Below are 144,179 nucleotides of genomic sequence, written 5' to 3' on the forward strand. Positions count from 1 at the left end.
GGCTGGGGATGAAGCTCAGTGGTAGAGCACTTGTCTGGCACGCATAAGGTCTCTGGGTTCAATTCCCAGTACCACAAAAATAAGAAATAAATAATTAAGTAAAATATAACTTAGTTTTTTCTCCAAAAATCATCACTTCCTTATCTTATAACCCTCCTCTGAGTTCCTTTCCCTGGAGTCAATATTCTTGGCCTTGAGCATGCCACATGGCCATTGTTGATGTGGTCAAAGACCTCTCAATGTGTTCTGCTTCTTAATGGCTTGGATGCCGAGCCGCTATGAAAGTAATTCTGCAACCTGCCTGTATTTCAGCTGTCAATCAACTTACCCCTGAGTACCATAAACACTCAACCAACATTTTATAACTTCTCTGCTTCAAGAGGAATTTCCAGATTTGGAGCTGGGCAGACAAGAGATGGAAGATGGAAGGAGAACCTCATCGTTATACAGAATACATGTATGATGTTGTGATGAGATAAAGAAAAGAAAAGTGTGTCACATTAGATTGGATAGAGAGAAATGATGGGAGGGGAGGGGAGGAGTAGGGGGGATAGGAAGGGCAGCAGAATAGAATAGACATTATGATTGCTGTATGTATATAGGTGACTCTATGACCAGTGTGATTCTGCAACCTGTACAATTAGAAAAATGAGAAATTACACCCCAATGATTCAAATGTAAGAGTTGCCAAGATCATTGTAATGTCATGTGTAGCTAATAAAAAAATAAATTAAAAAAAGAGGAATTTCCAAAAAATTTCAAATGCTTACATATGTAAAGCAAAGAATAGATTGTGGGACCAGATGATAAAGATTTTTACATGACTTTGCTATAGATTTCGGACTTTATTCTGAATTGACTAAATAACCATTGAAGAACTTGAAGCAGAGGAGTCACATGAAATAACTTGTGGTGTATAAACATGCATTTAGTGGGAGTGGGCACAATGGACTGGAATTGAAGAAAAAAATTACAGGCAAGGAGACCTTAGGAAGTTTTTGTGATAAAGCTAGTAAGAAGTGATAATCCCCCAATAATGTGCCTAGATGATGACCAGCAATGGCTACTGAAACCACCAAATGAAAGGCTATAGAAATTTTTAAACCAAATTAGTAAAATAATACAAAAAACTATTAAAATAACTTATCATTACCAAAAGGCATACATTAGATGCTTCCCAATATGATGAAACAGAAACCATTCTTGAAAAAATTTAATCGAGCCCCTAGATCTAAATGTGAGTTTAGCAAAAATATGAATATAGAAAAACATGTTTAAAGACACCAGGAGGATGCAATCAAATTATTCCCAATTGTAAAAAAATTCTACAGGACAAATGACTTGATTACTTCAGGGGAAAAAAAAAAGGAAAAAAAAAACTAAAGGAGACTCAGTAATGTCTTAATCAAATACAGTGTGTAGATTTTGCTTAGTTACAGATTTGAATTAAACTACTATAAAAAAAACTTGCAAGAAAACCTAGGGAATGTAAACACTTAGTGGACATGTGACTCTATTATTAAGAAATTATTGTGATGATGATAAAGATTTTATACTCAGGTCTTTAAAAAAAAGTTTGTCTTTTAGAAATACGTACTGAGGATTTTACCAATGAAATGATAGGATAACATCTGGAACTTATTTTAGACTAACTCAGTGGAGGTGTGAAGTAAGGGAAGAATATAAATTAGACAAGACTAGCCAAATGTCAGTAATTGGTTAAGGTGAGGAACATGTACATTTTACTATGCATAAAATTGTCTGTAGTAAAAAATTTATTGATAGTTAAATAAAAGAAGCAATAGATGAGATGATGGAAAGAAATGCATAATTCTGAGCCATACTCAAGAGGTATTATAGACAGGACATAATGGCCAATTGTATGTGGAATGGGAAGTGAAGATGGCTCCTGAATTTTGGGGTTGATGGTTAGAAATATAGAAGTACTGCTCATCAAGACACAAGGTTCATTTGGGGCAGCAGATTCAGAAGTGAAGACAAGTGCAGTTTGGGGTATGTGAGTTTGAAACACTGGCTGGCTATCAAATGGAAACGTCCAAAAGGCACACTAAGAAGAGGAGGAGGTCAAAGATAGAAATCTGGGGAGCGGAAACCTGTAAAGGAATGTAGAGCGCATACCTACAATCCCAGCTACTTGGGAGGCTGAGGCAGGAGGATCATTGGAGTTTGAGGCCAGTCTTAGAAACTTAGCAAGACTATATCTAAAAATAAAAAGCGGGATTTAGCTCAGTGTTAAAGTGCCCCGGGGTTTAATCCTCATTATGAGGGGGGTAGGGACACGTGCAAAGCAAGAGAGGGAGAGGGAGGGAGGAAGGAAAGAAGGAAGGAAGGAAGGGGGACTGTTCCACAGAGAGGAAGTGAAGATTGAGATATTGTATCCAAATAAATAAGAGTAAACCCAACTGAGATTGAAGTTATTGAAAGAAGAGCAAACACAATTTCAAGGAAAGGAATTTGCCAAGCATCAAAGAACAAAATGAAAGTTTCAGAAAAAATAACCTTTAGCTCTAGCAACGAACAATTGATGCCATTTGGAGAGCACAGTCCTCTTGTTCCTGGGATCCCATTAGAATAAGATATGACAATTTAAAACGGCGGGGGGTGGGGGCACACAGCAGTGAAAAGAACAAAAGATAATTTATCAGTGGATAAACCTCAACACCTTTCTAGAAGGTGGAAAGTGGGTGGGAGAGCGGAGCTCAATGATGCAGAATATGAAGACAACAGTCCAGAATAAATACGGAGGGACTGCAGCCCAGAGGGAGCCATCTGCCTTTCAACAGGCAGAAGAGGCAAGGATGCTGGGTGTGTAGCAAATACGGAGGAAGACTGAAGCCGGTCCACTGACTTGCCCTTCTCACAGCAACAAGGTTTACCTTCTAGGAGAACATAATCGGATTTTGGGTATATTTTCTAAATAAATTCAACGTGTTGTCTAGCACAATCAGAAGAAGAAGCTGCTGGTGTTGGAGCACCAGGAAAATCACATCCTGGGCATAATGGGTCCCCAAGGTCATGGTGGAGCAGGGAAGAAGACCCGAGTTTGACTTTAGAAACAAAAGGCGGCCGGCAGAGTTAAAAGATTCCCATAGGAAATGGGGACCTGAAGTCAGGACCCTTGTTCCTCATGGAGGGCACCAGTGGGAAAAGGCTGAAATAAATCCACACCAACTTTTTGTGAAGCTGTTGAGTAAGGAAGCTAGGCCCAAGGAAAGACATGAATACGAACTGACAATTAATAAATGGCAATGAATCATCCCCTGGACGGTTACATCCTGGATGTATGAAAGATGTTAAATTGGTTGTCAAAAACTTTCCCACAGACACAAAAGTGAACTGTTGAAGACTTCTGCTTCCAGCCAAGATGGAGTAACAGGAACCGGATCTACCACCCCAGCCCAAACTAATAACCCGTTAATATTGTAATATAATGATGGGAACTGAAAAACTGGGCTCAGCTTTTAGGTCTTGCACATCAAGTAAATAAGACAGGACACTGATCCCTGAGAGAGGGAAAGCAAAGAGGGTGAGTTGAAGACTGTCCTAGCCCTCCCTACCTATTTTCCTACAGGAAGAAGGAATCCAAGGGAGGGAAAGCCAAACAGCCCAGCAACCACCTTAAATAAGGAGAAAAGCATGGAGTCCAGAGAGGCCATAGAAACTGTAATTCAAAAGGGGAAGGGACAGCTGCCCAGGGCAAGAGCCGAGGAGAGCCACAGAGGAAACCCTCAAGTCTTCCGCTGACTATTTAATAGAAGACACCTATGGGGAAATTGCCTAAGAAAATGGAAAGAGCCAATTGGAAGGAGTAGGACCTGAGACCTCACATAGCTCTAAGAAAAGTTCCTCGTCTTCAAGGAAAATTCGACAGCGTGTCCAGGATGAGAAAATTAGCCTTGGGTTAAAATTAGTGGTTCTGGTTTTGCAAAATTTAATCACAAACGCGAAAAGATCTGACTTTTAGAAAATAATTTAACTGCATTTCAGAATAAAGCTCAAAAATATTTATTGTAGACAGGCATGGTGGCACACATCTATAATCCCAGCAGCTTGGGAAACTGAGGCAAGAGTTCAAAACTAGCTTCAGCAACTTATCGAGGCCTAAGGTAACTTAACAAGACCTGTCTCAAAATAGCGGGGGTTGGGGGGGGAAGGGCTGGGATGTTTCTCAATGGTTAAGCATCCCTCCGTTTAATCTCTGGTACCAAAATAAAATAAAATATTTATTGGAAATTATGTCACACATTCTACAAGGGTAATTACAAAGTTTGGAATCTGCCTTAGTTAATTTGGGCTACTATAATAAAATGACTATGGAAATGAATCACCCACTGCACTGTTACATGCTAGATGTATGAAAGAAATTAATTGGTTGTCAAAAACCTTCCTATACACACACAAAAAAATGATACTGTTTAAGACTTAAACAATGAACATTTATTTCTCACAGTTCTGGAAGCTAGAGAGTCCCAGGTCAGGGTGCCAGCATGGTCGGGCCCTGGGGAGGGTCCTCTGACAGAATGCAGGTAGTCCACCTCTTCCTGGATCCTCACATGGCACAAGAAGCGTGAGAGAGCTCTCAGGGGAATCATTCCATAAAGACTCCAGCTCCATGACCTGATGACCTCCGAAAAGTCCTACCTCGTGACACCCCCATCACATTAGGGACTAGGGTTTCAATATATGAATTTTGTGGCTTCACATTTGGTCCATAACAGAATCTCAACACACACAAAAAATAGCAGACATTCAAAGAAGCAGGAAAATATGAACCACAGTTAGGAGGAAAAAAATCAAAAAGAATGAGTTCATGACAACATTAAAATAGTTATTAAAACCATGCACTCCATATGTCCAAGAATGTCCAAGAATGTAGAGGAAAGACTAATCTGGTAAAGGACTGACTTCAAGGAGTTAAAGAGACCCAAACTTTTTGAGATAAAAATTCAATACCTGAAAGGGAATAAAAAATAAAAAATAAGAAATAAAACCTGGATGGGATAAACAGTAGTTTATAATTAACCTGGGAGTCATTTAAAAAAATCTAAAATAGCATACAGAGAGAACCTGAAACCAATTGATAAAGAAAAAATATGAAAAGCAACCAGAGTATAAAGGAATTATATACAGAGGAACAAAATAAGAGTAATTTCCCCCTGGAAAATGTAATTAAGGAGACAGTGGAGCTATCTCAAAAATATTTAAGGTATAGATGCTCCTCAATTTATATCATAATAAATCCACTATAAGTTAGAAATATCATAAATCAAAAATTCTCTTAATGCATCTAACCTACTGAACATCATAGTTTAGCAACACAGTACATATAGAGAGTCAGTTCCTTCCCCTTGTGATCACATGGGTGATTGGGAGCTATAGGTCACTTCTGCTGCCCAGTATCACACAAGAGCATTCTTCTGCATGTTCTAGACATAGAGGAAAGATCAAAATTAAAAATCCAATGTACAGTTGCTACTGAAACACTTTTACACCACTGGAAAGTTGAACAGTCATCTTTCCAACCATGGTAAGTTAGGAATCATCTATACTGATTAAAAAAAAGAAAAAACTTGTCAACTTAAAAGCTCTACACCCAGTAAAAATGTCTCTCAAAAGTAAAGATATTTTTCAGACACACAAAAAAATGAAAATAAGATCATCACCCACAAACCTGTATTATAAGAACTGTTATCACGGCAGGAGAAAAATCACACTAGATAGAAGTGAATGGAAAGCATCAAAAATAATGAGCATATTGGTAACAGACTTTTATTCTTGTCTTAAAATCTCTCTAAAAGATAAATATCTATCTAAAAAAGGAAATATCAATTCACATTGAAGTTTGTAACATAGGTAATGCATATGTGCAAAGGGTACGAGAGAGAGGTGAAGACCATTGGCTCTTCAGACCTTTGGCTTCTAAATCTGTGGACGCTGCAGATCTGCAGTAATATTAGAAAAAAGGACTGCATCTGCTCTAAACATGTACAGATATTTGTCCCTTCTCATTATTCCCTAAACAAAATAACAACTAGTTACATAGCATTTACATTGTTATAGCTATTATAAGTAATCTAGAAGAGAGGGAGAAAAAGTATAACAGGGTGGGGTAGTAATCTAGAAGTCATTTAAAGTACAGGGGAGGAGGTGCATAGATTACATGTAAATAGTATGCCAATTTCAATAAGCATTTGGTATGACTGCAGGTAGTCTTGGAACCAAGCTCCCACAGATATTAAAGGACAATTGTACACTGCTTTAAAGTTCTTATAATAAAGTGATATGATATTAACTATAATACAATATAATGTTGACCTCTTGAAATAAGAGCTAATAAGCCAATAATATAATGGAATAATAGAAATATTTAATTAATCAAAAAGTAGAGAAAAGAGACGTGAACAAAGAATAGATAAGACAAAACAGAAAACAAATAGGTGATTTTAAACTATCTCAATCATCACATCAAATGTAAAGGGTATACACATCTCAACTAAAAGTCATAGCATGTTACTTTGGCAAAAACAAGTGAAACCCAACCATATGATGCCTATAATAAATATACTTTAAATACACAGACAGAAACAGGATAAAAGTAAAAGGATGGGAAAAGATACACCATGTTAGTGCTAATCAAAAGACAGTGGGATTGGTTAAATGAGTAGCAGGCAGAGGAGTTCAGAACAAAACATATTGCTAGGGATAGAGAAAGATTTCATAATGGCAAAAGGGTCGAGTTGTCACAAAGACATAACAACCCTAAACATTCATGCACCTAAAAGCAAAGCTTCAAAATATACTAAGCAAAAATGGGCAGATCTGCAAGAAACAGAAAATACGCCATATATTAGTTATCAGTATCCTTTCTGCAATAAGGGATAGAATGAACAGACGGAAAGTCAATCTAAGGGACAACCTGGACCACATTATCTACCAAAGTGATCTGACCCTTCAGTACCCTCCACTCCACAACAGCAAAACATTCTTTTGTTCATAAAATGCTTGCCAAGACAGACAATTTTCCTGCCCATAAAAAGGTCTCAAAATTTAAAAATTCAATGCATATGGAGTATACTCTCTGACTGCAATGGAACTGAGTTAGAATCAACAACAGAAGATCCCTAAACATCTAGAAAGCCACTTCTCAATAACCTCTGGGTCAAAGAACTTGTGGGTGGGGACTGCCAGAAAGTATTTTGAACTGAATGAAAATAAACAGGCAAAACATTTCAAATTGGTGGGAAGTGGCCAAGGCAGAACAAAGGAGAAAATGCCTACATTTAAAAAATTAATTAATTAATTAATTAAAAGGCTAGCGGGCACTCCTATGAGGGACTTCTTTTCACCATCTCAGGGGATCAGCACCAAGGGGCAGCAACCACATCTCCAGAGCTGGTGCAAGTTTCTGGGTCCTGTCAACACTAACTCTCCCCCAGCTGCCCCAAGCCTGGGGATGCAGCAGCCTCAGGAATTCCTCTTTAGTGTTCCCTTTTAGCTCTTGTAGTTCTTGGACATCCATTTAACCAATTCCTTACATTTAATTCACTTTGTGAAAATAGTTAAAGAGTTTATTTCTGATAAGATCCCTGACCTATTTATTCAATAAGAGTTTAAGTCCATAACTGCTCACAAGATCTGGGCCCTGGTTACTTCTCTGCCCTCCTTCTTGTCATTTTCTCAGTCACCTGTTCCCCTCAGTCACATAGGCCTCTTTGATAACTCTTGAACCCAATAAGAGTGCTGGTGTGTTCATAGCTTTAACTTGCCATTCCCTGTGCGCAGATACCTGCATCCTCATGGCTGGCTGCTTCATGTATGACCAATCACTCACTCAGTAGACACCTTTCCTGTGTCTGGGAAATAACTATTTCTCTCAACTGCTGCACCCTCTTCCTCCTGATTCCTTTGGTCCATGCATTGAATGCCATGTATGGTCCACAGCTATTTGTTCTCTATTTCCCCCATGAGAACAAGCTCCAGGAGAAGTTTGCTCATTGCTGTGTCCCCAGAGCAGTGTCTGGCACACAGAAATGCCAACTTCAGAAAGACATATTAACCAGTAGCTCCAACCACTGTGTCAGTGCACTTGAACTATAACCAATCTTCAATTTTTAAAAGATGTGGATTTATTCTTCGCCTCTGTCGGCCGACCTTCCTCTGTGGAATCACACAGTAGTAGCAAGGTCTCCCAAACTTCCTTAGTGGCGATACTGTGAATTTTGGTCTCTGGCCTCTTTTTTTTTTAGTTATCTATTTTATTCTGCACTTTTGTTCTCTTAAATGTGCCAAATTCTGTTCTCAATTCAAATGCTTCTCTACTTTAAATGGCAAGGTGAAGTCACTTCATAAACTCTGACGCACCCTTGGGGTTCAGTTGAAATGTCTTTTCCCCACAGAGGCTCTTTCCAGTCACTTAATCTTGGGATGGATGTGATTTGTTATCCTTCATCTTGGCATTTCTTTCAAAGCACTTATTATAATTTACAGCTATAAATTTATTTGTGACCTTATCATTTGTCTTCCTCACTAGATGATTAACTACCTGGAGGCTGAGTGTTTGTATCATTTTCCATAACTGTATACATACTGCTTAGCATAGGGGACTGTGGAAATGGAATTAAATAATACATATTTCTGTGAAGGCCAGAAATCCATATATTAAACTGATTCCAAAACCCCAAATAGTTTTCTTTTAAACATTTAGCAATTTAAGTTGGCCTAACTTCTTTTTTCAAAGTTGTCCTACCTTCTGATGATAGAAATATATGTCCAAATATATATACATAGACACATATATACAAAATTCACTTGCATATTTTGAGCTTTACTTATGAAATTCATTTTCAATTTAAATCAAATATCTCATCTTTCACAATAAACCTAATTTGTACTTGAGAATTACTTATTCATTCAAAGTAAGGAATATAATCCTGGATAGGACTCAGGTTAGGGGCAGAATAGCCAGAGTGGGCACTAGCCCATATAGATGCCTTGGTGCAAATTAGAAAAAGAGCCACATTGTCTGGGAAGACACAGTAACACCCCAATACACAACGACCAGTGAGTGGGAGGACCACTCTAGGTGGCAGTTCTGGAGGAGGCTGCTCAATGATGGTGCGAGCAGAAGACAGTGACCTGGCCACCCTTCTGCAGCTCCACTCCTTGCTAAAAAGGGTTGACTTGATTCATCTGGATGAGTTTGGTCAGAATGGTGTTCCTTCTATTTCTGGTGGTTGAGCTGAAGAGAGAGAACTCCCTGATCGAAGATCATTTTTCATGTCCAAGTGTGTGGATGGTTATCCTTTCTTGCTGCAGTGTCCAAGTGGGCTCTCAGGGTTAACAGTCGGAAATAACCCAGTGTTGATTCTTGATTCCTAAGAAATCATACTATTGATCTGGATATGGGTGAGATTTGTAGTGTTCTCCCTGGGGGGAAAAAATCAGAAGTTAGTCTACTTGTATCACTGCTTAGTGACTATGTGGAAATTATATCAGTGTCGTAAGAATTAGTTCAGCTACCTCCTAAGTGCCCTGATTATTGACTTTCATAATGAACAGTAGACAGGGTCAATTTTAGATCCATATGTCAAGAAAGAACCAGCATGTCTTATTTCAGTAATCTTTTAGAAATGCTGTATATCTTGAAACTTAGGGCCATGGGTTATAACAGATACATCATTTTTAAAAACCAATATTAATATACTTTAAGTGTCCTTAGTCTTGAAGTATAAACCATAAGGAGGACCTGTTTCCAAAGTACTTAGATGAATTCATCACTTAGATCAGGAGCTGGAACCACTGAAATATGATTTTATAAGAATCTTCATTTTGGAAAAAGAACACAAATCTCATATTTGGACATAAAGCCTTAAAGAGTGGAAAGTATCTTAGATCAGGTTCTTGGTTCCTGATTTTTAGAATCCCTAATTAGATGAAATCGTGCAAGTGATTTAACTTTGATGGGATTCAGCTCAAGATCTACTAAATAAAAGAGTTTAAAGTCTTAAAGTCCTTATAGCTGATTTATTTTATATTTAAAGTTCTCCAAGCAGGCAGACAGTCAAATAAAACAGTCTATGGGATCCAAAGTAGCATTTACAGTCACATGTATACAGATATATACAACAGTTCCTGGCAGAAATGTTAAGAATGTCTTAAGGGCCTTACCTTTAGCTGAGGACTGAGCCAAACATCCAGCAGGTTCTTTTCAGTTATTGTAATCAGTCAGCTCTTTTGGTAAATACTTAGCTCTAATCATAAACCCAGGCCCAGAAAGTAAAAGGGACAGAAGGCTAACCTAGCCACTGCCACCACTTGAGCAATCAGTTTCATCAGCTAACTATGTCAACCATCACCAACTTTTACATGAGCTTGGTGAAATCAGTGTCAGAGAAATGAAGCAAATCCAAATATGGTGAACGTTCCTCCATTGCCAAAATGGGAAATTGTCTTATCTCCTCATCAAAACCCATCCACCAGAAAATCAATTCCCCTGTTAAACACCTAAACGGGCAAAAAGCACATTCTGTGTGCAACCCGATAGAGACTCGTTCTGATGCCAACTTGGAGGGATCCAATGAACATCAAGTCACTGCCCTTGACAACGGAGACTTTCTTTCTTTCTTTCTTTCTTTTTAAATAAACACTTCCTTTACACAGACTTTGTCTCGTTGGGGGAAAGGTTAATTTATTTGTATACACGGGGATATGGAGGGCAGCGCTTCTGGACGCCCACACACCTGCAACTAATTCTTCCTCCAGAACTAACACATCTGTATTTACACGCGGGGGGCCGAGGGGGAGTGGTGTGTGTGTGTGTGTGTGTGTGTGTGTGTGTGTGTGTGATATTTAGAATGCACGCTGATTCCACAACGACCTTCTTTATGCCCACCTAGAGCAGCGGAACCTGAATTCCGGGTCCTGAGTCTGTGAGGCAAGGAGGTTTGCTTCCTGGACATGTGTGGGGTCCTCCAAAGGGGAGCTGGGGCCAACCTGCCCAGACCGCGGCAAACCCTGCGGGAGGTAGGCGCTGGCTCAACCTGCTCCCCGAAACCCCACACGAGCCTATGCCACGTTCACCCGTCTGTGCCACCTCAATAGATTGAGGGCTTTGGGAGAGGATGAGTGACCCTTTTCCCAAAGTCTCCAAACCAAACTCAACTTAGAAGTCCGCAGCATTTGGGACCCACACCCCCCACGCCCCGCGCGCGCTCCTTGGCGCTTCGAAATGAGCCCCCAAGGATCTCTGGGGACCTGGGGATGCCGGTGCGGGCTGGGGGAGGGAAAGGAGCCTAAAAGCTCCCCGCTGCGCGCTCCGCCGCCTTAGTTCATCCTCCCCCGCCTTAGTTCATCCTCCCCCGCGGTCGGGGGCGGGCCGGGGTCGGGGAGCCCTAGAAGGGGCCCCACTCTTACTCACTTTCTCTGGGAGCCTCAGCCCGGGAGGTGCGGAGGGGCTGCGGACCGGAGCGAGGAGCGCGGCCGCCGGGCAGCCTCTGGGTTGCGCCCTCGCCCCCGGCCGGTCGGGCTGGGTGCCTCGGCCCGGCCGCCCCCACTCGGGCGCCGCGGAGAGGCGGACGCGCTAGGTCCCGCGCCCTCGAGGCTGGCTCCGCCGGCTCCGCCGCCCTCCCCCTCCGTCCGCCGGGGCCCGCCGCCCCTCCCAGCCGCAGCCAGAGGCCGCCGGGGCCCGGGGACGCGCTCGCCCCTGGGCCGCCCCCTCCCCTCTCCCCCACCCGGGCGGGGGCGCGCGAGAAGTGGTGACGTCAAGGGGCGCGCGGTGGCAGCACCTCCCCGCGCGCTAGTTAAAAAGAAGAAGAAAAGAGGGAGCGAAACATGAGAGGCTGTGTGAGAAGCTGCAGCCGCCGGCAGAGGAGACCTCAGCATCATCTAGAGCCCAGCGCTGGCCCTGCCTCCGCCTGCCCCGCCGCCACCGCCGACGTTTCTGTTCCTGCTACTGTCTCACCTAAACAACTCCCGTTACACGGACAAGTGAACTTCTGTGGCCGTCTCCTCTTCTTCCTCCTCCTTTTCCAACTCCTTCTCCTCCCACGTCCCAGCTGCAGCGGAAAGCCCCTAACCCAACTGACACTGGCACAGCCGCAAACGGTGTCATCTGCACAACTTTATCTCGCTCCTGCGGTTCCCCCGAGGCATTGGACCCATCGCCCCGACTCTTCTTTTTTGCAAAGTTGCATCGCTTTACGTATTTTCGCCCGGGCCACTTTCCTCAGCCTCTCCAGTGTCCCGCAGCCCGGTAGCCTCCTCCTGGAGCTGCGCCCTAGTGCCCCTGCTGGGCAGTGGCGTTACCCCCCACCCTCGCGCGCCCAGCCCCTGCCGCTCACGGCAGACGATGCTGAAGATGCTCTCCTTTAAGCTGCTACTGCTGGCCGTGGCTCTGGGCTTCTTTGAAGGAGATGCTAAGTTTGGGGAAAGGAGCGACGGGAGCGCAGCCAGGAGGAGAAGGTGCCTGAATGGGAACCCCCCGAAGCGCCTGAAAAGGAGAGACAGGCGGATGATGTCCCAGCTGGAGCTGCTGAATGGGGGAGAGATGCTGTGCGGTGGCTTCTACCCTCGGCTGTCCTGCTGCTTGCGGAGTGACAGCCCGGGGCTGGGGCGCCTGGAGAACAAGGTAGGGACTCGCCCGCCTCACGGATGCGAACTTGGCATAAGGCTGGGTGGGGTTCCCTGTGGCTCTGGCGATGCTGGTCGCTGTAAGAAGTGCAAAACTTGTTCGGGGAGTTCTGCTGATAACTTGTTTAAAGCGCTAACGTGACTCCGTTGTGTGATCCTCTGGGGTGCGCAGATAGCTCTCCCGCCCCCAGAGCCCGCGGTCGGGATGCTGTGCAAACTTGTCTGTCTCAGAAAAGAGACGCTTCTGTGGTACCCTCATCCCGTGCCGGGTAAATATTTTAAAAGAATCGCGATTAACAGTGTATTTTGGATCAAATCGGGTATTGGCTGCGGTGAAACTGTAAATTAAGGTGGCTGTGGTTTCCGGTTTATTTTTCTAGGGAAAAAGATTTGTGCAGTTTTCTCCACGTGCTCGGTTAGAGGGAGGACTGAATCGTAAAGGATGTTGAAGCATGGTTTGGTTTATGATCCTCAGCCCCGTCAGAGGGGGGGTGCCTTGCATTACAATAGTTAAGCCAGCGGAAAGGAACTCCTGATACCTCCGGTAGAGAACCCGAAAAACTGGCGAGTGATTTTGCTGGGTCGTGTTTATCACATAAAACTCTGTCATTTTGTAACCTTATATATTCAGGCTTGCCGTGGTGGTGAGTCGTCTAGGAAGACCTCTAGGAACATTGTTTTAGGGGCGATGGTGTTTATGATTCCCTTATGTTGATAAATGTTAACCAAATAGGAACATAGTGTCGGTCGAGTGCAAAGCCATGCTTATTTTTGACTTTGCAATCTCTTTCCTGCCTTGGGATGCAGTAATGTGTGCAATGCACTGTACAGACTGCTGGATCACGTCATTAACAATCACTGCACGTGAAATAAACAATCAGGTGTCTTTGCTCCCCCTCCCGTTCCCCATTTTAGGTTTAATTAAGAATTCCTCTGTTACAACACTGCAGTTGTCAAGGTCTGAGAGACTCTTGGAAAACTTGTGCTTCAGTCTTGCTGGCCCAGGCATTAAAAAAAAAAAAATACCCAGGCTGAATCTAATTTTTATGCTCAGTTCACGGTAGATTTCACTCTATTCTCATGTAAACAGCTCCTACGAATCAACATATGTGTCTGGGTGGTATCTCTCACTTTGTTTTGTAACAAAAAGCCATATTGCATCATTTAATTTGCTCAAGTCATGCAAATAGGAAAAAATCAATAGGACAAAAAGGGGTCGACTTATCCTCCTCCCCACTAAACTGCTGCCCACACACAGAGTCCTGTTGCTTATGGCAAAAGAATAACAACAACACCATTGTATTTGTTAGTTGGTTCACTAATGGGTGAAACTAGAGAACATCATTCTCTTTCAGTCCCCAGCTCTGTCCAAATGTTCATGCCTTTTGAGGGAGCATTTGTCCAACTCCTTCTATTCCCAGATGAGTGAGAACTGTCTTGCTGCAGGTTTTCAGCTGCAACTCACTCTTTATTCTTACCATATGCAGCAGTAGTCTGAGATTCAGGGAACAGATATTCCAGCATTTTTTTCAAAACAATGTCATTAAGCTCCAGTGTTATAATTGAATTAAGTTGCAAAACAGCTACATTCAGATTATCTTAAAGGTTTTACCAGGAGCCCCAAGGAACCAGAAACTCAAAGAAAGGTTTAGAAACATTTGCCATTAAGTGTCCCTGTGTGCAATCTGGGCTATGAGTATACAGATGATGTAGAGACCCCTGCAATATTGACTTCTCCCAGGAACATAGTGCAATGAAAACTCTGTTCTTAACTAAATATAGTGGAGTGAAGGGGAGGGGAGGAGGGACCAGGGGAATTACAACCCTTAAGAGAAGCTGTATAAATTTTTTTTAAAAGAAATCATCCTTTAGGAAGCAATCTGCCACGTTAGCTATCCACATTCCTTTCTTCCTCTCATGCTCCCAATCTTCAACAAACCCCTACTCATTTGGAAAATGTGTCTGAATTATTAAATTGGGCACCCTGGTCTTTGCTGGTTCCATTACAAGTGGTTTATAAACCAACAGTACTCAAATTGTTCAAACCAGAGATTTGATATAGCTATGCATATGCATTCTTGACCTATGTTAGTTCTCAAATTTTAATAGTTTTCAAAACATGTTATTTTATAATAAACTTCAGTGTTTCCTTTTTCCCCCATAAACCTTCCTGGATTATAATATATGTTAGGGTCTTATTTCATAATGTGTATACAGGAGAGATGATGGCTATTCGAAAGGGCCCTTTTTTGTTTAGGAAAGAAAAAAATATATTTCCCCAGGAAAGATTTCTGCAGTTTTTCAAGTAGTAGCTTTTTTCCTAAGGGAAAAAAATTATTTGACAAATAGATAGTAAGAAACTAGGTAGGAATATTAACATGCTTAGCTCTGCAATTAATTCTAGTTTCTACACTAACAGTTTTTCTTTAATGAACTAGCATTGAGTTCATTTCCTTAGCCATGATACTGTGTTTTTGTATTTTAATTCCTGTACACTATAATAACGTCATGTATTGCAATGAGGTTGTAAACTGCCTTTCAAATAAGTACTGCCAAAATTTAGGAAGTTATATTGTCTCAGGAATTTTTGCAGTTCCTAAATACAACATGCTAAAAAGATCTAATTTCCATTAACCAAATTAAACCCCGACCAAATGAGTTGCCCCCATTTCTAAAACTTAACTTGTAGCCACAGAGGCATAGAGGCTCTCTCTACCTTGGGTGGTTTCACAGCCAAAGCTGTCAAGGAATGGGTGAAAAGTAATTGTTTTCAAGTGTGCCCTTTTACAATCATTTGTTTGCTCTGGCTCTTTCAGGGACAAAGGCTATTGTTGAACACATCCAACTAAACAAATAACTCATCCTGGGGTCCCTTTAACAGCTGCCTTAGTACAATGATCTATTTACATATTAGCCTAAAATTGAAACTGAACTCTTTAATGACATAATCCAGCAATATAGTCCAGAGACGCAAGTGTTCTAAGGAACAGCTGAACAACCTTGTAGGCATATGATTTTTAGAAATAACTTTTTGTGTAACCAAGTGATCTTAAGGCGACATTTTAATATACTGTCATTATTTTCTCCTTTTGTCCTTTTCTGGAACCCACGTGGGTGTTTTTTTTTACCCTCTTTGTTTAGTTACTTGATAAATAAGGAGAAATACAGAAGGTCTCTGTCACCGTTTTACTGTTTGTTGATAAGCTATAGTTGTAGGCCACACTCTCCTGTATCCCAGGAGTTATCTTAACTTTCTTATATGGATTTCACTTTCACGTGGCCCAAGATTAAAAGGATGACCTGCCAGATGTTACAAATTAGTCAGTCACTGCCACACTCATTACTGGGCATGCTGCAATAATGTATCAAACTTTTAACATGATTTCTTCCAAAGTATATTCAGTTTAAGCCACTATAAATTAGATGGTTTTGTATATGGCTTTAAAAAATTGAAACAGGAAATTAGCTTAAAATTCTTCTGAAGATGGATTGTATTGTCAGAAAGTTAAGGACCTGGATGAACATAGATATACAGGCAAAAATAAATAAATACAAAAGGAAAAGAAAAAAAAAATCACCCTACCAATACCCACACCAGTACTCATCTGTCTAAACCAGAGGAGTGGCTTTGGCCGAGTCAGTTTAATTGACTTCAGTAAGACTATTGCAATGTTCATTGAAACCCAAGCCAGAATGATGGCTCTATCTATCTTCAAATAGGTATTTACACTGCAGACCTCACACAGAGCAAAATGTTACCATCCTGCTGGGCCGGAACAGCATGAAACTTTAAAAAGAATAATATTATACTCGATTTCAGATAATTTATTGAATCCTATTTCTGCAACTTTTGAAGAGGGATCTTGTGGCCAGGACTCATTCCAAAAATTGGAAAGACAAAATTCTTTAGACACTTAAAATCAAGCTCTTCCTGGATAGCCTCTAGGAGAGTATTTGGGGATCATTTTGTTTCAACTATAAAAAAAAGGGAAGCATTCGTATTCTTCATAAAACCAAGAGTAATTACAATCCAGTTTTTCATCCAGTAAAAAAGGTGGCTTCAGCATCCTGTAGTTGTTTTGTTCTTTCACTGCTAGATGATAAACAAGCAAAACCAAGCTGAGCATAATTAATATGGAATAGATCTGGTGAGGTCCGCCAGAGTATGGACAATAAAAGACATTTAAAACATTCTTGGAATGCAAATTCTAAGTGTCTGGTGTATGTTTCCCTTTAGAAAACTTTAACCATTTAAGCAATTGTCATTTAAATAAATTGATAAAATTAAAAATATAAATATCATTGTGATTAAGAATGACTTTTCTGAATATTGTATATAGTTATAGCATATCGTATTTTTTTTTTTACCTGAAATAGGGTAATTTCTATTGGACTTTTAAATACTCCATGCCTAAATGTCAGCATGCTTGTATTTCTTTTGTTACCTTGTTCCTCTACATCAGGCATTTCATGATCACCTATGATGTCATAATCCTAAAATATAGAGGCCATATGATTTATTCAAATTAGAAGCTCAATTTATGAATGAACTGTTTGCTTTAAACAGTGATCTAGAGTTTGAAACATTAATTTGAGTGCATAGTTCTAAAGAAATAATAGAAAGGCAATTGAATGAATTGGGAAAACATATGAAATTTATTAGCATTTTTTTAATATGGAAAAATGCTTGATTTGGACAGCTTTGCATTTCTTGTCTCAAATGCTGTGCTGATATTGTCTTCAGTATTTATTAAAGGTGCTCCTGATACCAGCTTTTTAATGTTAGCATGAAATACCAAGTCTATTCTCTCTACTAATTACTAACCTCTATGGATCAATAAGTTTGAAATCAGTTTTATTGAAATAAAAGATGTATCATCTTAAAAATAATAATAAAAGTATGCCTTGTTTCATTAAAATTCATGTTATACAAAAGCACTTTCATTAAACTCTTGTGTTTATTCATGCATATAGCATACCTGAGGAGTTAGAAAGTTTTTCCTGGCTAAGATATAATGAATAATAAAAATTGGTCTTAAACCTGTTTGATTCAGCTTCGGGTATTTTTATAGAACATGAAAGGCAGTTTAGAAAACTTTCCCTAGGTAGTCTTTAGATTGAAAATTAGTAGAAATTTTTAAAAATGTTATCTGAGCACGTTTACTATAATATCATATTGGGAATTTCAAGAATGAAATAGATTTTCACCTAAGACACAAATGAGCCATGTTTTTAAAAATTAGGCTTTGTGTGCAGTTGCATAAAGGTATTTGGCATTTTTTAAGGGAATTATCATTCAATGGCAGAACATGAAATATCACTTTGAGGCAGAAAAAGGCGCTAAAGCATTCAACAGTCTAAATGTAATTGTCTTCTAATTCTTCACACCTGAAAGACAGAGTCATAGACTTTGATGATCCCTTTTATGATCCCTGACTTCTGTTTCCCCCAACCCACCCCAGAGAGAGCTCATATCCTTATAAAGGCATCCTGGATTATGACCCAGGAACTCTTTTCAGAAAACTTCACTGGCTGAATTAGGCTTATCTGCTTACATAATTGTAAGAAAAACGTGACCAAACCTAACTTCACATCATTTGTTTCTGATTTATGGCTTTCAGATATTTTCTGTGACCAACAACACAGAATGTGGGAAGTTACTGGAGGAAATCAAATGTGCACTTTGCTCTCCACATTCTCAGAGCCTGTTTCACTCACCTGAAAGAGAAGTCTTGGAAAGAGATCTAGTACTTCCCCTGCTCTGCAAAGACTATTGCAAAGAATTCTTTTATACTTGCCGAGGCCATATTCCAGGTAAAAAGACAAGAACAAGTTAAATGAACCATTGCAAATTTTCCTTGTTAGATGCCTGTTCTAAAAAAAACCTGTTAACAAGTTGTAAAATGCATCTTGCCTTTCAAAATACCTATTTTATTTTTAAATGAACCCTTCCAAAGTTCTAAGTTTTATTTCTACAAAAAGAAGTATTATAATTTCTACTGTTGTAATTTCTAAAGTCTACAGATAGTCTACTGGTCTTGCTGAAATGTTTCACATTTCTAATTGAACTCATAATACAGGTGGTAATCTCTATATGTGTTGGATTGGTAGTATAGATTTCTTTTTCTGTCTTATTTTTCTTTTGATATTAGGGTTGGAACCCAGGACATTGTGCATGCTAAGCACACGTTCTATGGCTGAGCTACACCCCCAGCTACATACATATTTCTTTACCTTCCATTGTTAATATCAAAGTCAGCCTCTTCTACAAAACTAATAGATGATTGGAGAATACCTACTGACTTTTAAGATATTCCTTTAAATAAAATATGACTGGGAACCCTAACAAATAACATCTTACAAAGCATTCCATAAAAGGCTAATTTGCTGCCCCGAAACTCCCTGAAGTTGGTGGGGACAGTGGAGTCCTCTCTATTAGACAGATGATGGAAACTAAGCCCTCAGGAGAAGTCCCATGCCTCATTGAAAGTCATTAGAATGGGAAAGTACAAAGTTATCACAAGACTCTAATAATCAGAGATTCCTGGGCATTGAATAAGTTAATCATCCAGAGTTTGTCAGCTTGGGTTGTTGTTGCTTTCATTGGAAGGATCAACAAAGAGGAAGAAAAGAATTTAATGAGACAGACTCTGTTTAGTTAGGCCAAATCACACACAAACAAAACTACTGAAGTTAGCTGTTTATAAAAGAAAAGATAAGCCTTAAGAACTATAGGATGCACTTGGAGAACTTTTCAAACTGCTATATATATTTTATATTTTTTTCTGGCCTAGAGAAGTGCAGATTTTTGTATTTTTAATGTATTTCTCTTAATAACCTAAAGTATTTTGACTGGTTACTTGCTTCCTTTGACTTTAGCATAACATGTACCTAAACCCATCCTATGAGAAAATATTATTGTCTTTATAAACTTAGAGTCATGTTTCTAAGACTTCCCTTAAACCCGTTGTTTCTTCCTCCTTATCACTCTCCGAAGCAAACAGGTCATGGGTGTCTAGATGGCCTGCAGAGAGCTGATAACAGATTAGAAACCATAAAGGTTAGCTGCAAACTGCCAAATCTTAAAGGTTGGCCTTCAACTAAGCTGAAAGTGTTGCGAACACTTGGCATCTTTATTTACCTTTATCGATTATAGATAAATACAGCGATGGTGGAGTTGTGGACTTGTCTGTGGGGGTCTTTATATATGTAAAGTCATTTTAGCATTTGAGAATTGCAAGCACCTCACTCCCCAGATCAACATATGTGGTGACGAATGACAAATTTATTTTTCTACAAAGTTTGTGTATATGTAAAACTGCTGAAGTGCATCAAGATGTCAAGTGCTTTTGGTGGCCACCCAGGCAGCCTTGAAAGATAGCCAGATGAAAGCTCCACTTTCGAGGTGGATGGAGCTGTAAGGGTGCTTTCCAGAGACGCTGGAAGACTTCAGCAGCAAGCAGAGGGGACCTCCCATTCCCATATCACATGCTGAACATCATTTAAAATATTTGTCCCCAAAGAGAGTTGTAATGACACACCCTTTGGGTTACTTATGCTAATTAATCTGTTAGTCAGACTGACCCTTGGCACACAGGTTACCATTTCCTAAAGAGTGATGGATAAGGTAGAAATCCTCCCCTCAGCCCCTGCGTAGTGTCTGTAGACTTCTAGAGCACTCATTTTTCAGAAATGGTTGTGAGAGCAAGTTGGTATGAGTTTCACCTTCTTGAATAATATGGGTTTGCATTTCTCTGAAGTCCATAATTGTGGAAAACAGCTACTTTGGGTTTCTTATTTATAAAAGACTGGTCAACAGGTCTCAGCTGTTCTCACCAGTGACTTCAAGTTTTGATTCTTACAAATCAAAAACTTGAAAAGGAAGGTGGATCTTGCTAAATGATAGAAAACACTGAAAGGGACCAGGAGAGAGAAAGGAACTTCAGAAGCATCTTCATTTTCCCTGTGTTGCTGAGTATACGAGGAAACCCGTGTCGATGAGCGAACCTTTTGCCTTTCTTCTTCAAGAATGTGTCAGAAGACACTCTACTGTTGTGAATATCTAGAAAGAATGAATTTTTTTTTTAAAAAAGTATGGTCATCTTAGAGTATTCGTATAACCTGAAAGACAGATCATTTCTAGAAATTTAAATCCAGAAATAGTCATGGTTTTCTTGTTTTCCCCAAAATGGGAAAAGAAATTAAAAAGCAATAGAAGTGCTCATACACTAGAGTTATAGTAATCATAATGTTCTCCAGTTATTAATTTTCTCAGAGAGGTAAATTCTTTAAATTTCTAGAAATTTCAACATTACATTCAAAAACCACAGGCGCCCTCTGTCCAACCCCTCAGGTCTTTTTACTTGCCTGCACAAGCACATGGGATGCTTTGCTGTTCACCAAACGACTGCATCTGGCACTCTGAGAGGCGTACCAAGGCACCCAGTGGGCCTTGCTTCTCTGTGCTCCTGGTATCATGGTGATTCCTGTCACTCTTGGTCTCCCCAGGAGTAGGGCACTGTGGAGTCAAAGATCTGCACACAGTCAGTTCGGCTAGTTTAATCCTGTTGCGAATCATGAGTCCATCAAGTTCCCGTGACCCACAGCCACTCCCAACTTTATCAGCTGTTTTCACACGGGTCTTATTATCCCAAGCGCAAACTGGAGGAAATGGATGGCTACCTCAAATCCTACGACTTCTACCAGAAAATGTCCCTAAGTGCAGGCCTTCTGCCAAGGGATCAGGAGCTCTTTCCTCCTTTTCCCTTTTCACAATGATTATACTTACGACAAGGAATAAGAACTTCTCTGAGAATAGAGATAGAGCCCAGACTGCCCGTAGCGGGTATTTGTTACAGATCAGTATTTTCTAGGGTGTTCTGTAGCATAGCAGGACTGGACTCCCAATCCAGGAGAATGGCTACCGGCCCAGGAGACTCAATAAGTAATTAGGATTTAAAAGGTGCAGCTGTTTGATACTCACTATACATCCATCATCAGCAGACCTAACCTTGTAAAGATGACCCAGGATGTGCTAAGGATGCACCTTCAGTGAAAGCTCATTAGTGTATTCTTCCAAACCAAAGGGTGGATTAAACCTTCCCTTGCAATAAGTGTTAACCAAAGCCCTGAGACCAAGTCCTTTTGGGCTGTTCACAACAAATGTGTCTATTTCATCATTGCCCACAGCAAAATCAGGTAATTTAAAGGAAAATATTAATTTAAAAGGCTTAGATACTAATATATCATGATTGTAAAAACAGTGCCCATATTTTTATATAAAGTCTTCTGAGCTGGCTCCCTTCTTCACATTTATTCAATGTGAATAAATTTTGTGAGAATAGATTTTGTAAGAAGCTAGGAAAAATGTGTGGTTATATTCTGTATTTTTTTTAATTTGCAAAGATAGCATAGTACTTCTGTGGTAACAGTGTTTATAAACATGCACTTATTAATCTTAAGATATTCTATTTGAAAATGATTTCTCATTTCCTCCCATTTGTCCCCAGCTAAGAAGTCCTTATAAAATGGAATGAATGGTCCATTAACTTCCCCTTGAAATGATATTGGTTTGCAGCTTGTAATGCTAGAATATACAAATTTCTTTTTTTGAAGCAAACTTAAATTTTCTTCCGAATTGAATTTAAATTTTTTTTCTGTGACCTTACAGGCAAACATCACATTAAAACAAATTTTTTTCAAATTCAGTTGTAAACAGATTCATTGCCTGACAGTCTTCCTGTGTGCATATTGGCATGAAGATCTTGCTGCCTGATAGTATATACTTCAAAGGTGTGTGTATGTCTCTCTCTTCAAAGTAAGATTCAGCCCCAAACAGTACAGAGAGTTGAATTTAGCAATTCTGTTTTCCTTCTCATTTTTGTTCCAAGAGACTTGCTTGCCACTATTAGGAAGTTTTCATCTGTATGCTTAGCCATTAAAGGATGAGATCAGGAAAAATATAAATCTTTGGCAAACAGTGAATTGCTGAAGATGAGTGAATGTATGGCTGCCTTCCTTCCTTTCCCAAGTTTTATTGTTGTTTGTTTGTACCAGGGATTGAAGATTGAACCCAGGGGCACTTAACCACTGAGCCACATTCCCAGCCCATTTTTGTTGTTGTTTTTGTTTTTGAGGCTATCTTTGAACTTGTGATCCTCCTGCCTCAACCTCCCAAGCCTCTGGGATCCCTAGTTTTTAATCCTTGATTTTTTTCAAAGAAAACCTTCCAGGCGCTTTCCCCTCCTAGGGAGCACCCATCTAACTGCCAGAACTTCAATCTCTGTGTCCTCTGCCATAGGCATACATATTCTCAAGGACATCTGCTCTAGTTGCCTGGTGCCCAAACGCAAGACCCTTCCCCATAGTCTAGGAGGAAATCAATCTGGAAGACTGTCTCTCAGATATTGAAAAGTAACACATTTCATCCAAAAGTTAGGTTAAAATGTGTTTCGGACTTTAAACAACTAGGACCCTGACATTCTAATCAAGCTCATAGGAAATAAACTTGTAGTGTCTTTCCTGCTCCATTGGTGAGCCTTACTTGGTTGACCCCAGAATCCTGTTCTTAGAAACCTTATAAACCTGAATTTGTTATAAAATTCCTAAATTTCAGCTATGTTACTTGGTGTATTTATCACCAAATAATAGAGAGCACAATAATTTAATTCAATAGATAAAAATTGAAACTTTTAAGATGATAAAGTAGGAGACCAGAAGAAGCAATATAGGACTACTGGTAACTACAGATTCTGGTCTGTGCGGACTCTGGTAACATCATATTTTGAAAGAAGAACTTATCAGAATACAAAAGTGAGTTTTATTAATATGCACAAAAAGCCAATATCTTATAAACTCAAATTGAAAAAGTAATGTAAAACTCTTTTTTTTTCTTCTTATTACAAAATCTTTTTCTTTTATATTCTAAGATAGCTGTATTTATTTGATAAAATTCTTAATATGTAAGAAAAGAAAAAAACATCTTTTACATCCTATCAAATAAGGCTGTTTTGTATTTTTCTTTTGGCTTACTGGTGTCAACTTTTCAGCTTGAGAAGATAGAAGGGATAATTTATAATTTTTATATTGCAAAACCATCAGTATCATCTGTTAAGTGAAGTGCAAGAAACAGACACCTACTGTTTGAAAAGAGCTTATGGTTATGTCATGATCAGTGAGGAAATATGAAAAGAATCAATGCACTAAAAGATTAATACTGGGTTTGTATTATATGTATGTCATGAAATTGATAATTTTAGTTAAAGAAGAAATGTGAATCCCAAACGCCCTCTGATTTTTTCCCTTTTCTGTTATTTTAGTTTTTTTCCCCCCTTAGAATATTGACATAGTGTTGAAAAAGTGTCTTTTCCAGTGTCACCTCTTTCCAACGAGGTGGTTTGGCTGTGACAGTAAATGTTTCTAATGTGTTTTTTTTGCATTGCTTTAAGGTTTTCTTCAAACAACGGCGGATGAGTTTTGCTTTTACTATGCAAGAAAAGATGGTGGGTTGTGCTTTCCAGATTTTCCAAGAAAGCAAGTCAGGGGACCAGCATCTAACTACTTGGACCAGATGGAAGAATATGACAAAGTGGAAGAGATAAGCAGGTCCATAGACAAATGTTCTTTATAATCTTAAAAAAAAAAAAAAAAGTGACAACCAGGTGTGGTGGCACACACCTATAATCCCGGTGGCTTGGGAGGCTGAGGCAGGAGGATCTCGAGTTCAAAGCCAGCCTCAGCAACTTAGTGAGGCCCTAAGCAACTCAGTGAGATCCTGTCTGTAAATAAAATACAAAATAGGGCTGGGGATGTAGCTTTGTGATTGAGTGCTCCTGAGTTCAATCCCTAGTACTGCCCCCAAACAAAAGTGACAAATATTATGAGATTTTTTTCTTTGTTTTTTTTTTTTTTTTTTTCTGTCTTTGAGGTGATAGGGTTGGAGCCCAGGGCCTTGCACACGCTCAGCAAGGGCTCTACCACTGAGCTACACCCCAGTCCTAAATCTTATGTCTTTGACAGTAACACAACTGTCTGTGATTCCTATATTCAGCAGATATGTCCTCCAGATGCTGTTTTCCCCCACTTTTGGATAGTTTACTCCTCTAAAATCATAGCTTAAATACTTAAGACTATTAATCCTGAGTTATGAGCGTGGCTTCTCTCTGACTCATGTGAATTTTATGGGTATAGTTTTAAACTTGAATTTTATGATTGTTCACTGATAGTGCTGTGTACCTGTTCAGCACAATTATGAGCAAATCGGACTTTTACATAGAGATCATAGGACTTTCTCTCTGAGTGCCTTCTTATAAGATTCCATCATTCAGATGAGATAATGAGCTTACGAAAATTTAAAATGCATATGTGTCTGGATTCTCACTTTTACTTTCTGACAGAACTCTGTTTGATCATTTTCCATGGAAAAGATCTGAAAGAATCCTATTCTGACTCTCGGGGTTAGCAGCCCTTCCTGATTCTCCAAAGCACTGACTTCTAGGGGAAATAAAGTTTGGAAAGGATGCTGAGATTACTCCTTGGGTGCTTCATCTCAAGAGAAGCTCACTGGGTTTCTTTCATTTGTTTAGAAAGCACAAACACAACTGCTTCTGCGTTCAGGAGGTTGTGAGTGGGCTGCGGCAGCCTGTGGGTGCCCTGCACAGTGGGGATGGCTCCCACCGCCTCTTCATTCTGGAAAAAGAAGGTTACGTGAAGATTCTCACCCCCGAAGGAGAAATATTCAAGGAGCCTTATTTGGACATTCACAAACTTGTTCAAAGTGGAATAAAGGTTGGCTTTTTCAATTTATTTATCTTTGCTCTGGCTATGTTGATTTTATTTTAGTGTTATCTTCGTCATTGAAGGTGATTCTTTGTAATAAAAGAAAGAAATTTGAAGGAGAAAACAACTAGGCAACATAAGGGAACAATAATGATGACAGCTGAAGGGATAATGGCGTGACATTTTTATGTTACTTGCTGACTGTGAAGAATGCAATCAGTTTGGTATTTTGACATTCTTTGTAATTTTCCCTTTTAAAATTACTTTTGGCTTTATAAAGTGATTGTTTAAATATTGTTTAATGGATATATCAGTACGATTATATATCAGCACTTGCTAGTTGAAACGGAGATCTTTTGGTTATTTTGGCTATTACAAATAATTTTTTTATCGTATGTATTTTTGAGTCTGTCATCAAAATGCTTTTTATACTGTCACTTCCTTGTGCAATGGTTTTACAGGTAAGTCAAATATTTTTATCTATAATTAGACACCTATATGATATATCAGTGTCACTGCTTCTTCTTTCTCACTTCTGTACTTTGAATTCTCATGTTAAATAATCTGAATATATGAGTAAAACTTGGTCAGGTTTGTTTCCCATGAGTAACACAGTACAATATTAGCAGTAGGAAGCTATAAAGCAAGTTATGGCATTCCAAAATGAAGACACACTAACAGCTCATGATGAGTTTAGAATGAAACATAATAACAGTATGTTTTCAGGAGAACTGATTATCCTTTCCATTTCTTTCATTCTTTTTTTTTTTTCTGGTACGGAGATTGAGCTCAGGGACACTCAACCACTGAGCCACATCCCCAGCCCTATTTTGTATATTATTCAGAGACAGGATCTCACTGAGATCCTTAGTGCCTCGAAGTTGCTGAGGCTGGCTTTGAACCCACACAGTCCTCCTGCCTCAGCCTCCTGAGGCGCTGTGATTACAGGTGTGTGTGCCACCGTGCACTTCTTAACTGAAAACAAACAAACAAACAAAAACACCAAAGGAGGATGGCTTTTTTTTCTATTTATATAAAATGAATTCCTTCTTGCTCTGTTATTCTCTACTCAAATATACCACCATCAAAACCAGAAGAGACAGTTAGAAAAAAAGTATGATATATCCCTGATATGTATTCAGTACCTACCACATTAAAAAAAAAAAGTCAACTAGAATACAGGTAATAATGCCATATAATTGGGACCCCCACATCTCAAGCTCATGGTGTGAGGGTACCACCAAGCATGCTGCATAGAAAATATGCCTTTTATGGAAAAGACTTGGGTATCAACACACGTGGATCATTTGGAAAATCTTTTTAATTCAATGGTTTCAACTTTCACCCAATGAAATTTTCATTGCAATTCACAGCAGATAATCAAAGTGAAGCATTAGTATTTTGCACATTGAGGTTTGTAAAATCCCTTTTGAAATGTGTCTTGATAACTCACTGCCGATGGTTCTAATGGGTGGAAATTCAGATGCCCCATCAGGAGCCTTACTCACTAGCTGTACATTGTTTCTCCCTATGGAAATGAATGTGCTCTCTGTAAAAGAAAAATGGGGAAAATATTTTTAAAAACATTTTCCATAATCATGTCGATTAAAGAAAACCACTATTAACATTTGATAGACTTTGTTCTGATATTAAATTAAAGGAATTCTTTTCTTTCTACAAAGATAATTGAGGTCCATGTTAGTAAGTGTAAAAACAGACAAGGAATGTACTTTTAGAGATGTTTTGTTTTATTGAGTTTTTTATTTGTTTTTGGTTTTGTTTTACCTTTTTTTCCTAGGCAACTTTCAAATAAAAATAAAATGAAATCCCATGTATGAACATATACACCTTTGTGTATACATGTGCATATGTGTATATCCCTTTTTTTAATGGAAAGTGTTTATTTTTTACTTATATATGATAGCAGAATGCATTATAATTCTTATTACATATGTAGAGCACAATTTTTCATATCTCTAGTTGTATACATAGTATATTCACACCAATTTGTGTCTTCATACATGAACTTTGGATAATAATGATCACATTCACCATCATTAATTAAGAGCCTATATCTTGGGAGCAAATCTTTACCCCTCACACATCAGATAGAGCACTAATCACTAAGAGTATATTAAGAAGTCAAAAAGCTAAATGCCAAAAAAAACCCCCACAAATAACCCAATCAATAAACGGGCCAAGGACCTGGAGAGATACTTCTCAGAAGATGATGTACAATCTGTCAACAAATACATGAAAAAATGTTCATCATCATTAGCAATTAGAGAAATGCAAATCAAAACCACTCAAAGATTTCATCTCAGTCCAGTCAGAATGGCAGCTATTATGCATACAAACAACACAAAGTCTTGGCTAGGAAGCAGGAAAAAGATACACTCATACACTGTATATATCCTTTTAACCACTCTTTTTTATTTAACAATATGTCTTGAGATCTTTCCCAGGTTGAAAACTTTTCTTAAAAACTTATTTTTTAAAACCTTTTAGAGACATTTAGAATGACTCCAGTATTTTTTTTACCTTTGTAAATACCATTATCACTCTCATACCTATTATTTAACCTGATTGATGAATGACTCTCTTAATGTGTGTTTATAGAAAGATGATTACTGAGTTGAAAGATATATACCATAATACGCCTTGCCAATTTGCTTTAAAATATATTTAAAATATATTTGGGAGACTAATGTATAGTTTTCAAATACTAATTGATTAAAAATATTGGTCTTAGATATCTATGATAAAATGGAGATGTAAAAAGGGCTCAGAATCCTGGAAAATGTTGTTTAAGGAGTAATAAAACTAATATTCTTATTTATACTTCAGTTTAACTACCTGAGCTGCCTTTTAAATTAGGGTTACTTTGGAGTTCCCTCTATTTCAATTTACACCCTTTCATTAGGATACTGAATGAAAGATTCACTGGGATATTCTGTTCTGATGTGGAAACATTTCATCATGCAATAAAACTGTAGAAGCCAGATCATAACAGTGCCACGGCTCTGCAGTATGTTTGCGTTGGGGGCCCCTGGGAATTCTGCAGAACTTGGCCAAACCTTGGCAAGAAATATTATAGACTTTGGCATCCCCTTTGCCAGAAGAGCTCCAGGCTTCTGGGGCTTGACATAAACTTTAAAATCCATTATTCTATAGAACGGATATGTCATATTTTTAAAGCACAATATTTTAAATTCTCGCTGTTTGGCACAAATGTGATCAATAAGAATTTGTTGTGCAGACGTTTGAGTGTGTATAGTGAGTCACAGGCCACGTGCTGATAAAGCAGGTCATGCTGAATGTGTCCTTTATCTTGCTCTCTGAGGAATTCTAGATTGGAAGGGTTAAGTGTGCAGTGTGAAGGGGCAGATGCCAATACACTCATGAGTTGATCAGAGGTTGATGCCACTACTGATTTTGGTCTTATACCCCATGGAGGCTTGTGAGTGAAAACAATTTTTTTGACTATTTCACAATGGTATTCCAGGCTTCTTTGAGATATGAATAGTTAACATGTTCATGGAAGTATTTTGTGTTTTTTCAACAATTATTTTGCATAGATAATGCAAAGAAGTTCCATACTTCTTCTCTAATCTTTTAGTTTTAAAATCCAAAGAGAGTACATTAAGCTATTTCATAGGCCAAATTATTGATTGCAATATTCAGATCACAGAATCAATGATACGTCCTAAGCCTGTTCTGCACATTTTGAAATGAAAATATACAAACCACAGTGAATATCCCCCCCAAGAGTGATATTAATTAATGATCAGTAGGAGTAAATTAAATCAGACTTAAAGAGGAATCTTTAATTGTAAGAGTTTCTGAACACTGGTACTGGCTATGATGCTCTATGGAATGCTTTGTCAACTAATTGTTGATTAAGAATGGACAGCTCGGAGCTGGGGTTGTGGCTCAGTGGTGGAGCGCTTGCCTGGCATGTGTAAGGCACTGGGTTTGATCCTCAACACCATATATAAATAAATAAAATAAAGGGATTATGTCCATCTATAACTAAAAATATTTTTAAAAAACAAAGAAGAAGAATGGACAGCACCAGGTGTAGTGGTACAGGCCTTTATTCCAACACCTTGGGAAGCTGAGGCAGGAGGATTGAAGACCAGCTGGCCAACCTGTCAAGACCCTGTCTCAAAAAATTGTTTTAAATAGGGGTGTGGCTGGGGATGTAACTCAGTGGTAGAGTGCCCCAAGTTGAATCCCCAATACCACACACAACACACACACTCACACACACACAAAACACACACACACACAATGTACATAAAATGCCTCAACAGCAATTTCTGTCATATGGAATAGGTAGACCATTTTTGTAGCAAGGAGCTAAACTTGGTAGATCTTAAACTTCTCCAGCCCCAGTTCTTAAAACTGCTTGAGAGGGTTGCCATCTGCAAAGAGCTGATCACTAAGGAGCTTGGACAACTCTTCCTGCATGGGTCCTGACAGAAGTTAAAAATATATAATGCTTTATTCAATAGCAAGACTGTGCCGCCTAAAATAGAGGTGACTGTAGTTTCCTGGGGCCTTACCTACCTGTAGCTCACATGGCAAAAGTTAGCCGCACACCTGCAAAGTTCAAACTAAATATCTGACTCCTTTTTTTCTATTGGTTCTTTTTAGTTCAACATGAGACAGTAGAATTCATTTTGATATAATTATACAAGCATGGAATATATCTTATTCTAATTAGGACCCCATTCTTGTGGATGTTCACGATGGTGGGATTCACTGTGGTGTATTCATATATGTACACACAAAAATTAATTCAGATTCATTTCACTGTGTCTGACTCAAGAGTAAGTCAGAATGTGTTTTAGAAACATGTAGTGATTTGATAGATTTTTGATGGCAGTGCACTGTTCAAACTAATTGCTAATACTGACACCTAAGAATGGCCCAAGTATCAGACTAGTAAGTGAACACTACAGTCTTCATTTGTGTGTGTGTGTGTGTGTGTGTGTGTGTGTGTGTGTGATGCTTTAATCCCAAAGGGGAAAATTCAAAAGTTGTTCTATTTCTTGGAGAAAAATCTATGATACGTGGTCATTTAAAATCTTTCAATTTAGTTTGTATCTGAATTTTGAATCTGAGCTTCTGCAAGTACTAGAATCAGCTTCCTCTTCCTGAAGTCTTGGGATGATACACCAGTGGTTCTCAAAAATAGCTGCTTATTATAATAAACTGGGAGCTTCCACAAATTCCAGTGCCCAAATTCAATCAGAATATCTGGGGCTGGGACCCAGACATACACCTTTCCCATGTACTCTCATTATGTCGCCAATTTGAAAATCACTGATTTACACTGAGCCAAGACTTTGGGTCAGCTACACAACAATGTGACACATTTCCTCTGCCTCATCTATACTCAGTTCCTATTTCTGACATGACCATTGGGAACAAATGGCTGGACACCATTTGTCATTTGCCCTGTGCCTTTTGTTATTTATTTGGCCTCTACATACTACTTGTCCAGTCAGTGTGAGTGAAAAAATGAGTTAACCACAGCAGCAAGAAGGTGACTGATAAGAAGTTTTTTTAAAAAAGAAATTTACAAATCTCAACAGTTAACTCTAACGGAGAAATTGCTTTATCCAGTAATTTCTTTCTGGTTTTTGCTTTATTTATTTTTTTCCATTTTGGAACCTGGTGCTCATCTAGTTTCCAAAATTATTATTGTTCCTACACCTAAAACACATAGTTTGTTCTTCTATCTGTAAACCCTCGTTAAGAAGCACCAGGACCTGAGAGGTTACTCTAGTGTAATCTCACCCAAGAGCCTCCCATCAGCAAGCATCTGAAAGTCAGCCTTGGCTGTGCACGTGTGCAGAAAGGACAAGCCTGCTGTATCTGTCACCCACAGGGTGGCCCCTGAAGGAGACTAGCAAGCATACCTCTCTGCCACTTAGTTCTGTGGAGTAGTCAGAGGACAGAGAGGGCCACACCCTCAGCAGCCCCCAGCTTACAGCTCAGCAGACAAAGCTGAAAGACTTGTCTGTCATTGGAGCAAGTGTCACCGGACCCCTGTCCTTCTCTATCTAGTCGGTCCTTTTACCAGGGGAGTAGAGGACATAAGGCTGAAAGCTGCTGATTGTCCGGGTGACTGAGCCCATTGAGGTGAGGCTCTTGAGAGACAGCGGTCCTGGTGCCCGGCCATTTCAGGGGCATTTGGAGGAGGATGCAGGGTCCGCCAGGGCCAGCCCTGCCTGGGCAGCCTCTGGTTTCACATGCTCGTAAATCACATGTACAATTATGAGCATTGCAAGTTTAGTGAGATCCAAGTGTTCATCAAGACATTGAGGTGAATATTCTATTTTTTTTAACTTTGTCAGAGACCTAACCTTTCACATTTTTCTCTGTCTCTGCTTTGCAATCTTATGGCAGCCCATGAAATATTGCTGTATTTTCGCTGGAGTGAAATGAGGCAAAGCAGAAGTGAGAAGCAATTTACTTTTGAAAAGTAGTATTGGAAACATAGCATGCATATATGTATACATATGGCAGTGATTGGACCATGTATGAAATGCTTCCTCTAAAAAATTGTTAGAACTCTGCATTTAAACGTGCTTTAGGTTGAAAGAAAGCATATGTTCAGTTGAAAGAAAGCAGCAAATTATATTTGTAAAACATTACAATGCAAGAATTCTAGAAAGTTTTTGTACGCTGCATGCCATTTAAAACATTTTGCCATATCAAATTACTGCTTAGACGTTATTAAAACTCATTGGAAAGAAAGTGGTGGAAATAAACATTAAATAAAGAGGTAGAAATTATCTTCCCCCAAACAAAAAATTTAAGTACCTTTTCTTTTTATAGTTTCTGATTCCAAACCATGCAGTTAAAATGTAAACAAAATGTGGACCTGCAAGTAAAATTTGTGACTGTAATGATTTAATTAGTGCATTTTGATTATAGAGAATAATGGGTTTCATGGGAGGATATTTGTACATGCAAATAGCATACATGGATCCACTCTTCCATTAACCCCCATTGTTCCCCTGGTCCCCTTCCTCTTCTCTAGTATTTCCCTTCCACTCTCATATTGTCTCCCCACTCCCATCCCTAGATTCTACATATGCAGGAAAATATACAATACTTGTCTGGTTTATTTTGCTTAAACTTATGATTGTCACTTCCATCCATTTCCCTGCAAATGGCATGATTTTGTTCTTCTTTATGGCTGCTTAATACTCCCAAGTGTATATATACCCACAATACTGACCCATTCATCTGTTGACAGGCATCTAGGCTGATTCTATAACTCAGCTGTTGTCAATTGTACTGGAATCAACATGGGTATGCAGGTGTCTCTATAAGATGGTGACTTTAATTCCCTCAAGGATATACCCAGGAGTGGTATTGCTGGATCATGACAGTTCTATTTTTAGCTTTTTGAGGAACCTCATCCTGATTTCCATAGTGGCTATACTCATTTGCACCCCCATCGGTAGTGTACAAGGGTTCTTTTTGCCCTGCATCCTCTCCAGCAGTTATTCTTCCTTGTATTCTTGATGGTGGCCATTCTGGGTGCAGTGAGATGAAATCTCAATGTGTTTAAATTTACATTCCTCTGTTGAACACTATTTTTATGTAGTTATTGGCCATTTGTACTTATTTTGTGAAATGTCTGTTCAGTTCATTTGCCATTTGTTGATTGTGTGTTTGGTTTGGTGGTGTTAAGTTTTTTGAGGTTTTTATATTAATTCTCTGGATAGTAATTCTCGGTTGGAAGAGTGGCTGACAAAGATTTTTCTTCCATTCTGTAGGTTCTCTCCTCATGCTCTTGTTTCCTTAGCTGTGCAGAAGCTTTTTAATATGATGCAGTCTATTTGTCAGTACTTGCTATGATTTTCTGAACTATTGGAGTCTTAGGATTTTGAATGTACAGGTAGCAATGACATGGCTTTGAGCCCAACTATGTTTTGTTGTGCAGTACTGATACTTTCCATTGACATGCTCTGTACTTGGAACAGTGTTTTCAATTTAAAAATAAATTTAATCTAATTTTAAATCTACTATGAATGCCCTCAGGAAAAAAAGTTATTGTTTATAAAATGAAATCCATCATCCAAAAATCTGAAATCCAAAATGCTTAAAAAATCTAAATTCTTTAAACCCCGATATGATGCCACAAGTGGAGAATTCTCCAGTGAAACTTGGTTTCATGCACAGAATTGTTAAAAACATTGCATAAACTTAGTTTCAAGCCAGGTGTATGAGGTGCATATAAACAAATGAATTCTGTGTTTATTCTTGGGTCCCATCCCCAATATATCTAATCATGTATGTGCAAATATTCCAAAATCCAAAAAAGAACTGAACATCCCAAATGCTTCCTGTTGAAACATTTCAGATAAGGAATTCTCAACCTGTAATGTGTGATAATCTTGGTGTAATTTTGTTTGGTTATGTTTTTACTTGCTATTCTTTCATTATTTGGGTATTTGCTTTTCTTTAATAAGTAGAATATATATATATATATATATATATATATATATATTTATATATATACTCATATATAAATATCATATATATAAATATGGTTTGTGCCAGTTTAAGCCAGTTTCATCTACAGATTATTTTCCACTGTGCATCCTGTTTTAAACTGGAGTGGTACTGCAGTTTCTGCTGCAGCTGAGCAGAGACAGGCCGGCATTCTCATGTGTGTTAGATCTCATAAGTCACAGAGGAGGTGAGGAAAGCTCTTATGTTAATGTCTTTGTATTTACTCAAGAGTTGAAGGGCAAAGGAAACAGAGGCTATCAATCTAAGAAATCTTATGGTAATCATATGAAATGGAAACCCAAGGATTCTGGACCCTAGAGCGAGTCTCTGCTGTCTTTCAAAGGCGTCTCTCTGCCTGCCACGTTGACTATCTCCTACAGACTTTCCCTGTTGTTGATGTCAGTTGTCCTGGCTTTCCAGAGACCGCATTACCTCACGAAAAGGAAACAGTAACTGTCTCTAAATGGCCCAGGGTATCCCAGAATTCCAGAATTCCCCTTTAAAGACATCCAGGAGCTTTCCTTTCTGCCCAAGAGGAAAGACTGCAGGGCATATTCTAGAAATGGCCTGGTGGACATCTGCTGTGAGCATGCTCAGGCTCTTTAGGCTTACTTTCTTCATCATCTGAGTGCAGATCAGAAAGCTGCAACTAACACTTTGTATGCACAGTGTCCCATAAATGTGAAGTGCTTCGTCAGCCTCAGGTGCTGTCAGCACCTATCATTCTCATGCATCGAGGAGGTGGAGGAAAGGAAAGACGCCCAGCCCTCCTCCCTAGTATTTAAAGCAGTCCCCTCTTAAGATGGGTTTGAATAATTGCTTATGGACAATTTCCCATGGTGTTAGCGTTTATGCCAAAATTATATGGCAGTCCCATGGAAACCAAGTTATATTGATCCACATGGGGGAGTTTTCTTTACCTCCAAAAGATAAAACTAGATGCATCATTCTTCATTGAAATGTGTCACTAGGGAAAAACAACACCTTCATTTTTAAGTCACCTTTTGACATTAGATGCCAAAGCCCCCCATTCTGGAGTTTCTCGGAGACAGACATGCCTCATGATGATTAAGCACAATGCATCTGACCCATGAGTACCATGGCAATCTTTCATGAGAATTTGCTTGCTTTCATAGTAGTTCTTCGCAACCTGGATATTATAGTAATGTAGATCTTTTTTTGTGTTTATTTTGGAACATGGTTTATGTCAATCTGCCAAAGAGTTAATAAATTGTAGGATTTGCAAAGGAAATATACTGCGACTGGAAACTAAGAAGGCACATATTTTTTTTGCCCATGAGCAACTATTGCTCAAAGCACAGATTTAGAATGTCAGAAGTTGGAAGAGGGAGCAGTTGGGTCGAGTTATTATAAAATTAATACGTAATGTCATGTTACAGAGAACACATTACTTAAATTAATTTTTTAAAGCAGATCAGTAAAACATACCATGAAGTCAAGAAAGAAAGAACTTTAAAAGTTCTAAAGTTAAGCTGCCAGAGCAAATGTCAGTAAACTTATCAGTGAAATGGGCTGAAGATCAGGTGTGAGAATGTATAAATGGAATACTTCAGCTACCACTTTTTCAGATTTCAGGCTGCAAAAAACCCTCTTTCTATCACCCTGACTCAGTATTTCTTGGAAGCCTCCCAAATCTCTAAGCATATTTGGTCTTTGGTTTGTGTCTACCTTTCTAGGATCAACTCTGGGAGTTTGCATTTGCAGCCTGTGGCTTTTAATGTTCCTTCATCCTTTTATTTACATAACAAATATATAGATGTATTCATAGAGGTTGAGGATATGGCTCAGTTGTAAAGCACTGACTTAGCCTGTGTGAGGCCCTGATTCACTCCCCAGCACCACAAAGAAAATGTGTTTATAAGGTATGTAATATTTATATATAATAAATGGGTAAAAAACAGGTTATCGATCACTATAATACATGTTAAGGTATTATTCATCAATTGACATTTAGTTATTAATTAAGAACACAGAAAGAACAACAATAAATTTGATCTCAATTAATTCCATCATTGCTAGCAGTTGAGGTTATTTAATGTGATCATAGAACTGAATCCAGTTAGCTGAAGCTAACCCAAAAATAAAACTTTATGAAAAAGGATCTAAGAGTTTTACATATGGCCACAAAATTCTTGAGAAAAGCACATTTCTTTCAAACATTCAATTATTGAATAATCTGGCTTTAAGAAGAACTAAATTATTCACTTTTTCTTTTTAATTCTAATAAGCTGTTTCTAAACCAGCTTCTTAGCCTAAAGCACCTTTGATCCAAATGGATCACAAACTTAAATAAGATGACATCTGTCCTCAGGCTATTTCTGGATTGGGAAGCACATCTGCTCCAGAGCAGTTTCAAACTGTTCAGAAGAACTTCTTAAGACAAAAAAAAAAAAAAAGACTGTACACAGTGCGAATGAAAGATGCTTGAGGTTGAGGGAAAAAAAAATGGGAAAGTGCTATTCTTAAAACGATGAAAAGATAGCCACATTTAATTCCCATTAAATTCTTAGACTTCCTATGAAAGATTGCACCATGCCGCTCCCACGGTGCCTACGTCTTAGTGGATGGATGTGAGCACACCTGTTCAGGAAAAGTGAGACAAAACTTGAGCCAGCTTCCCCCCACACACAGGTCACCAAACATCTGTCATAAGTTATCAACGACTACTCTCGACCGGGACTCACGCCCGTGACCCGAGGTTGAAAAAGCCATGTAGCACATTCTCTTCCCGTCTGTGGTTTTTCCCTGTGTCACCATTAAAGCTTCTGTTTACATCTCTAGGGATTTGGAAGATCAGATGACCCCATGACATTAATAGTGTATTTACACCCGAGGCTTCTACGTAGGTCACCCCTCGGAGCTGATCTTAGGCTTCAGTGACTTGCTGGGATGTGGCTCCTTCTACCAAAAGGTTTTATTTACCCAGCAGTTGGCCTAATTCCTTCGCTGCAACCTACAGATACTGTCTCTTTGTCCAAGGAGTTTGGTTTGTGGTGTTGTTTTAAGATTTTGGCTTTGAGTAAATGTCAAACAATCCAGATAAATTTTTTGGATTAAAAAAATATCAAAACCAATCTTCTGGACACGGCTGAGGAGCTTCTCCCCTTGGTAAGAATTAATTATTACTGAGTAGTAGTAATTATTAAGTAAAAATTTCAGGAGCTAGCATTGGTCATCAGTGTCTGAGCCCTAGGGGGCCAAATTCCTATAATATCCCACCTCTGCTGGGGGTGTGAGAACTCATCAGTGTGTGGTAGACACCCAGTGACGCTGCTCCACCACAAAGCAGTTGTGTGATTTGTAGCAATCTACATAACTGTCTGGCATCTCTGCATCTTTATCTTTGAAGTCAGAGGACTAGGCTCAGTGATAACTTAGAATCTTCCTGGCTCTAAATGTCTGTAAAACAGCAAGTTGCACAAGTTTCCATATGTAATGATCTGGAAACCCAGCCAGCATTGCTCAATTCAGAGCCTCCCGGGCACCTTGTGACATTGACACATAAAGGCACTCACATTTCTGTGTGGTCATCATTTCTCCAGTGACACTTTTCAAAGCTGCAGTAACTCAGCATGTACTGAGACTTCAGCTTGCAGTTCACGGCAGGGTAACATCCTCAGTGTGCAGGGATGTCGGTGCCGTGATTTCTGCAACCTGGATCTGCAGGTGAAGATGTACAGTGTGACTCCTGGAGAGCAATGCTTGGTGTGCAGGGATGGGGACAGTCTGGAGCTGAGCGGAGGAAGAGAAGAGAAGCAGGAGATGAAATTGCAGAGCTGAGCAGCCAAGTGGGGTGGGGAGTCTGTGCACTACACTGTGCAGCCCCTTACAGATCCTGCTGGGTCTTTAGCTTTTACTCTGAATGGAATGAGGACTCATTGGAGGCATTTGAACAGAAAAGTGATATGATTGGACTTAAGCTTTTTAAACCAGATCAATAACAGCCATACCAAGAATAGAGTCCCAAGGGCAAGAAGGGAAGCCAGCCTGTGGGGTGGAACACGGACTCACACTTCCTGACCTGCTGGCAGGTGCCCTGTGCTGGAGAGTGAGCCGCTTCACCAGCCTCTGTGTTTCCCCATAAAACGAGGTCAGCGATACCTGAAGTTCTTATCGGTTTCAACTTTTGGTGGATCAATACTTGGAGGACTTTTTAGAAATTCCCTCTATGAAGCAGAAGCATTTTCACACGGGGGGGGGGGGGCGGATCCTGAATTTGTACCGCCTTTCTCGTGTTTTTTAAAAGGCAAATTTTGAAACTTGGTACATTAGCAACATAGGATATTTAATGGGTTCCGGTGAAAGGCTGTAAATTACAGGAAAATATCAATTGTGGTAACAAAGAGGGCTCGCTTCAGCCAGTTGTAAATGCTAATTCATGAAAACGGTAACCGCAACCAAAGACGCCGTGAATGATATGCACACATGTGTACTCCCAGGGAAACGTACATTAAGAGGGAAAGGGGTCACATGAGTACTTTTTAAAAGGATAATTATACTTAGATTTAACATATAAAAAAGGTCAAAATCCAGGCATCCCAAAGTTGGAGAAGATTACAATGATAATGAAATATAAAAAGATAGACCTCAAATACAGAGGATATGAAAATGTTATTGTGAAGGAGTTCTAACCTTTTTAATGAAAAATAATGATCCAATGAAGTGCTCATAATTCACTCTCAAAAGTAGCATATTCCCAAATATTCTCAGTGGATTTCTTCTCTGTTGTTGGTATTTGAGCAAATAACCTCATCTAACAAATCAGCCTTTCAGGCTGTTTGTTACTCTGGTAAAGAGTGCTCCCTTTTTCTACCTGCATCTGAATCTGCAGAAGTTAATTTGGTTGTGGAGAGAGTAAATTAGACGTGAAAAATTGAACCGGGGAAAAAGGGTAATTCTTGATCATTTTCCTTGCACATGTAAGGATTTCTGTGCTCTGTTTCCTTGAGACAAATCCCATGGTGCCAATTAACCTAACTTATTCCAAAACAATTCTCTGTTTGGAAAGAATAATTTTCATTGTGGGTGTTCCTTGAAATTGTATGCCTCATCCCCTGTTATTACTGAGATGTGTGCTGTGCAATTGAAAGTACCAGCCTTGTTTCCACGCACTGTATAGATTAGGGTTGTATCCCACACACAGTGTCAAATAATCTGTTTTAATTTTATCCAATGCACACATATTTTAACTTTTCACAGTTTTTTTTAAATGTGTGAAAGCCATCTCTACCTAATTATTAAACCAGATATTTCATGTTAATATCCCCGCCCCCCCGCAAGAAAAAGCCTAAAAGCAGATTTGTTTTAATCAGGAAATAGCTTTTCTTGCAGATTTTTTTTCAAAAATTCAACTTTCTTGGTGTGGTTCAGCCTCTTCATTTTCCTTTGAAACAACGTGAATGCATTTCTCCCCAGTGTGAGAACAAATGGGTACGGAAAAGATGGAAAACGGTATAACTGACTTAGTAAATGTACTCTTTCTCTCCTTTTATTTATTTATTTATTTATTTATTTTTTATTAGGCAGTTGTTGTCTTTTGGGGTCTCTGGAGTTGTTTTGTTTTTAACCTAATAAATCAATTAACCAACATTCATTTTAAAAGATTTAATTTGGTGAACAGAATATAAGTGCTTTTCATCAGAGCACACATCTTTTTAAGACTGAAACCACCACCCACAAAGAATTTAATTCTGACAGACATTTGTTCTCAGCATAAATACTTTAGGGCCAATAGTTGTTCCCACTTAATCATGCTTCTTAAAAGTGAATTCCAGAAAACTCGAGGCCCCAAATGACCCCTGGTAAGGTGAGTTGTCAGTAAATTACTTTTATGATGTCCCCTAGGGAAGCAGGTCTGCTAGAAGCTTGGTAGGGAGCTGGCCCCTCTTGCCTGAAGGGGATGACCTTTAACTTTGTGTAACCTTTGCATTGCTAATTCTAAATTTCTGCGAGGCAGTTTGTGGCATTTTGGGCTATCATATTAAAAGGGATTTCTGCTCTACCCAGAGGACTGCCCTAACCATACATTTGTTGTCTTACTTGCAGTTGAAGCATGCCAATAAGCATTTTATTTCTACAGTTAAATTTTCAATCCCAAACATTTAATGAATTGAAACAGAAATGGGTTCAAAACAGATCACAGTTAAATTATGACTGCCTTGGGTGACATTTGGAAAACACCATAGAAAGTTGTTAATTCCTCTAATTTTGCTAGTTTGAATTTATTGTGGCACTTGAAAAATTATTAAAACCATTAGAGATGAATGAAGATATCGCGTCAGAATTCTTTTTTTTTCCCCACAAAAATATCTAGTTATTGGAGACAAATTTTGTCAGTTCTTTTGTTGTCCCCATTGTGGGAAAGATTTTATGGTGCTTTGGGGGATAGCAAACATAGGAATTTAGATTCTGGTTTTTGGAATTGGCAAAACAGAAATTTAAATGAAAAATATATTTATTAAGTGAAAATACTGGAATATAATGTTTTGCAGGATATAAAATATAAAGGATCATTAATTTCTCATTAATGGTGAGGGTATGACTTGCATAGATTCAAATGTGTGGGTTCCAGCCTATGAATGTCTAACTTTTCTTCTTTTCCCATTCGTTTTGGCTGACATTGAGCTAGTATTTCAAATTCCTTCATTAAGGAAAGTATTTCACAGCTCAATTTTATTGTCTACAGTATATCACATGATTATAAAATATGTATGTATTAATATAAAATATTGTATTACTAAAGATCGGTTTTCCCCCAAAATTGCACACTTAATTATTTTTGTTGTTGTTTGGGGGTTTTTGTTGTTGTTGTTGTTGTTTTGGTACTGGGGATTAGTCCCAGTGGTGCTTGACCACTGAGCCATATTCCCAGCCCTTTTTATTTTTTATTTTGAGTCAGGGTCTTGATAAGTTGCTTAGGGCTTCGCAAGTTACCTGAAGCTGTTCTCAAACTTGCAATCCTCCTGCCTTGCACACCTAATTTTTAATCAGACAATGTCTGCATATTGGCTACATAGACTAAATGTAGACTGCTTCTATAATCCTTTTTGGTTTATGTTTCAGGTGGTAGGTAGCATGAGCAAAGCCAAGCAGTTTAAACTTTGCATTTTATATCAACCTTTTGGAGAAGATCAACAATAAACAGTTACAGAAAAAAATCAATGTAACTTAAGTAATTTTTCAATGGAAAATAAAAGAGACCAGCAGATTCTTTCCTGTAAACCAAAGGTTCTGGCTAAGAATATGAACAAGATGGAAGAATAAATATAATTTAAATGCCACCAGGAAAACCCCAGTGGTGAAAGAGTAATCAGCAGACTGGGAGCAATCTATAACTGATAGGAAAAAACATTAAACTGGTGATATTAATGTTGTGAGGACACAGTGTACACTGTCATGTGCTTCCAAATTATTAAGCACAACCACCTTACCCAATTGTTGTGATTTGGGAGAGAGAATAGTAGAGTAGAATGTAGATACAGCATTTCCATACACTTGGAAGATTTTACTTGAGAAAATGGGAACCAAAATCACAATCTTGAAGCAAGTTTGGAAATCATGATTAGAATAAGAGAGGTGCTGCATCCAGGCACTTACATTCAGTCTTTCTTAGACTGTTTATTTCAATTCTGCCCAAAGCATTTGTGCATCCACACGTACATTCCTACTGAGATACAGCTAGGTGTTTGTGTTTTTGTTTTGTCCAGTTTCAAATAGAAGGATCTTAATGGTTTTAACCATCATGCCAAGTTCCATGTCTACATTATCATCCCCTGGCAACGCACTATTCAATTACCAGGGCCATGAGACACAGTCCTTACAATTTGGGCTTCTCTGGCACTCAACCATCTCTGGAACTCAACCCAAAACACGGGACCTGGAGTGTAGACAGTAGTTCTCCACAGGAACATCAGAGTGCAATGAGCAGGAAAAGCAACCAGGATACAAGAAACTCAAATCTAAAGAGAGAGAGGAAGTAGAGGAAAAACTGTCAACACCTGGTACATGCTCTTATCGGGGTACAATCTGAGAGATGACAGAGGAAAGAACAGGACACTGTCCACCTGAGGGAGGCTGGGCCTGGGAAATGATTCGGAAAGGGTGCGGGCAGAGAAAAGAAGTCTCTGATGCAGGGAACATCATGAAGGGATCAGGGTCAGGCAGGACATGTCAACCGAAGCAGAGAGCATACCTGTAACACCTCCCATACTCCACTAGGGATTCCCAAGTTCTCTCTGTATAGATAGCGAGGACAGTATGGCCACCCCCGAGCCATGTGTCAGGCCACTGTGTTAAGTTGTTTTCTTAAAGCAAATGTCACCTTAGCTCCTGTGTTGGCCCTGTTGCCTCTTGTATGGCATTTTGAACTACAAATTGGATTGAACATGGTTCCACAGGAAGAATATTCTGGGGAAAATAGAAATTCAGTTCAAATAGGGTTAATCAGGAAACAAATTTTGCTTTCCCCTATGTTGGCTCCCTTTTTACTCCTTGTCTGTCACATCTTGGGGCTTACACCCTACCAGTCACGCTGCTTTTCCCTGAGTGTCCCCACAAGCCTCATGACAAACGCCCTGACTTGGGCACAGCCACCCTGGGCCATGCAGGGGTCCCAGAACATACACGGCCGTGATTGGCTGGCCCTGGGTCACATGTCCTTCTATGGAGCCAAGGTCAGAGTCCAAAGCACTGAGCCACCAGTGGGGAAGGGTAACTTCCTGTTGTTATCAGGAAGAGGGGGTGGACTCTGGGGTAGTCTAAACAGTGGACCCTCACTACTCACTGGGTAGGTGGTTCCACAGGGGGTCAGAGTCCAAGGCTCTTCCTAGGCAATCCTGTCGGCCTTTCTCATGCATCTTGTTCCTGAGATTTCCTCTAATACATATCATAGAGACTTTCAAGGGTTGTAACCTAACTAGAGTTTTCAATAGGCACAGCCTACCTAATCAGGTGAAGTCTTCTTAATGTTCACACAACACTTGTTTCTTATTATCTGTCCTCTTTTTTTTTTAATATTTTATTTTTACTTTAGTTGGACACAATACCTTTATTTTATTTATTTGTTTTTATGTGGGGCTGAGGATTGAACCCAGGGCCCTGCACATACCAGGTGAGCATTTTACCGCTGAGCCACAACCCCAGCCCCCTGTCCTCTTTTTAAAAGACATCTAGTACTCTCATTTGGTGCACCAGTAAAATACATATCAGAGAGCACTGCAGAATCTTCAGAAACAACGAGATCAAAAAAGACTGACTTAACTTTTTAGTTGCAGAAAATGCTTCATCTCCAAAACAGGGGAGTTGAAACCCTGTCTAGAGCACACCTACAAAAGTCATAGTCTTCTCCTTATTTTGAAAGTAAAATTTCTATGTCACTTCCATCCATTAATCAGGTGTATTAGTGAGTCGCTGTAGAGTTTGCAGCCAAACCTGCAAGAGAATAACAGAAATATGTAGAGAACTGCCTCCAATATGCCTCAATAGAGAATGTGAAACATCTGGGGCTGGGGATGTGGCTCAAGCGGTAGCGCGCTCGCCTGGCATGCGTGCGGCCCGGGTTCGATCCTCAGCACCACATACCAACAAAGATGTTGTGTCCGCCGAGAACTAAAAATAAATAAATAAATAAATATAATTCATTTAAAAAAAAAGAGAGAGAATGTGAAACATCTGATAATAAAGTTTTGTACTATCGTAAGATATAATCTTGGACTATTTTGTGCCCTGCAACTTTAAAGCTCACATTTTCTATCTAATGATGTTGAGTTTCATTATGTGCAATTTAGTTAACTTTGGTAAACAACTATGACATGTTTTAATTTGTCTTTAGTTATAATATTATGATTAATGTGCTGTAGACTACTTAAAGTGAAATATGGTCATGATTTCCTTTCATTTTGAAATTTGTAAGATGTTTCTGAATATTCCCATGAGTCTTGGTGTGCCTTTGGTAGATATTTAATGTGCGTGTTACAGTCTGTTCTTCTTTATTCACATAGCGAAAAAAGGAGAAAGTTGGAAAAGTATGAATCCTGACTCTACCCAAGAATGTGTGTTTTTGTTTTATCTTGAACAATTAGAGAGAGGAAAAAAAAAAAAAAAACTTTAAGTTAGTTCATGTGTTTTCTCATTGACAGGCTTTGTCATATTTAAACATGTTTTTTAAATTAATGCCAGCTACATAAAGCAAGCATTCAAAAATCAAAAGCTCATTTCTTAATGAAAAATGAAAGTTTATGTCTTATGTGTTTAAAATAAGAGTATTATTATTTATGTAATGGCAGACTTTCCCTCTAGACCTATACCTATGTACTTACAATACCTTACTAAAAATATCTACTCATATATTATACCATTGTCTATCGAATCCATTCCCCTTAAAAGCAAAGTTTAATTTGCTTCTAGAGAAAGTTGTGTTAACTTGACCTTTCTGCTTTACTTCACCACCTCGACCCCTTGCCATACTTTGATTCTGCCCCTTGATCATATCAAACCATGGGAAAATGTTTTTCTTTAAAACTAGGTTTTCACCTTATGGAAGCTCAAGGTGGAACCCAGCCACACAATTGTTACCAGAAGGTGGTTATAAATCTAGTTTCTGTTTAATCAAAAAGTTGATGAAGTTATAAAATTCAGCTCAGAAGAATGATCCATTTTTCATAGTTCTCTGTTGAGAAACTTACTGAACTTTAGTCCTCCTGTGCTTTATAGATCTGCAAAGATGATACATCTGAGCCCCACGTATTACTACTGTTGAGTTGCCATGAATTGCTCTATTGATGTACTCAAAGATGGATTCATTCATTGAGCCAATTATTCCTGGACATCTCCTCATTGAGCCAGAGGAACTTGGAAAAGTCCAGAAATTCTGTCTTTACATGTTGATGGATTATGATAAACCAACTGTAGATATTGAGGTAGAGATTTATAGTATTGAAAGAAATGAGGTCTTCTGGACTTGTATTTCAGAATTATTTTCTAAGCAGGTTCAAATGTCTCCTCAGCTACTTGTTACTTATAGTGCAGGAGGCTCACTGTTTCCAATATTGACCTACAAAATACTAATATGCATAAAATTCCCATTTATCTCTAGGAATGAGAACTTTTCATTAACTAAATATTTTGATTAACTGATAATTGGTTGAAGATTACCAATTTCATGCAGAATCATGAAAATAGTAATCACTATTTGTAGATGCAAAATATGCAATATTATAGTTTTCAGGTCATCACTATAATGTGTACACACACACACACATATATACACACACATATGCACACTTATATATACTTTTATACTTTTGGAAGTAGAAGTGATTTTGGACTCTTTTAACCTAGCTCTTGTATTCTACAATGAAAGAAACTAGAACCTAGAGAGACGAAATAATTTCCGTAGGGTTGGCTAGCCACATCCCGCCATGGTGACATTGAATTTTTTTGTGAAGTTAATCTTTGTTATTTAACAAACGTGAGGTTTTGCTGATGGTTTTCCCAGAATGTCCGTGGTCCTTAGTGAGGGTGAACAGTGGGTTAGAAGTATGGGGGATATACAGAAGGCACTCAAGAGATGTCATTTACTGGTAACTGATAGAAGAGTAGGAAGCCGCAGGATGGAGGGCTTCCTCACACGTTCTGAGATCTAGACTGCAGACCAGCAGATTCATTCCAGGATGGCAATACCTGTTGGTTGTTCAGGTATTCTCAGCCAAAGGAAATGCAACATTTTTCCCTGGGGGAAAAAAAATGGTGAAGGTCTATGTGCCATCACATTTTGCCAACCCATTCATTCTGAACTAGATCTTTCTTTTAAAATATCCCCAAATATCAAAGTGAAAAAAAAAAAAAGAATTTACAGGGGGCCAGAATACACTGGAAATGCTATCTCCCATTCAAGTTTTCATTGACTCTAACTAAAACTGTTCTAAAAAATAGTCCATTAAAGGCAGGTAGGGCAAAGAGGCAACTGCATTCCCTTCTCAATAATATTTTAATTAAGTGGAATTTTCTTAACAGAAAATTTGGGGAAGAGAGGCATGCTATTGATGATCAGTTATTCTGAAGCAAACACGATCTCTGTGTGAAACAAAATACAGATGAGATGATGTTTTAAAGGAATCACATTAAGACATTAAGAAAAAGTTTAAATTTCTTTTGCAAAGGGAAGTGTGTATTAGCCAAATTTTAACATCATTGGCCAAATTTTTATTAGCTTCATCTTTAAAATGCAGAAGTTTCTCAAAGCTGACTCTTATCCTACATGGTTTTTGGTTTAGCGAGAATAAATTTCAATTCTCTTCTCAAATACAGATTTTGATGGGGAGGGAGCTGTGGAATCTTTGGGTTTAGATAGTTGAAAAAAAAAAGGAGAGAGAGAGAAAGGTAAAACCTGGGAGGCTTTGGGCACTGAAAACATTTCTGGTTTTATAATTTGACTCACATTGAGGTGGTAATTTCTAGAATCAAGTTCCATTGTCAGATCATAGGATTTTATATTCTTGTTCAGTAATTTTTAAACTTTATTAAGATGCAGTCTAATATTTCTCTTCTTCTTTTCAAAATAAAGGAACTTGAATCAAATTGAATAGACATAAAAATATTTTCTTAACTTCTGTCCTCACTTGGGATAAATGACCAGAGCTAAGAGATTTACTTCAGTCTTCATTTTTATATACGAAACAAAGAATAATTTGAGCCCTGGTTTGAAAAATTAGAGCTAAATACAGGCATTTTCCTTTTGTTTTGGAACCATTAATGAATTAACAAAAGATCATTGTGGTTACAATGGTTGGTTCTTGGAAATTAAAGATTCTTGTCAAATTATTGAACTTAAGACTTGTAATAAATTATACCAACTACTTCCACTTAAGAGGATATTATATATCTCACAGGCCAAAGTAAAGAATAATTAACATACTATGTGGCAGTGACTTAGATTAGGGATTGACAAACTATGGATTGAATCTGGCACATTGCTTGTTTCTGTAAATAAAGTTTTATTGTAACACAGACACACCATTTGTTTATGTATTGTCTATGGCAACTCTTCTGCTTCAACAGCAAAATCAAGTAGTTTCCATAGAGATTACATGGCACACAAAACCGTAAATATATACTCTCTGGCCCTTTAAGAAAAAGTTTTGCCTTCCCTGGATTTGGATGATTAAAAAAAATGATTCTAAGTACACTCCTTTCTAAAAAGTCATTCTGCCTTAAATCTTTGAAGACACTAGAATATCATCTCCATGAGGATATTTCAACAAAATTAGGGATATCCTGAAAAAAGTTAGTATATTTCTTTAAATACACATTTTAGTCCTATCTGAAGGAATTCTAATTTTTTTTTGTTTTGGTTTATATTTCCTAGGACTTTGACATTTTTAAGACATTATTACAACAGATTGGTTTTTTTTAAGAGTTCCATGTATGAGACTAATGAAAAGAAATTGAAACAGTGCTCAACTCTAGATGACTTGAGTAGGATTTCCACCAGTCATGAACACTCCTGGGTGTTATCTACATACCTCGAACCCCAGCCCCATTATTTTGGCCCCCTGGGTATACTGCTATTTTCTGATGTTAAGAATGCAACACTATCTGTATAGAACTGCAGCCTTCTGTGGGATCCAAGATGGCTGACAAGCTGTTCTTTATGTGGTACATCATTTACTACAGCACTAACCACCCCACCCCAACATTTTCTCTCCAAGAGAGCCATGAGCTCCTGGAGGAGAGGGACCACACTAATATCATTTTCCTGCATGCCAGCCTTTGGCACCATTTGATATACAAAATGGAAATTGTTATCTAAAAGTATGTTTTTGGAATCTTCCTTCTCTGCCCAAGCTCAATAGTCACAGTTTAATATATATAGACTATTTGTTAATAGCACTTTTGAAAGCATTACATATTTATAGATTGTCTAATATGTATTAAAGTAAGTGTTCTGTTTAATCTGTCATCAAAGATGACATTTTTGAGAGTGTTGGGAGTCTCTGAGTAGTTTAACTACAAGATAGACCAGAATCATGTCCGGGAAAATTAGGACAGATGGTCACATAATTTTTATAGATTTAAAAATTGCAGTATTTCCCTAACTATACCACATTTGATCACTAAAGAACTCCTTGTCATAAGATAGACCTTGAAGGTGACCTTGAAGGTGATAATGAAGTGACCAAAACCCAAAATGGTTTAAAAGTGGAAGAATTTCACATCATCTTGTGCCTGGTGGGAACAACACAATGACCAAGCCTTTTCATTCACTTTCCTACTTCTACAGTACCTTCTGCTCCTCTCCATCATCAAGAAAAGCAGATGGCTGTCACTATAGACAATTGTCAATTTAAAAGGGGCGGGGGGCGGAGATGGCAGAAAGAACTGATTTAGGGCTGTGTCAGGATTAGGAAGTGATATCTCGCACAGACCATCTTGTTCATTTTTCTCCCGTTTTAATCACCGTTTTAAAAGCATCATGGGGCATGCATGGATCTTGCAATGAGCTTTACTTATACAGTAAAACTTGAGCACATTTTAAATTATGCAGTTCACTCTATTAAGCCAGGACTTTCCAGTCCACCCAAAGTTTCCAGTAAAGTTCTGTTTGACCTTTGTATAAAGACCACCTTTACTAGGTGACTTATTTTTGCTGCCCTCTTGGGTGGTCGAATGAGGCAGATTTCCCTGTTGAACGACATACAACCTTCTTTTTTGCCAACTGAACATTACACTGGGATGTGGCTTGGAGGAGCAGTTTCTCAATACTATAAACAACTGCTTTCTTGGAACGGCTTGTTGCTGAAGCATAGAGGTTACTCTTGGATTCGCCTTGAGTAGCATATGAATTGGTTAAGGAAGTAAGTGTGGCCGATCCACCAAATTACAGCGGCCGTAATATAACTAAGTTCAGTATCCTCCCTGGAGGCTTTAAGAAGTATTATTATGACACCAAACTTAAAGAAGAGGAATTTTTAACAGCCAGAAAATTCGCGAGAAGCCGTATTTGAGGAAATATTTCAAAAGTTAAAGAAGAAATCAGCAGAAAGATATAAAGGTTGTTCAAGTATAAAACCTGGTTCAAATACAGTAGCTTGTTATATGTGATCTTGAGTACTATTGAGTCATTCTCTCTCATAAAAGTAGGGCATCTTGGGGTTAAAGATGCTATTGGAAATAAGATGAGGGAGAAAGGAGGGTTAAAGATACACTGGAAATATTGACAATAAAGTATAAGTTAAAATTGTCTTTATTAAAAATTATTGGGCAGACATTCATCCTCCACTTATTCAATTAAATTGTACTTTTAAAAAATTTCTGGTAACAACTTAGACTATTAAGTCATAATTCAATAAAGACGATTAAAGGTTTACTAAAGACATAGCCAACTCTGTGTGGAACTAGGGGAAACCCAGCTCAGCGTAAGACCACAGCATTCTTAGCAGACAGCAGTGCAATTGCCAGAGCTTTCTGATAGGACCTCAACCTTGGCTTAACAGGCACAGGAACAAAAACGTCTTGAGAACATATATGAAAGCAAAAGGATCTAAAAGAAAGATATTTAACCCATATTTTGTTCTAATCATTGCCACTCAAGGTATTGTACTTTTTTTTTCAATTAGTTATATATGACAGAAAAAAGCATTTTGATTCACTGACAAGATACTGTACTTTTTATCATGGGCAAAGATAAATCTATGACAGATTGGCCTAAAATAACTTACCAAGTCTCCAGTTCAAGGGTGATTTATTTTTTGTTAGTATGCCACAGGTTTGTCACTGGGATTGCTATGGTCAGCGAGTCTGCTGCTCCTTGGTTATAATTTCATAATGTAGCAGGTAATCCTGCTGATGTTTATCTGCTAGGCATCAGCCGTTCATGCAGTAACTCCCAGGATATCCTAACAACATTCTCTTTGTGTGCACTGTCCAGAAACTGCATTGCAATCAACACTGCTTTTATATAAAGAAAGTACACTGGGGTAGAGGAGAAGGACATCCATTCGATGTCAAGTAAGAACCCACAGATGGATCTGGCCCAACACATCAAGAGCTGAATGTAGCACTTGGCAAGTTCGTCTTTTATACAGCCATTCCTGCACATCCCTTGGGTTTAAAATACACATTAATATATGAAGCTTCGTGCCTCCTTGCTCAAGTTGCAGGACCCTCATGGGGGTGACATCAATCTCTTACAAATAGGAAGCAAGAAAGCTTATTAGATGTGCTTATAGTTCGTGGAGGCTGATGTGGGAAAGGGAACCCAACAGCTTACAATTCTTTGGTTCTGTAAGGAGCTTCCCTGGATGAAGTGGGGGCTTCTGTGTCTTCACTCCTCGTACAATCAATTGCATCACACACTCCCACACCCCTGCCCCCTTCACCAAAGTTATTTGGTCTAGTGTAGAAGTTAAAAGTGTCTGTGACTTTTGGACAACTTTTTGCTATTGGCTAAATTTGATAGCTTACACTCTTTGACTTGATAGGGATGATGAATCACCTTTGTGAAGCCCTACAACATTTCAGGGTCTTCAGGAGGTATGCTTCATTTAATCTTTGTAATGATCCTGTAATCTAAATATGATTAACCCTGTTTTATAAATAAGGAAATTTTTGTTTGGTAAAGTTAAGTAATCTTCCCAGTGATATATATTAACCAGCAGAACCAGGATTAAAATTGGGCCATGAAGCTCCCCTGGTGCAAGCATCTTGATGGATGGATGTGAGCATTCATTTCTGTCTGACTACAAAACTCAGGCATGACTTATTCGCAAACTATCCAAAATCCAGTCTATGAACACATTTGAAGAAATTTTGCTCCAGAATCAGCTCTGATGTCCAGTTCTTCTGTGAACATTACATAATAAACTACTGCAAAGTTAGACATAGACCATGGTCCTGCTTCGGGCAGCCTCTGTTCCCAAGCGTGGATCAACTTTGGAACAAGCTATTGCTGAAGCTGAAAAAGAAGCTATGCACCGTGTGGCCTTGAGCTGCAATGTGAATTGCAAAGGAAGTTAGTATGGCTTGCTAGAAGGGCCCCAGCTTGGTGCTGGGTGACAGGGTGACCTTCTGTAGAATTAATTGGATATTCATTTTTTTTTTGAAGTTCCAGGCAGCCAACAGGTGAAATGCATAATTGATGCAAGTCTTGGGGAAAACCTTCACCTGTGCTGAGATAAGGTTTTTCCCATCCTGGATGAATGGGATTTTTTCTGTTTCTGCCAAAGTAAACTAAGGATCTGTGTACTAGAACTTATGCCAAAAGGCTGCATTTTCTAATGCAAATCTGAAGAAACCTGAAGCTCTTTTCTTCCTTTTTCTTGTTGATTTCATACTCCAAATGACATGTGTCATGAGGAGCTTGTTAAATGTCACAGAAACTGTGTAAATTGGTAGACATTAGTGAATTCTACTAGATGAAACAGTCACAGGATAGGGAAAATGAGGAAATGTTTCATCTAATGCAAGAATGGGAGGGTCGAGGATTCATTGTCATACACACAGAACTCATAAGTTCTTCTGTGTCTCAGATTCTGCCTAAATTACAATTGCTTGTAAATTGGATCTCCATGAAGATCATAGGCATTTTATGTGTATCAAGTGAGAGTACCAGCAACCATAACTATAAGTCTCATTGGAATGCTCATTTCTTCAACAAGTTTGGTGCATTATAAATGTCATCTAGGGCCCATAGAATGTCTGTAGGTAGATATCATTTGGAACTTGCTTTAAACACTGTACCCATTTCAGTAACAGATAAATACCTTCCCAAGAATGTGGGCTGCAATAAAATTTCTTTTAAAAATCTTTTCATAAATTGCTGGATTAGACCATACAATTGTCTCCATCCATTGGGGATTAAAATACACCTGCACAAAGGTGATTTACAAAGATAATTTTACTTCAGAGAGCTTTTATTAACATATTTTATTTTGCACAGAAGGTGTTCTTTATAACAAACAGGAAACTTCACTAAGATAATCCAAAGTTTGAGCAGTGGAAAGGCACATAGATGATGTCGTACATTATAAATATTTTTTGTACTGGCTAGTTTATTTCTAAGGAAATTATGGGAATGACATCATAATGATGACTGACTTTTATTAGTGTTTTTGCTCTGAAGCTCTAGACAAGTAGTTATAAAGAAAACAAATTGTCTAGTTTATCCCTTAATACTTTACTTGATGTTTTCTAGTGACACTAATCATGGGAAGTAATTCCAGGATTACTATTCTACATTAGGACTCTTTTGCACATTTATTAATAATAATAATAATAATAATAATGATGGGTGGCAAGTGCAAATTTTCTTAAAACTCAGAATAGAAATAATTACCTTTAATTTTTGTTCAAATTACTGCTTGGATTCATCTATAACTTGAAAAAAAAATTCTAGACTAATATTTTGTAGATCACTGCTGGATACTATTAGAGCAAAGCATTTCATAACTTACATATTTTAGCGATGTGCTTGTTCTACTAATACCAAGGGAAAGCCATTAACATTCTATTTTTACTGCAGCCCTCCTCTAATACTTTTTCTAGATAAATGCTTTTAATAATTTATTTGATAAAATGATGCTTTAAAAGAGAAGAGCATAAAGATGTACATAATGCATAAAATAGATCAATCTTATAGCCTTTCAATCATACATGCAATTAATATTTGAATGTTGAGAGGTGTAAGTCTGTGTTCAAAGAATAAGGCAATTTGGTTTCCACTGGAGATTCCTTCTTTAGGGAAGACTGGCAGGTATAGTCAACTCAAAAAGTATAGTAGTGCTTCATGGAAAGTGCTAGAAGGAAAAGTGAAAGGCATGCTGATCTCTGGAGGCAGGGAGGACTTGGAGGACAACTGGAATGGGATCTTTAAAGATCCATAAGTTCTTCCAAAGAAATTAAGGGGGAACAGTCCTTCAAGCAGAGGGGATAACCAAACACAAAGGAGTCCCAGTGTGAAAGCTGAGGAGCATCAAAGGTGACTGTAGCTGGAAAGGCAAGGGCTTGAGCGGGAGGGGCAGAAGTCAAGGCTGAAGAGAGAGACTAACAGCACAAGGAGAAGACTTAGGTTTACCGAAAAGTTATTGGGGCTTATTTTATAGGTGAAGAGGGTCAAAGTTTTGTTCTTTTTTTTTTTTTAAGGAGGTAAATGAAAATGATTGCTTTTCTTTTCTCCCCCCCCTCCTTTTTTTTTTAAACAAATCTATGTAAAGGATGGAACAATGTCTTATGAGGCATGGTTCAATAGAAACAAGAATTAAAAGAACAAAGAAGAAAAACCTCTCACCCTTTACCCCATCTGTGATTTTTTTTTAAAAAAAAATCTCCATTCAGATTTATATCAAGAAATCACTTGATTCAAAGAAAACCTGGCTTTATCTGTGTTTTAACCAGTTCTACAGCAACAGAAGTCAAAGTCGCTCTGGTGTTAATGGGGCAGTTCTCACTCAGGTGACTTTTCTGCTTCTACACTTTTCATCAGTGATGGGTAGTAGTATTCAAAATAATGTTTCCCTGTATATTTGCAGGTCCCCCAGATATTCTTGCAAGTGTCTGTAATAGTCTACCTTTTATCAGAACAAAGGAGAGATTGTCCATTTTCCGATAGAAAAGAATGACTTCCTTTATTATTTTTACAGTGATAAATCGTGGGTTTCCAGCTGGCTTTGTAACATTCACATCAACATAGTCTTGCACTTTAAAGTGTAAGAAAAATCCTTAAATTGTTTTCTATCAATCATATTAATTTTGATAGGTGATTTCTCATTTCTTGAGTCCCTGATTCTTGCTATCCAGGCTTATGGAAGCAACAGAAAAGTCTCTATACTTTGTATCTGCAAGTATTTAAGAATTATTGGAACAAGGCAGCTTGTTTATATTGTGTCTATAATTAGGCTGATGAACTGTTGCTTTTGGAATTTTGTTTGTTTAACCATTTGATGATTCTTGAACTACCTATTTAGTTTTTGCTTAATGTATTTGTCTATTTTTTTTTACAAAGTATATAAATACAGCTATATTTAGGTTCACTTATATCATTAAGCAAGTCTATGCAAACTTAGATTTCATGTATAAAAAAGAGAGATGCCTTTTTAAATTAGTTCAAATCATTCCAGCCATCCAGTAAAATAAGCACTTTACTGCAAATGCCATATATGAGAAGACTAAGTTCTCTTAGCAATGTCCCTTCTAACACCCTCATCCTAAATCACTTGATCATCCAGGTCATCAAATAAGGGGAAATGCATTTTATCCAGTTATAGTTTTCCATTAGAAGCCATTAAAATGGGGGGGGGGGCGGGAACAGTTTTCCTGGGAGGAATAATGGAATTATCATTATTATGATCATTATCCATGAGGAGGAGAAGAGCTGATTGGTAAGCAGTAACTAGGGAACAACACAGTGCTGGTGACTTTAAATTTTACTTTCTGTATTTCTCACACTTAAAGAGCTCCTTGTGAAGTAGAAGTTATAAGCCTCTACAACAGAAAACAAACAAACAAACAACCCCTGAAGGTCAGGAGTGTTCAATTATTTCCCCAAAGTCAAACAGCCTATAAGTCATAAAGCAAAGATTCAAACCCAATAGTCACGTGACAGAACCCATATTCTCTCCACTGTATTTACATGTGTCCTCTGATACCTAAAGTTTTCCACAATCAGAGAGCAAGGTGGGAAAGTGTAGATATTTTTGTGTCTTCCCTTACATTCCTCTTTTTCCAAAGAATCACACCCAGTATTCGGGAATCGCATCCTTCGGAGACACTGATCTTTCTCTCCCTAAGACTCTGTCTTCCCTTCCTAGCTCCTTCTCATCCTTGAAGTCTCAACTTGAATGTACATCTTCAGGGAAGCCTTCCCTAACCCTCCTGAATTAAATTATGTACCCCCAATTGTCTTTCCAATAACACCTATTCTTTTCTTGTATAGTCCTGTCCAAAGTTAAATTATGCATTTTTTGTAGCTGTACTTCTTTAAAGTTTTTTTTTTTCCTCAAGTAGAACATATAGCCCAGGCCCTGGCATCTGGTAATGATAGCTGACTCATATTGAGCACCAACAGCGTATCAGGGCCGATCCACTGTCTTCCCATGACCTGCCTCACAACAACTTATGAAGTAGGAAAGTGATAAAAATGAGGCACTGAGGCATTAAGCAATGTCCCAAAGTTAGAAGCTAGCAAGTAGGGAAGCCAGGTGGCAAAATTGAGTGGGCTCAACCCCCAAGTCCATGCTCTTCAATACTGTGCTATGAACAAGTAGGAATTTGATGCACAACGACACAGAAGCAACTATATTTGCCCCCCCCAGGGATTGAGTGAAGGGCTGGGACCTGAGAGCAAGCACCATACAGTGAGCAAGGATGAATGTTAATACCATCGTAGATGTTGAGGAGAGTGGGTGCTGGCAGTTAGGAAGTGGAATGGCTGTAAATACTTCACTTGCCCTGTGATTTCGAATAGGAACTTGTCTCTGCATGGTGACTCTGAGAATGAGAATGGGAAGCATTAATTTTGCCCAAATCACTACAAGTCATTATGAATATGCTAGAAAACACTGTCCTGTTTTTCACTGTTTGACTCTTCCCTCAGCTAACGAAGAACATGGTCTTATGCAAATTGAATATCAGAAGTTCCTCAAAGTTCGGCCTTTTAGGCTAAAATCTTATCGTCCCTAAATAGTTAAAGTAAAATCTCTATCATATCAAGAGTTACAGGGAACAGAGCCTCTTTCCATTAAAAACTGTCCGACTGGCAAAATATCCATGGAAAAGGTGAACAGCTGGACGCTGTCCTTAAAATACAACCTTGTGTGCCTAGGGAAGATAATGTGTATTCCTCAAAGGTTTTCTTTTTGAAACATTAAAAAATCCAAGTTCTCCTTTTAGTCCTCTGTGAGTCCTGGTCTGATTTTATAATCATTTTACTATATCTAACCTGGACTTTATCCAGATCTTTCCGCTACCTGTAATATGTTGGTCCCACACTTATTCCATTTTAATGGAACAGCATCGTACTTTTCTTGATGATAGAAAACAGGAAAGTGCAAAACTGTATATTTTAAATAATTATATAATGTATTATGAAAGATACATTTATTCAAAAATATATAATCTCTTTTATTCAGAATTAGTCTAAATATATAAACTATCAAAAATCAACCAGAGTTGCTTAATTCATATAACGGAGGTATATGATTATGTTAGTTTTCTAAATATTGATTTTGTAATTAATGATTTTTGGAATAAGAATGATTTATTAATGTAAAAATGAATGATGATTTCTTAGTCTTTTAGTGTTGCTGGGTTGCTAGAATTCTGTGTTTGATCATTTTGTAAAATATTGCTTAATGAAAATATCAAAGATTTGAAGAATTTGATTTTGCTACTTTGGTAAATTGCAAGTTTAATTGACATATAAATCATGTTAATACAAACTTGACTCAGAAATAATTTTAAAAGTACCATAATTTTTAAGTGACCTTGAAGTTCCAGCAATCTATTGCATAACTTTTCAAAAGAAGTCACATGAAGGAAACCTCATATTTCCTTAAATTTATTAGTGCTCCTTGGTGGTCTAAACTGCTGCTTTTTTTTTCAAGGTTCCTTTTCAAAGCAATAATCTTACTTAATTGCTTAATGTTTGCTCTCATATAAGTCAATTTGAGTTCTTATTTAGAGTAACAATAGGAAATATATAATAGCCAAGAGTAGTGAAGCATGACTAGGAAACTCAAGTATACAGTGTTATATTTCTGTATAATGATGTGAAGATAATGCTTTTAGCTGCATGACCACCATATTAGCCACACATCATAAAAAAAAAAAACTTTACAAAAGCATGAGGTCAAATTCATTAAAAACAATTTTGTACCCTTTGCTATATTTAAGTATTCATCATTAATATTGTAATTTTTTCCTTTATTGAAAGGGCCCTGAATTGCCCATTTTCAAATCACCCCATTTCAAAAGTGGTTTTCCAAACTACAAAGATGCAAATCGCACACACACAAAAAAAAAAATTACAAAGGAAGCATACTTTATATTCCCGAGTTTAATATTTAAAACAAAATAGTCAGATCTTAGGCTTCAGAAATTTTAATTTCAGGGTGGTCAATGAGCTGGAGTGTGGTCCAGTGGTAGAGCTCTTGTCTAGCATGTGCAAAGCTCTGGGTTCAATCCCCAACACACACACACACACACACACCACACACACAAATTAAAAAGTTAAGATGGTAAATGAAATCAGTAAAGCCCATTCTATTTCATTAGTTTTCAATAGGAAAATCTAATATTCCAAATAATCCCATAAAATTAACTGTGTAGTCTTTGTGTATAAAAGCATTATTAATAAAGTATGAACAATTCTTTTTGTCTTTATTATAAACCAAGTCGTTCTAAGAAAGACATTTCCAAGTTGCAAGATAATAGAAAGACATGTAGTTCTTACCCATGAAATAAAATAAATCATAATGGGGTCTGAAGAAATAAACGTATTTTCTAAATTGCATTTCTTGTCTCAAAGTAATTATTCACTTTCCTAAAATGGTTTACCCCCCATATTTTTCAAAAACATATTTTTTAACTACTTATACTTGATGAATTGTCCTAAGAAGAATCCTTAAGAGACGGAAGAAAAATTGAATTGCTCTCATCACATCAAATAATGTTTCCTTAATTCTCTAACATCATCTAATCTTTGGGGGTATGTACTATTTTTAATAGATGTGCATACTTTCCTAGACTCCATGAAGAGTTTTTTACTCATCTTTGGTGTATAATTAAATATCTGAATTTGAATCTAAATTCAGTATCATCTTTTATTTTCATAAATGCATTAAATTAGTTAACATTACTTTAAAGTGATTTTATTTTCCATTATCAAAAATGCAATTTTTTCTATCATAAATATTGGAAGAGCATTTTATGTAGAATTTGGTTGAGGGAAATAATATGGTTTACCATAAGTATTATTAATGTGGAGTGAATTTATTTCTCCCATCATTTGTTTACTAAATAAATTGCTTTATGCTTAACTTTAGAGTATAATGACAGTGTTTGTTTTTTAACTGATGCTCTAAAAAAAAAAAGCTACATTGCTACAATGATCAAGTATGTGTGTTTCAACATTAGAATAAGTTATGTTACTTTAAGCCTTGCAAATCATTAATAAACTACTGGTAATACACACCACCTAAATCTGCTGAGAGGACACACAGAGATCTTTATCAAAAGTATGTGGTGAGTGTCCTGCTAAATATAAGTAGAAATATGCCTTTCCATGCCTGCAATTTTCTGAAGTCCAAAAGTTCTTTGGATGGCAGGGAGCAAAAAAAAATACTTCCTCTACATAGTGTGAAAGCATTTCTTGTCAGATTTAAATGCAGAGCTTCACATTCTTTACTTCCAAACCACATTCCCTTCTCAGCATCTTACTATTTTATGAGGCAGTTGAATGTGAAGATGGTCCTTTCCTCTCTGAGCACCACTGTAGCTCAATCTTCCATTGAAGTAGCACTTTAGAGCTCATAAAGTGATTTTACGTTCATTATCTTCCTTGACTATTTGAGCAATGCTAGGGAATGGAGCCAAGATACTTCCCAAAGAGTTTTCCTTTGCATCTGCCCCCTGTTAAATAACCAAGCATGTTCCATGAGAGGATCTTTGTGTGTTTGGCCTGATTTGGCCTGAGTTAGTGGGGTGAAGGTGAAAAGAGAGTGCACTATTTATCTGCATGTTATATCTAAAAATCCAATAAGAAATACCTTTTCTTTTATGTTTGGAATGACTTGTTTCATTATTTTAAACCCTTGCCAAAAAAAAAAAATTGTGAAACCTGGGAAGAATTAAGTTTTGATACAGGAGCATCAAGGATACAGCACAGTGATAAGAGAGAGAGAGATGGGGTCTGAAAGAGTCGCAGTCTTCTACCAAGGGTTCATGGGCTTGGAGACCCCACTGTGCACGGCTCTCTAGAGCTCTGCCATCAATGCCATCGACTTGCCAGATTCAGATGGGCATTTGAGAGTACTTACACAAATCAGGACTTATTTTTCTCTCAGTCCACTGACCAGTTAAGTTAAAATAACTGAGTCATTTTCGTTGCAATAACATAACAACTATCAGTTAAAGTGTTAAGATAAAAGCTTCACTTTTTTTTTCCCCCTATAGAACTTCAGAAACTTGAGCCTGTTTGAAAATTTCCTCAGTTCATTACCATGAGTGTTGGCCAGGGAATACTGCCCATCCTTCATGTGTTTATTTCTTCACTTAGGAAATATATCAGGGAGCGGTGTAACATAATGGTTTAGGGTGTTCGTCCTCCAATCACAGTCAGTCCCCTTCTTGTGCATTTTGTAAAGTTCCTTAGTCCCTTTGTGCCTCCATTCATTCCCTTATCCAGAAAATAAGGTTAATAATAAAATAGTATTCAACTCTAGAGTTGTTATAAAGTTTAAACTAACATTTTCAAAATTCTGAGTATAGTCTCTGACACATAGTGAGGGTTCAATGCACGCCACTATTTTGACAAGTCTCCCACAGTAAGTAAGGTACTATATTTAGACAGTTTTTAGAACTTTACTATCTAGTAGAGAATTTCTCTAATTCCTAATTAACTTATCTGACATTTTGTTGTATCAACTGTTAACAATATAATTACCCAATATTTCACTCTTTTACAGTTTGGCTTAGAAATGAAAAATAAGAAAAATAATAATTATTATAATAAATATAATTATAAGTAATGTAATTTATAATTATAACAACATAATTATAAATAGCAAATTATATTATAAATATAATAATTATTATTTTTCTTATTATTCATTTCTAAGCCAAACTGTAAAAGAGTGGAATATTGGGTAACTACATTATCAATATTATTGTTATTAGCAGTACTAGTATTTTGGTGCTGGCATTGGAAACCAGGGCCTTGTACATGCTAAGCACAGGCTCTACCGCTGAGCTACACATATCCAGGCCAGAAATGCATGCCTTTTAAAACTTAAGGTGGACCAAGTATTAAATAGGTTGTGTGAGAAGAGTTTGGGGAAGTTACACAACTTTGAAATTATCATTTTTGTCGATTTTCTACTCTCATGCATATTCTTGTAGTTTTTGATTAATTTATTTTTATTTAGCTTAAAGGGCACAAAATAAAAATCTTTGCTTTCCCTAAACATCACCAACATTCTGCAAATTTTTCTTCTTCAAACAAAAATGCTTAATGCCAAGACTTTGTTTTTAAGAAGAGTTCATGCTTTTTGTAGGCTTATAATTTTATTACTCTATTATTTTCAAACAGATATTTCACACAGTTTGATTTTACTGACGCATTTCATCCTTTAGAGAAGATGTTTTGGTAAACTGGACTTCAGAATACCACATAATACCACAGACATTATTAACATGTGACATGGTTGAACCAAATCGTCCCTGGTGTTCAAAACATCCCTCTGACATTGTGTTGGATTCTTGGGCACAAATATTAAAGGTTCTACTGCAGCTGACTGTTACCTGGGCAATTAAAAATTCCAAATCTAACATACCATAATGTATTAAATTTCCTAATAGGTGAAAGGCTTAGGGGGTAATGTAAACATAATAACTTTAATTTTGTTTGACAAGTACAAATTTTGTATGACATAAATCATATGTATAAGTACAGATGATACTGTGTCAATAATCATTTTAAGTATATAAGTGGGTATTATATATATATATATATATATATATATATATATATATTCTCCCATAGGCTAGAGATTTGAAAAGAACTTTAGTATATTCAATAAGAAAGAGCTGAGAAGCTGGAATTTTCTCTTTTTCTTATTTATATATAACAGTAGAATGCATTACAACTCTTATTACATATATAGAGCTCAATTTTTAATATCTCTGGTTGTATACATAGTATATTCACACGAATTTGTGTCTTCATACCTGTACTTTGGATAATAATGATTATCACATTCAACCATCATTAATTACCCCATGTCTACTCCCTTCCCCTCCTACCCCTCTGCCCTATCTAGAATTAATCTGTTCCTCCCATCCTCCCCCTCGCTATCCCACTATAAATCAGCCTCCTTATATCAAAGAAAACATTTGGCGTTTGATTTTTTGGGGTTGGCTAACTTCACTTAGCATTATCTTCTCTAACTCCATCCATATACCTACAAATGCCATGATTTTATTCTCTTTTATTGCTGAGTAATATTCCATTGTGTAGATATGCTACATTTTTTTATCCATTCTTCTATTGAAAGGTATCTAGGTTGCTTCCACAGTTTAGCTATTGTGAATTGTGCTGCTATAAACATTGATGTGGCTGTGTCCCTGTAGTATGCTGTTTTTAAGTCCTTTGGATATAGACCGAGGAGAGGGATTGCTGGGTCAAATGGTGGTTTCATTCCCAATTTTCTAAGAAATCTCCATACTGCTTTCCATATTGGCTGCACCAATTTGCAGTCCCACCGAAGCTGGAATTTTCTAGAAAATAATCCCTTCTAATATGTTCACTCTGAATAGGCCATAACTTAAGGATCATGTGACTGATTATTTTCTATTTGTCTGAAAAGATCCGGGAAGAGAATTGTTGAGGAAAGGTATTGCCTTTCAGTAGCTGGTCTCCATGTGGAATAGCTTTTAGTCTCCATTTGTACTTTCTTGTCTATCTTTGTGTTTGGTACCTCCAGAAGAAATGATATATACAATCCTGGACACAGAGGAGACATGGACCATTGCTGTTTTATACTAGAAATCATGTACCCCATGTGACACTTGTGAAAGTTCAGAATCACTGGTGTCTTCTAGCAGCTCTATGACTTCATTTGAAGCGAGACACATTATCTTTGTCAGGCAAGTGGGTTGGGGGTGATCTTGTGTCCCACTAGCATTTGATAACTCTACATACTTTCTTGGAGACCTGGAAGAATGGATAAATATGATTAAGTGGAAGAAGCAAGTGGAGTCTCACCAGTGGTTCAGTTGCGGTAAGTTAAAGTCTTGCCCAAAAGAAAAAGTAAATCTGGAAAAGTGGATGGAGTTTTAAAGGAAAAATAGCTAGAAGTGATAAGTCTCCAATATGTTGTGACTGGTTTCATCCTCAGAGAATAGTGAAGGTAATAAGAAAATCCAAGAAAGTAAATAACAAAAATGACACAAGATATGTAGTGTTTCCCAAAATCAAATTTAGAAAAGTAATTTTTTGCTAGAGTATGATTTGTATGAGTGGAAGACGACTTAACAAATTATTCCAAGTGTCCTTTGACTTTATCTTCTTTGGTACCAGTAGACTTCATTGTGTTCTTCTCCCTGGAAAGGAGGATGGGTCAGGAAACCTTGCAGGTTCTTTCTGGGGTGTTTTCTAACAGCAAATGAAAATTGGCTTTTTGTTCGGTTCCTTGTTTTGTTTTGTTCTCTGCCACACCACTGGGTGTTCAGCGGTCCAGTTCCCATCTCACACTGTCTGGACCTAGCCCAGACCACCCAGATTAAGGGTTCAGTCCCTCAAGACGATCCCTATTTTGAAGGCCAGCCACAAATGGCATGCTCAGGTTACCCATAATCCTGCCCAAATGACTATAAATTTGGTGTTCCTTGACCCCCACTTGGGGCTCCATAATTCACTAGAATGACTCATGGAGCACAGGAGAGCACTTTATTTACCCTCATTGGTTTATTACAGCTCAGAACAGCCAAATGGAAGAAATGCATAGAGCAGGATGCCAAGGTGAGGGGGGTTTGCATGGATTTCCTGTGCCTTCTCTGGGTCCACCAATTTCTCTCAACCCCTTTGTTTAGGAGTGTTTTGGAGGGCTCATTAGGTAGATGTGATTGATTAGATGACTGGCCATTGGTGTTTGAACCCAACCTCCATCTCCTCCCCCAAGGTGAGAGAGTTTCAATTTTCCAATCACATGGAGCATTCCTCTGGCTACCAGCCCCCACCATGAATCTGTCTAGAAGCCCACCCAATAGTTACCTCATTAGCATAAATTCAGGTGTCTTAAAAGGGGCTCCTTAAGAATAAAAGAAGATAGTCCTATCACTCAGTATTCCTGTCTAGGGGTGCTAGGTTTGTTGCCTCCATTCAGCAAAGAATTGAAGACCAGGACACAGAGAGCAAGCAAGAAGCAGGAAAGGGCCCCAGAGCTGAGAAGCTGGCCGGAGAGTTTGGGCTTGTTCTTTTTACCATCTCTGGAAGTTCTTCTTTCTATCTCCTCCACTGTCCACATGATCCTCACTATTATGGGTTGGTGCCCCCTTTCTGTCCATGCATCTGTTTTAGTTTTTCTATTGGATCCTCCACTTAGGAGCACGAGTATAGAAGTGTCTCTCCAATTGGGTCTCCCCGACTTGTGTCCCCGAGCAGGAAGTTGACCTCATCAGAAGACCCTCTCTGTGCTCCTTTGAGCTGGCCCTTCCCCTGAGCTCCCCACTCACCATCTTGCCTCAGCTGCCTAGGCCCTTCTGTATCTCCCTCATCAGGAAATCCTAAGAGTTTGAGGGGCTTTGTGCCAGGGCTGAGACCAAACATATTTTATATCATTCTGTAGAACCAAATTATGTATTCTTTCTCATACGTTAAAGCAGGGTCCTTGAGAGATTGACTCTTCGAAGGTCAAGTTTGGCTTTTTGAACTATAGAAAATCAATCCTTTGCAACCTTTTCCAGGAATTAGAAGAAAACAGTGCCCTACAGTGTGTTCAGAAAATGAGCAAAAGAGAAGTCGTAGTATGAGCTTAGAATGGAGAGATTGTCGATCACTAGGTACAAGTGGTTTTCTCACATGTGATTACCTTCCCTGTGTCTTGCATGCTCTTGCAGTGAACAGGTGAGTTTGCCCTTGAGTATAAGCGTCACGTGCCCACTTCTTACCAAGTGACCTCTTCCTCCTCCTGAAGTCTAGAGGGTGCTCTCAGTGCATTCTGAAGAGCAGTGGATACTCTCTCCATCCCTGCAAGATAAAGAGCCTGTGGTGGCAGAGCTCTTAGGTTTCTCTAGCTCCCGATAGACTTGCAGATGATGTTCATCAGGTAAAAGAACAAGCCAAAACTCTCCCACCAGGTGCTTACAGGCAGCCGTGGCCCAAAAGACTTAGGTTATAAATGCTTAGGGTCCTTTATCAACAACAGATTAAAATCTCCATGTGGTATGCAGAATAATGTCCCTCCCGAAAGATGTCCTTGTTCTAATCCCTAAAACCAGCAAGTATATTCCCTTAGATGGTAAAGGGGAATTAAGTTTGCAGTGGAATTAAGAATGGTAAACAGCACATGGGTAAATTATCTGGGTGGGCTCAATGTAGTCATATTTCTAAAATTTTTTAATTGATTTTTTTAGTTAGACATGACAGTAAACTATATTTTGACATATCATACACACATGGAGTATAACTTCCCATTCCTGTGGTTGTCCATGATGGGAAGTTTCATTGCTCATGTATTCATTTATGAACAAAGTCCCATTTATCCTACCATCTTTCCCATTCCCATTTCCCATTTCTTCTGTGAAGTGTCTGTTCACCTCTTTTGCCCATTTATCAATTGGGTTGTTTGTTTTCTTGGTGTTAAGTTTTTTGAGTTCTTCATATATCCTGGAGATTAATGCTGTATCTGAGATGCAGGTGGCAAAGGTTTTCTCCCATTTTGTAGGCTCTCTCTTCCTGTTCTCAGTTGTCTCCTTTGCTGTCACTGTAATCACAATTCTTGAAAGAGAGGCAGAGCAGGTCAGGGTGATCTGATACGAGAAAGACTTAACGTACCATTGCTGGCTTTGAAGATGGAGGGAAGAGACTGACCATGGAAAGAGGTAGCTTCTATAAACTGGAAACAGAAAGAAAGTGGGTCATCCCCTGAATCCTCTAGAAAGGAACTCAGCTTCTACTAGCATTTATGTTAGCCGGTTAGACCCGTTGTGAACTTATCTAACCTATGGACCAACATAACTGTGTTGTTTCAAGCCACAAACTTTGTGGTACTCTTTTGCAACCAGAGAAATGAAAAGTTGTGCTGCAATCACGTATGATGAATCAAAATGCATTGTGCTGCTATATATACCTAATTAAAATAAATTAATACTTAATAAAAAAGAAAAAGAAAAAAAAAGTTCCAAGTTCAGAGAAAGCAAAAGGCTTGCACCAGGAGGCACCCATGTTGGTGTCCAAGTTGGCTTTTCCCTTTCTGATGTGGACCAGTGAAACCTAGGCAAGTGAATGACATGACGGTTAAGAATGTTAAAACCCGCCTCACGGAAAAGGTTTATACTTTAGAGATACTTTGTTCTTATGCTAATTCCTAGAAATTTCTTCACTATTAAGGGAACAACATTTTTACTAAAGATCACTCTGCCTATGCATGTGCTTAGGCCCTGCATAGAAAGTAAATGAGAAGATGGTCTTACTATTTGTAGAAACCCTGCGGAATCTTCACATAATTTAACTTCCATGTAACCAACCATTTCCTTTTTTTTTTTTTAACTAAGTTTTAGGGTAGAGAAAATGAAGTACTAATACAAATTAATTTTGGTAAAAAACTCCCCAGAGTATATATTTCCTTTAATATTTGTTTTTTGTTCAGGCACATTGTTAATAGTATAGCACAGTTTAATCTCTAAAAAAAAAAAATCAGCATCATACAGCATCATAAAGATTTATGGTGGAAACAAAACACCTGAATACTATGTTTTGTTATCTACTTCCATGTATAAGCTTGAGGGCAGAGATTTATTCTAATTGGTTGTCTTATCCCTAGTGCCACGCACGCCTGACCCTTAGTAGGTGTGCCATAAATATATGTTGAATAAATGTTAAACAACAAAAGTTTTGACAAGGTGGTAATAAGTAACTTGTTGATCATAGCACGCATTATTTCCTTTTTATTGCTTTCTCAGTACTGTTGGGCCATTTAGCAGACTATGAGGGGCCTTGGCCAAGGAGGCTTAAGTTATACATGCTTAGGATCCTCTTTTAAAGACAGGTTGAAATAACCACATGGTAGGCAGAGTAATGTCCCTACCCAGATGAGATTCTTGTCCTAACTCCTAAAACCTGCAAATATCTTACCCTAGAAGGCAAAGGGAATGAAGGCTGCAGTGAAATTAAGGCAGAACTTGAAACCAGTCAGTCATTTGCCAAGGTCACTAAGGGAAACTATGTGAAAATGAGTAAGGCTGCTTGCAGCTTCAGTGAGGTGCCACCCAGTCCTGAATGCCACCAAGTCAGCTTTCCCTGAAAAAGAATAAGGCATCTGTAAGAAAAACCAGAAATCAGAAGGAATGAACTTTAACTGTATTGAAAGTATGAAGGGAATGTTTTATTTTTAAAAAATAATAATATCATTAATGCAAGACTAATGCCCCACAGTTTTTCTCAAAAAAAGAATAAAAATAATGTTCTCTGTTATAATCCTTTTATGGTTGCCTCTCTTTTTCAAATAGATATTTCATATTATTCAAAGAGAAGTAACATTCTTAGTTGATTAGTTAGAACTTTGATCTGCTCACCGGATCCAAACTGCAGGCACAGATCTGGTGTATTTACACTGAAGTCATCAATGATTCAGACCTCAAGTACTCTTTGTTTGGGGTAGTTATCGCTTTGCTGTGGACCCCATAAAGTTGCTCCCAGGAGTCAGTTGTCAACTAGAACAATAGACTGTGAGCTACTTACTAAGAGTGCCTCAGAAGGGTTTATGATTTACTCTGAAACATGCGTCAATCTCAAGGTTCCAAAGTGCATCAGGACAGGATTTCCAAATCATTTCACAATCCAATTTTGAGCAGTTATTTGGGTTTGGTGTGGGCTGTCCAGAGTTGATGGAGTATTTGGAGAACTGAGCAACGGGGAGGGTCACAGTGCTGTGTGATACTTGGGTCAGGCTCCAGTCATGAGTTTAAAGTACCATTTACAAATTATTTGTTGTCTGATTGACTTCCAGTGAAGTTCTAGCAGTGTTGTCTTTACATTCCTATAAATAACACATGCACTCAAAATGTTTTGTGTTGAGAAGGAAGTCCAATGTGAATTTTTGGAAAAATCACTACTTTTCACATGGGTAAAGATCACCATTTTGGACATTCGTTAACAGTACTGAGAAATATAATGTTAGAAATCAATGGTTGGTTTTTTGTTTGTTTGTTTGTTTGTTTTGAAAGGTCTGGCTCCCAGACCATATATCTTCCATTTACCATTCTTTTAATAATGAGTTTTTCTCCTTTTTTAGCCAGATTGACTCAAATAATCATTAGAGGCTCACTGTCCCCAGTTACTCCCCAGAATCTGTTCATTAATTTGACACTTCTGGATGGATTGCATGATTTTGATTCCATAAATTCTGAGCCCTAAAGCCACCCCTCGTGAGGGGAAAGGATGGGAAGGAGTCAGGAGTTTGAATCGTTCTTACTGATTAGCCTCTAAAGCTGTTTTTAGATTTTGAAACAGCAAAGAGAAGGGAGCCTTTGCGCTTGGGGCTCAGACCAACAAAACAAAGCAGTGAACACAATTAGCTGTGAGAGAGGGAACTAAGATAATAGGAAGGAGGAACAGGAGCCCGGAGATCCTGTCTACTGGCCAGTCCTGGCTCTAGGGGCCAGGTTCAGGCTCTCAGGCTGGGACGATATCCTGTGAGATGCCTGAGTTGGAGTAACCTTGGAGCGCCTGGGGCCTGAAATGTCTGGAGTGTCACTAATGATATGGGCTCTAATTGACCTTGGTCAAAAGAAACCCTCAATGTCTAATCAACATGTTTCTCCATATAGACCTTGAAAAATGATCCAGAACGCAAAGATAGGTTTGCATTTAAGAGTTAAGCCATGATTTGTCAATAATATGCTTTTTTTCTTTTTTAAAAAATTTTATTGATTAATTCTAATTTGTTATGTATGACAGCAGAATGTATTTCAATTCATAGTACACATATAGAGCACAATTTCTCATGTCTCTGGTGGTACACAATAGAGTCACACCATTTGTGTTTTCATACATGGACTTAGGGTAATGTATCCATCTCACTCCACGGTCTTTCCTACCCCCATGTCCCCTCCCTTTTCCTCCCTCCCCTTTGCCCTATCTAAAGATCCTCTATTGTTTCCATGCTCCCCCTGCATCCTCATGATGGATCAGCATCCTCATATCAGAGAAAACATTTGGCATTAGGTTTTTTGGGATTGGCTGACTTCACTTAGCATGATACTTTCCAAATCCATCCATTTACCTGCAAATACCATGATTTTATGTTTATTTTTTTTAATGCTGAGTAATATTCCACATTTTTATCTATTCATCTGTTGAAGGGCACCTAGGTTGATTCCATAGTTTAGCTATTGTGAATTGTGCTGCTATAAACATTGATGTGGCTGTGTCACTATAGTATGCTGTTTTTAAGAAATAGACAACGCAACTCTGAAGGCTAATTCAAGTGAAAGGTGAGCCTATCAATACTTTAATCTCCTGGCACAGCAGAAAAATACCCAACCTTCCTAATCTCTAAACATTTTGGAGCCCTGTTATACAATTTTAAAAGGTGGCTTTTGAGATACTTTCCGGGATATGTGCATAATATGTTACTTTTCATCCATATGGTCATGAAAGTGAGTTTTTCTTTGAAATGACTTAAGTGTAGTCAAGTTTCTGAACCAATCAGATTACTCATTTACACTTGGAAGGAGACTAAACCTATGAGATCATATATGATAATCAATCCAATATTAATCCTATCAGCTGAAAATTTCAGAATTATTGATAGTTTTCAACTTGTGTCTTTGATTTATTTTTCTGTCATTCACTTGTCTCGTTCTGTTTCCCTGCTTGACACTTTTATAATGTCGGTGGTGGCCCCAAATTCATTCAAGTGATCGGCGTCTTTCTAAAGTGAACAATTGTCTACCGTCCCTTGTAGGTGCGTTTAAAATCTCATTTCCGTCTGTTCTCCTTCAGTGCGTTGGTTATACATTCCTAATTCCTGAAAAGCAACAAGCACCATTTTAAACCATGTCACTATCCAGTTTAAATTGTCTGTCTGATGATTTGATTAAAGCTACAAAGAACTCCTTGAAACTAAAGCTTCTTAGAATGAACACAAATGTTAGTGAGGCAAGCTTGCCGCACTTACCCTGCACTCAGGGATTTCAAGAGAAATATATTCAGGAGAGGAATCAATCACAAACTAAATCCCACCCCTGGGCCTCCTTATACAATCCGTCAAGAAGCTTTAGGTATGGATGGGCTTCTGTATGATTGAGTCATAGCTATGCATCCCAGCTTCCAAAGTCTCCTAAGAAAGTCAGGAGATATGTATTAACAAAGATATAAAAAGAAAAACCAGCCACATCAACATTAAAACCACCATCACAAGATAATCCAAAACACAGGGGCTCATTCATAAATCATCAGTGTCATCCTAGAAACTAAAATTACACATGATACTGAGATGTCAAAACATTTAACTTTGATGACCCTTGAATAATAATTTGGTAGTTCTTGGGTATTTCCAACCACTTTACTATTTATACCCCCTCCAAGTCTGGATGCTCAGCTTGAGATGGTACCTCAGTTTTCTGCCATAGGGAAGGTTGTAATGTTTAATGGAATAAATAAGGTGATGTGTTATGGGCATCGGAGCGCTCAGTTTCTGTGATGTGTTTTTCACCGTTGTGGGTAACTCATCAGACTGCAGAGAAAAACATTCACCGGTTTACCAGAAAACAACAGTTAAGTCTCTGATCTAGATAATTTTAGATGCTTTGATTTCACTGTAGAAATTCCTAGACTCCTTGTGGAATAAAGCAAATGCTTTTGACCGTATTGAATTTCATCAAGCTAAATTAGCAGAAAATAAAGATAAAATGCCTTTCTATTTAAGAACATGATAATGTTTTAATTGTCATCGCATTTGGCCTGCCTAATGTATACAGTCCTTGACATTCATATAATAACAAAAGAAAGTTGTTTGGAATTTTTCTTTTATTTCCTAGTGTCCGCTTTCCTTTCTACTATTTCTCCCATCCCTGCCCCAGCCCTGGCCTTTAGCTCTCCTCCCACTTCCTCATCCTTCTTTAAAGAAAGCCTTGTGCGGCCTGTAAAAGGACCTCATTTCTATATAGATAGGCCAAGGCTGCGGCTGCCTGTTACCTAGCTATGATGCATAGACCACCATCCTTGTGACAACTGATATAGATGCCTCGGGGTGAAACAGGGGTTTACATATTACACAAGCAATTTAACTGTTTTCTAAACATATTGCCAAGACAGTGGGAGTTGGCAGCCCACACTGTGTTTTAGGTTTGGGAGACTTGGATTAGAAGTGACTGTTGATTAGGAACCTTTTATTTGTCTTCTACGAATGAACAAGCAACCTAGTAACCCAGGAAAGAATTCTTCACAGCGCTTAAACTTGTCGTCCTAGCTCCCTGAGATTACATACACAAATCATGGGACAAAAGTGGTATAAGACTCTTGTGCGTAGATAACCACCCAAGACAATGGTCTTGTGCTAACCCTTGGAGAGTTCCACGCAGTGAAATGTTTTATAATCCTTTTTTGTGCAGTAAGGCAAGGAAGAAAAGAAAAGCGGTTGGGCAAAGATTATCCAGGAGAAAGAAAGAGACTCTTTTGGGAGTTCCAGTTGAAACATTATAAAGGACATAATTAACTTCACAATTCTTTGTGTTTTTCATTTGACTGCAGGGAGGAGATGAAAGAGGACTGCTAAGCCTTGCATTCCATCCTAATTACAAGAAAAATGGAAAGCTGTATGTGTCTTATACCACCAACCAAGAACGGTGGGCTATCGGGCCTCATGACCACATTCTTAGAGTCGTGGAATACACAGTGTCCAGGTATGGCTGAAATCCATCGGAGCACACTGATTCTGTAATCTTGTTTTCTCTTCATCCTTTCATAAGCTTTTTGTTTAGAAATTGCCAATAATTAGCCAAAAGGTGGCAGTAATCAAAGCAAAAATCTCCATCTTGCTTAAAATCCCATGTGTGTCTATATTTAAGAGAAATTGAGAAAAATGATAGCTCTGTCATTTTTCTTGGTTATCTTTCAGCTTCACCCCAGCTTCTAAAACTTAGAAATCAATGACATTCTCAGTGATTTTTTTTTTATTAGCTCCATTCAAGCGTATGTTTCCTTATGTGTGAGATGTTGGTATTTCTGTCTGTGTACGCTTGACATTTTAGTAGAAGATTCGCCTTTCATCTTAAACAATCTCCTCATTTCCTCTCCTCACAATGTAGGAAGAATCCCCATCAGGTTGATTTGAGAACAGCCAGAGTGTTTCTGGAAGTCGCAGAGCTGCACCGAAAGCACCTGGGAGGACAATTGCTCTTTGGTCCTGACGGCTTTCTGTATATCATCCTCGGAGACGGGATGATCACGCTGGACGACATGGAAGAAATGGATGGGCTAAGGTAAAAGTCACAGGGAACAGGTGCTCATTGGTGTTAAGATGTTCGAACTGGCCGAAGGAAGGGTCTGAGTGAGTTAGGAATCCTTAAATAAAATATAAAAAAGGGCTGGAGGGGCTGGGGTGGTGGCTCAGCAGTAGAGCGCTCACCTAGCACGTGCTAGGCCCTGGGTTCCATCCTCAGCACCACCTATGAATAACTAAATAAAGGTATTGTGTCCAACTACAACTAAAAATTTAAAAATTAAATAAAATTTTTTTAAAAAGGGCTCAGTGGTTAAGCACCCCTGGGTTCAATTCCCAGTACCATTAAAAAAAGAAAGAAAGAAAGAAAGAAAGAAAGAAAGAAAGAAAGAAAGAAAGAAAGAAAGAAAAGAAAGAACCATCTTTGAATCACATCACTTGCCTAGGTAAATGACTTGAGTTGTCAGTGTCAGCATTTGTAAACTGAAGAGGAATTCAATATCATGCTGATATAATATTGACATAATGTTACGTACTTCTGAGCTGTGGGACTGCGCCTATAATACCCAGCACTGAGAAGTGAGCGGTTCCTCTCTCTGGTGTCAGCAGCCCTGCATGCCCACATAGTCCTTGGTCACCTTCTAGCTATGTCTTAGAGGGGTGCCTTATCTGAACCCACTTAGCAGTGCCTTCTCTGCCCCTCCTTTCATTTTCCACCATATGGAACTTGGAACCTTAATAATGTTGTCTTGAATAAGCAGATGGTTCTTTTATTCATAGAGCAATGTCACCACGTTTAGTTTAGGCAAACGGAAAGCACTTATGCCCTCCTCCAATTTCTCAGTGATTTCACAGGCTCGGTACTACGGCTGGACGTGGACACAGATGTGTGCAGTGTGCCTTATTCCATACCAAGGAGCAACCCGCACTTCAACAGCACCAACCAGCCCCCAGAAGTGTTTGCCCACGGGCTCCACGATCCAGGCAGGTGAGAATGCAAACCTGTCTTCGCTGCTGCTTTAAAGCAGGGCTGGAATTTGGCAACTGGGAAAAGACAGAGGGTGTCAGATCACAGACTGCCCAGGGTGGTGCCCCATGTTGTGACAGAAATCTTACTAGGTCTCATTATCGGAGCAAGTCTTCAGCCCTCTTTGTTCTATTAATGTGTGAAGCAGATTGAGAAAGCAGATTAGACAAGGGAAAGGGCAAATTCATAGAGAAAATCTGTCTCATATTTGGGGGGGATTTTTATTTGCTAAACATTATTGAACTAGTAGATTTCAATCTGGATAATTTTAAGCGATCATTAACCTTTGGATTTGCTTCCTTAAATCCACTTAAATTTTCTTTTCTTTTTTTTTTTTTTATTGGTTGTTCAAAACATTACAAAGCTCAAATTTTTATTTTCTTTATTGTCTTCATCTGTTTGGTGCTGCTATAACAGAATACCACCGATTGGGTGATTTATAAAGAGTAGAGGTTATTTTGCTCATTATTCTGGAGGCTGGGAAGTCCAAGGGTGTGGTCCTGGCATCTGCTCAGCATCTGCTGTGTCATCCCATGGTGGAGGAGAGAGGGCCAGAGAGGGAGCAAGAAGGGAGGTAGAGGACAGAGACAGAGGTGGCCAACTCATCCTTTTATCAGAGCTCACTCCTGGTATAACTAACTCACTCCCACAATAACATCATTCATCCACTCACCTCGTACAGACCTTCCTGGGAGAGGTGGTGCAGGCCAGTAATATCAGCAGCTCGGGAAGCTAAGACGGGGATCACGAGTTCAAAGCCAGCCTCAGCAAAAACAAGGTGCTAAGCAACTCAGTGAGATCCTGTCTCTAAATAAAATACAAAATAGGGCTGGGGATGTGACTCAGTGGTTGAGTGCCCCTTGAGTTCAATCCCCGGTTCACCCACCTTCAAAAAAGGCCTCACCGCTCAACACGGTTGGTTGCACTGAAGATTAAGAGTCCAGCACATGAACATGGTAGGACACAGTCAAACCACAGCTCTAACCTCTTAATTTGGGGGTGATAACAACTACATTGTAAGGATGCTGTTGTGATTCAATAAAAATCTATAGGTAAAGCACAAAGTACCACTCTTGATAGTTCTTCCCTTAACATAGGATGAGCAGAGTTAATTTGCAAGGAGTTGAACTAAATGTTAACTTTTTTCTTATGTGAAAAAAAAAATACAAATACTAAAGGAACTCATTGGCTGCTTGCTGTACTAACACACCAAAAAGAAACAAAAACTAAGAAGTGCATAGAGTGAGAAATTTTAGGTACCCTGAAAAATATTCCTCACTATAACACAGAATCCCACGATGAAAGCCCCACCCACCCAGTCTGCAGTCTATTATTCTTACTAAGGGGTATCTGGCCACATTCGTTCATTTATTAGCTGAGTTATTATTTCTGTTTAATGTTTATTGAGTGTTCACTATGTGCAAGGTGAATATTTCTCAAAATTTTTTTATTTTCATAATCCCTCTTGCCCTTCATCTCCCCTCCATCAAAGCCCAGGCCCACACTTCATTTCCTTTTTGGCATCTCAGCAGATCTTAAAATCTGTTCGACAGGGAATACTTAAGGTGGGTTCAGGATGTGGGGGAAACTGTCACATTCCATTCCGATGGCTCAGAACTCACAGATACCACCACCAAGCAGCACTTTGAAGTCCAGCAGCCTGAGTCACCACAAGCCCACTGGAGCCTTCTTGCCATCTTCCTGGGGGTCCCGAATCTCGGTGTGAAAACACAGATGAGGTGCCTCCCAGAACATAAGTGTGGCAAGATGCCTGCGCTGTGGAGTCCCACCTCCTCTGGCGGCAGAGGGCCGCAGAAGGAAATGTCAGTGTTTATATTCCACCTCCCTCCAAGAGAATGTTAAGCTGAAAAAGGTTTCATAAAGCTGAAAAGAAACTCAAATTATGGGCTAAAAGCAAACCTCGCTGTTATTAAGCAGCTGACTGCAGGGTGCTAACCTAGGTATCCCATAGACAGTATGTCCTTTATGTCTCTCAGCAGTAATCAGAGGCAGCCAGCATCTGCACCCCCAAAACCCTCTATTTTAATAGACTTATCCTTTAGAGCACTTGTGAGTTCACAGCAAAATTGAGCAAAAGGTAGTGATATTTCCTGTGCACCCCATCTGCTCTTAAATATAGCCTCTGCCATTATCACACCCCGCTGGAGTGAGACATGGGTTCCAGTGAAGGGCTGATATTGGCACAACAAAATCACCCAGCACCCATGGAGTGCATTAGGGAGCACTGTTGGTGGTGTACTATTTGGGTTTGGACAAATGGATAATGACACGTAGCCACCACCGTAGTAGCATCCTATGGAGCAGTTGCACTGTCTGGCCCCTTTTATGTAAGAAACTGAATGTAAAGGGTCCCCCAGTTCTCAGTGGACCTCGAGGCAGCCGGAGCCAGAGCTCACAGCCCCCAGCCATTCCACCTCTGGGAGAACTGGCCTTCTCTTCCAGAGTTGCTGTTTCTTGTTGGAAACAAGTCAGACCTCTTTTTGCATCGTTTCTCCATCTTCAAAAGAACCGTAATACAGGAAAATTTTCTCATGCCATGTGGGTTTAGTTCCACCTTAAGTCACAGCATGTCTGTGCCATGATCCCTGCCAGGCATTGTCTTGGGTGAATCACTGAATTAAAAGGGGACAATAAAAGGACTGTTGCCTCAGAATAACCAACCCATCTTTGGCAGGTCAGGCGAACAGTTTCCTTATCATGAATGGGATCATTTGGAGCCAAAAAAGTTGTTGTTTTGTTTTGTTTAAAAATAATTGCTACATAACTCTCATGTCTCTAAGGCCCAGACTCTATGCTCATTTTTTTTTTTTTTTTTTTAGTTTTTAAAATTCATTTAATAGCCCCAGTGGTTTGGTTTTGTTTGTAAGTAATTAATGTATTTTGTTGGCTCAACACAGTGATTCTCAATGGAATGATTTTGCCTCCAGGGGACCTTGGCAATGTCTGGAAACATTTTTTTTTTTTTTTGGTTTTAACAACTGGGTAGGAAAGGGATGGGGGTAAACTGACATTACTGGCATTTAGTGGGTCAAGCCAGGGATCCTGCCAAACATCTTCTGACTGGCAAGACAGCCCCACCCCCCACCTCTAAAATAAAGATTACCTGGCCCAAATTTTTGAGCAACCTAAAAAGCAATACAAGCCTGTTTTTCACATTTTGGAGAACTGATTATTCAAACTTCATTCTTCCTCCAGACTCTTTATGCTTACTCCTTCACTGACTTAAACATTCAACAAATACTGAGCCCCTCTTCCATCCTCAGCTTTGAACTAGGTCACAGGAACATAGGGATAAGGAAGCTGCAAGTGATGTCTGCCCCTGCTAGAGCCGAAGTCCATGGCTGGAGTCACAGAGGTTTCTGGACCCCAGATGAGGTGCAGAGACCATGAAGACAGAGTAGACATAAAAGTCCTTCGTGCTTGTGGGACCAACTTTATTTCACTCTGGCATTGGAATCTAGTTTTCCTCTGTTGGAGCAGAGCCATGCTGAGCTTTAGAATGTAGCATCAGAACTAACACTACCCCAAACTAACCCTCTAACGAAGATGGTATCACGTGGTGCAGATGTGGTTGATAGCACTGACTTTTATTCATAGTTCTTTGCCAATGTCTTGTACATAAGATGGCCCGTAAGAACAGACCAACAAGTGTTTGAAGACAGGGGACACAATCCTAAAGAAGGGAGATACCGAGAGAAATTAAGAAATAGACTCCAGAGGTAATTAAGCTTCAGCAGAGTAAACAAAACACACCAGGATGTTTCCGTTTTGGTTTCTAGAAAATCCAAACTAAATTGCTCATAGGATCCTGTCCAGCCCACAGAGGGTTCCTTCCTATGTCGGGAGTCTCCAGTCTGAGCTTGGAAGATGCCCTGGTAGGAATTAATGGGTATCCACCTCTTCCGTTATGCAGATGCGCTGTGGATCGACATCCCATGGATATAAACATCAATTTAACAATACTTTGTTCAGACTCCAATGGAAAAAACAGATCGTCAGCCAGAATCCTACAGATAATAAAGGGGAAAGATTATGGTAAGTTGAACATAATTTGATGATTTTTGTCTTCCTTCCAGTTTGGTTTTAGTATATTAATTGAAGAGAAAAGGATTTCTGCAAAATGAGATTTTGAGCAGGCCTGAAAACACTGATCTAAACAGTGGTGAGGAGGTCAATCACTCATGTTTTAAAGGTCTGGGGACTCTCACAAGCCCTAAGGGTTCTATTTAGCTGATGGCCATTCCCACGGATTGAATAGTTCCCCTGTAGGTCCAAATAATGTAATGGTTTCAAAACTTAGTGGCTTCTACTTTGCTCATCTGCAAATCAACATGAATAACTTCAACTTATTTAATATAATAAGGGAGAACTTGTCCTAACATCTTATACACAAGGGAAAAAAAGTCTTAAAGGTAAGAAATTTCTCAATATTCAACGTGCTAGTTTCAGCAATTAGGAAAATTATAAGTGCTTCAAATAAGAATGTAATTTTTTAAAAGGTGTTTATTTTAGAGAAAACAAAGTAATCGACTTGTAAAAACAAGTCATGGGAATGGGGTGTTTAAACATTATTTTTAATAACATGACTACTGGGATATTTAGAGAGAACATATAAAAATATAAAATTGGGTAATTGTGAAGTCCAAAATACTTAGTATTTTTCAATATTTTAGTATAGATTCCTTTTGAAGGTGGCTGTATATTATCAGTATAGTTCAGAAAACATAGTAGATTAAGATTATTTAAATGGTTTCTTCTTCTATTTACTCATTCAATACTGATATTTATTTAGCACCTGGAATGAAACACCTGTGTTAGTCCATGTGGTATTCAGTTCTTGTACTTTATTTTTTTGGGGGGGGGGGCATGTTTGTGTATATGTGAGCATCTTATAAAAGCCAAACCAAAGAATAATGTGGCTTGGGGGGGAAAAATCTAGTGAGCACTTGATCAATGGAATTTGGCCTATATCATAGATTAAATTCTACAATTACATTAATTGAGGTTGAGCTAAAACTAATTACAGCATCAACAGCTTTACATTTTTGTATTTTAAAACATGTCCACAGGGCTGACTGCATGCCAGATCTGTAGTCACACTTTATAAACCTTATTCATCTCACTGGTAGAACAATTCTGTGTGACCGGCACGGTCATTGGCCACATCTCTCTCGGATGAGTAAACTGAGGCATAGGTTAATTATCCTTCCACCCAGAATGGGAAAGGGTGGGTTTGAACCCAAGCAATCTGACTGTAGAATTCACAGTCAATTACACTGCCTCTCAGGATGATAAGTATTTAAAACTAGCCTTTTCTAATTGTCATAACATCATATTCATTATAATGGTATGAGCCAAGCAGAGGGCTTTGAAATTACTTTCCACAAAAGCTTTGGCATAACAGACTGCCTTTTCATGGTGGCTTATTTGATATTAAAGACGTAAAAAGCAATTTTCAGGTTAATTTGCAACTGGCTTTGGAACTTTTCTGTTGCAATTACCAGACATATACTCAAGTAAGTAATAGTAAGCACGGCAAAACTGAGATACATGACTATACAAACGTAATTCCAAAGAAATTATTGGAGTGGATTTTGTTAACCACACGACTCTATAAACGAAATTCTTAAAATATTTTAAGTGAAGATGTTGACTAAGTGACAGTGCTTTTAAATATATAATAAATGTGGTTTCAAATATCTTTTATGTACTATGCTTTTATTTTCAATTAAGTGTGAACTTTTAAAGATTTTATATAATTTGACAGAGGTCTGGTTTGATTTACTAAATATAAGTGGAAGTATTCTTCCAAAACATTGACTATCTTAAAAATTAAGTTTTTTAAAAAAGTACATTGATTTTAAAGTAAATAACCACAATTTCCAAAATACCCAAATACTAATTATATTGAAAACTTGATATATCCTGGTGTTTATGACAATAACCAGAATTTGTATTCTTATTTCATTAAAATTTACCCAGAGATCTTTTAAATCTTGATGTTATTTAAAATAAGACTAATTATCTTCACTAAATATCTAAAGCAAGGATTCATCTCTTGCAGCATGTAACTTATTTCAGAGTCAGTCAAGTTCCTGAAATAATCATTGCTTGGCCTGCATATTTTCTTTCTCTTGATGGAAATATGTTTCTTTTGATCTAATGCTGTATTTCTTTCCAGAAAGTGAACCATCGCTTTTAGAATTCAAGCCGTTCAGTAATGGTCCTTTGGTTGGTGGATTCGTTTACCGAGGCTGCCAGTCTGAAAGACTGTATGGAAGCTATGTTTTTGGAGATCGTAATGGGTATGTTTCCTGGTACCACAATTTGATATACCAAATGACATATTCATCGTCATTTGGTACATCAAATTGAATACTTTGTATTCAAATAATTGTCTGCTTTAGGGAGTCAGACCTGGGACACACATGAATATTACAGAAATGCTTTTCAACAGCCTTGATTAAATTCATAAAATGTTTAAGGGCCCATGAAGTCTTCAGATGGACTTTTCTTAGTATTTAGGCTTTTCCCTTCATCCTCAACATAAATTTACCAAGTATATAATTTGAAAACTGTTGTTTTGCATGAGTTGTGGATTTTTTTTGTGTGTGTGATGCTGGGGATTAGAACCCAGGGCCTTGTGCATGCAAGGCAAGCACTCTACCAATTGAGCTATATCCCCAGCCTGAAAATACTTTTTAAATTATCTTAGAAGGCTAAATTTTTCTTTCTAAATTTTTAAGACTTTGAGCAATAGAACATAATTCGTCTCTGTGGGTAGGAATATTATAAAATCAAATTTTAGCATCAATTTTTTGAAGTCATATTTGGATAATGGTAAGAAACTGATGAAATCCACGTGAAGAATCTTGTTCCCCAAGTCTCTAACATGCCGGCACATGGCAGAGCTGAAGTGCTTGGGTGCTATAAGGAACCCGAAAAGTACACTGACCCCGCACTCTTCCTCCTGTCCCTCTCTCTGATCAATAGCACAACATGGAGTCTAGTCCTGGAGAGGAAGTATCATTCTCTGGATGAAGGGGAGGGCTTTTCTCATATTCAGGTACTTTTAGCGTCCCCTCCAAAGTATTATCTTTAAGTACTTTCTCAGCGGATGGGAGTTTCACAGTACTCACACAGATAATGGGCTGTATATTCTTCCCTTGAGAAGCCAGGTCTATGACACAACAGTTACTTCACTGCAAATTTTAATCGAAACATTTTATTGTCATCTTTCATCAAAAGCATGTTTTCATGGTAGGTGTCTGGTATGTTTTTGCTTTAGAAATTTCTTAACTCTCCAGCAAAGTCCAGTGACCAAGCAATGGCAAGAGAAACCACTCTGTCTTGGCACCAGTGGGTCCTGTGGAGGCTACTTTTCCGGTCACATCTTGGGATTTGGAGAAGATGAATTAGGTACTGTATGAATTCCTTCAACTAAGTTCCATTCTCACTTCCTTGCTCCAGATACTTTGTTCTGTCCTAAAGAATAACAGACTTGTCCTACAGTGCTGGACATGTCACCCACAGCAGAGGATAAAATCTACTGGGGAGATGAAAGATGGGCCCATTATGTCTTCTTTTCTAGTAACTTTTCCCTGAGGAAAAATACCTTATCTTCATTCTCAAAATATAAAACTAATAAAACAGGAAAAGAGGAGGCATGACAAGAAAGGCTTTTGAGGTCCAAAGCAAGAATTTTTAAATGTCTTCTGATATTTTTTCTGTTTATATTCTCTATCTGAAAACCTTCCATCTACTTGTGTGACTTGGAATAAATATATATAAATACTTGTTGGAATCTGAAATTCCCTACACCCTTTATTTTTTAATTTTAACTTAAAAAAAAATTTTCCCCATTTGGGCATGGTATCTGATTTGTACATTTTCTTTCCAATAGAATAGAAATTACCTATTGATGATCCATAGGATGACTTTTTTTTTTTTTTTTTGGCAAGCTTAGCAGACTGTACCAGGAAGCAAAAAGAAGTTGAAATTGGAATGTGATCAAACAGACAGTGAAAATTTTACTCTCTTTCTATTTTAAATTACAGGGATAAAGGTAGCTTTTATTATTTCCTTTCAAGAACAATATCCAAATAAACCATGGCTCTTATGTTTCATCAGCCTCAGAAATGAATTTCTAGTCACTGAAAGAGTACCTGTTTCCTATTTCAATCAGAACACTTTCTCTAAAAGTCCATTTGATTTTCTTTTTACATTAAGTGAAAAGATTCATCAGAAATAGTTCCATGCCACTCACTTAGATTAATAAGGAACTCAGACAAGACTCCTGCAACACAAAGTATTTCAGAGTCATGGGAACCTAATGATTCAAAGGAAAGAAGTCCATCTGTTCTTGTCCCAGCAGTGAAAGCATTTTACAACCAATTTTTCCCTGACATCCTCCTACCCCACTCAGAGAAACCCGACAGATACTTTTTCTTGCTTACATCTTCTGTAATGTAATTTAAATTTTATGGGCAAACTTTGATTTTAAGAATAATTAAATTGTGGCCGAGTTAGAAATTAATGTGTAGATGTTGTGATTGAGTCGTTTTGATTTTCATGGACAAGAACTCAACATCAATCACGTTAGCATCATTGCTATTGGCTCAGATATCCCAAATATCTGTGAATACTTAAGAGTATGTTGCGTTGGGAGCAAAACTAAAAAAATAAAGCGAATGCACTCCTAACTCTACAACCCTGTATATACTTCATAATTAAGATAAATAAGCCAAGTGTGGTGCACACCTGAAATCCCAATGACTTTGGAGGCTGAGGCAGGAGGATTGCAAGTTCAAGGATAGCCTCATCAGTTTAGTGAGACCCTGTCTCAAAATAAAAAATAAAAAGGACTGGCTCAGTGGTAAAGAGTTCTTGGGTACAATCCCCAATAAATAAACAAATATACTTTTGATGAAATACATCTTAACTGGAACTCTCTAGCTTTAATTCAAGAGCCATGTAAGAAAATGAGCAAGGTTTTGCACCTTTTGAAGCAAAAAGTTTTGAGAGTCTGGTGTTTGGGGTGTGTTACTTTCTTCAACTATAAAGTCAGGATGGCTTTGTTGTAAGGATTAAATGAGGTAAACTTATAAAGTATTTGACTTTTGCTTATGTCCTTTTTCCATTTCATGTTTATTTTCTCTGAGGAGTCTATATTTTTATCGTAAACCTTGTGACATCTTTTCAGAAACAGAAAAGTAGTTATATGCCCAGTAAAAACATGGAATCTTCTTCCAGAATACATCAAATACTATTTTATGAGTGTGGACAGAATGAAAAATTTAAAACCTGATAGACATATAATCACTAATACAGCTCCTAATTTCTATTCATGTGACTCATTCTATACATTGACATATGATATCAATGTCCCCCTCACTCCTTCTCCCTTCCTCTCCCTCTCTCTCCTCAATGTTTATTTCAATGTCTTTTTAAAAGCTAAAGATTAAAAATGAGCACCTCCATTCCATCCGGCTCAAATTAACAGTAACAACCTGGTAACCGAAACCTTTCAATCTTGGGCAAAAGATAAGTCTAGGTAAAACGTATCCATTCGACACTCATTCCATAAATATTTATTGAGCTCCTACTCTGTTCTAAAGGGATACAGTAATAAATAAAAGACAGAAAAAAATTCTGCTAACATAAAACTTGTAAATGAGGAGGACAATTACAATCTTTTAAAATATACTGTAAGTCAATGGTAATAAGCACTTTGAAGAAAAATCTAGACGCAAAGAGGGGTACTTGGGAGTTGAAGAAGTACAGTTTGCAGTACTGCAGTCAGAAATGGTGATACTTAAGCACAGAATCCAAGGAAGGGAGATGGTGACCCTAGTGGAGGCTTGGGACAAGCCTGCCTCACATGTTCAAAGCCAAGAGGCCAGAGAGGCTAGAGAAGGATGGACCAGGGCCAGCAACGGGGGCCTCTAAACAGGCCACTGTCAGGACTCACTTTTGCTCTGAGAGGGATGAGCAAGGGCTTGCCCTGGAGCCTTAATGGGATTTGGAAAGAAGTGACTGGAGTCCAGGGTGTTCTGGAGGCGCCCTGAAGTTAGACTGATGGCGCACGGTCATCATCTTTAAGCCAAGGAGCTTCCTGAAGAGGAATGCAGATAGAGACAGAGACAAATGCATGCAGTGCTATAAATTAACTTCCTGTTATTTCTTTCCCCAACAGGTGAAGTTTACATTTTATCAAGCAGTAAAAGTATGACCCAGACTCACAACGGGAAACTCTACAAGATTGTAGATCCAAAAAGGTGAGGTTTCTTTTTATTCTTTGCAATCAATCAGGTAAGAGTCTTCCTCCAGTTATTTGACTTCATTCAAAAGAGGCACAGAAGTGTCGTATTGAAGCAGTCAGCTGCGATGAACACTTCACCCATTCCATGTGCTCAGGGCCTCCCCAGAGGACCCTCTACCCCATCTTCCAGGGCTGCACTTAACCTCTCGGAACTCTAAGGGCTCATTCATGCTCCTGTCACCCCAGCATTGTATTTGTGAAATCTGAGTTCTCGGTTAAAAGCCAGGGGAGGAACTCGACGTGTGAGGCAGTGGCTTCGGCTCTGGTGTTGGAAGGAATAAACCCCTTATTTTTGAGAAAACGAGAAACATGCTGGCAGACGTTGCAGCTGCTAGTATGATTTTTCTTAGGTCATCAGGATGAGTTGTTTTGGCAGTTCCACATCTGAGCCTCATTTCGAAACTATCTGAGAGCCCAAGGCTCTCATGAAGACGGCTATGACCAAGCAAATGGAAACCGAAGAAGCACTTTGTTATTGGCCTCAGCCAAGGGTAGAGTTGACTGTTTTAAGCCTTTAAAGAATATGTTCATCCTGCTCCTGCTCCTTCCCGTTCTCCCATCTCAACATACGACTTGCCCATCAGCTTAAATCATCATTAATCAGTTGTTAATTTCATGCATGAGACCCCAAGCACCAAAAGCTGCTAAAATTATAGCTGTTAAATAGTCATTAGTTAGAAGTTTAGAAAAAACTCACTATATAGCAAGACCTAAGAGTTTTTACTCTTTAACCAAATGATGCTGCAAATTCCAGATTGCTCCTACATGAATTTTAAGTAGAATTTTAAGTCTCTTTCAAGAGAATAAGTTCTAATAATCTGAAAAGTCTGTGAACAGGATTTAAGTATGTGAACAGGATTATTTTGGAAATATGAGCTAATTACTAGCATAGTAGTGTTCAGCAAAAATGTTTTTTCAAAACCTTTGAGGCAGAATTTAGAGAACATCAACTTTAAAAAGAGAACAATATAAAGGCATTCCTTGAAAAGTTGACCAAAGGCATTGATGTAGTTCCGTTTTTAAATTACTCTCTGTAAATTGTCAGTTGTGTGTGTTTTCCTGAAAGAGCCACTGACTAACAAAACGCATGTCCTGTTCCCTTTTTTATACAATAAAGCCCTTTCTTTCCTGGGGGGAAATACAGGTTGACACTGGCTACTGCAGAGCAAAAAGAAGAATAACGCATTTTAGCTAGGTACAGTGGTGCATGCCTGTAATCCCAGCAGTTCTAGAGGCTGAGACAGGAGGATCACAAGTTCAAGGACAGCTTCAGGAACCTAGTAAGACCCTAACTCAAAATAAAAAAAAAAAAAGGGCTGAGGGTATAGCCTCATGGTATAGTGCCCCTGGGTTAAATCTCCAGTACCAAAAAAAGAAGAAGAAAAAAGAAAGAAAGAAAGAAAGAATAAGCCCCATTTTGAATGGTCTCTGGCCAGTATCACATGTCACATGCTGATAGCATTGCTTTCCCTATTTGAAAGTACACGTTATCTTTCACAGTGGGAAAATTGTCCATCCATACACGGTAGGGATTTTATCTTTTTCTTTTTGAGTGTGAAACCAGTGTCCTCTTTAAGAAAAGCGAAGAAATGAATGAAAAAACTGTCAGACACATAGGTACTTGTTGAAATTGGCAACATCAAGAACAAAATTCAAACTCATGTTAATCCATGAAACAGCAGCTTTCTAATGATTTTTAATGAGGGGTAGGGATTTCACTCGGATCTAACGCAGTTAGTTTCAAAATAGTCGTTGTTGCTCCATTATGTTGTCAAACTCCATGTGCTTTTTGCAAGCTTCCTGGTAGTATTGTAATGAAGTCTCCCTTCTCACAGAAAAAAAAAAAAAAAAAAAGTCTGTCTTCATCTGGTTTGTTTAGTCTGTTGGTGAGTGGAGGTAGATTTTACACCTTCAGTCCATTATTAGTGTCTAATTACCAGGGTTGCCGTAAGGGACCTTGGCTTGTGATCTTAGGGCCCCCTCTAGTAGGGTGGTCTCAGAGTGACATCCTGAAAGCCTGACTTCTCATTATGGTGCCTGTTTCTGGTGAGTCATGTCATGTGTGGGGCCAGGGTTAGGATCTGTGTTTGCTTTTCAGGAGGTGGGGGAAGTGACAGAGTCCCTAAGACACCGTCCTTGGACACGGGCACAGGCGAACACTTTAAAATCAAACCGACTCTAAGAAAACTAATGTTTTCATAAACATGGGTTGGGAGCCTCATGCTGTTTCGATTTGGTCGCCAACGTTTATTATTATAGTATTTCTCCCTAGATGAGTTGAAGTTCTTTATAAGCAGACACTTAAGTATGTGAACAGGATTATTTTGGAAATATGAGCTAATTACTAGCACAGTAGTGTTCAGGATGTCGGCATCACAGCATAAGTGTTTTTTCAAAACCTTTGAGGCAGAATTTAGAGAACATCAACTTTAAAAAGAGAACAATATAAAGGCATTCCTTGTTATGTAAAAATCGAACTCAAATTAAACTCTTAATTGTATTCTTGTGGAGAAGCCCCGAGACTTGTAAGAATAATGTTTCCATAATAACTTTCAAACATCAATGGCTTTTGTGGCCCTGGAAAAGAAAAATACCAAATCATAATTTTTTTTTATTTCAAGAAGTTACATTTTTACTGTAGGATTTATGCTTTTTTTAATGGTTTTTTTGCTAGACACACACAATGAGATAATTTAGAAATCATATGCAATATCTCTTGAGTCATTGAGGCAAAAGCAGAGAAGGTTCCAAAATTACCACTTCAATCGGTTAAGGACAATTTGGTCCAAGCCTATGAATTACCTAACCATTTACATAAGCTTCAGGTCATTTACAGTAGGTCCACCTTCCCAGACAAAGATGGTGAGATAACCTGCAGGGAATATCAAATGTCATTACTTACTGTGAAACAAAAAAGAAAATTCAAAAATAAAAGAATACAACCATATTTCCCTCAGGCTTACCTAGCCTTCAGAAAGAACGTAAGGAAAAAAAAAAACCATCTGTAGGAAAACAGCACAGGAATGAATTCGCCTTCATGTCAGAACATTGAACACACTTAGGGGATATCCTTGGGGATGGAGCAGTCACATCTGGTGACAGAATGGAGGTGGGATCAAGTCAATTCCAGTCACCTGGCTGGCTCACCCAGCTCCCAGGGTTCCAAAACGTCTGTAGTACTGAGTTCAGCATGCCCTGACCTGGCAGACAAATAGGTTTCCATATACCGAGCACAGAATCTGGGCACTACTTCTAGTTCCACTTAGTAGTGCCCTGCTGGACTGATCAGGAGCAAGGCTGTCCTAGTAGGACAGAGTCAATTGTCTGCTCTCTGAATCTTCCTCAGACGGGATCCGCCCGTGTCATTTCACCTACTGTGCCCTGTTGACATCAAAAAAGTACAGGTGATCATTCTTTCCCTGCCACATTTCTACAGAAGGCCCCAAAGAGATGAATAATGTATTTAAAACCTATTAAATAAATCTTTAGTATTAATGGTGCTCTTTCCATTCATTTTTGTAATTATTTTCAGGTAATTTCTCAACATTTGAGGTTCTCTTAGTACCAAAATTGGGATCCAGAGGTCCTTGGAGGTTTAATGAGCATTTAATACCTAACTTTCAAATGTTCAAGTCTCATCATGGATTCTTGGTCTTTACTAAATCTTTTCAGAATTAATCAAATGGTCCTGGAGGATGGAATTAAAGAATTCTGACAAGAGTTATGTAACTTCCAAGCTTTATTTCTACTGAACACATTTTTTTCTGTCAATTATGAACAGATGGTCCTTCAACATTTTTTTTCAGATGAACCTAAACCAAATGACGTTTGCTTGCTTGCTTTCTCTTTCTTTCTTTCTTTCTTTCTTTCTTTCTTTCTTTCTTTCTTTCTTTCTTTCTTTCTTTTAATTTTGAAATGTTTCTAGGGTTTATTTCTCCAGGAATCTGTAAGGCAAAGTGATTCTGAACCATGCTGATTCACTTACTTTGTACCCACTATTATTATATTTCAGCATGTTGCTTATCTGTTGCCCAATCACGTCCCACAGACCATTTCCTTAAGAGTCAATAAACTAACAATGCAAATTCCAGGCGTGAGAGGTCATTTGATAGAAATGTGGTATTTCCAAACTCCTCCATGACTAATATCAAAACTGCCCCTCACGTCTCCTTCCCCACTCCTGCCCTCCCCCTCCGAGGTGCCACATGCACCCTTTGTTTATTCTTTCTTAATATCGTCATCCTATTCCTTCTGACGTTGGATGCTGCAGGACTGAATTTTTTTTTTCCTCCGAAACAATCACTTCATAAGGGGAAATGGGTTCTGTTTATCCTTTGCATGTGTCTCAGGGAGCTGGCAGGCAGCTCTCTCATCGTAAAGAAAGTCATACATAATAGAGCAGCTTTAGCCCAATAAGCCAGTCTAGTCCCAATTCATCAGCCCAAGTTTTATGCAAGTGGCCCCCTAAGTTGATAAATTCCCACAGTGCCTGTTGACCCAGCTGCCAAGTCCTCTTGCAGCAGGTGGTGTTTTCATGGCCACCCTGGCAGTAATACAAACTGTTTAGCAGCTCCATTGACCTTTCAGCTATTAACAGGGATACAGGCTCCACCAGGGACCAGTTTTCAAACATGACCGAATTTCTTAACACTAGAGGTCATGAACAAGTACATGCCCTATAAAAATCCATTCAGCATGGTGGATTTGGAGTCTGAAAGACAAGGAAGCATTTTCCACATTTTTTGCTATTATTATTAATTCTGCTTCTCCAGTAACCAAAAATGGATACACAGTTATCTGACTGCTTGTATTTTATTCCTTATATACTATATTTCATGTGTGGTAAAATACCTTTCTAACTGACAAATCTTTCCTAAGTGGCCACATAGCATCAGAAATTTCAAAGATATTTTATCAAAGAATTGGGAAAGATCAAAGTCAAAACTTCCAATGAATGGATAACGTACATATATAATATGTACATATGTATATATGGTAATGGACTTAGTGTAACTAGAATTTTATTCATACTGTAGCAAGATTTGCATACGCATGTGTATGTATGTGTCTATCTGTGTGTGTGTGTGTGTGTGTGTGTGTGTGTGTGTGTGTGTACTTACAGGGATCACTTAAATATACTCAGACAATACCTGCCATGTTACATAGGGACATTTCCTATTTTAAAATGAATAGAAAAATGTTTTTATTCTTGTTATTTATTAGCATATTATAGTTATACTTAATACTGGGATTCATTTTAACATACTCATAAATGCATAGAATATAATTTTCTTCATTTCAATCCCCAGAACTTTCTTTTTCCCTCCCCTTCTCTCTTCCACTGAACCACCTTCTGTATTGTTTTGGTCTTCTTTAATAAACAGAAGATATTATAAAATAACTTGTGAAAAAAATATAACCATCCTGCTTTGCTGGGGATTGAACCCAGGGGCTCTCTACCCCTGCCCTCAGCCTTTTTAATTTTAATTTTGAGACAGTGTCTTGCTAAGTTGCTGAGGGTCTCACTAAGTTACCCAGGCTGCCCTGGAACTTTCGATCCTCTGCCTCAGCCTCCCAAGTAGCTGGGATTACAGGTTTGTGCCACTGTGCCTGGCTACCATCCATGTTACTTTTTTTTTTTTTTTTTTTTTTTTGTAGTTGTAGATGGACAGAATGCCTTTATTTTATTTGTTTATTTTTATGTGGTGCTGAAGATGGAACCCAGTGCCTCACGCATGCTAGGCAAGTGCTCTGCCACTGAGCTACAGCCCCAGCCCCCGTGTTACTTTTAAACACTTTATATGTCTTGTTTGTTTTTTTTTTAATAGTCATAGGCCTATTCTCAAAATGCTAATAGATTTATATTTGTGAAATGCACAACTAATTCTGTTTCTTCCTTGCTGATTTCCCACAGCCATTAAGATAAATCTAAATTTTATTTTTCCCCAGATTTGTTGCATGTATAATGACTTATAAAAACAGTATATGATCTAGTGTACAGTGTCTCCCCTTATTCTTGGAGAATATGTTCTAAGACCTCTAGTGGATGTCTTAAACTACAGAGAGTACCAAACTCTATATGTGTGCTTTCTTTTTCCCCAATACATACCTATGATAGCCTATTTTATAAATCAGGTACAGTGACAGATTAACAGCAACAATAACAAAGTGAAACAATTATAACAATATGCTGTAATAAAAATCTATTTAAAATGTATTAATTGTCTATTTCTGCAATTTTCCAGTTAATATTTTTGGATCATGATTGATCGCAAGTAACTGAAACCTCAGAAAGCTAGAGGGGTAAACAACTATACTGCACAATGTTTTGATAAATGTGAAATGATTACACGATTACATGAAGCTAATTAACATAGCCACATCTCACATACTATCGCTTTTTTTTAATGGTGAGACTATATATGTCTTCTGATGCATATTTCCCTGTTTCTTGGAGATGTGACATGATCCCAGCATTCAAAGGAATTTTGCTTTATACTAATTATATTCTTTCTTATTAATTCTGAAGTATTGGAATATTAGCACTTTTAGTAACTAAAGATTGCTATGAAAACAATCGATAGGTACTTAGAAATGGCATTTGTTGAAATGTATATAAAGCAGAGAATGTGAATAACGAAGAATACCTTCTTTAAAATGAGACTCATTTATTGTCAAATGCCCACAAGCATTTGTTTCAATTCCCATGCCTACCCCTCCCCCACCATGTTTCCTTTGGGGTTAGTGCTGCAAGTCTGATGTCATTAGTCCTTCTGAAAGACCTGTACTGCAGTACCTGAGAGAAAGGCAGGCAGATTTTGTAAAAAGACATTTTCTATAGGAAGGCATAACGTACAAAGAAAATACCTGCATCTTAGCGTCCTTTTGTTACTAATTCATTTGGGTTGAGTTAAAACATTTCTTGCTTAAATGACTTCTTTTTCTAAACACTGGTAAATGAATCAATAAGTATAACATCAAAATTTTGGCATTTACTGGGCTTGGTGGCTCACACCTGTAAGCGCAGCTGCTCAGGAGGCTGAGACAGGAGGATCGCAAGTTCAAAGCCAGCCTCAGCAATGGTGAGGCGCTAAGCAACTCAGTGAGACCCTGTCTCTAAATAAAACACAAAATAGGGCTGGGGAGGTGGCTCAGTGGTCAAGTGCCCCTGAGTTCAATCCTTGGTAATTTGCCACTGAAATTGTCTTGAGAGAAAATGTAAACTGACATTTGGGGGCTCTTTTGTAGGACAGAATCTTGTTTCAAATTTTAATTTTCCTTTAAAGCATTTAATGATATTTTAAAATTGTACCTTCATATAATAAGTAAATAAACACTGGTAGATCTGTTGCTCTTGGGTGGAGGAAAAGACATAAGACTTTATTTTTCAGGGGATTTCTAAAAGAAAAATACCGCATTCTTTAAGTTTTTGAATTATGTTGTAATCAAAGTGCTATTTATTCTACTTACTAATATTAGTGTCACTATCCTGAATTAATTTTGTCTCCAAAAAATGGATAAATTTAGAACAAAACCCACTGGTATTATGTTTCATGCACATTATTTTTCCAATTACAGATTTTTTTAAAATTTAGAACTATAACATTTTTATAAATCCTGTTTTATGAATTAAACATTTAAGTTAAAAGGATAATTAGGAAGCGATGGCATTGACTTTTTGATTATACCCTAATTTTTCAGTTTTTTTCCTCATATAAAAGCAAATACAAATATAATGCAAGGTTTCTGATTTAATGAGTCCGCATTTATTTTTTATGTACTTCCTGTGTTCAAGATAGTGTTATGTGCTATGGAGGGAGAACATAAATGAGAACATGGTCCATCCCCCCAGGAGCTCATTTTACTGCTGGGAGATTGCACGTATTATCAAAAACATAAAAAATATTTTTTGAGATAATAACACTTTAGAACAAAAAACAAAAATCCATGCCAGAACTTTATACATTATATATTGTCGAATGAATGGCCTGAGGTAGAAGGTACTGAGGTAGGTGAAATTCACTATGATTTGGCCTCTGAGCCAATGCTGTTCTGCTACAGTGATATTTTCTTTAACACTGTTAAGCTCAAATATGAAAGAGAGTGATGTCTGTCCGGTATGAATATATATATATATATATATATATATATATATATATATGTATATATATATGAATATATGAATCACATGTAGCTTTTCATGTCTCTGCACAACATGAAAACTCTGTAGCTTACAGGGAAGTGTAGCCAGAAGGTTAAGGAAAAGAGAACATCCTGAGCCCAGCTATTGCCCAGGCATAACCTTCATAGCCGGGTGATCATATAAAAAGTGCTATATATTGGGTTGAGGTGGTGGCTCAGTGGTAGAGTGCTCATCTAGCATGGGCGAGGCCCTGGGTTCAATCCTCAGCACCAAATAAAAATAAATAAATAAAATAAAGATATTGTGTCCAACTATAACTAAAAAAAATTTTTTTTAAAGTGGTCTATTTATCTTTGCACCCCAAAGAGGTATCCCCAGCCCAACATGGCTCTCTGTGGGTTGTACTTCTTGCTGAGTTCGAAGCTCCTCTTCCATCACCATCTTGGTTTTGCCTAATTTTTTTTCTTCTTTCTTCCTTCCTTTCTTTTTCCCCTCCCCCTCCCTTCCTCTTCCTTTCCTTTCCTTTCCTTCCTTCCTTCCTTCCTTCCTTCCTTCCTTCCTTCCTTCCTTCCAAGAGTACTGGACCCAGGGCCTCAGATATGCTAAGTAAGCACCCTGCTCCTGAGCTAATACCCCAGCCTCTTTATAAAATTTTTTAAATTCTGAGGCAGGATCTTACCAAGTTGTTGAGGCTGGCCTCAAATTTGTGATCCTCCTGCCTTAGTCTGCTGAGTGGCTGAGACTGCAGGCTTGTGCCACCATGCTGGGCTTTGTTTTCAATCTCCCCAGGCAGCCTCCACCTACTGCTGAGCTGCTGAGTTGCCCAAATTATCTCCCAAGGTAGTAACTTCTGTTTTTGTTAATGCTTTACTTATAGCATGGCACAGATCTGGATTTTCCCATAAACCCTTGTCTTACAGCCAGCTTAGGCTGCTATAACTAAATACCTGTCTGGCTTGAATGACAGACATTGATTTCTCATCAGGTGCCAGCTTGGTCAGATTTCTGGGAAGGTTCTCGTCCTGGCTTGTAGGCAGCAGCCTTCTCACTGAATCACACCATGGAGAGTGAGTGGGAAGTTCTCTTTTTGAGACAGAGACACTAATCCCATTTGGGAGGCTCCAACCTCAGGAAGTCACCTAAACCTGGTTACCTCCCAAAGGCCCACCTCCTACCACATTGGGAATTAAGTCCTTGACATGAATTTAGGAAGGCACAAATCCTATCCAGAACAGGAAATATATCAGGAAATCTGTGAGACCTTATTATGTGAAAGATTTTTCAGGAACCTGTGCTTTGGATTAAAGTAGAAGCATCTATTATTTTACATTTAATACTAATAATTGTAGTCGACCAATCTCTGAAGTCAGGATATTGCAAACATAATGTAACAAATAGCTAAGGGAAGTTGATAAACTAGACCTTGTCTTTTTATTTAGCAGTAGATAATATTATTTTGTTTATCATTTCTCCCAGGTTTTTCCTTTAAGAAATCTTATTAACATTTTATATCCTTATTTTCCCATGGAACTATAGACAATGAGTTAAGCTAATAAATTTAGTGTTGGATATATTCCTTTTCAGATATGTGCGTATTGAGGTGATGATGATTGCATAGTGAGATTAATAGGGCCTAAAATGTGGGTTCCTTGTTATCTTTTTCTGAAGTAAGAAGGCCAGGTGAGTGGGAAGAATATTAGGGCAGGAAAGAGTTCCAGTACTGTCTGTGACTAGTTGCAGTGTGAAAGCTGTTTGATTCCCTCATATATTTCCTGATCTTTTAAATTTGGGAAGGGCAAAGCCAGACCTCTGTCATGGAGATAGAATTAACATGGAAGTTATTAAAAAATGTAAGTGGTTCCAGCAGTTGCTTTTTGTATGGTTGCATCTTTAACCATAGAACAAAATGAAACAGGTATTTGTGAAATTTCTGGTAATTTTTTTAGCACTATGCAGCTATAACTGTGTGGACTTCTGTCTCCTTTGAACTTAGCAACAACTCAGTCTGAGGTGTCCGGGTGTTACAGCCAGACAAGAGGCTCAGTGATCAGATGAAGTGAGTCTGACATGTGAGGGAAGAGACCTAAACCTCAGAAAACCACAAAATGAAGATAGAGTTGGTCAGCTGAAGAAAGCTGAGGCCCAGCCCCCGTTTTTTTTCAGCATGTTTCAAAACAAAGAAATTTTTAGACCTATCCAGAAGTAAGATAGAACATTGACTTTCTCCATCTTAATTTAGAATTTCAGAAATATATAGTACAAGTGAAAAAAAATTTAATATGATATGTACTGTACATAAATTCAGAGCTATTCTTGAGTTTCAGTATTCTTTGCCTTTATTCTAATGTCAGGCTTACTTGGAAATATATAGAACAGTATTTCTGCAACGAACATATGATATAATGTCAAAGAAATGGCATTTGATTTCTTGGTATGTTTCAAAGAGAAAAATACTGTTAGGAAAATTGTATTTCCATCTATCCAGACATGACATCCCAGTGGGATCAAAATTGCATGATTATAATAAATAGATTCCCTTTCCTCTCCTCTTCTACCTATAATATGGTTGTTTTGTAAGTGCATGAGATTCCTAACACTCCAAATGAATTTGAATGTCAAATTCCCTTCAAAATCTATGACCAAATGGCCAAATATAGTCACAAAATATACTGTTAATCCATCCAAATCCTGAATTCTCTTCCTCGTGAGTAAACTAACACAGAAAAAGAAAAATGTTGATGTGTCCAGGAAAAAGATTCAGTGAGCAAACTAAAGACAGTTATGAGGGGAGAGAATCACTCTGTGTATTGACCTTGGAGAAAGCCACTAAGATGAGCGTTTAAAAGATGACACAGCAGTTATCATCCAGGGCTTGTGGCACTGCCTCAAGGAACAGGAACAGGAAAATGTCCCATCACAAGGCATTTTCCACTTCTTTATTCTTTTTGAGGTAAAAGTGCTGAGTCTTAGCTTTTAAAATAATGGGTTGTTCAGATGATCATTGTGTACCAAACTGCTTACAGTGGGGAACTTCATTACACCAGAGAATCTGCTGGGACAGAGAAAGACTGCCTCCCTGTCCAGAGGAGAGACTCCACCCAACTATAAGTTCTCAGAGCATTCTGTACTTGGAAGCTCCTGAACGCGCTAATTAATAGCCACATTCGTGGCTCCTGGCTGAAAATGATCCTGATTTAGAATAGTGCCTCTCAAACTTGAACATGCATATGAATCACCTGACAGACTTGAATTCTGTCTGGACTGAACTGAACTCAGTATCTCTGGGGTAGGGTCTGAGATCCTGCATTTCTAAGAAACTCCTGGTCATGTTCATGCTGCTGACCTGGGACTACAGTAGACTTACAGATTTTTTCCTAACTCATGAGAAAGGGAAAAATACACGGAAGGAAAATCGTTTTATATATGTTACAGGCATAGGAAACACTTTTCCATGTGTCCCAGTGTGACTATGGAAGATGAGTGCAGTGATGCATGCTTGTCCACAGTGACTCAGGAGGCTGAGGCAGGAGGACTACAGGTTCAAAGCCAGCCTCAGCAACTTACAGAGGCCCTAAGCAGCTTAATGAGGTTCTGCCTCAAAATTTTTTTTAAAGAGTGGGGGGTGCTGGGGATATAGCAGTACCCCAGCACCAAAAAAAAAAAAAAGAAGTCAGTTCTTACATCAAGTTTTCCCTCAACTCCCACCTCTAGAGATTGCTAAGAGAGGCTGTAGAATTATTACATCTCCTAAAACCTCCAACAAGTCAGCATTTATGAATGCATATTATGCATAATCTATAGATCTTGTTTTACAACAAAATGAATTTAAAATCTGGACACCTAACAAAAATTTCAGAATGAACCCCTTTTCCTTTTTGTGAAAGACAAAATAGATTTTTGCATGCTCACTCTGAGGGGATGAATCCCAGCACTTCCACACACATTCACAAAGGACTTTGCATCCCTTGATTTACTTGTCCATTTATTAAATGCCATTCAATTAAAACCACCCATAATCCCACTACCCAGGGACATTCACCGTTGGCCTTTCCTGTTCACAAAAGTCATCACATACCATGTGTGTTTTAAATTACTTAAGCATCCCAACTTCTCTGTTTCAAGAAAGTATCCAAACCTTTGCACCACTAAACAGAGCCAGCCAAAGTAGGTTTCTAAAAAACTGTCTTCAATTTCTAAAAACAATGCTTTATATATTAAGGAATGTTGGGCTGTTTTCTGCACCAGGCCCTCAGTGTTTCATTATTCATCATGTGAGATTAGGAAATATGTTTTTCTGATTTAAATTAAGTTCCAGGGCTGTGGAGATAGCTGTCAACAAATGGGCTCAATATTTTCTTTACTGCAAACCTAAACATCCTCTTGGCTAAGCTTCTATTTTGAAACCTATTTCTGATTCTATTCAGGAGAGCTAAGAGTCCAAAGGCTTAAAAAATAATTGCTTAAAAGAACAACTATTTAAATGATTCTTATTAAATATAAACTAAACACCCAATATTCCAATCTAATAAAAATAAGTATGAAAATGAGTTAATCTGTCACAGATTCATACTGGAGATTTTTGATTCGATCCCATTAGGTCTGAACATGTAGTATTTATGTATATTTAAGATGGTCTGATTCTAGGAACAAAATCCCCCTGAACTACTGCATTCTCTTACCTCCTCATTTTACGTAAAGGGGGCATGCTCTTTCTTAGTGGAAGAGAAACTGTCACCATAACATTGTATAGAGAGAAGTGGTGGGGTCACCAGTCTTTGTCAGACTTTGCCAAATATGAAAAATGAATGTAAATGCATTGACTTTAATTCTCGTTTAGAAAACAATCCTATCTCTTAAGGCCAAGCATACCCTGATTTTTTTTGACCTTTTGTTTACTAACTAGGATCATAACTAGGATAAAAATGCATTGTTTAAAATTTAGCTATGTCTTAGAAGAATTTTATAAGAATTGAGTTAATTTAGGCACTAGAAAGACAGCAAATGTTTTTAGTATTAAGTTTATGATACAAAAGTCTAACAATTAGTTTTTAATGATGTCCTTCTAAATTGTTTATATATTCCTAATACCTAATAGCATAAAAAAGAAACAAATACCCTTTTAAAATTTCATATTCTTATTAATTTTATTCATTCCTTCAATAGATTTTTAGTAAGCATTTTCCATGGCCTACATATTCTTCTTGGTCCTGGGGAAATGAGGAGAAGAAAGGAAATATTTATTCTCACAGAGTTTATTTGAGAAAGTTGCTACTATAAACATTCAATTTAATAAACATTTATTGACCATCTATGCAGTATTTTCCTAACTCTAGTGTCATCTCTCTATATACAACCACCAAAGTGGTGTATCTTCTTCCACTACTTACAATTTGAAACTATAGATAGATGGCATTTTTCTCCCCATCCTAAAACAATTCCACCCTCATCTGTATTCCTATGAGACTTTGTGTGCACCTGTCAATAAAACGAAGATCACACTACAGCAAGCTTCTGTGGTTACCCATCCATCTTCCCCTCCATGTCTCCATGAGGATATATACAGGCCCTGTGATGTTTTATCCCCATGAAGAGCACGGGAGCTGAAGACAATGGAGTATATAACTCTGCCCACAGAATAGGTTCCCTTCAAGGGAGAAGGGGAAAGTGAGATAGAATAATTCATTCCTTAGGAGACAAAGAGTTCTTTAAGAGGTGGGCAATTTTTCATGTAAATTTTATGCTAAGGGAGCCCCAGTATAATAACAGTCTTAAAAAGAGGGAGAAGAGTTATTTAACATGCTAAATGAGGAATGTCAGTTACCAACTTTATAAAAGAAAAAGAAGATAACTTTCTCAGGTATTTACATTAAAACTAAGTGAAGTTAGCCAATCACCACCCCCCCCCCCGCCAAAACAAATGCCGAATGTCTTCTCTGATATAAGGTGGGTGACTCAAAATGGGGTAGGGAGGAAGAGCAAGGGAGGAAGACTACCTCTAGGTAGGGAAGAGGGGTGGGAGGGAAAGGGAGGGAGAAGGGGAATAGCATGGATGGTGGAAGGAGACCCTCATCATTATACAAAATACATGTATGAAGATGTGAATTTGGTGTCAACATACCTTATATACAATCAGAGATTTGATAAATTGTGGTATAAAGGTGTAATAAGAATTGTAATGCAAAAAATAAATAAAAATAAAAAACCTTGAGGGAATTCAAATGTTTATACATGACAGCCCTCCAGTCTTACACAACTGGAAATAAAGAAGCCCAAGTATGAAATAGCTGTATGTGCAGATAGGCATTTAATAAATCTTGAGAAAAAATAATTCAGAATTCCCTCCATAATCTGAGTTTCCACATAGGTGAATGTTTGGTCAGTAGGCCAATAAGAGTGATATACTCTACCCTACCCTGCTCTACCCTAAAGAACTATCCTATCATGTTCTCATTCTTCTCCCCTTTGCACAGTAATCAGTGTCCCTTGGACACTTCACCTCTAGTTATTGCTATTATACTGAATCTGCCTACATTCCTTATCTAAAGTATGTCTTCTCTTCAGAGTTATCTGCTGGGGTCTAAACTATCTTGTGCACTTGTGTGTAAGCTGTGTGCCTGAAAATCTTGCGTCACCCACAACTTGTAATATCTTTGTTAGTAACTCTACTTCCATCTTATCTTTTCTTAAATGAGTCATAAGGAAAGTGAACAAGTGATAATGAATAGAAATTAGATACACAGAGTTGTATACTATCAGTTACTGGTAAGATGAGAACAGTCCCCATTTACTGAATGCCACGTCATAAATGATCCGAGCCTGGGATTCAAAGATCTGAAAAATTGCCTTTCGGGTGGCCAGAAATGCCACCATCATGTCACAAGCGAAATAAGAATTTTATGGGACAGAAATAGAGCCAATATGGGGTCCTTAACAACAACAAGAAGGCAGGGAAGATAATGTCCTTACTTTTCTTGGTATAACTGTTTAACATTTTCTCTTTCCTATCCCAGTCCCTCCTTTCTCCCAAAAAGACTCCTTGGGGAAACACGGAAAACACTGAATGCTTTCTGAATGGAAATATGTTCCATTTATGGAACTCCTTAAGGTCCTTTCATGTACAATCGACCATTTCCAGATTTAAATAAGATGCTGACTAGATTCATGAGAGTTTTCAGAATTGCTATGTTGATTGCAAACCCAGGACTTCAACAGAGTAGAACTTTAATGGGAAGAGGAACTAGAGACCTTGCTGTACATGTTTTGTATTTTGGCTTTTAATATATATGGTTTTGAGTCACTGTAGAAAAAGCCTGAGGTCAAGTCCCAAATTATTATCACTGTTTCCATTGCTATAGGGACATAACAAGGTAACCAGTTTCAAGAAAACACTCTCCAGGGCTTAATTATTTGCTTATCTCAAGAAGCTCTGTAATTTACCTCCTGTGGTCATCTGATCTATAATGATCACCTTCTTTGTTTGGTTCCTAAGGACCCCAGCTGGATTGGGGGTATTGCTCAGTGGCAAAACACTTGCCTACTATGCAGGAGGCCTTGGGTTGATCCTTAGCACCACTGAAAGAAAATAAGTCCTTTAAAGAACCTGCTTTGGCCACCCTAAGGCAGTGACTTGATGGTGATGACAATCTTTTACAGCCTGAATGGAAAGAGCCTGCAGACCACACTCTGGCCCCCAGAACCATTGAAAGTGCCACGTTTTCCCCCAAGGTTAGGTAATGAGCAATTGTGACCCAGAGGCCAGCCTGACTCAGACTGAGTAAGAACGTTACAAAAACAGAGGAACCATGAAAATCTTTTGGAAGCTCTTGGTTTCCTCTATAAATAATGGCAGTTGACATATTGCCTTTCCCATGTCTGATGTATTCTGCTGTCTGTCCTATTCTCTACTATCCCCCCTCCCCAATATGATGTATTAAGAACTATGTAATGTTTAAGGGTAACTGATGTGATACAGCAATCTGTATACGGGGTAAAATTGGGAGTTCATAACCCACCTGAATCAAACTGTGAAATATGATGTATTAAGAACTATGTAATGTTTTGAACGACCAATAATAAAAAAAAAAATAAAATAATGGCAGTTAGTTGTAGAACAATGAAAACAAAAACCATGACTTTTTACATGTCAAATAAGATGTTTTAATTTTCTCCATAACAGGATAAAATCTGATTATTTCACACATATTAAAATAAAATAATTTGATTTCAGTGCATAGGTACATAAAAAAAAATCTCCATTTTATATGCAGGCCTTTCTTGTTGCAGAGTTTGAATTTTGACCCAATGATACAAATACACACATACATAAATATTATGGCAACCTTTCAAAAAAAATAATCTCAGAAGAAATGTAAAGTGAAACCAAATATAGATTCCTACGCTATTTAGGCTGCAAGTGTTCATTTTGATGAATGCCTGCAGCCCTGTAATATTGCTGAGCAGACCAAAGGCAAGAGAAATTGTACTCTCCCTAAATATAATATCTCAGGTACTATCCCTAAACTTTTTTTTTTTAGATCTGGGTGGAAAAGTTTAAAAATAGAAAGACATTTTATTTTTCAAATTGCAATCACTAGAAATTCTAGCTCCCAAATATAAAATGCCGTTATAATTAAATTTACCTTTTCCCCCATGAATTGACTGTGATAAAGTTTCTAGAATGTTCAATATGTTCACTTGGGTTCGGGACTGATTATTTTGTTTCCTCACTGGTATGTATTTTTTCCATTCTTCCAAAGTTGCAGGTTGACTGAGTCACTTAAAAAAGAAAGGTCTTACGTGCTATGTAGACTAAACTACAAAACCATTACATTTCACTCCGATACTGATTTTCAACCAAAATACAATGTCCACTCTTGTCTTTTGTACAGACCTGTAATGCCCGCGGAATGCAGAGCCTCCGTACAACCTGCGCAGACCCTGAACTCAGAGTGCTCCCGGCTCTGTCGCAACGGCTACTGCACCCCCACGGGGACCTGCTGCTGCAGTCCAGGCTGGGAGGGGGACTTTTGCAGAATCGGTTAGTATTTTTGTTGTCATAAGAAAGACTGGGGCATGGGATTAACCTAAGGATAATAGGTTCTCAAGAACTCAGCATTAGGTATTCCTTCCAGAACCATCTAGGGTTCAGAAGACAATACTGTGAATGTCTACTGGCTTCTGAACTTATACATGAAATCTTTTCCGTTTCCTTAATGTAGACTATTCACGTGGGTAAGCTCTTTACAAACATGAGAAAACTTTAAATGACTTGAGTCCCTTCAAAAAGTAAAAAAAAAAAAAATGAAAACAGCCCAACCAGGTCATCTCTACTGGTGCTCAGCCCTGGGTCCTGAGCCGCACTCGAGCCCTACCCATGTGCTAGCATTTTCCAGACACCCCATAAATGCCCTCCCTCGCTTTACTGCTCACTTTCTTGCCACACCACACTCGAAACAGGGTTTTTCAGTGAGTGTTACTAAATAAAAAGGGAAAATGCAATTATCTGGGGGCATATTATAAGATTTTTAATTCTGTTTGCCACTCCCTTGGGAACCATTGACTAGGTGTGCAGCTGCTCAGAAAAAGCAAGGGAGATTTATTCAGGGTTATTCTATCCCTTAACATAAGATTTCCTCAATTTTGTGCAAAGTTTAAGTTCTACTTGGCATGAAGTAGGAAAATTGGATAAATTAAAAAACGTAGAGTTTAAGATATAGATGTTAAAAATGTATATTCGACAACCAGCATATACATATTACTTAGAAAATATTTTGACCACTGCTATAAAAGTACCTCTTGCTGATGAGAAGCAAAGCCCCAAAATAATATTTAATAGTATTCTTATACGTATGTGCTCTTTATTGTGCTTTCTAAAGATATATTTGTTTCAAAAGTATAACCATAACTTGTCTATTTAATATATTATCTAACAAAAATAGCCAATATTTAAAGCTACACATAAATATAAATTTTAAGCTTAAATTGCCAAAGTAATTTGCAATATAAATAACATTATGTGATTGATTAGTACTAGGATTGCATACCTAGGAAAGAACTCTCCTAATTAAAACTCAATAGAAATTGCATAATTCCATTATCTAAGAAGAGTGCTTTCATTTTATTGACCCTCTCTGTCTCCCTTTTTGTAGAATCAGTGTCCAAGTATAATAATATTCATATATCTGATAATCTATCATCCTTCAGCTTCCTTTGATTGATCCCTGACAGTACTAACTCCATTTCTTTTACATAGAATTCATTGTGTTATAATTTTTACTTTACATTTTGTCTAATTTCTTATGTCACCTCAAGTATTCAGTTAATAGACATTTATTGAGTATCTTCTAGTGACAAATTTTAACTAAGGGTGAACAAATTATTTTGAATGCTGGTGGCATTATGCATGGCTTAATAAATATTAATAATAATATGTGATATAAGTGAATATAGGTATTATTTAAGTCAATATGAAGTTTTATTTCAGTGAAGAATTTTAATCTTGCCACTATTTAGTTTTAAAATGTAAGATAAGTCAAAATTATTTTATAAAAGTAATCATTCATAAGGAAGACAAAGGACTTGGGATATAGTTCAGTTGGTAGTGTGCTTGTCTTGCATGCACAAGGCCCTCGGTTCAATCCCCAGCAACAACAAAAAAAAAAGAAAGAAAGAAAAAAAGAAGGAAGATAAAACTCCCCAGTCAACCTCCGGCCCCAAGTAGGTACCAAGTGGCCCTGAAGACTCATTTCTGAACATTCACCCCTAAGCAATAGCAGAGAGAAATAACTCAAAGGCTGTGGATACCACACCTTTGAGGGGCTTCAGCATAGATTGCCCCATGTCCTTTCTGGAATAAACAGGGTTGAAAAGAACAGAGAAGCAATCACAGAGGGTGTCACCATAACCTCCACTGTCTACAACACAATTGCTCGATCTACAAAAAGATCCCATTCTTGTGAGACTTACAGAGAAATAAGGATCCTCAGGCTTACACACAGCACATATCGTGTCAAAGTGGACTAGTTACCACCAAAGTATTATCAAAGAATCTGTACTATGAAACCCATATAGAAATATATCCAACACTTCACAACAATCCATTATACCAAGACCCACCATCGAGAGAAGACTATGGGGGTTAGGGTTGTGGTTCAGCAGTACAGCGCTTACCTACCATGTGCAAGGCCCTGAGTTCAATCCTTAGCACCACATTAAAATAAAGGTATTGTGTTAGTCAACTAAGTCAACTAAAAAAAAATTAAAAAAAAAAAAAAAGAGAGAAGACTGTGAAAAAAGACTTCACAGAAAAGTGGAAGAGAAATCCAACCCACCAGGTAAACAAATCTTAACATAGAGATACAAATATCAAAGAATATGTCAACATGATACCTCCTAAAGTTCATAACTTAGTACCAACTGACTCCAAAGATATTGAAGAGGATAAAATGCCAGATAAATAATAGAAAGAATGGTTTAAAACAAGATCAGTGAATTCCAAAATAACACAGAAAATAATTGGTTGAGTTAATGTAGACACTATAAGATACAGTTGAAAAATTCAATGAAGAGATAGAAATTTTGAAAAGAACCAAACGTAAATCCTAGAAATGAAATCTTAATAAGCCAAATTAAAAAAAAAATCAGTGGAGAGCCCAACCAATACACTAGAGCAAGCAGAAGACAGAATTTCAGGGCTTGAAGAAAAGGCGAATGAATTAGAAGATTCAGACAGTTGTAAAGAAAAAAATAAGTAACTATAAACAAAAAATGCGGATCTCTGGGACAACTCACTTAACACTCTCAGGTCTTCAGAAAAGAGTAGAGATACCAGATACCAGCTAATGGCATAGAAAACCTATTCCATGAAATAATAGCAGAAAAATTCCCAAATTCTAAGGATGAGATGGATGCATGAGTATTTAGATGGATACTTGAGTATTGGCAGTACTTAGAACCCTAAATAGATATGATCAAAAAAGAACCTCTCCATAACATATTGCAGTGAAAATGCCAAAAATTCAGAACAAAGAAAGAATGTTAAAAGGAAATTGTAGGAGAGAAGCAACAAGTCACTTTTAAAACCAAACCCACCAGAATAACAGCAGGTTTCTCAACAGAAACTCTAAAGGCCAGGAGGGCATGGAGTTTTGTTTTTTAAGTCTTGAAAGAAAATTATTGCCAGTCCAGGTTACTATATCCAGCAAACCTACCCTTCAGAATGGAGGAAGAAATAAAAAACTTCCAAGATAAGCATAAACTAAAGGCATTTATGATCACTAACCCAGAATTGCAGAGGATATTTAAAGGAATCTCGAAAACAGAAGAGGAAGATAAACACAACCACAAGAGCATGGGAAAGAATAAATCTCACTAGAAGAGGAGATATGCATATGAGATACAGGAAAGACACAAACATTAGAAAAATAATAAAATGACAAGAATTAATAGAAGTTTTAATAATAACTCTGAATGTAAGTGGCCTCAATTCTTCTATTAAAAGACAAAGAGTGGTGAATACAAGACAACTGTTTTGTTTTTTTCTGCCTGCCAAAAACATACCTCACCACTAACAATATACACAGATGGAAAATGAAAGAATGGGGATAAAAATATTCCATGCAAATGGGATCTGAAAGCAAGCAGGAGTAGCTATGCTCATACCCAGCAAAGCAGACTTCAAACCAAAATTAGTCAGAAGAGACAAAGAAGACCAGTACATTGTGCTGAAGGGAGCAATCCACCAAGAATATGTAATTACTGTAAATATATATGCAGCAAACATCAGTGCACCCTATTTTATAAAATGAACACTACCCAGCATAAAAAAAAGAGAGGACCCAATACAGTAATAGTGGGTGACTGCAATATCCCATTTTCACAAGTAGGTCATTTAGACAAAAAAAAAAAAAATCAACCAACAGAAGAAGACACATTCTTACATTCTTTTAGCAGCTTATGGAACTCTCTCCAAAACAGGTTATATCTCATACCATAAGGCAAGTCTTAACAAATACAAAAAAATTGAAATAACTTCTTGCATCTTATTAAGTCATAATGTAATAAAACTAGAAATCAACAGCAAAAGAAACCACAGAAACTATACAAACATATGGAGATTGAACAATACACTTTTTTATGATCAGTGGGTTATTGAAGATATCAGGGAAGAAATGTAAAAATTCCTAGACTCAAATAGAGATGGAAACACAATATACCCTGAATCTGTGGAATATTGAAAAGGCAGTTCTATGAGAGAAGCTTATAACTATGACTGCCTACATTAAAAAATCAAAACAAGATCTCAAATAACCTAATGATGTATCTCAAGGTTTTAGAAGATCAAGAACAAACCAAATCCAAAATCAATAGAAGGAAAGTAATAATAAAAATCAGAAGTTATACACCATGTGTGTATATTACATCAAAATGCATTCTACTGTCATTATAACTAAAAAGAACAAACAATTTAAAAAAAAAAAATCAGAGCTCCACTAAGTGAAATTAGACCAGAAGAACTATACAAAGAATAAATGAAACAAAGAATTGGTTCTTTGAAAAGATAAATAAGATCAGTAAACCCTTAGCCAAACCAACCAAAAAGAAAGAGAAGATCCTAATTAACAAAATTAAAGATGAAAATGGGGATGTTTACAACAGATACCACTGAAATCCAGAGGATCTTTGAGGACTATTTTGAAAACTTATATTCCAATAAATTAGAAAATCTAGAAGAAATGGATAAACTTCTAGATAGCTGTTATCTACCAAAATTGATACCAAGAGGTTATGAAAAACCTAAATAGATCAATCACAAGCAATGAGACTGAAGCAGTAAGAAAAGTCTCCCAACAAAGAGAAGCCAGAACTGTGGGAATTCACTGCTTAATTTTACAAGGCCTTTAAAGAAGAACTAACCCCAATGCACTTCAAACTATTCCATGAAATAGAAAGGAAAAGAATGTTTCCAAACTCCTACTATTAAGGCAGTAGCCTTCTAATACCAAAACCAGATAAGGAAACAACAGAAACGGAAGGAAGGAAAGCAGGAAGGCAGGAAGGAAGGAAGGAAGGAAGGAAGGAGGGAAGGGAGCGAGGGAGGGAGGGAAGAAAATTAGCAACTAATATCCCTGATAAACATAGATGCAAAAATTCTGAATAAAATACTTTCAAACTGAATTCAGCAGCACATCAAAAAGGTCATACACCATGGTTTCATCCCAGAGATGGAAGGATAGTTCAATATAAACAAATCAATAAACATAATAATGCCACATAAACAGAATCACAGGTAAGAATCACGTGATCATGCCAATAGATGCAGGAAAAGCCTTTTACAAAATTCAACATGGTTTCATGATAAAATCCCTGAAGAAAAAAGATATAGAAGGATCTTACCTCAACACAATAAAGGCTATATATGGCAAACTTAAAGCCAACATTATATTTAATGGGGAAAAACATGAAATCATTTCCTCTAAAGTCATGACTGAGACAAAGAAGTTAACTCACTCAACACCCCTATTCAGTATAGTCCTTAAAAGTTTAGCTGGAGCAATTAGGCAAGAGAAAGCAGTAAAAAGATATACAAATAGGAAAAGGAGTCATCGGATTATTCCTATGACAGAAGAGATGATCCTAGGCTTAGAAGACCCTAACTTTCCACCAGAAGACTCCTAGAGCCCATAAAATTAGCAAATTAGCAGGGTATAAAATCAATATAAGAAAATCAACAACTTTCCTATACACTAATTCATAACAAACCTGCTGAAAAAGAAATCATTCCATTCATCATAGCTTTAAAAATACTAAAATGTCTATGAATAAATCTAACCAAAGGGTAAAAGACCTATTCAATGAAAATTACGGAACACTGAAGAAAGAAATTAAAGAAGACACTAGAAAATGGAAACACCTCCCGTGTCCGTGGATCAGCAGAATTAATATTGTTCAAATGGCAATATTGCTGAAAGTCATGTACACATTCAATGCAATCTCCATCATAATACCAATGACATGCGGGCAGGATGGTTCACCCCTGTAATCCCAGCAACTCAGAAGGCTGATAAAGAAAACGGGTTTTAGAGGAAATAATTTCATGTTTTCCCCCATTATTCAGCTGTAAGGAAGGATGAAATCATATCACTTGTAGGAAAATGGATGAAAATGGAAATCATATGGTTAAGTGAAATCAGACAGACTCTGAAAGACAAATCTTAGATATTTTCCCTCGGATATGGAATCTGACATGAAAGTTGTCACAGGGAGACTATTAGAGAAAAGCTGAGGGGGATGATGAATATGATCAAAGTATGATATATATATATATATATATATATATATATATATATATACACACATATATATATTTCATTGTAGTATATATATACTACAATGAAATCCATTATTTTGTATGATCAAATGCACTAATAAAAAATTTAAGATTAGGCTGGGCACAGTGGCACACAACTATAATCCCAGTGGCTTGGGAAGCTGAGGTAGGAGGATTATGAGTTCAAAGCCAACCTCAGCAAAATTGAGGCGCTAAGCAACTCAGTGAGACCCTATCTCTAAATAAAAAATACCAAAAAATAGGGTTGGGGAAGTGGCTGAGTGGTTGAGTTCCCCTCAGTTCAATCCCTGGTACATCTACACACACACACACACACACACACACACACACAAAAATTAAGATCTAAAAAGAACATATTTTTTTTTTTTAAAAAAAAGAAAAACAAAAAACTTCTTTTAAGTTATCTATTCAGGATATTTTTGTCCCAAGCAGGAATTTGATTTGTATATGCACATGGTTTACTCCTCTCTCAAACATTTAAAGAGAAATTGTCTTTATTTTCTCCTTTTCCATGTGTCAACTGCAGACCCCTGGATTTTGAATAAGGTGTTCAGAAAGGTGAAAATGACCTGGCCCTTCAAAGTGTAGAGAAATGTATTCAAGGAATTTGAATCTGTCTATAATAGCTGCACTCCCCAGATTTATCTTATCAGTAAACGACAATTAATTTATATGCCAAATGTATGTCTGCATCTTATTTTAGGAGTAAGTCACCTATATTGCAGGAGTAACCATTCTTTAATGAGGAAATGCTGTGCTGTAGAGTAACCCTGAAAAGATTGCTTAGCACGTCCTTCCTTGGCCAACTGCTCTTACCCCAGAAGTGGGCTTGAAGGTGTGATCAGGGAGCAAAGCACGTGCCCTAAGCCCTCTGCAAGCAGAGGGAAGGAGTTTGAGGGAGCCGAAATCCCAAACTGACCTCACCTGGGTGTTGCTTTGGAGATGCTGCAGCCAGTGGTCTCCCAGCAGGCCTCTGGGGAGCAGAGATCTGAAAAAGATGAAATCTTTGTGTTAAATGAAGTCAGTTCCGTGGAGGACTGACATTGTTTCTCAGGATCTCTGCTTCTCTAGAAATGTCTCCCATTATCCTGAGTTCTGGTCTCCAAATCACCCTGGATCTGAGAAACCTTCCTTCTTACTTACACGTCTGTCCTTCAAATCATTCCTTCTTCTTTCCCTGCCTTCCCTTATTCATCAGATATTTATTGGCCTCCTGCTCGGCCCTGTTTCTGACTCACAGAATAAGAGCCGTGTTATTACTGTTTTTTTTTTTCCCCCTTTCCAGCAAAATGTGAGCCAGCGTGTCGTCATGGAGGTGTCTGTGTGAGACCCAACAAGTGTCTCTGTAAGAAAGGATATCTTGGTCCTCAGTGTGAACAAGTGGACAGAAACATCCGCCGAGTGGCCAGGGCAGGTATTCTTGATCAGATCATTGACATGACATCTTACTTACTGGATCTAACAAGTTACATTGTATAGTTTCTGGGACTGTTTGAATATTCTTTTCCAGTGGGCATTTATTTTTTATCCTGTCATTAAAAAGAAAGACTGTTATCCTGCTATACACTCCTGTGATTTCATTTCCTTTTATTAATTTAAAAATAATTTGCAGAAATGTGCAGATCCTCTGTGTGTATGTTGCACGTTTGTTCACACATGCAGGCACACACCCACACTCACAACCCCTGTCCACGTGGTTGCATAACAGATGGGTTTTTAAAATATGTACTTCCTTGTGTGGAGTGATTGACATAGAAATTCCATTGTAAATTGATAATGGAATTTTTATGTCACCGTAAGAGAGTATTTGACTTCCCAGGAATTTTCTGTCTGTAATTACTGAAGTCAACTTTCATGAGGTTTTGAAACATCACTGTGCAATCTGATGGATCTAATAAAAATGGCAATATTTTTATATTAAAAGACTATAATATGAGAGAATGTTTCAAAACTCCCTGATGAATTTCTAAATGAACAATTTGATATAAAATTGTAATCTTCGTTTTTATCAATGTATCCCCTTGCAGAATGATACCTACCCACTTACCTTTTTATTTGGCAAAGCAATCTGGTTACTTTGGCTTAATCTCAAGATGGTTTTCAAATGTTTTATAGTGAAATCATAACAGCCTATTTTTAAATCAAAACTTCCTAAAAGGTCTGCTTTTATTGTATATTTTATTTAACAATAGGCACTGGGTTTGTGTTACATATTTATATTTTTTATTTTATTTTTATAATATAGACATCACCTAGATGAAACACCTTTACCCTGTCCTGTAAAATACTAAAGTTACATTTTTCACCAACTTAATTGGAGAGAAGGGGAATGAGAAAGCAGTCTTTAATGTGCTGTGGATCTAATCTAACAATGTATCCTTTGCCAACATGTAATCATTAACGACGGACGAAAAAGCAAGAAAACAGCCAATCCTTATAAAATTGCAGCATTAAACATTTGTAAAGTGCCTCTCACCGTAGCAGGACTGTCAGAGTATATGTGATTAGAATGTTACAGATTCCACACTGAATCGAACCTCACTGGAAGAGAGCTCACTCATTTATATCAAATCTGGGCTGTGTAAGCTGTCACTTGTACAAATTTTTCATATAATAATTCTTGCCAAATATGGATTTTCATGTATATTCTCCTTTAGAACTCAATGAAAATACTCTCTGGCTAATATATCAATAAATTTTCTGTAAATGTTCTGTTCAGGTTTTTAAAAGAAATGACCTGTTCCAACAAGACTGCAGAAAGCCTGGTACACCGTTTTCTTAATGGTTTCCCAGGCCATCTCTTCCCATTTGGATTCTAAAAAAATTATAAGGCCTCTATGCACTACTGAAAAAACACGTCCACCCGTGGTAAGCACATACCCCACTGTAGCTGTCCTACTGTAAACATCCACTCCTCTGGAATCTAAATTGTGGAAGTGTATAGATTATGCAGCTTTGGCTGACTTTCCAAACCTGCTTCTTACCTTTAGGAATATGAGCCTCAATTAAATTTTTTAAGAACATTTCATAGCTAGGATTTCTCTGTTGTTTCTAAGTGAGATGCTTACAATTAAAGCACAGTGAACATTTATATAGAAACCACAATGTAGAAAGATTGGTTAAGTACACTGCTCTTGTCTTCCATATATGATTACTTAAGTTTCAAGTGACCTCATGCCAAATGGAAATGGGTTGAGAAATCTTGGTTCAGTGCTTCGGGGACAATAGCCTGCATTAAAAAGTGCATGCATAATTTTGCACAATTTAGATTCAATTGGCAGTCTATTCAAAGAAGTCTCAGGATTAAATGAGCATGGAGACCAAATTGCCCTCTTACCCCAGAAAAGGGGTGGTCCCTTCTAGTCTCACTAACACTTCATTGGCCCAACAGTGTGACAAATCTTGCAATGAACCATGCAGTAGCCTGCATCTGTAGGTTAATAGCAATCTTTTGTCTCCATTGCTTTCTCTTCATAGCCCTTTTACTGAATTCCATCACAGAAAGTTTTACAATTAAAAAAAAATGTCCTGACAACCATTTTTGTAAATGGACCTTACCATCTAATCATCCCTTATTCAACGTGGGTGACATTAACAAAATGTGAACTTCTTGTGAGGGAGCCAGCTGTCTAAATCTGTCAAATCGTGCAGTTTTATTACACATTCTCCCATTCATAGTTTGAGTGAAAACAATAAGGATACTGCTATGTAGTCAGTGAAATCTTAAAAATCAAACGTATCTTCTTACATCATTAATCTCTCCATCTCTTCCCCCAAAGAAAAAGGTGTTCTATTGCCATTACTTCTCCTATTTAAAATAATCTATATTAAATTAACCAGACCCAGAGTTTTTTATAGGTCTGTTTCCCAAGTGAAAGAGTTTCAAGTGACTTGGAAAAACACATGTACCCCAGGTGTCACTGCCTTTTCTATTGTGAGGGAATAAAAGACCAAATTCTTCTAAAAAGGAGATAGCGAGATCCATGGATATTAAACCCAAGCAAAGAAAGCCCAGCCTTTGGAGTCATTTCTTTCCGCTCTTAGGAGAAAAGTAGCCACCAAAGGTAATTGATGGCTACACATTTTAAATTAAGTGGCCAATTCGAGAAACTTCTTTGACCCTCTTTTTGAAGTAGATTTTTTTTTAAACGCATGACCTCAGTGATTTATGATGAGAGGCAGGTAGGAAGTGGTTAAAAAGGAGGAGTTAGGGAAAAGTAATTGTTTCATCACACAAAAGGCAAAATCTGCTCAGTTCATAAAGTATACAATCTAAAATAGAAGGAAAAGCTCCTTGATATGAATCCTAATGTGTAAGATAAAGGTGAAACAACGAAAGAGACGAATGTGTATTAGGACGCCCTGTCCATTTCAGAGCTTAAGCGTCGGGTGTCAGTTGAACGTGGAACGATGCTTACGGTAGTTTTAAATATTTTGAAATAACCTTTCTACCACTGTCTCTGCCAAACTCTTGTCCTGATTCATAGAACCTTCTTTTCTTGACACTCACTTAAGATAATGAGATGAAAACAGAATTGGCAGATCACCAAAGTGAAAAGGAGGGAAAACTTAAGAAACTTAGGTGATGGCAGAAGTCCTTCCATTGATACTTTTTCTTCTTAGAATTTTATTGCAGTAGAGCGATTCTAAAGTATCTTATATTATTACAAAGAATACTCAGAAGTTTTCTCAGATTAGTGGATCTGTCTCATAAAGAGAGCAAAGAAACCCAGACAATATAACATACACACAGCCTGGCTAAAAACTATTCTCTGCATATCATTTATACTATACAGAATATACAGGATAGTCATTGATACAGAATGATCACTTCTGCACTTATGTGAAAATAATTACCGAATAATTTACTAAAATTTTTAAATCCATTTGTTTTCTACTTTGTTTTGATCTCTGAATTATAACCCTACAAAAAGTCGACTAGGTATAAGATTATTGGTCAGATGCTACATTCATTAATTTAAACCTTTATTTGTCTTAACTTCCTGTTAAGTCTCTTAGCTTTAACACATAAAAGAGGAGCCATGTCTAAATTTTTAAGAGGAAAAATAAAGCATGCCATGGGAAGTTGCAGTGGAGAGATTAACAAATGAGTTTCTGAGCCTTTGTCTAGAACGTTACTGAAGATATCGGTCTTCTCCTGCCCTCTCCCTTCCCTCTGCCTCCACCTTTCCTTCTCTCTCTCTCTCTCTCTCTCTCTCTCTCTCTCTCTCTCTCTCTCTCTCTCTCTCTCTCTTAATCTCTTCCCTCTTCCGTCTCCTCTATTTTCTTTCCGTTTGGGCTAAATAAACCTGTCCTTACTATACCCATTAATTACATATCCTGGGCCAGTAGCTGTGAATTTGGCTCATTATGATCTTTTCTTTATTTTCCTGAAAAATACCCTCTTCTGGTATCACATTTGTTCAAATTCTGTACCATGAGGAAGAGTAGACAAATAACATACTAGATGGATCTATTACAGTCACCTAGAGAAATCGTGATGAGCCACGTGGCTGCTGGTCCAGGAGCTCCCATGCAGCTAGTAGCCACAGGAAAGACACTGAAACAGCCTCAGTCAATAGCTGAAGCTAACAGTCAGGAATAGGAGTAGCTGTTTCATATCCAGCAATAGCCATCTCTAAAGAGTCTACTTTAAAGAAGATTATTCCAAATCTGTGGGGGAAAAAAAATAAGAAGAAATAGTTCCTCTATGCAGACTTCAGAATCTTCTTTCTCCACCCCTGGAATTAAATTTGAACTTTGTAGAGAACTCAGATCAAAGTACCACGTCCAGAAAATTGATGGGCCTGTTCCTAGGAACGCAGCTAGAATACCTTCTGCAGAAAGTTCCTCTGAGACTATCAGAAATAAATGTTTGCTATCTTACCCTCTTTCTCTTTATTGCTCCTCCAGTAATTAATATGATATCAGGAAGGTGGGAAACCTAGAAAAAGAAACATTTAGATATAAAAAACATGGCCATGAGATTTGACAAGTGCAAATGCCAGCCAACTTCAGACCTTCTTCCTCTTGACTATTGCCTTTGAATAGTTTTTGTAAATTGCCTTCAAGGAACTTTTTAGGAAAGTGAGAGGCGTTTGTGGGAGTGTGAGGAAGTGTGTACAGTCATGCCCTTCTTAGAACAGCAGTGTCCCCAGCTGCTAGGGAGAGATTTGCTCACTTACAATTTTCTTAAATTCTTTATTAAATATGAGCCCATTTACCTTGCTTTCCCATACCATTTGTAGAGGTCAGATACCAGTCAGCTGGAAAAAAAAAAAGAAAAAATAATGAATCTCTTGCATAAACATAAAACCTTACACCTAAAATCTGTTGTTCTTTTTTTTTTAGCCAGGCAACAGTGCATTTAAAAAAAAATGCTACTAATTTCAACATTAACTCAAAGATTACCTCCCATGTACATCATAAAGTCAAACATTATTTCTCATGTGGGGTTTTCTTTTTTATTTTGGACTATGCAGATTATTCATACTTAATCCAAAAATATATGTGTATGTATACAGGCAAGTTAACATACATGTATGGTGAGTTATCTCAATTGACTAGAACCTTTTAAGTAAGCACACACACATATTTTGGCACATAGTACATACAGAATAGGAAAGACTATTCATATTGGCTAAATATAGCAAGCTTTTTTTTTTCACAGTTAGAAACTAATTCTTGCACTAAAAAAGAACAAATCAGGCTGGACTGGGGATGTAGCTCAGTAGTAGAGCACTTGCCTAGCATGTGCAAAACTCTGGGTTCAATCCCCAACACTGCAAAACCAAAACCAAAAAGTAGTCAGTAGCTTCCATTCACATGAATGAGGTATGATCAGGTTTGGAATGGTCTTTGCCAAAATGTATGTTGCATGCTTCTTCACTTAATACCCTAAATCTGAGACACAACCTTCCGGGAATAAGTTAAGATTCCATGTGCAATAGGATTCTTTTCATAATACCATTACCAAGAAGACAAACTGACAAACATATACGATACCAGATATTTCCCACATCTCATTAAAGTTATGAGTTGTGTTTGGACATGAGTTTCACCAGGAATCAGAAAGTAACAAGATAAATGATGCTGATGTCCAAGGAATTTATGGAACTTGATTCCCTATGCAGGCCACAGTAGACTATTTATTTCAAAGACATCCATCTAGTTAGAATTTTTAAAATTGAATAATTATAATTTAAAAGCCTGAAAGAATATGAAAGGCAAACCCTGTGCCCTCTCTGACTTAATTAATTAATCTGTGATTAGTTTTGTCTGGTTTTAAAGATTGATTATTTGTTTCATTCTTCTAACTCATTTTGGTTTTCCTGGTTGTTCATTTTCTTTTAAACGGTTGAAAATTAGGGCAGTTTGTCCACAGCCTTACTCATGGAAGATTCCAGAACCCATTCATGTTTGGCACAAGACTGTAGGAACAATTAGTAAAATGAGGTCCAGGTTAAAAGGAGCAGAGTTAATACATGACCCGGTTGGGATTTCTACAAATGTTCTTTAGAAAAGTAACATGCAAAGTTATTGGTTCCCATAATCCCTCTGAGTTTGAACTGAGCTGATTTATTTAATCAAGTTACATAATATGCAGTTCTCCTTGATTAATCTTCCACTATTCAGCCATTCATACATTTATTAACTCAAAAAAAATATTTATTGAAGTGCCTAGCATGATTAAGTGCTATAGAACAGGCAAGGACGTTTACAAGGATGGGGTTGTGAGCCCAATGGGTATCATGAACGTGTTGGAAGCAAAAGACAATTTCACGTCCAACCAGCTTCAATTCAGCTCAACATTAGAATACAGCATAACAGTACAGATGATCTAAAGAACATCTGTGTGTATCTGTATGTGTGCACACACCCATGTATATATATTTATCTCTGTACAAACACTACATATGTATACACACTATCTATGTAATATATAATATATGTATAATGCATATAAATTCTAACAAGTGTTATTTGTGTTATCTTTAAAAATAGATCAATTGTATCTTGAAGTGGTAAATGCAGAGAATTGGTTTTATTGTTGATCTGTGGATTTAATGATTTTTAGGTGAAAAGGATGTTTAAGTGTATAATTTCCTTTCTTAATTTAATATATTTATGTAAATGCATGCCTGAAATTGGATTAGATTGGCTGTGTTTTGTGTCTTAACGTGATCAAATGTATTAAACTTTATCTTATGACTCAATGGATATGTGCTATTTTAAAATTCTTTTTTACTTTAGAATTTAAAAAATAATCCTGCATATTCAGACTGATTTTATAAACACCAAATTTTAAATGTTTTATGCCCAACCTACTTCCAAATTTTCTGCTTTTGTCAAAACCCCCTGTCTTCCTGGATAAATGTTTCTCATTGATTCATTAAAAGAAAAGGCTGTTTCTCTGTAAGAGGTTACTACTCCTGACAGATTAAAAATGTGTAACAAGGTGCTTTTTTTACAAAGTGTCCCCTAGAAGTTTGAAATTAGGCAAGGTGACACCACGGAAGGTGTCCTTCTGCTGATTCCCACAGAAAGCTCCAGAGTTCTCCTTCAGACCCTGCCCTTCTGGCTATTAGAATTTGTCTCCCTGGGGCTGGGGTTGTGGCTCAGTGGTAGAGCACTCACCTAGCATTTGTGAGGCACTGAGCTCGATCCTCAGCACCACATAGAAATAAAATAAAGGTATTGTGTCCACTTACAGCTAAAAATATATATTAAAAAAAGAATTTGGCCCCCTAACTTAGCCCAGGAGCACCTCTTTGATTCCTGTGTGTGTGTGTGTTCCTTTTTGAATCCCTGGCCGACTAGAACAGCTCCTGCATAATGAGAGAAAGTGACAATACGCAGGTGCCAGCCAGCCGTGGAAGTGAGTTCTTGCTGTGGCTAATTTCTCTGAGTTCCTTCCCTGACCCATGTTTGGCTTCTTAACTCTGCTATCGGCCAGTGTAACCAGTTCCCTGCTTTAAATTCCCTGTGTCATACACATTGCAGTTTTTCCACATCCCTTTTTTATATCCTGATTCATACAGATCCATACGTATATTAATAAGAGTGACAGACACGGAGGAGGAACGGTGTGGAAGAACTAAAAGGGTACAAGATGGGGCTGGAGTGCGACGCAGGGGTAGACCACTTGCCTAGCATGGGCAAGGCCCTGGATTCCATTCCCAGCATCACAAGTAAACAGATTAATCAGTCAATTAATCAATTTAAAAGGGGCTCAATGGAGTCTGCTTTAGGAGAGCACATCACTAAGACCGCGGTGAACCCAGTACCCCAATGTGCGCGGTGAAATGAGGCTGGAGGGTTCCGACTTCCAAACCTGATGCAGATCCCTTGGTTTCCAAGGCAGCTACTAGTGGGAAAGGTCATTATTTCCACAGTTGTCTCTGAGAATTTTCATAGCTCACATTTGTACTGTTGCAACTATCAGCTGCCAGTTTCCGAGGGGAGTCTGACAGCTAATGGGATAGGTGTTTTTATGAACAGGCTCCTTTACACTTACTTGCTTTTTAAAAGAAACTTTGAAGCTAATGTGCTATTTCCAATGGAAAGACAATTTAAAATACCAACCACAGGTAGTACCTCATCAGAACAACAACAACAACAACAAAATAGTTTTGTTTTGTTTTGTTTCTTCTCTTTGGAATTCCAAAGAGGCCTCTCTGGAGACTAAATCCTACCATCCTTCAAAGAACTGAGGGGATAAAAGGAAGGAAAACAATTTGCATGAAAGGTTTCTTCTGAGTTTTCACCATTTGATTTATATTTGATTTCTATGCAATATTTTCTATGATTAATAAAAAGAATTTAAAAGGAGAAGGGAGGGGGCTGGGAGAGAGAGAAGGCTGGGTAGGACCTGACTATAAAACTCATTCTACTTGGGATTATGCCAGCATCAGAAACTACTTGAGCTCACTCTTGTAATTTAATAAGATGTTGTCAGATCCCTTTGACATATTTATGGCCTTATAATTAAACCTCCTTGATGCAAAATCCATGTGCTTCATGTAAAGCTTATCATAGACACTCTGTCCTATGATCTACAGCTACCAAAGCCACATTAGCCAGGTGTATTGGCAGGGTCCCTGGGCTAAGGTTGCAAGATGTGGACGCTGGGCCTGGGTCACCAACTAACGATGCAGTTGGTCTTGGGTATATCTCTCACTGCACTGACAGTCAGCTTCCTTATGTAAAATATGAGAGATTCCTTTTAGATCTAACAGGTATCCTGAAATACTGCTAATTCCAGTATCCATGTGGATTGCAAATTTGAAATTACAAATTTTACTAGAGATATAAATGAGCCACTTCACTTCATTGATTTTTGGTGGTTAAATAATTATAAAAGACATTCAGGAGGCTGAGGCAGGAGGATCAAAAATTCGAGGTCAGCTTCAGCAATTTAGCAAAATCCTGTCTCATAATGAAATAAAGGACTGGGGATGTAGCTCAGAGGCAGAACTACATCTCTAAGTGTGGGAGGGAGAAGGACACTTACTAATTTTCCCCGGTCTGCTTTCCTCTGATGTATTCTTGAATGTTCATCTTCTGTTCCTTCCATTCTGGCCTGGCTCATTCTTAAGTCCGTTCATGTCATCTAAACCTCTCACTCTGTATTCACTCTAAACACTGTCCCATCTGTACCTATCATTTCCTTCATGCTGAGAAGTGCACGGTTACGGAAAGCTGCCACTCTCTCCAGAGACCTTCATGTCTGGTTTTGCAACTGTTGGAAAGATCACTGTTTCTTTCATAAGCTATTCCCAGAGGACTGCTGTAGGCACCCACCCAACAGCTAATAGCATATTCTGGGCACATACAAGGGCATAAATGCCTGGTTGATGTCACCTAAAAGGTGTTCAAGATACAGAAGAGTAACTATGAAGACCATTCCGCGCACGCTGCCCTGACAAAGTACCTCTCACTGGGGTGGCTTAACCAACAGAAGTTTACAGTCTTGCTGTTCTAGAAGCTGAATGTCCAACATCGAGGTTTCAACAGGATTGGTTCCTTCTGAGGGAAGTAAGGGAAGCTCTGTCCCAGGTCATCTTTTCCCTGTTTCTCTTTGTATCACCTTTTCTTTCTGTTTTTGTTGTTGTTGTTGTTTGGGTTTTTTTTGTTTGTTTGTTTGTTTGTTTGTTTTTAGTTAATTTTCCTCCTTTGCTAAGGACACAAGTCACACTGGATTAAGGCCCAACCTCATGACCTCATTTTAACTTGAGTCCCTCTGTTGAGACCCTATCTCCCAATTAGGTCACATTCTCAGATACTGGGGTTTTGAACTTGAACATATGAATTTGAAACGTGGGTTGGAAGTCACACAATCCCACTCCTCCATAACACCATGGCTATAGTATAAGAATATTTCATTGTACAACAATAGTACAATAATATTCCATTGTCTGAATGTACCTGAATGATTACAGACTTAGGAGAAGTCTCATATTCATTGTCTAAAGCAGTGCTTCTCAAATTCGAATGTGCCTTCAGTTACTTGGGGACATTGTTAAAATGCAGGTTCTGATTCAATAGGTCTCGGGCAGAACCTCAGATTCTTTCTAACAAACTCCAAGGTTGTGCTCATGTTGCTGGTATGTGGGCAATGCTTAGAGGAGCAAACGTCTAATTCTGTTTAACTTCAGAATAGTAATACTAGAAATGACCTAAAGGCAACAAGACGTTATGCCTCCACAAAGGAAACAATGATATGACCTGTGGGTTTGTCACCTTTCTGTTACTGCAACAAAATACCTGAGATAATCAACTTATAAATAGGAAATGTTTCTTTGGGTTTATAATTTCAGAGTTTTCAGTCCGTGATTGTTTGGTCTCATTGCTTTTGGACCTGTGGTGAAACAGCACATCAGGGTAGGAGCTCATGGTGAAAGGAACTGCTGACCTCATGTCTGGAAGCAAAAAAATAGAGTAAGAGAACCTTGTTCCAAAATCTCCTTCAAGTGCACTCCCCCAGGGACATAAAACCTCCCACCAGGCCCCACTTTTTAAAGGTTTCATTCCTCTCAGTAGTGCCAAGCTGAGGACCAAGCTTTTAACGTGGACCTTTGGGAGACATTTCACATAAACACTTAAGTTTTCTCTGTGCCTTTTGTGACTTGAGAATTCATTTCTTTTTAGTGCTGTATAATATTCCATTGTCTGAATTATTTATTCATTCACCTACTGAGGGATATCTTGATTGCTTCCAAGTTTTGGAATTTATGAATAAAGCTACTATGAACACCTGAGAACAGGTTCTTGTGTGGAAATGATTTCAATTCTGAACAAATACCAAGGAGTTCAATTACTGGATCATATGTTAACATTACATGTAGTTTTGTAAAATATTGCCAAACCTTCTTCCCCAGTATTGCATTTCCATCAAAAATGAATGACAGTCCCTGTTGCTCCACATCCTCACCAGTATTTGGTTTTTTTTTTTTTCAGTGTGCACTGAATTTTCAGAAATAAAGTTGTATAAATTTATTCCAATACCAAGATAGAGTCGTATCTGGAACAATGTCAAAAAACTCCATAGGAGCACATTTGATTCTGTTCACTAAAGAATGATATTGACTATCAAATATTTATGGACTTTTTAAAGCAGGTCTGACAAATAGAATCCTCTGGGATGGTGAAATTTTCTATATCTATACTGTCCAATGGGATAGCCACTAGCCGCATGTAGTTGGTGTAAGGAACTGAATATTAACTCTAACTAAATTTAAATTTGAGTCACCTTAGTCCATTTCATGTTGCTAAAACAGAATAGCACAGACTGAGTGATTTTTAATGAATAGAAATTTATTTCTCACAGTTCTGGAAGCGAGTGTGTACACATCAGGGTGTTGGCATCTGGTGAGGATGATTTCTTGCTGCCTCATCAAAGCATCACATGGCCAGAAAGCAAATGCATGCAAACTTAGATCTCTCTTTCTCTTCTTATAAAGCCACTAGTGCCATCATGGGGACCCATCCTTAGGACCTCTAATGTATTCCTAATTACTTCCTCACCTCCAAATACTATCAACTTGAATTTGGAGACTAAGTGTTCAACAGATGAATTTTTGAGAGACACATTCAAACTGTAGCACCCATATTAAAATGGTATGTTATTGTAATAAGAGCTAGCACTCGTATAGTACTGCATTCCAGGTACCTATGGTAAGAACTGTCAAGAATGTGATGACAGGTCCAAGATTTCATTTAGAAACTCACAGGTTTGCACTGCCAAAACTTCATGGATGCTGGTAGAAGACATGAGATTCTGGGTCAAAGACAAAGAGCAGTTTATTATTACTCATGGCATTAGCCATGACAGTGATTAGATCCCTGTGCTACTATGTTAAATAACATATTGGCTACTTCAAAAAAACAGAGCTAAAAGCAATTCATAAAGTTCAGTTATAACCTTTTGGTAATGTGCTTATTTGATAATCTCTTACTTATATTTCACACATAAATGTTTAATATTCCCTATAACTTTTTTTCTGCAGTTAAATGCAAATTGTTTATGGTACAAACTCTTTATTCTAAATTTTTTTATATCAAGCTTTGACCAAAACCAGTAAAATTCTTAACTCTATGTACAGTTTTATAGTGTAGTTAAAAATCCATTGTGCACTTGCAGAAAATGCACTATGATCATGTGTATGCACATCTCTGAGTGTATACAATTGAAGAAATAGTACTACACACATGGAATTGTTAATGAACCAAAGTAATGGTGACAGATACTTGTCACATGCCAAACTCTCTTCAACTAAAGAAAATACAGACAGAGGAACCAGGGACATGAGACTACAAAATTTTCTACAAAATTCTTCTGGAAGAGAAAAATTATGAAACAGTAAGGCACTATTTAGGGACAAAGAAAATCAAATTCATTACACTGATCTGTAAGGTCTGTTCTAACAATTTCTCCAAATGTAATCTGAAATAACCCATAGGAGTTAGGCAATAAAAACAAGGGGAATGTCTGAGGTCCAAAGAAAGATTAAAGGAAATATGTTTCCCTAAATGGGGTCAGACACTGTAGACATATGACAGTAGATTATGGTAAGAGATAAGATACAGCTAAACTGAACAGAAATAAGTAGGAATAGGAATAGTAGCCAACACTTGGATGGTACTTGGCCAGGCACCTGTTCTAAGAACGGTCAATAATGTGGCAGGTCTGAGATTTCACTCTGTTTAGAATCTAACAAGTTTGCACGGCCACCATTTCATGGATGCTGGTGGAAGACACGAGACTCCTAGGTCAGAGACAAAGAACAGTTTATTACTCATGGAAATAACTAGAACCAATAATTAGACACCTGAGTCCCTATGCCCACAGGGTGACACAGAAGGGGCCATATGATATCTACCCAGGCAGAGGGCTGACTTTTAGAAGAGAAACTTTGAATTTAGGGTACTCAGATATTTAATAATGCACAATAGATAAATCTGCCTGGCCTTTGCCATATAGGAGGAAGTTAGCTCTGTCTTCCAAGTTCATTTGCTAAACAAGCATTCATGAAAAGTAGTTCCAAATAAAGGTTTTCAGTGCTTTTGCTTACAAGATAAAAAGAAACACAAAGGCCCCAGGAGAACTATTTTTAATGATTAATTTTTGCATATGTTAGCTCATTTAACCTTCTCAACACCCATATGAGAGGTAGGTACTCATGCTATTTTAATGATAAGGAAGTGGAGGGACAAAGAGTTCTCATAGCTACTAAATAATAGAGTATGGATTCGAACCCGGGCTCTGGAGAAGCATGATTCAATAAAAATATTATGTGAGATACATATATCATTTTAAACCTTCTAGTAATCACATTTAAAAAGTAAAAGAAACAGAGAAAATAAGTTTTAACAATGTGTTTTAAATAATTCAATTCATATATATAACTTCAGCATGCAATCAGTATAAAAACAGTTAATAGAATTTTTACATTTTTAAACTTTCTTTGAAAGCCAGTGAGTATTCTACATTTATAACACATCTCAATTTAGAGACAAATTTTTCATAAAAATACTTGATCTATATCTAGTTTGCATAAAATTCACAGTTGTAAAAGTGGATCACATACTCAAGTTTTTCCAGATAGGTTTAAAAGCTTTCCAGTGGCTGAATCAATTATCCCTTTTAAAAATTAAGTTAATTAAAATGAAACCATTTTAATTATTCTGGTTTTTTTCTGTCATAGTAGCCACATTCCCAGTCTCAAGAGCCCCAGGTGACTAGTGACTCCTCAATAAGACAGCCTAGCTCTGGAGACCATGCACCTAACCACCATGTTCTCCTGCCTTCCAAAGAAAGTACCTTAAAAAGGTACAGGATTTTAACCTGTTGGTTCTTTTCTTTTGATTGGCTAATGGAGTTACAGCTGTTTACATCAACATGCCTGCCCCTGGAGGATTGTTGAGAGAAGTCAAGAGAAGGTAATACAGATGGGAGGGTCAGAACCCAGGACACAGTCACACAAACCTGGTCTGATCCATGCTCTGGACTCCACTCTGCTGTGTGACCATATCATATTTCCTGACCTCACTGAGCTCTAAGTTCTACACCTTGACAGTTGGGCAATTACAGGACCTCTAAGTATAAAATAAGGTGATTCATGTAAGGAACCCCGCTCAGTATTTGGCACTTAGTTCATGCTCAGTAAATGTCGGTTATTATTTGGAGACTAGAATAAATTTAACATGAAAAAAAAAACCAAACAAAAATGTAATAGTAGATCATTTTAAGATGCCCATTTGTTTTCTGGGGAGAGGACTGGCTCTCTTCGCTATGCAGCCCAATGTTACCCTCTAGTGCCAAAAACCTTGAACAGCAGGCATCCCCAACCAAACCTCCAGAACACCACGTCTCTGAAGGAGGTGTGGCTTCCTCAGCCTCAGATGCTATGTGTGACCCACGTTTCCAGTTCCCAGTTCCATTATTTAGCACTCACTGTGGGCCAGTGCTTCTCAGACTTACCAAACAATTGAACAAAACACTTAAGACAAGCTCACCACAGATTCCTCTTTGAGTAGCAATGTTTTAGGCAATTCTATCTATCAAATTCTTTCTAAAGGAACCACCAAACCCATTAGAATAAGGAATTACAGAATGAAGTGAAGCGCAGTCTTCTTTCTCCTGTAGACAGGGGTAAGAACAAAAGCCCTAAGTGGATAAATACACCCGAATTTTTTAAGGATGGATTCAAAGAGAACAACGCATTCTAAGCAAAGAGCCTCAGCAAGAGACAACTAGAGTGACAGGCCAGTGTGCAATTCTTACATGCCTTTGACTTTGGAATGTAGCTCAAGGTCATGTGCTAAACCATGACTTAATGCTGACTTTTTAAGTTACTCTCTGATCACGGTTTAAGGCTCATCATAATATGGACCATAATAATGGGGTGGCATGAAGGTCCTGGATCAGCAATGGAAACTGAGTCAGACTCTCAGCAGTCCCAGGACAGTGGTCTTTCCAATGTCTCCGATTCAGAGATATGAGAAGACCTACATTTGGAAGAAATCATCATCTCTGCTTCATTCTACATTGTTTAAAATGGATATAAGGGGAGCTGGGGCTGTGGCTAGTGGTAGAGCGCTTGCCTAGCACGTGTGAGGCACTGGGTTCAATCCTCAGCACCACATAAAAAATGAAAAAAATACAGATAAAAAATGGATATAAGAACAACAGATACATTTTGCAAACAACAAATGAAGTAATAGAATAAAAGTCCTTTGAAGATAGTGTCTGATTGTTTCCAGTAAGGAGAAAAGGGGTAAGGGAAACTTGAAGTTTATTTAAATTTGTCCATTCATTAAAAAAAATTTTTTTTAAAGCCAATTTAGGTCACAATGACTTAATTACTCCAAATTTCTAGGTATTTATGTCACCCTCCCACAAGACTGCCAAGTTAATGAAAATATTTTCATCTTGTTTTCAAACATTTATTTCTGATGATGAGCTTAATACACAATCATGTAGTCACACTTGGTTGGTAAGGTTTGCTCTTATCTTGCTGCACTGGCAATATTACCAACTTTGGCAAAAACAATGTCCACAGGTTTTGTCAAAGGCATGCCAATTTATCAAACACCGTAAACATGGGGAGATTCTGCTGTGTTATCCCACGAAGCATTGTGTTGGCATTCTGGACATGAACTCGTTTTTTTAATCTATTTTCAACATCTCCCTCCCTGGGTGAAGTGAAGACTGACTTCCATACATCTTTGTTTCATGGTAAGAAATTATTTGATTTATCTTTGTTGGCTTCTCAGAAGGTTGTCTTAAAGTCTTTCTCTTCCACTTGTTTTGACGTACTACATCATAGTAACGTGCTCCTCCTAGTTGATTATTCTCTCTCCCATCTTAGATTTCCAAAAAGGAAAGCCTTTGTATCACTGTGTTATAGTTGCTACAAATATAAAAGGAGAAAGTGAAGTTTGATCATCAGAATTTAGGGGAAAACAAAAGCAACTTGAACGCAGTCCTGTAAGTCTACATTGAGAGAAAAATCAAAGCAGAAAATGAGAGGGGGAGGAGAGAGAGAAGAAGGAAGGAGGGTGGGAGGAGGGAAGGAGAAGGGAGGGGGAAAGGAGAAACTTGGAGATTTCCTTTCTATATACTGTCTCTTTTTTCATTTACACAATAAAGCCTAACTTGGGGACCAAAAAACACTGGTCTCATCCTGTTAAGAACACTAACAGCAATCCACCCATCGAGTGATAAATGACTCCTAGATGGAGGTACACAATGCTTGGACTCTGAGAGGAGAAGCAATATCCAGATATGAGAAGACAATACTCTTAGGGCCTAAAAGTACTTAGCAAGCAAAGCAAATTTTTGGCTTGAATCCAATCCACTTTGGTTATTTATGTAAGGCCTACGTTTGGGGCCTGGGTGTCAAGAGAGAAGGGTGAGATCCTACTCTTATCAGAATTCAGATTCCAGGTAAGATTTTCAGTGAGTCCATTAAACCAGCCCAGAATCATTTGTCACTCTGGACGTTAGTCCTCCCTGCTACGGCTGTACCCACATCCAGACCTGCGGAACTTCTGGGCTAGTCAAGCCACTTCTCCCACCATGCCCATGAGAATCACAGATTCCCAACTTCAGCCTCTTTGTGGAACTCCAGTTCTTTATTGCCGCTCTTCTCCAGCCTCTCTCGATAAAACCTGGGTTCGAAGAGTTCTTCCTTTTTTTCTTGCCTGCCTCGCTTCCTTTGGGGGAGCTGGGTTAGAGGAGCCATCACAGAACCCAAAGAAAAAAGGTATTTCTCTGTCTCTCTGTGATCATTTGGTGCCAGCCCAGTTCACCTGGAGTGACCCTGACAGGTTTAGTTGTGTGTCTCGACAGGACCGTGTGGCTGGAAACCAAACTACAATGGATCTTCTAGAAGCAGCACAACAAATTATGTCACAGATTCAGAACAGTTTATCTGCAGGAGGCAGCCGGGGCCAATAACAGTATGGCACCAGCACACTGCTCCAGACATAATGTAGCTTTCTATGAAGTGGCATTCCCTAATGAACACATACATGTGAATGTTACCAAAGAAGCAAACCTTAAATGCGTAAGTTTCCCAAGATCAATATTTTATACTCCCAGATTACTTCATGACCCAACTTGCTTCTATACTCATGGAAAGAAACAGCAGAGCTTATATTTATAAGGAATCCTCATCTGAAGACCACCATGTAGAGATGCATGATGACAGCTGGGTGTGGTGGCCCTCGCCCACAATCCCAGCAGGCTGAGGCAGGAGGATCTCGAGTTCAAAGCCAGCCTCAGCAAAAAAAAGATATGTCATTACTACTCCTTAGGGAGATGATCAAAGCGTATTGTGCACAACATCCCTAAGAGCAGTTCATGAGATTCGTTGGAAAATTTTGTCCAGATTGATTCACCCTCAGTTCCATTTGTCCCCCAATTCCTTACACAGCAACTGAACAGAACACTCGTGTCGAATGCAGCAGACAGCTGAGCTAATTGAGGAAAACAACTAAAAGAGCTGCAAAAAGTTCATAGAATAGTTTCTTACTTGGATCTAAAAAAATCACATCATCAGTGACCAGTTTTCTCATTACCTGACCAGATGATCAATAATCATCGTATGAGGTTTCTATAGTAGAGAATTCCTTTGACATACTCATTGCCCTGTTTTAGAGAACTTGGAGTGCTGCAGAAACTACTAGATTGGGCAGAAAAGTGCAGGAAAGGAGGTTGCATCTCTAAGAAGTGGGTCAGGGTCGTGAGCTTCTGGGGCGAGCCGGCCAAGGAACAGAGGAAGAAACTCAGAATGCCTGTGTCTTTCACATGAAAACCAAATAGCACTGGAAAAAAAAAATTCCAACCTACAAGGAAGAAGGGGCAGGAGAGACTTCTTAATGCCGCAGCCTAGTGACTGCCACATTCTTTAGAAAATGGATGGATCAAGGGAGAAAGTCAATTTCAAAAAATGATGTGTTTCCGTTTTATGAAAGAGTTGAGTTGAAACATTGATTGATCCTGGTATGTGGGCATTCCTTCCGTATTCCACGACACAATGATTGCCCACCCACTTTGGGCTAGTAATAGAGGAATTCGTAATAGAAGAATAACCAAGACAGACAGGGCTCCAGCCCTTGCATTCTAAAGAGGGAGACGTCCTACAGGAATTAAGAGTATACCATAATTAAAAATCTGTAATAAGTGGCATTGCGGTGGATTGCACAGGCCAAAACTGGCTGCCATGAAATCTGCTATCCCACCAGCTTTCTCCTAGAGGCACCCCCCACCAAGGCATGACATCTTGTTCCCTCACCTGTGAATCTGAGCCCATAAAAAGTAGAAATGATGGTGAGTGACCTTCAAGGCTAGGTCATAAAAGGTGATGCAACGTCTCCCTTGCCACAGGAACATTTGGTCTTGAAGACTCCAACCACCATGTAAGCAGCCGGACTGCCCTGTGGCCCTGAAGCTAAAACTAGCCCGCCCAGAGAGTCCATGAGATCACGAGAGAGAGAGAGAGAGAGAGAGAGAGAGAGAGAGAGAGAGAGAGAGAGAGAGATATGTCCCACCTGCCCCAGGGGCTGCAGCCTCAGGCTCTTCCAGCTCCAGTCCCTCCCTGACAGCAACTGCACAAGGAAACCTGGAGACAAGCCGCTCAGCCAAGCCTTGCCTCAATTCCTGTCCCAAAGGAACCATGAGATAGAATCAATTGAGGGCTTTTGTTTTAAACCACTAGGTTTGGGAGTGATTTTTTTTTTTCATAATAACTGATAAACAGGACAGTCAAGAAGGAAACAGAGAAGGTGACGACAGGGTGACTGGCAGAGAGCGACTTGAAACAGGAAGCCACAGAAGTCCCTCCACAGGATAAGGATATGAGGAGTTTGAAGAAATGCCATCCAGGACTTGGAGGGAGAAAAAGACTGGTCATGTTATGTCCCCACCCTACCTTGCACTGCCTGGGTGACCTCGCTGACTTTCTACCCTGCCTTAATTGTATTCATCTTTGAGGACGGGATGCCTATAGGCCAGAAGCTTCTCTTGAGGTGGGCTAGCTGAAACTGTTTGAGTGACCAGCACACAACCTCTGACTTCATTATAATCTCATCTGCATGCTAAAGACAACCCCACCACCAGTAGCAGCACTCTGACAGTTGACAATTCCCACGACACGGACCTGAAAGAATAAATGGAGCAAAATGAAGTGGCCCTAAAATTCCCATAAAAGCCCTACCCTTATCCAGAAAAGTCATGAACATTCTTCTCTGTTCTTAGCCTGTCCCCCTCTTTTATTTTTTTTTTAATTTAACCTGTATCTCTAATCTCCTGACCCCCAGCAGGTTAAGAAGTTGATTAGCAAATCCATTTCCCACTTCTCCTATTTTTTTAAAAAATTTTGATTTGTTATACCCAACAGCAGATTGCATTGCAATTCATATCACACATATAGAGCACAATTTTTCACATCTCTGGTTCTACACAAAGCAGAGTCCACCATTCATATTTTCATACATGTACTTCACTTCTCCTATTTTTGGTCAAGAATAAACTTCTCCTTCACTGTTCCATCAGAGCTCCATCTTCTTATGGATTCCACAATTTGGGGAGGGAAAAGGAGCCAGATTGGGGCTGAAAATTGGCAATGGTGACAGGTACCAGAATGGCTGAAGTACTGGAAGGAAAAGCAAGAATGAAATTGGAGATTCAGGCCTGAGAAAATTACACAAGCTCTTCTGGGACTGATAAAAAGTCTGGGGTCCATTTTAAGTGCATTGGAAAGTCCTTGGGTGGTTTACAACCAGTGACACACACCAGGCCACACCCACAACGCCAGCTGCCTGGTTCTAGGGCTCTCTCTCCTCCCATCCACATCTGCCTTGGTGTACAGTCATCCAAATAAGACACATCCAGATCCACTGGAACCTAAATAGAGTAACACCCAGAGAAAGGACAGCCACAACCCTGGTTCCCACTCTCCACCCACTCTGCTTATACCTCTGAGACTGGACCTCTGTTCTGTATAGGGTTTCCTTGGTGACCCGGGCTGCTCATCCTGAAATCTCTCAAATTTGCACTCTAGTTTTATTAGTTTGTTAGCTTTTTTCTTTTTTCTTTTTTTTTTTTTTAATGTTCACACCTCTTTCCCCTTTGGGGAGTTGCGTGTTCATATTTCCCTATAGATTCTAGCAATGAGCATATACTTGGTGAATGAATGACTTGCTAGACCAACACAAAACCACCGTGGAAGACACACAAATGCTTGACTTGGTAGAAAAATCTGCTCAGTGAACTGCAATCTTCTAACCTTGTTCTTAACTGTACGTCTTGATGGATCCTTCTAGGGGCAGTCTCTAATTCTCAGGGCCTTCAGTAAATCTGCCCTGGTGTCTGGGGCAAGTGGGGCCTATTTTTTGAAAACAGCATTTATAACTCCAAAGACACTCCTAGGACTTTCAGCTCCGTGAGCAAAGAAGGGAGGTGGAAAGGTGGGGGTGGGGTGAGCTGGGAGAGGGGGGACTGGGTGGTCGACTGGTTCTTATCATAACTGTTTAAGTTTCATTTACATTTTTCTCTGGGTTGCTCAGGTCCGAGGCAGTGTTATTTGATGTTGAACACCTGCCTCTATACACCGAGAGCCGCAGCCAGCCCTGCCAAGAGCAGTATTGACATTTCAGCTGGGTAGAATTTATAGAATTGCACAGTGGGGACACCCATGGGCTCCATCTGGATCATAGGATTCTGGTTCAAAAAAAGTCACATCACTTTAAGATTTTAGAAATACTAGAGTCTCTTTTGGTGTTTTCAGTTCCTGGGGTCAAGCAAGCTTGTCAGTATTCTTAAGCCATTTGCTTGTGTTCACTGGCCATTTTTATAGGTTTTAATTCACTCTTTGATGAGACATGACTGAGAGGTGAGTAAAACACAGACTCTGTGGTGCTAGGCTGATTCTCAGGGGGTCCTTGACACATTCAGTCAGAGCTATATTTAAACTAATGGGTCTATGGCTCAACGAGCCCTCCATCCTGAGAATCCAGAAAACCCCCAGGCTGTTGGATAATGACAGATATGCAGGAGCCTTTACAGTGGTGCTTCTCAAATTTTAATGTGCATGCTAATCATCTGGTATCTTGTGAATGCAGGTTCAAATACAGTACTTCTGGAGTGAGGCTTGAGACTGTGCTCCTAACAGCTTCCAGCTGACTGCAATGCTTTGGCCCAAGACCATACTTTGCATAGCGAAAGTCTAGTCTAAACTATAGAGTCTGCAACCCATGTCCCTAGCACTACTGGTTCTCAAACCAGGACCAGTCACATCAGCTTTCCCAGCCCTACTCCAGACCTACTGGATCAGAAATTCTGGTGTTTTAATGGGCCCTTCAAGAGATTCTGACTAATGAAGAGTGCCATTTGATGATCAAGACATAATCAGGGTTTCCTCTCCTGAGTGAACTAAAGAATTTCAGCCACTGCCTCCAGTTTTTTATCTAATAATCAACAGCTTTAGAATCAGGAAGTGTGATGTACCTAACTCAAAACTAGAGTTTAGAGTTTAAATCCATTTCAAAATATTTTATCCCCATCATTAAGTCACAACTTTCATATGAAAATCCTCAGCACTTGTTTTGCATTTAAAAAGATAATTTTCAGGGCTGGGATTGTGGCTCAGCTGTAGAGTGCTCGCCTAGTACGTGGGAGGCCCTGGGTTCGATCCTCAGCACCACATAAAAATAAGTAAATACAATAAAGATATTGTGTCCAGTTAAAACCAAAAAAAAATAAATAAATACTAAAAAAAAGATAATCTTCTCCAAACATCTTGTTCAATAATAGCATCTTTGCTGGAGTTCTGAAGTTTAGGCACATTTTTGAGCATTTGCAGTGGCCTTGGGGTTATCCCTGAATAGAAGCACATTGGAAGCTCAGGGTGGTCTCAGACTGAAAAATCGTAGACTCGGGAATCAATTACTTCTCCTGGAGTAGAGTAAGTCAAATGGATAACCTGCTAAAATGATTGACATTTGAGGGTCAATAAAGCTAGTAAGAATTAGACTCCCTTCCCAGGGAAGGCTGAACAAACATCTCTGACCTCAGACTTTGAAACCAAATTTCTAGGGCTGCCAGGACCAAGTTAACTACCTATCACCTCCCAGAGTGCAAAAGGGCAGGTTACCCCACAGGTCACAGGAGAAGGTGGGACCTGGAGCCTGTCCAGGCCACATCACACCACCCGGGACGCCTGCAAACAGGCGTAGAGCCTTCGTACCTACTCTGGTTTCAACTTTCACAACTGGGACCACTTTGCAATTTCAGCTTAGAGTAATCTTGGGGAGAAATACATAAACCCCTGACTAATACCTTCTCGATTATAACTCTGCTAGTAGGAGACTGTGCAGCAGTTTGAATAACGCTGACTAATAACATGTTAGACCACTATAACCCTTTTCATCTGAGGACCTCAAAGCACTCTGCCTGTATGACCTCACTAATCCTTGAAACAACTTCTGTGAAATATATGGGAAATAGCATTATCTCCATTTCTCAGGAGGAAAAAAGAAAGCCTGTATGTATGCCCAGGTGTCGCTCCGATCTCATGGTTAAGTTCAAGGCTAAGAGCAGGCAGAGAGAAGGGACACAGAAGAACAACAAAACAGAAAGGAAACAACACAGATTCGAACATAAGCAACCTTCATCTTGGAACCAATAGTGTTACTAAGAAACAGAAAAATACTTGACTTTTAAATGCCGTACCCTGGGTCAAGTGATGGAATTTTGGTTGTTACGGTTTTGTCTCAGGATACCTTTTTTTTTTTTTTTTTAATATCCCCAGCTTTTAGTCTGTTTTTTCCAGCCAATGTGGCTTTGGAGGTCTAGGGTGAAGGGAGGCCACTGATTTCTCTCTCCTCTTTGCTCAAGTTCATCTCGTGAAGTTCTACCCAGAGGTCAGCAACCAAGCACCTTCCTAACATTCTCATCCTGCATTTCCTGATGTTTCTTTTGACTCCAAATTCTTTTCCCCTTACTGCTTTTGTAAGGCACATTGTATCTAATGCAACAATGCAAAAATTTTCCTGGTGGGGGGCGGGGAGAGTGTCACTGAGGCTATTATCAAAGGTACCTCAGAGTTCCTGAACTGATAATTTAATGTTTGAAATGTTTCGGATACTGCAATTGCCTTTTCTTCTTCTTCTTCTTCTTTCCCATTTTAAAATGTCAAAGGCTTCCTGACATGCTTTGGCCATGGAAATGGAACATATTTTCTCATTAGGTTAATTAATGGCTCTGCTTGGGTGGCATAATTTGGTGTAAGTTTCCTTTTAGAATTCTGTCATAACTAAAAAGGATCTTATTTTTGTTATGTTTTGTGGTGTCTTTAAATTTTTATGACTTCTACTTTGTTTAGTCTGTGTGTAATCCTTCTTTTGAAACCTAATGTCCTAGAAAATTTACAGTTTTCTCTCAAAACTGGCACTTTTTACATTTTACAGTGATTCCTGTTTCTTCGGTTCTCACTGGAACTTCATTTAGGTCCTTAAGGTGTAATTCGCAGCTCAGGGAATTTATGATTACATCGTCAAAGTAAACTCCCCAAGTGCAATATATTAAACCTGACAAGATGCTGTTCATTAATCTTTGAAATATAGCCAGGTGTTATGTAGTGAATGAGGCTTCCAACTAAGAACAGCTGAGGAGGTCCAAGCTGCCCCACTGGAGAGGATCCCTTCCCTGTCCCTGCCAAAGCTGCCTGGGTGGGGATGCAGAAGGCCAAAGGCCTTTTCTTTGCCAACCATGGTGTTCCCTGTCTCGCTGGTCTTCCTGCAGCTCAGCAGCTTCTCATCTCTTCACACATTTGTTCATTCAACAAAGATTTCATGAGAACTTACTATGCGGTGTGCACCAGGTGCACCAGAAAAGAAAACAATGGCCCAAGCACACAGAGTCCCTCACCTTATGCAGCTTAGAGTTAGTCTTGCTAGGAACAAAGGCCTCAAGACTCCTTAACCCTATGCCATCCCGCCCATGTGATGCCGACATGAATGGATCAGTGGCATTTCTTCTCTCCCCAGGCTGTAGCTTTTTAGGCTGACCCCCTGCTCTCTGTGAGACTGCTGCACCATTTGCTGAGCTTGTGGCTCGAGTTGGCCAAAGGCACTACCAAGGCAAATCTGCCTTTGGTGCAATCAGGGCTCCATCATAAAAATCAAAGTCTAGCTAGTCGTTGTGACACTCCCTCTAGAACACCAGAAAAGTCCAGATAACAGGTGAAACTCTTTAGAGGCATTTGTGTAGGGGTCTTCCTCCAGAACCTTCTGTTCATCAACATGAAATAATGGGGCTAATGCAATATGGGATCCTGAGTGGTTAGTCAGCTTTTTTTTTTGTTGCTGTAACCAAAATATCTCATGAGAACAACTTAGAGGAGGAGAAGTTTATCTTGCCTCATGGTTTTAGAGGTTCAGTCGTTGGTCAGCTGACTTCATTGCTCTGGACCCAAGGCAAAGTAGACCCTCATGGCGGAAGAACATGGTGAAGAGGCACTGCTCTGTTCATGAAGGCAAGAATGCAGAGAAGAGAAGGGGGGCATGGGAAAGATAAACCCTTCTAGAGCATGTCCCCAGTGACCCACCTCCTCCAACCACGCCCTACCTGCCTACAGTTACTACCTTGTTGGTCCATTCAAGCTAGGATGGACTGATTAGATTAGAGCTGTCATAATCTGATCATTTTACCTCCAAATATCCTGCATTAACACAGGAGCTTTGGGGGCACGTCTCATATCCAAATCATAAACTGGAATATGGAACAGATAAATGACATGAATGGGAAAGAAGGTAAATAGAACACAGTAGCATCAATATCAGTGTTTTATAGATTTGGTATATATGCCATGGTAATATAGACATGAACCCTGGTACAAACAAGGTACGATTTAGTTCACTGCTATCTTTCAACTTTTCAGTACTTCTCAAACTACTCCAAAATAAGAGGTTTGTTTTTATTTTAATTTACTGAGGAAACAGGATATATATATAATGAATAATAAAAGCTATTAAAACAGAACAAATGCATGTAGCGTGCAAGACACAGTTCCTGATGACAACACAACTCTTTCCTGAAACTAAGGAAAAGTAGATCAAGGAACCTACAGCCCAGAAACTGATATCCTACTAACAACAATATTCTCATTGGATTCTTTCCCCCTCTCTCTCCTGTGCTACTTCAAGTTTGCTTCCTTGGTTTTAAACTCTCCTTTTAAGGTATGTGCAAAAGAAAGTGTACACACAAGTCGTAGTCTCTAATTAAAGAGGCAAAATACCTACATTTTCCTCTTCTTTTTTTAACTCTCCAAATACACTTGTTCTTTATGAAGGTTCATTGCCACCTTCCCTAATGCACATGTGCTAGTGTGTGCAAGTGTGTGCGCGCACGCGCGCGTGCGCACACACACACACACACACAGGATCATGGCTGAGACACAGTGCCCTGCATCTTCCTGGACTTTGCAATGGCCTTTGCGGTCATCATTACTACACACATTGGGCTATAAGAGTTACACATGCAAATTCTGCAACATCCACACTGAATAGAAAGGCTATTTTTTTACATGTTGATAATTCCTCTGCTCCATCCTTTCTGGCCTCATGCTTTGTCCTTCCCTTTTCATTTTCCTGGACATGCAGACACTTCTTTTTAAGTAAAATAGCAAATATTTATGTGTGCAGATTGAAGATATTCCTGGCTTAGAATTACATTCAAGACTTGGCTTACAGCATCTGATAAGTGATTCTTGTTTTTGTTAGACTTGTTACACTGTGGAGTGGTTACACAATACATGACTCCACACACCCGTCTAAATCTTTTCAGGGAGAATTTTCCAATTCAAAATAGAAATGGTGGTGGTGAAAGCAATATATATATATTTTATTTTTGTTTATTTTTATATTTATTTATTTATTTTCAGCTAGCTGCATGCTTGAAAAGATAATGGTTTTATAAGCCACACGCAATCCTCTGAACCAACTTCTGGCTGCAACGAGAGACTTCCTTAAAGAGCAGAATTCACATTTTCACAATCACACGGTGCCTTGTTTAAGATGGAAATTCATCCCCACTTAAGAAAATAGATCCTAGAAGTTGGATATTCAAGCTGGAAGGGTTCTTAGAGACCATCTGATATAATTTCAAATTCTTACAGATGTGAAAAACTGAGGCCTGGAGCTCGTGCCTTATTTGAGACTTTAATGACTAAGCCAAACTGAAAACCAAGTGCTAGATGCCAGACCCATAGTCTCCTCCTTTACTAAAACTGCCGGGCTCCTGCAGCCCAAGCCCAAGGAATTTTTAATGTGAATACTCAAAAAATTTGTTTGATGTTCCATACTTTTTTTTATTTACACAAAACAAGGCAGACCAACAACTGGGAAGCACCACACACACACGTCAAATTGAAATGATGCCGCTGCTGTCACAGCGGTGGACATGGGGCTACGAGAGTTACATGTGCAAATTCTGCAACGTCTGCGCTGGGCAGAGGCGATTTTTTTACATGTTGGTAAGTGTCCTTTGCTTTCTCCTGGGATCCCCTGTTCTCTTCAAGAATCTATTTTTTACATTTCTTTCCTTCTTTGGGACCTTCACTCTTCTCTCTCTCTCTCTCTCTCTTTTTTTTTTTTAATATATATTAGCCAACAAGGAGGACTCACTGGAGAACACAGTCCAGGTTTCTAGAAAGGCTCTGCAAATAGGAAGTCAAACCACATCACACCAGGCATTTGCCAAAAGTAATAAACCCCACCAACCTCAGCGTCCTCTTGACTTCGTCAGCAACTAATGCTCCTCATTTCTCCCTTTCCTTGCAAAGGAAAAGGGGGAAAAAAATGCCAGGCAAATCAAACCCTGGGAAAAATAACACCTTCAAACTCAGGGCAGAATTCTCCTTTCCAATCCTCACTGCGGAAGTCCCATCCGGGAGGCTTGGCAGCCAGGTCTGCCCTTGGAACAAGATGCAGGACACAGGTTACAGAGAAGATTCGGGCCAGAGACGGTTGAGGAACTTTTAACTCATAGTTGTAAAGCCTGAGAAATCTCACTCCGATTCCTTTTTTTTTTTTTTCAATAATAAAAACAATTCCTATAAACGATATTCTTCTTGCCTCCCACAAATTATTTTAATTACCTCCCACATCAATTAGTATGTACTTATCATTCATTTGGAGGAAAATAGGACAAACTCAAGATTCAATTCCAGTCTTTGTCCCAAGAAGAAATTGTGTGTGTGTGTGTGTGTGTGTGTGTGTGTGTGTGTGTGTAGAAATTCCAGCCCGGAAAGGTCTTTTCCTGAATTTTTTTCCTTTATTTCTTCCAACTCAACAGGAGATCATTGGAGGACAAGTTAAAAAAAAGAAAAGTCCCCCTTCCTAATGTTGACGTTCATCTTTTGGTCAACAAAGAGCAGTAAGGAGAGGAGAAAGAAGGGGGTGGGAGGGAGGGAGAGAGGAAGGGAAAGAAAAGGGAAGGAAGAAACCACTCATGAAACACTCTTCCTGAAATAGAGATATCTGGATTAAAACCAAGAAACTTGAACTCTAACCCTTGGTCTGCCTTGAACTCACTGGGAATCATCCCTAGGCTCTCAAACTTCTGGCATGCAACATACTCTTTTTTGTTTGTTTGTTTTAATTAGTTATACATGACAGTAGAATGTATTTGTGTACTTTGACATACATAAATGGGGTATAATTTCTCGTTTTCCTGATTGTGCATGTTGTGGATCCCATCAGTCATGCAGTCATATAGGTACCTAAGGTAATAATGTCTCTTTTATTCTACTGTCCTTCCCATCTCAGGACCCCTCCCCTCCCTTCCCTCCCTCTACCTCATCTAATGTGACTTCTTCCCTAGCACGCCCCTCTTATTGTGAATTAGCATCTGCATATCAGAGAAAATATTTGGCCTTTGGTTTATTTGGCTTAGCATGCTATTCTTTTAATAATACAGATAGTCTCTTCCAGCTTGCATGTTCTGATTTTCTTATCTCTGAAATTTGATTTCTCCCCAGTAGTCATTTTTAAAAACGGCTGTCATGTGGGTGGAGAAAGACACAGGCATCTGTCTCAGGAGATGGGTATCCTTAGAGGGTAATGTTTGAGGGAAACAAATCCCTTCCTGATTGGAACACCCACAGGTTTTGGTTTGGGTTTTTGTTTGTTTGTTTGTATGTTAGTGATTTCCCACCCACCAAGCATTGTTTTATCTTCTTCTTTCTCTACCCTGGGTTTCCTCCCCAGAAGAAATTAGTAGGAAACTCAAATGCATCCCCAGAAACTTCATCTGTAATGATGAAGAATTGACCAAGAAGGCAACCTTCTTGGAACCATTGCTTCCAGGTTAATCTTTGTTTTGAAATAGATTCTACGATGTCCTGTGCAGAAAAAAAAGCTAGCAGGCTTCAAGCTGACCCTCCACATAGAGCAGATGTTCCCTGTTGGACAGTCTGTGATGCCCGGATCAACACAGAAAGGACAAATATTAATAATATCCCTTGTCCCTTGGTAGAAAACCAAGGTACAAAGCAATTTAATAACTTGTCTAAGCTCACATAAATAAAAAACTTTAGAACACATTTAAACCAAATGTGTCTAATCCTAAAGCCTTTTGCCATAACGTATGAATGTCTATAGTCAGTGTTTTGCGTTTAACAGAAGAATTAGCTTATTAAGAATGTCAGAGTGAGGTTTCCTTTCTTCAAAGCACATAGAGTTATGTAATTACCACACTTTATTTAAACTGTCAAGCACAAACTATAGGATTTGAGGAGTGCTAATACAAAATCAAAATAAGAGAGAAAATATTTTTAGTTAGTTAACTAATGTATGATCTCCTTCGTAGAAGATAGAACTTGTGATTCAAAAGTCGCTAGAGGCATTATATGTCAGACTGAGACGTTCTCCCCTGACACTCTATTCAACTAATATTTCCCCTTCAAACCTGGCTTCAACCCAGAGTGTTTCAAGGGGCAAAAGAGACAGGAAGGAGAAACAGGTTGGGCAGAGCCTGTAATAGCACAAGGGCCATCAGAGTGGAGTTCAGAAAACCTCCTCCTGGTGGCTTTGTTTTCATCCATGACTCCCCAAATACCCCCCCCATCCCATCCCCCACCCATATAAACATGCAATTCGTTTCCTTCTCTCCATCCTCCTGTGTCTGGCAAAACCAGAGTTGTTTCGGGAAGAGGCAGGAGGAGTCTCCAGGTGTCCGGCTCCCAGGGATCAGAACAGCTCAGGTTTCAGCTCACCACCCTCCACCCATGTATTCCGACCACACCCGTCACTCAGGATGACAGGCACACCTTGCTCCTTTGGCTGTCTTCACCGGAGGTGTTTATAAATAAAAGCAGCGCCTGTCTGTGAAAGCCAGACATTGACAGGAGTGGCTGAGGAGACAATAGATTACATGGAAGTTTCTTTGCCTGAACTTTTCCAACAGCTGTACCTGCACTACATAGGCTTTTGTGAGACTCATGTTAAAAGAGAGAAACAGGTTCCTTGTCCTCCACTGGAAACACATCTGCAAACCTGTCATATTCTACAGCAAGTGAACCAAAGGTAAACATTTAGGAGTTCTTGGAACTCTATCCCTTCTCCATTAAGGAAGGTTGAAACATGTTGGTTAAATGAAAAGTTTGGCTGAAACTAGATTCTTCTCCAAACACAAAAGGAAATTATAATTTCAAGCACTTTCCTTCTTGGATTTAATCATGAATATTAAGTACTGGTACCCAAGTGCCAGAGTAACAAATTAAAGTAAAGACCACCCATCAACTTAATTCCAAAGGATTATTTCATGTAACTCGAGCTCCATTTATCTGAGAGTGATGCTATTCACAACTGCCCATAACGAAAACCCAAAGGGCTTATGGCAACTTGACCTTTTCAGTTTTCATTGGTTTATTTTCAGATAGCTGGGAAAATAGTTTCCACTTGCATTTGATGATATGGTTTCAAAAGCATCTTGCCTAATCTCTCAATTAGCCAGGATCACCCCAAATGCCACTCACATGGAATCATGAGCCAAAAAGGCCATTATTCAGTATCGAAAATTTATCAGAACATAATCTGGACACAATGATCCACAAGATGCTAAAATTCTTAGACTCCATTGACTCTCTCCTACTTTTGTAGTGTTTGCCATGTCTTAATATCATTTGTTTTATTTCTTTTAAAGTGTTTTCATTCCATTCTCTCCTAACAGTACCAAAGTTCCAATCTTTCACCCTTGTCCTTTTAGATGGAAATAAATGATTCTATCCATAGTCCAGAAGGCAACCCTCTTTCCTCCTGAAAACAAGAAACCACATACTCTTCAGTCAAGGATCTGTGACTTTAAAAAAATCATTTCTGCAATGGAGACATGGTGCCAAAAGTAAAAACAACGTTGTTTGTACATTGTTTGCCTGAAAAAATAAACTGCATTCCGAGAAGGAATGTGGAACAAGGTAATCATAGAAACTCAGAGGCAGAAGAAATTCAACTCCTTGACCTGCACCAAATGTTGACAATTGTAACTGCTCTGTTCCAAGAGGACTTTCTGGGACACATTTGTAACACGGCCTAAAAGTCCTGCCACCTAGTGGAGGAAATAAATAAAGTCGACCTCAGGTAACCTGCCAGATGAAGAGAGACCCTGAGGAAAAACATCTCCACCAATAAAGACTTCCCCTGAAAAATCACGTTGTGTTGGCTTTAGAAACAATTCACGTGCAGTGTCAAGGTTAATAGAAATGGGTAATTTTACTCTTTCTTGTTCAAAGCCATCCCATTCAGGACAGAAAAGGCTTGAGTTCAAGCCTAGCGAACTATGGGTAGAGTCCATAAATAGCTTGGGGTAATCGTTCTGTTAATCTGCTTCCATTGACAGTTTTCAAAATGGATTCCTCAGAGTTAAGACATAAACCAAATTCATACCAGCTTCTCCTTGCAGAGGGGACTTAACCAGGCACTTAATCCTCCAAAGGCTCAGCAGGAGGACTCCTTATAAAAGGGATTTCTTTAGTTAGATAAGGGAAAATATCCTGCTTGACCAGGAGGGAGATCATTAGTGGCCAGACCTCACAGATAGCCACTGTTTCTGAGAAAACCTCCTAGCAAATCAGGCTAGGAAGAAACTCCCCAGAAAGGCTTTGAGCAAAGTTCTATTCTTGAGTAAGAGCTACAATGCATGCTTGGTCCCAGTGATACTAACAGATGTGTGTGACGGCCATCAGCTACTCAGTGGCCTGAAGGGCTAGGCTTGCCTCCCAGCCACTAAATAGGCTGGCCACCAGCCAAAGGCCATGTTCGATTTTTCTTTGTCCGCAGGAAGTGCATCTGTTAACAGACAAGTGCCTATTGGCTCTTTCTAAATGTCCAGGGCTATTCAAAAGAAACTAGAATTTTCTTCTGGTAGAAAAATATGATTTGAGCCTGAACCTTCAATTCTATCTCCTATCTCTGGGGTCAATGATGTATATTGGCAGGCACTTGTGGATAAATGTTCTACAGATGAACATGTGTGAGGTTTAAATTAATATGTATAAAATACTTTGAAAGAAGTTATGAAAGACAATCTTACCACTCAATATTCAAGAATTATGTGCTCTGCCTTTATCCAAACTTTCCATTATTTGTTCAGTTTTTTAAAACAAACACCATTGTTTACAGATCCAGATTTGATTTCACAAAGAATTCATTTCACAATTTAAGGCCAAAGTGCTTTTCATAACTTAATTATTAGTATTGCTACATTCAGGAAGGGTTTTTCCATCACTCTTACAGAAAAATAATTTTCTAAAAGTTTTAAAAACAATAGGACCTTTAAAGCCAGTTCAAAATAAAAGAACTACAGTGTTTCCAAAGAATGTGAAATACATTTTTAACAAAGAATAATTATTGTTTTATCATTTTATCGGTCATTCTAATGGTTTTCATAGCTACTCTTGTGGTTACATGATCTCCCCTCTGAAAGAAATAAATGAGAATTCAATAAATGAACTTGAGACCTGCCCTATAAGAAATAATAAAGGGAGTCCTTCAGGGTGAAATTAAAGAACAGACAGTAACTTAAATCCACATAAAAATGAAAGACATAATAAATGGATTTTTTGCTTGTAATTTTTTTCTCCTGTCTGATTTAAAAGACAATTGTATAAAGCAAAGAGTTTTAAATCTATGTTGACAGGCACACCATGTATAATGATGTACTTTGTATGAAAATAAGATAAAGAAGAGGAAAGAAAACAAAGTAATGCAGGAGTAAAGTGTTTGTGTGCTACTGAAAGTAAATTGGTATTAATCTAGATTATTACACTCTAGTGGTTCACCAAGGAAACCACTAAGAATATAATTGAAAAATATGTATAAATGACAAAGGAATAAAAGTGGTACACTAGAAAACATTTATATGGCACAAAAGAGAGCAGAAGGAGGGAGAAGGAAATAAAAGAGCTTAAGACATTTAAAAAACACATAGTAAGAGGAAGACCGAAATTATTAGTGTTTTCATTAAATGTAAATGGATTAAAGACCTCAATTAAAATACAGAGATTGGAAGAATACATTTTTTAAAATCTAACAATATGCTACCTATAAGAAACAGACTTAAGATTCAAGACATAATTAGGTTGAAAGTGAAAGGAATGAAAAATCATTTAAACAGTAACCAAGGCAAAAATAGAGTATAAAAAATAGAGTATAAAACAAAATTGTCACTAGAGAAGGAAATTTTATGAAAATAAAAGGATTGACTCATCAGGAAGATATAAGGTTTAAAAACATATGTGCACCTAACCAGAGAGCACCAAAACATCTGAATCAACAATGGATTAAGAACAAATAATTCAACGATAATTATTGGGGATTCATTACTCCACTTTCAGTAATAAAACAACTAGGCAAAAGGCCAACAATAAAATCAAAGACTTAAATAACATTATAAGCCAACTACATCTAACAAAGATCTATAGGAAACTCCACCAACAATAGTAGTATACATATTTTTCTCAGGTTAAGTCATGTGTTATTACATAAACAAGTCTCATTCAATATAAAACGAATGAAGTCACATAAAATATGATCTCCAGCCACAACAGAATAAAATTAGAAATCAATAACAGAAGGCAATTTGAAGAAATCACTAATATGTGGAAATTAAGCAAAACATTCCTTTAAAAAAAAAGAAAATGTTTCAAAGAATAAATAACAGAAAAAAAGTTTAAATGTTTGAGATGAATGGATCTAAAGCACAAAATTATACTATTCAAAACTAAAACTATACAAAACATGTGATAAAATTGAAGTAGTTCATAGATAGAAACTCATATCTATAAATGTCTACATTAAGAAGGAAAGGTATCTCAAATCAATGGTCTAATCTTCCACATTCAACACCTAGAAAAGCAAAGCAAAGGAAACCCAAAGAAAGCAAAAGGACTTATGTAATAAAACAAGAGCAGAATTGAATGAGATGAACATAAAAATAGTAGAGAAAATCAATTAAACCAAAGTTGGTTCTTTCAATAAATTGACAAACCTTAACACGACTAACCAAGAAAAAAAAGGAGATGAGACTCAATTGCTAAAAAAAAAAAAAAAAAAACAGAAAAAAACCCAGAGGGGACATTACTATCAACATTATAGAGTTAATGAGGATTTTAAGAAAGTACTACAAACAAGTATATGCCAACCAATGAGATAACCTAGATAAAATGAGCAAATTCCTGGGGAAATGACCTAAAAGAAAAAATAAAACCTGAATAGATTTATAACAAGTAAAGATATTAAATTAGTACTCAGAAATGTTTCACCACAAAAAGCCTAATATAAGATGACTTTAATGATAAATTCTACCAATTGTTTAAAGAACTAACATTAATACTTCACAAAATCTTACAAAAATATAAGAGGAGGAATCATTTTTAAATTCTTCTTTGAAGTCACTATTACTCTAATACCAAAACCAGACAAAGACTTCACAAAAAAAAAAAACTACAGACAATACCCCATATGATACAGAGGTAAAAATTCTCAACAAAATATTAGTGAACTGAAACTAGCAACATTTAAAAAGTATTTTTCACAATGATGAAGTGAGATTTATACCAGGAGTACAAGTTTGGTTCAATATATATAAAATCACTCAATGTAATTCTCCATATCAATAGAATAAAGGTCAGGAAACACATGATCAGTATATGCTGGGATGGTTGATTTTATGTGTCAATTGGCATGGACAATGAGCTGATCAGATCAAACATTGTTTCCAGGTGTGTTTGTGAGACTGTTTCCTAATGAGATTAGTATTTGAATCAGTGGACTCAGTAAAGGAGATTGCACACCCTCCAACCTGGTTGGGAATCATCCAATTCACTGAGGGTCTGGATTAAGAGTAAAAGGCATGGGGTGGAAGAATTTGCCTTTTCTTTTTCCTGTTTCACTGCTTGAGTTGGGACATATTATTCCATCTTCTCCTCAGGTTGATTTAAATCATTAGTTCCTTGTTTTCAGGCCTCTGAATTTAGGCTAAATTACATCACTACCTCTCCTGGTTCTCCAGTTTAAAGATGGCAGATCATGGGATTTGTGTCTCAATAATCATAGGAGCCAATTCCTCATTTTACATATATATAAATTCATAATATGTGTGTGTGTATATATATATATATATATATGTGTGTGTGTGTGTGTGTATTTGTGTGTATGTATGTATATATTTTCACACATATATACACACATAAGCATGCACACACACGCTAGCATATAGATTGATGGTATAGAATTGAAAGTCCAGAAATAAACCCACACATCTGTGGTGAATTGATTTAGATGAGGGTGCCAAGACCATCCAACAGGGAAAGAATAGTCTTTTCAACAAATGGTGCTGGGACAACTGTATAGACACATACAAAAGAATGGATTTGGACCTTTCTCTCATACAGTACACAAAGATCAATTAAAGATTAATCAAAACCTTAGTGTAAGAGCTTAAATTACAAAAATGTTGTTATGGTTTAGATTTGAGATGTCCCCAAAAGCTCATGTGTGAGACAATGCAAGAAACTTGCAGAGGTAAAATGATTAAGAGAGTTATACCCTGATTGGTGGATTAATCCACTGATAAGGATTAACTTGTGGTAACTTAATGCAGTAAGGTGTAGTTGGAGGAGTTGGATCACGGAGCGCACACCTTTGGGGTTTATATTTTGTCCCTGGTAAGAGGAGTTCTCTCTCTCTCTCTCTCTCTCTGCTTCCTGTGGCCATGTCCTGAGCTGCTTTCCTCCTCTACACCCTTCTGCCCTGATGTTCTGCCTCACCTCTGCCACAGAGCAATGGAGTCAACCACCTATGAACTGAGACCTCTGAAACCAGGAGCTCCAAAATCAACTTCTCCTCCTCTAAAATTGTTCTTGTTAGGTCTTTTGGTCACAGTGGTAAAGAAAAGAAAAAGAAAAAAAGCTGCATTGAACAAATACTTAGAAGAAAAGGTGAGGGGGAATCCCTGAACTTGGATTAGGCCATGACTTCTTAGACATGATATCAAAAGCATAAACAGCCCCATTCACTCTCAAAAATGATAATCTTTACTGTATCAAAATTAAGTCTTGTGCTCCAAAGGAGCACTATCAAGAAAGTGAAAAGGATTTGAATAGAAAATATATAATGACCAATGAACAACTTTAAAAGGTGCCAAAATCATTCGTAATTAGAGAAATGCAAATAAAAACTACAATAAGATACTACTTTATATCCACAAGGATGGCTATTTTTAAAAAAAAAAAAGACTATAAGGAGTAGACTATTAAAACTCTCATAAATTGGGTGTGTAAAATGGTACATTCTCTGTGGAAAACAGTTTGGCACTTTCTCAAAAAGTTAAAGAAAGCTAACACATGATCCATTAATTCTAATATAGATATATACCAAAGAGAATTAAAAACATGTACTCAAGTAGGACATGGTAGCATGTAATCCCATGACTCTGGAGGCAGGGGCAGGAGGATCATGAGTTCAAAGCTAGTCTCAGCAAAAGCAAGACGCTAAGCAACTCAGTGATACCCTGTCTCTAAATAAAATACAAAACAGGCTGAGGATGTGGCTCAGTGATCAAGTGCCCTGAGTTCAATCCCCAGGACACCCACCAACAAATAAAACAAAGCAAAACAAAACATCTACTCAAATGATCACAGCACCATTATTAATAAGACTTAAAAAGTGGAAACAACCCCAAATGTCCATCAACTGAGGAGAGATAAAAATGTGATATATCCCATATAATGATATATAATTCAGCTCAAAAAAGATCACAAGTCTTGGGCTTGCACTGAATGAATGAAACTTGAAAAACATTATCCTATGTGTGTTACCTCTTTCTTTATTTCTTTTCTATAACCAAAATACCTGAATTGAGAGGAGTAAAATGTTATTTTGGCTCATGTTTC

General features: G+C 38.2%; 1 protein-coding gene across 1 annotated transcript; it reads left to right on the plus strand.

Moving 5' to 3' along the window:
* Nucleotides 1–12,061: 12,061 nt before the first annotated feature.
* Hhip (hedgehog interacting protein) lies at nucleotides 12,062–107,764 on the plus strand. The gene is made up of 13 exons (XM_026392721.2): nucleotides 12,062–12,646; nucleotides 18,270–18,462; nucleotides 24,096–24,252; nucleotides 25,233–25,434; nucleotides 70,670–70,821; nucleotides 71,227–71,400; nucleotides 72,205–72,348; nucleotides 76,322–76,443; nucleotides 78,590–78,713; nucleotides 79,697–79,827; nucleotides 82,604–82,685; nucleotides 99,761–99,909; nucleotides 107,507–107,764. The coding sequence occupies exons 1-13, from the start codon at nucleotides 12,368–12,370 to the stop codon at nucleotides 107,698–107,700; spliced, it is 2,103 nt and encodes a 700-aa protein (XP_026248506.2). The 5' UTR covers nucleotides 12,062–12,367; the 3' UTR covers nucleotides 107,701–107,764.
* Nucleotides 107,765–144,179: the final 36,415 nt, after the last annotated feature.

This window comes from Urocitellus parryii, chromosome 10, assembly GCF_045843805.1.
Source record: "Urocitellus parryii isolate mUroPar1 chromosome 10, mUroPar1.hap1, whole genome shotgun sequence".
Taxonomy (NCBI): domain Eukaryota; kingdom Metazoa; phylum Chordata; class Mammalia; order Rodentia; family Sciuridae; genus Urocitellus; species Urocitellus parryii.

Bases quoted from the DNA above. Each gene is read 5' to 3' on its own strand.
- Hhip (XM_026392721.2), top strand. From the start codon at position 12,368: ATGCTGAAGATGCTCTCCTTTAAGCTGCTACTGCTGGCCGTGGCTCTG. The intron at 24,253-25,232 runs GTCCATAGACAA...TCATTTGTTTAG, and splicing joins AAAGTGGAAGAGATAAGCAG to AAAGCACAAACACAACTGCT. The intron at 70,822-71,226 runs GTATGGCTGAAA...CTCACAATGTAG, and splicing joins GTGGAATACACAGTGTCCAG to GAAGAATCCCCATCAGGTTG.